This window comes from Columba livia, chromosome 1 (genome assembly GCF_036013475.1).
Source record: "Columba livia isolate bColLiv1 breed racing homer chromosome 1, bColLiv1.pat.W.v2, whole genome shotgun sequence".
Classification (NCBI taxonomy): Eukaryota; Metazoa; Chordata; class Aves; order Columbiformes; family Columbidae; genus Columba; species Columba livia.
Genome location: NC_088602.1, coordinates 121,523,357 through 121,667,535, shown reverse-complemented (window position 1 = coordinate 121,667,535; position 144,179 = coordinate 121,523,357). Strand labels below are relative to the sequence as shown.

Sequence of the window (144,179 nt, the reverse complement as noted above, 5' to 3'; positions counted from 1 at the left end):
CAAATGCATCAGTATTTCAATGGCACATACTAAAAACCAGATGGATTTACAGATGGAACAAGGCCGTTGTGGATTTGATATAATCCTTTTGTTGTTTGAGAGAAAGCAGGAAATATTACTCTGATAAGTAAAATTGCCAATTAATATTTAAGCACTTACACATGGTAATCACTAGGAAAAAGCAACTATTTTATTCTTCTGCAGGGATTCCACAGAGAAAATATAATACACAGAAGAATTTCTACCAATTCATCCACATAGCATTGGAGACATGAAATCTCCAACAGAAGACCGCCCAACTCTCTCCATCAGCAAGCTTAGACTAAAATACAGTGGAATCACATTTAAAACCAATTTGATCCCATTGATCAGATGGAGGTTGAGAGATCAATGGATTTTTTTATTATTATTAGAGTAGCAGTCCTCTGCATCTGACATTTGCCAAATGGTGTGCCCTCTGCCTCGTGAACACCATTTCATCAGTCCTTGCAGGGCAGCAAAGCTGTATTACAAGGTGCTGTTTCTGACAGGAGAAATAAAACCCAAACCCCCAACAAAAGCACACTGTGCACTTTTAAATGAAATACTGAAACACAATGTTTCTGAATCAGTTTACTTCTCCGAAGTCTGTGACTGAAATCTTTTTCTGCAACTTGGACACGTCAAGATTTACTATTGTGTGTGAAGAATATTAGGAATCTCTAACAGAATTCATAGTTTAGGAACAGACTGTACTCCTCTTTTCTCTCTGCATGTATGTGCATCTAAGACTCTTGTTATGGGACAAAAGCCTTTTTCCTTTTCATGGCTGGTGAGATTTATACAGTTGGCAGGCATTCCAAGTTTTAGTTGTGAGTAGCTGGATGTTAACCCAAACACTTGCTCTTTCTGCACAAATTAAATAAGCAATAGGGGGGAAAAACAAAAGGGCAAACCCAGCTTCCTTGGTTATATAAACAAATTAAGTGACTACTGCTGCCCATCAAGTTTTTTACTGCAATAGGGACTCCCTTCTCCTGATGAGATGTTCGTGCCAAGACTGCTACATGATGTCCTTACCATCAAATCAGCTTTCTGTGCTAATTAAAGCTGTTGGAGGGCTCTGTTGGCATCTCTTGTGCAGCCTGGCTGCAGCCTTGGACGTAGGCATAAATATGTGATTGTGTCAGTGTAAATTCTCAGTAGCATTTATTTTGATACCTGGAACGTGGAAGAATAGGGCTTAATATTTTCAGCTTCTTTCTGACGCTTTAATTAAAATCAATAACTACTGTTACCATGATAATGGATGGTCTTTCCCAGCAAGATATATTGGCCTGTTCAGAAAAAGTAGAGAGTGAAAGGAAAGGAGTTGTAAGATCATGAATTTTCTTACCTGCTGGATATGATGTCAGGATCATTCAGAAGCTATTTTTTTTTGCATTTGTTATTGAAACAAAAGGTGAATGGATAGATAGGAGTGCATAGTATTTAAAAATGCAAAACTATTTGGTCAGGAGTTGTCTGCTTTTTAATACAGTCTCAGAGCTGAATGGAGAGATCCTATTCTGAGCATTGACCCTGACTTTTGCAATGCCATATTTCCAACCTGAAGGGATTTTCAGACTAAATGGAAAACACATAGAGAACTCAGTCATTCCTTAACCTCCATTTTGACAAATAGACATTGTCTTGAATGCTTCCCACCATACCTCTCATATTTATTTAAAAATTAACTCATTTCAAAACATGCATTTGAACTAGTGATCTCTCTTACTTGGGCATAAATGGAAAGAGTATGTAAGGTATCATTTATTATGTTTGTGCTACCCCTGCCTGGCAAATGCAGAAATTCTTACTGCCTGCGGAAATGCTTAATGTGCAAAAGACACCACTGATATAACATATGTGAGAAATTAATACCAAATGTATCCTTTAAATAAAGCGAGCTATTCTATTAGGTTGTGTCTTTCAGAATGATAAAATGCAGTTTGGCAGTGCTAGAAACTATTTCCCTTTTCTTCTCTCACGTGACTCCTTTTTAGTAGACCAATCTTTATCCTATTTCACTTATCCATGGAACTCAACTCATTAGAGTAACTTTTATGGCCACTTTCTTTAAGGCAGAATAACTTTCATGAGTGAAGATTACTTGCTTTAGGATTTGGGGCTATGTTATGGGGGAATGGACCAAAACCATAAAGTATTAAGTGGGTCTCAGAGTGTACTAGTTCGCATTCATGGAACAATGTAGGGTTCCTGTGGGACTGGAAAACAGAACACTGAAATTCCCAATAAAGCTGCCACAAAGAGACACCTAATTTTCAGCTTAAATAAGGATACAGAAGCCAGAGAGCATAAGTTAGACACCAGTTAAGAAAATACAGCTAGCTTTGTCTGAAGTTGATATAAACTTTATATTAGCCACAGAAAGGAAGTTACTAGTTAATTAAAAAGTGAGTTGTTATCAAGCAGCTTGTGAGCTGGAAGCTTGATTTATCATTCTTGCTTTCCAGTCATAGTCAGTCTTCTCTGTATTCCACGCAGTTGTTTTCTATTCCTGCTAAGCCATTTGGACCACTCAAGGAGGAAGGGTTCATGATTCTCTCTGTGTTCATACTGCCATGCCATGTCTATCTTAATTTATTTTTTTTTTTATAGGCAGGTCAGCTTCTGAGGTTTGTATTATTGACAAAACAATAAACACAGGGAGGGTGAAAATAGGGGGGTGGGGGCTGAAAAGGTGAGGGGCAGAACTAGAGCTATCTGTAAACCTTGTTTGACACCTTTATCTGCAAGCATATAAAATAAGTCGAGGGCAAGTCGCTGTACCCAAATGGCCAGTGTATGGTAGTTGTTTCTGCTCAGACTGTCCTCTGTACTGCCTGAAATGAAACTGCATGTGTTAATTACTTTTTGCTGCTAAGACAGCAATGCTTAATGTTACTGATTCTCACTGGGCGTGATGTAAGTGGATGAGATGGACAATTCAGCCCTATCTCAGAAATAATGAGAGTATGTAAAAAAAACTTTAATCAAATATGACAGTAAAATACTAGAGCTGCCCATGGATCTATTTCTCCCTTCGTAAATCACAAAGGTTTTTGTAATCAAGTGTTATAGCAGGAGGCATTTCATTTGTTAGGATGCAGGTTAGTGAGATCTTAGAGAAAGAGTAAGGTGCCTGGTGTTAACATGCAGCATGCTAAAATTACTAAAAGGTGAATCAAAAGCATTTCTTTTTATAGTATTTCTGTGCTTTTGTACATTTTATCTTCTGCTTGACTAGGTCTTGTGTCAATAAATCAAAGAACTGAGGTAGAAAGCCTCTAACTGAAAACACAGTGAGAAGAAAGGATCTTTCAAGACAAGAAGATGCACTGGGAATATTTCTTGGACTGTATTTGATTAGATTTACTATAGTGTCTCTTGGAATTAACTGTTGCCTCAGAAAGGAGGAAAAGTAACTTCTTGCTAGTGATCATCTCCTAAAACAATGGAGATAAGAGTTGAGCAAAGCAATAATTCTGGGATTTGTTCTAGTTGTTGCTTGAAAACATGCAACTGCATTTTAAAAATAATACATAGTTTTGAAAAAAGTTATTTTTACCTTATTTGAACTGATCTAGCACAAAATGGGTTAGCTAAATCATATTTCACTGGATATACCTGATCATTATAAGTGGAAGTGCTTGTAAAAAACATCTTGCCATAATATTGTAGATCTTGATCCTCGTGCTCATTCTGAACTTCTGTCCCTGCGATTCTAGTTGGGTTTTGGTTGCAAGTTAGGCACCATTTTGACTTTTGTGTTTTACATGACTTTGTGATTGAGGTCTTGAGACTGATTTAAATTGTGATTTTAGCTTAGGAGCTCCATGGTATGCTAGAGCCCCAACTCTCTGATCACTCATGCAGCAGAATTCATTGTCTTTCTCCAGTCTGAAGTCATCCAGCCATCTCCTCTTGTCCTATAAAAACTGAAAATTTAAACTTTTATAGCTGCCTTCAGCACAACCATCTGAGACTTCTCTACATAGTTTTTGTAATGTACTTGTGAGGTCAGTGCAAAAACAGACAAGGGGAAACTGGAATTAAGGGAATTACTCAGGTATTTGCTGTTGGAAAATGGGGAAACTGCAGAGTGGCTTGGCACTTTCCTGACTCTGTCCAGTCTCATCCAACACTTAAAATTCTGTTGATATGTTATACCTACCTTGATCTTCAAGTGTTGTTTTAAGAAGCTACCCTCAGTCTGGTAGGGAGAGGGGCGGGGGGAGTCACTGGATAGGATTAGCACTTCATGCCATGTTAGAGTATTTTCTTGCTAGTATGGTGATTTACATTTTATCCATCCAATATGTTAGTTATTATTAAATCATCTGTATTCTTGCAAACAAAATGTGAAGAACAATGGAGATTATTTCATGCCCCGGAGTGTCTATACACACAATAAACTCCCAAGAGAGGTGTCCTGAATGTTGATGTTGGCATTTTTCAATGGCTTTCTGGAGATTATTCTTTTCACTTTGTTAGTTTGCAAAGTCTTTCCCGAATAGATCTCTGTGTCATATAGACCTTCCCTGACTGGGCCCATTCTCACCTTTTCTATATAGTGCTCCTGTAAAGAAAGGCACAAGGTGTATGGTGATAAAGGATGGACTAAATGCCCACCCCTCCTGGAAGTGACATGAACTAGATAGCATTAGGGTTACTTTGAAAGCTCACTTCCCCAACACCCCTGCCCCCACCAAGGTCCCCACGAAATGGATTATACTAACAGCAGTATATAATTAAGCAAGATCTTGTTTTGTTGACCCTAATACCAGCATGTTTTATAAGAAGCAGCAAAGACAACTCAAGAACCAGTGTTTTCTGAATTCCTAGTTCTAGCTGAAAATGTTTAGCCTTAAACTAATAGTTCTTATAGATCTTTCTTAAATCAGCAATAACTATAATCCTTTCACAGGATGTTTCTGAGTGTTTCTAGTTATGGAGGTTCAACAGAGACTCCTTGGATACAGCAATTTTGGAAGGATTGTGACTCCACCTTCTGAATGAACAGCTTTAATTCATCATACCTGTCTTTCCCAGCCCTCAGTTGGTTTGTAAATCATGGCAGTTGATAGCATATTGCGTTCCCAGAAGACAATTAGACAAGCTTTCTTTTCTTTCCCTTTATCTCTCATTCCATCTTTACTTGTCTCTTTTTCACGTTAATTTTAATGTAAAACTTTTTTTTTTTTTAATGTTACGTAGTGTCTGCAGCTCAGTGCATTAGCAATACCCTGCAATCTGGGGCAGACAAGTTATATATCAGTAATTTAATAAGTCATACATAAAACAAAACAGCATAGATTTATTTTGTTTTAAAACTGAGTAGGGTCAGCTGTATGAGTAATGTATCTGCCAGCTATTGTCATTGTCCTGTCTGGGCAAGCTCATTTATCTTGGTTAGTAAACAACTTACAAGGCAAAGGAGGTGGATGGCTTAAGGGAGTGTTATTAGGACACAGAATCTCTGATGTCTGACATCTTGCCTAAATCCAGGCCAAATTAATTACTAGAAATCTACCACCAGTAGGCTGTTAGGGGTTGCAGCTAAATATACAACTGTTATTAGAGAGGTAACAGTGGAACAGGCAGTTCTCACAGCTGGGAGGTCTGCACAGTTAAATCAATCAAATTCAAGATGTCTGCAGAGAAAAAAATAAATGTGCAAGCTTGTAAATTCTGGTAAACACCAATGTTTGAGGTGCATGCATTCAGTTGTAGAGTCTTAAAATTTAAGGGCCAGTGACTGGAAACCTTAAGCATAGTTGATGATCCTGAAACTCTTTTTTCTTCTTTTAGTCCTAAATTCTTTTGTATTTGGAATGTTCTGTATTCTCTGGTGTGAAACTATGATTTCTTGTTATGCAAAGCAGTTCAAACAAGCTACAAAAGTGAAAACTAATGAACAGGTAGTTTAATTTTCCAGTCACATAGTTTCTTGTGCCATCAGTTCAGCAGTCCTACAATGATAAATAGCATAGCCATTTGGAAATGAAGTAGTTTAAGTATGGATACATATATAATCTGCCTGACAAAAACCAACCAAACAAACAAAAAAAACCCACCCATCCAACCAAACAAATAAACTAACCAAACAAAACACACACGCACAAACAAAACAAAACAAAGCAAAACCAAACAGCACAAAACACCACCAACCAAAAAACAGCAGGAGCTTGCAAAACATATCTGGGGCCATTAAAAATGACCATATTTCCCACTAGAACTCATTACTGTAAGAGCACTCCTGTGGACTTCAAAGACCCCAGTTACATTTGAGGAGGATCTCAAGAGTAGCTGCTTCCTCTCTGTCTGAAAGGAGCATTGCTTTGCTCTTTTTCTGAAGGCAGCACATACTTTAAAGGATGTGGTTAAAGGAGAAAAATACATATATTTTTTGTTATAGAATATACCCCTTTCTGTGTCAATACCTGCAAAGTTACTTGTCACATTAGCTGTAGATCCTGGATGATTCTGTTGTGAAGAACTTTGAAACACTTGAATCATGGGTATTGATAACAGTAAACTCCTATTAGGGTCATGTATACTACTTGGTATTCACACTGCAATAAATCTCTATAGTCCTATTGTCCCTTTTTTCATTCAAGTAGTATATTTCCAATGTAATTCTCTCTTTTCCTCCAAAAGATTGTTTCACAATGCACTATATTTTGCTAGTAACCTAATTTCAAGAAGTCCTTATTTTCTTGTATAAATAAGCAGCTAGATTATTTTTTTCTTTCTTCTGTGAAATTAGTGGTGATGGGAATCTGTATTTCTCAGATGAAAATAAGTACCTGAAAGGTGCTGAATCAGACCTCAAGCCTGTTCTGTAGAAATGTTCTTAAGCTTCGCAAATAGTCAGCTATAATGCTTCCGCTTTCTTGCTATTCATTCTTTGTAATGTACAACAAAATGTACGGTAAAAACTTCATGAAATAGAGGTCAATAAAAAAGTCCAGCAAACCAGTGAGAGGCTTTCCTAGGAAGCTGTCAAAGCAATGAGTACAAAGTGTAGTATGGGCGGATGATAGCTGCTAGCTGTTTTACTAAAGCTGTGGATTTCTCATGAGTAGCAATTTCTTTTTCTCAGTGTGTGAAGTGTCAAAGTGAGGGAATCTTCCTTGGAAGGTCTGGGTATGGGAAACTCTGAAGGCTTGTGTTGGAAAACAAACAGTTGGAGATGTACTACTTGGGTATTTGGAAATGCAGCAGCAGCTGAATAGCTGTTTTGGCTCTGTGAATTTGACAATAGTGAGTTGCTTATACCTTTTCTTAGACTTCCAGAGGTTCCCTCTCTCACATGATATAGAAAAGGATAAGAAGTGACACTGATCTGAGGTCAGCTTGGTTGGTCATTTCACATTACTGACAGGATCAGTGTTTTTGAAAGAAGCGTGGGGCACTTGACCATGTTAAGAACTGTTCTGTTACATGGCCCAGCAAAGCAGCAGAGCAGGGCAATCAAGTCTCTACATGAAGGGACTGGACACAAATGAACATCAAAATTATTTGTATGGTTTATATTATGCAAGACTAAGGAATTAGGTAAAAATGATTTGGCAAGTAACTTCCCCTATTAGAAAAAGACAAGCAGACTTTTCACAAACAGGAGAGAAAAGAGAATTTAAAATACAGTTTGAAACTTCTTTTTCATGTGTTTCATGTTGTCTAACATATTTTCCTTAGATATGTAAGCAGACCATTTCTGATGCAACATTGAAGATGAAAGGCCAAAGATCAAATCTGCTGTAATAATATTTTATTGTTTTTGTTATAAGATAATGTTGTTTATGAAAGCAGGAAATTATTCAAAGGTTGTAAGTGTCTCTGCAGGATAGTTTTGTCAGGTTATTACCACTAATAATACTTTCTACTTTATTACTGGATGAGGATCTACGTTACCCATATCATCTGTTATTTTAAGAGGAAGAAATAGAAGCCTCAGTTCTTTTAATAATTCCTACTTTTTCAGTATTTCTCATTTTGATACCCTGAGTTCTTTATAAGAAAAACAAATTCTTGTGAAGGGACTGAAACAAGATGTTTCTGTTTCAGTGGCTGATAGCATCTGTTAGTAGTTACGTAATCAGTGATAACACTGGAAATTTGTGAAACACCCTTCTAAAACAACAGGGAAAGTAATAAAATTTCCTAAGCAAGAATTTATCTGCCAAATTAAGAGGCAACTGTTGATGTTATTATAGAGTTAAAATAAACGTATAAAAGTTTAAAGCCATTAGATGAAAAAGATATTGCATGAATGAAGGAAAAAAAAATGTGGGAGTGTGTTTTTGTTACCTATTATCTCAAAATAAAACATTGACCTTTTCTTCTTTCCTGATGAGCCATCACTCAAGGAGATTAAGTCAAACTTGTCCATATTTTGACCTTGTTTCAGGTTTGAAATATTTGAGCCAAAGGGTCAAAATTCACTAGTTATATGTTATATTTCTCTGGTTTTGGTTTTTATTTTTTGTGGTGGTGTGTATGGTGGGTTTGTTTGTGTCTTTTTTTCCTAATTGTGAAAAACAGTTTTTGGGAAGAACTAGTGAGAGTTTATCAGTTGTCTGACTACTGTTCTCTCAGGCTGAGAACTTAAACTGCTCACTGAAAGAAGTGTGACCTGGCATTTTATTAGTTCTTAATGAAATATTGCAACAGAAGAAGAAAAAGAAAAGGAAAAAGGTAAAAGGAAAAAGGAAAAGAACCCATAGGTTCTGACATAGGTAATTTTACTATCTGTTCGTACCTTACTGAAATGAGTACCGCAGTCAAAACAAAATTGGTCTTAATCTCCATTTGAACTTTGTAATTTTGTAATCCTCACACATTCAGAAAGAAACTAGCAAGGTATCATCTACTTTGAATTATTCTGCAGGTGGGACTAAAATCTGAGCTAGAGTTAATTAATATTTAGTGCAAAAAACTGGATGATAACTTCAAAGCCAAATGTAAAGCTTATCTCTTACAGTTTTCATGAATTACTATTTTCCAGCCCACCAGAATCCTGTTATAATACAGACCTAATACAGGGCTCCTGATGATCAGGAACCAGGCAATTTATTTACTAAGAAGGTTCAGATTTTTCAGGATTTCTGTGCACAAAATACATTTTAATAAGAAGTGCTATGACAACAGTTATGGCTTTTAAAACTAGAAACCTTTCTTCTACTTTTGTGTTATAAATTGTTAAGCTTGAAAACAAAGGACTCTTTAGTGAATCAGGAGAACAGCTGTGTCAGTTCTGGTCTGGTCTGGTGGAAAAAAATAACATAGTGCTGCCTTCGCACTAAAGGACACGTAGAGGAGTTCAGCTGAGGAAAACATGCTAAAGGTAGCATCTTGCTGGAGATGGAGAAGATATGAGAGTATTTGGGGCTTTTCTTAACCAACCAGCAGGCTCAAAGGAGCACAACATTTGTTCCAAAGAAGGGATCCCTGTTTCTTTGCTTAATTACATGGGACTGTCCCTGTTCTCTTCACTTACCTAAAATTAGCCAGCTTGAGAGAGCGGTTCACTGCAGCAATTGCTGTAATTGTTTGCTTGACCTAGAAAACAGGGAAACAATCAAACTGTTTTACTCCATTCCTGACCAAAACAAAACCAACTACCACTCCAAAACCCACAACCTAGAAGGTCTGATCACCCTCAGATTAAAGAAGCGTTAGACAAAAAAGTGGATAATTTTCTTGTAATGAGTTGTGAAACACCAACACACTTTCTGTCAAATACTTGTAGATATGTACAGCAGTGAAAGGCTTCACAAGGATATTCTGTGGGTGCCACTGTGGGTTCAAGAAGGACAAAGGCTGGAGTGGCTTTGGGGAGATCATGACCATCTCTCTGACACAGTGAGCCCTGAATGGAAGACCAGTCTTCATGCAGGTGTTGATCCAGAAGGGGAGAAAGGTACAACTGCTCCCAAACCTTGAGTTCTTTGGGCTTGCACATTTTGGTTTTTTTCTCCCACTTTTCTTTGAAAGGATTCCAGATCTACAGAGGGTTTTTAGCTTGATTATAGACTGACATCTCTGAGCATTCTTAGTTTTTATTCCTCGAAAATGCAACTTTGGGTACAGAAATCAACTGTGCCGCAAGACAGCATGGTCTTGAGAGGTGGAAAAGAAATTCCACATGCTATGTTTATGGGGGAGATTTCTGTAGAAGTGGTCTAAGGGTTTATAATTGCTAGCTTTCTCCCTCATCTTCCAGTCAATTTTCATCCATCAGGAAAACTAGAAAAGTTTGAGCTGTTGATGGTTCTTGCTTGATTCTAGGAATTATATATCTCACTAAGATATACAGTTTTGTTTCTCAGTGACTTTTTTTTTTTTTTTTTGTAATTACCAGCACTTTTTTTTGGGGGGAGTGCAGAAAAAGAAGGAGACTCAGTGCAATTTTGATAATAATAATAAACTAAGTTCTGCTGTGTAGTCATTAGCTGGAGTAAAACTAGCAGCTCAGTGTTTCCCTTTGTATGCAGGTAACCTCAGCACCAGGCTCAACAGTGTCTTTCACAAGCTTGCTCCACCATGGTTCTGTTTGTACAAAGCATTTAAATAGAGTCCAGAGTAGAATATAAGAGAGGTTTTTAAGAAAGCTGTTGAAGATAATAAACTGATTTAATTTCTTAATTAAAATAATAGCTTCCTGCTCCTTTGCTGTAGCCTTCCACTCTGTGGGTTACTTCTGTGAAGGCATCTTCTGTTCTGCAAAGACAAAAATCACACATACACCATGTGGAGAATACAACAATTATGCTATTAATACAACCAGAACTGGGCTGGAACTAACACACTGTTGGGTGGAGATTTCGTATTCACTGTCTCTGGTGTTGTCACACAATGAGTTTGTGTGGAAGAGTAAAACTCTCTGGCTTCTTGGAATGGAATGATCCGCAGTTTTACTGAGTTGCCATTTCCTCCTCTCTGTTTTTTTATTTTGTCAAATGGTAACCTTTTTTTTTGAATCTTTTGTCTTGCTTCTTACTTGAAAACTGTTACTAAACTGTTCAGTTTGTTCCTTTTATTTTTGTGCTCTTTCCTTACTTATACTTTCTTCTCTTCCTTGGTAGCCTTACATCTCTCTTGTCTTCGGACTAAGGTGACAGAATAGCTATGGTTGCATTATTAAGTTATTTCATGAAAACTGGCCCCGAGTCACATATTTCCCACTGCCTTCCATTGTGTGTTTAAGAAAAATGGTGTTAGAAGTCCTACATATACTCATTATGGATATATAAACAGTGATGAAACTTAACAAAAACTTCTGATTTTCTAAATTATGTTTGGTAGCTGTGATGTCAATGGGCTTGGCCTATCATTTTTACATTGTGACTGAAAATTCAGTCAAAATTTGGCACTAATAGGCTGTGTAGAGCTATTAATTTGCTTAATAGTTTTGTCATCAGACAAAATTAATTTCTTATTTCAAAGCCTTCTGGATTCAACAGCTTTGGTTGACATAGCAAATGAAGTGTTTCAGTGCCCTGGGTAAAAGTGCTCATTCCGCTCTCCAGGTGTGGTGTTGCTGGGTCATGGAAGCATGTGCATCATAGTTTTCAGTTGTGAAATGCATTGGTTCAATACCTTTCCATTTTCTCCCTCTCTCTTTTGCTTTGTTTGTTCGGTTTGGTTTGGTTTTGTGTGTGTGTGTGTGATTTCTTTTCTGTTATAAAGTGTGGGAATACAATGCCACAGTCAAAAAAAGTTTGTCAGGTTTGCCAGGAAAAATAAAAAAGATTCCTTCCCAATTAGTTTTTTACCAAAGACTGTGCCTTATAACTCAAGGAAGAAAAAAATGCCAAAGCTTTTGCTAATGTGACATGTGGCCTGTATTTTAATATTAGAAAGCAAAAAGTTGTTACAGGATTCTAGAACCCTGAGATCAATTTAGAGAAAGAATGGCTAATTTCAGTGCTGCCTTTTCAGGCCCTAAATTTCACAGATTATGAGTGTGAATAGCTGGAAGCAATGTTCTCTTTTCTTAGTTTTAAATTCCACTGCTGTTCTTTTCTCAGCGTCATTCTTGCACTTCTGAAAAGAAAAAAAAGAAAGCCTGGCTGTCACAGGAAAACTTTGTAATGCCTCACAAAGGAAACCTACCTACTTCTCTCATTCTTAGGATAAATAATTTGGGGGCTGTTCTCTTCTATTTGTACCTTTGTGGCTGTTTTCCTTCAAATGTGATTTTTCTGATGATATCATAAAAGCTTTTCAAAACACAGCACAAACCCTTCAACTACTGGCTGTTTACTGACTAATTTAATGTTCACAGCATGAGTATGGTATGTACCACCTTGCTAAGAAGTGTGGTGAGAGGAGTTTATTTTCCCTGAATGCTGTGCACAAGGAAACAGAGGAAAATTTCTGTGTTAATTCCAGGAACTTTTTGGAAGTGTTCTACTTGTCAGTCTGCACCTCCTTCTGAATACCATTTAAGAGCATTCAAAAACATCTCTTACCTTAAAAAAGAGATGTTTTTAACTTTGTCCATTGCACTCATATTCTTCCTCAGTCTGAAAGTCTTGTAAATCATACCGCTAAGGAGAAGAGATTAGCAGTATGAAGGGTTTTTCGGGGTGTTCATGAACAGAAAGAGGTGCTTTTATTTTTTGTTAAACAAAAAAATGGATGTGATTCATCAGCAAATCCTCCCAAATTTCTCTTTCTTTTGCTGGTGGTTCATATACAAAGTAGTTGTAATGCAGAGTTAATCCTACAGGCATGCTGTTATTCACCTTTGTCAGCTCTGCATTCTCTATTCATTTAACTTTGCCCCCCAGTCCATTTTAATGTTTGTGTCATCATAGTCTACACTATGATCTCTCCCACATGGAAGAATTTAAGTAACCAGTGTTGTCAAAACACGCTGGTTTGACTCCCCAGCAAGTCTGAACAAAAAACATGCTGATCTGATTGTATCAAATTCTTTTTGCGCTGTACCACAAAATGTCTATAATTTTCTGTATTAAAGTTTTCATACTCGTACTAAATTAATCTGGACTTCATGATGAGAAATGGATGTTATGTTGCAGGCTTTATATATTCAGAAATATCTGTGGTTTGGTGCTTTGTCTTCATTTGCTATCTCAACCCTTTTTTCCTTCAGATCAGATACATAAATATCTACTTTTCTAATCTAGCAGTTTACCATGCTTGAGTTTCTCAGCTTGTTTCTTATCTTCTTCTTGTAAAAAGATGAATCTTTGTGAAACCTTGGCTTCCTGCTAGGAGTTGTTTACAACTAATGTCTTCCCTAGTCATCTTTTCCTTTTGATGTGTATTGGAAGGGGACTCTATTTTTACTTTTAAGACCACTTTCCTGTCCTCCACAGTTTCTCAGGGGATTATTTCTCTTTTTCACCATCACAACATGACAGTTTTAAATGTTTCTTTCATGACAGTTCTTTACCCAAACTCTTCTCAAAATATAAGAACATTACTTTTAAATACTCTCCAAATTGCTATTCAAACTGCAAAATGCAGTGTGTCTCCCTTCTGATCACTTTCTGATTGTTTTTCCTCATTTTATTATCTTCTAGGGAGAAGTTCTGTTGGTTGTCTAAGTTTGAAAGAATGTGTTTTCCTGGCCAGCCACCATTTTTGTTCTTAGACCTTGATAAGATTCAGGTGCTATCTGTGCAAATAAAGAAGCCCTGATCCTGCCAAAGTCAGATCTCTGAGATCTGGTGTTTGAACCATTACATGCAGCCTTATGGAAGAAAGGTATCGGGGGTGTAGCTCAGGATAAAGTGCGTATTTTGTGTCTAGGCATTAATCAGCAGTGATTATGGCTGGTGATTGCTTCATACCACAGTTACAGAAACCCCACGTGTCCTATTTCATCTGTGTACTTATCTTTCTATTCTGTTGGGTGTATTTCATAGTCTAAACAGTAGGGTGGACTAAATTGTTAAATCTGTTGTGCTTGTCCTTCCTTTCCTTGTAGTCTTATAAAATACAAATACCTAGCTTCTTTCTCTCTTTCCTTTTATATCTAGATGGTAGTTATGTGGCAACTGAGATAACCAGGGCAAAAAATAACATCATTGGTTCATTAATTGGAATGGAAATCTTGGTGCAAACTGCTTGCAATAAACTCTTCCAATCTCCTTTCCCTAGCAAGATCTCCAATAACTCCTACAATACTAATGATGACTTAATTTGATGTTTTGAGTTATTCAATGGAAAAGAAAATAAACTAATTTTTGTTAAGAATTCAGTGTCCTCTTCTGAAGTAATGCAAAGTAGAATAATGGGATACCATAACAAGCCATTTGCCTAAATGTCCTTAATATCTCCCTGTAACATCAATTATCTGAAATGATCGTTGTTAGTGATGGCCCTTGTAAGTCTTAGAGGATTGTTTGTGCTGTTTATCTTGAAAGTGTTAGATTAAGATGCCAGACCAAGTGGGATTCTGGAGAGAGCACAATTTAGGTTCTTCCAGAAAAGAGTTCTGCCAGAAAGTAGTAGGATTGGTTCCTGCTTGCCTGGTAATAAAACAAGCCCAGAGGAATTAAGCTTATTTTGATGCCTAAATCATAAATCTTAATCTAAGGCAATATTCCTCATTTTGTCTTAATTTCCTCCTCTTTCCCCTTTCCCATCATTATATGCTTAATTCATATTATGTCAAATTTCTGGATCATATATAGTGGCTTGTTAATTCAAGCATAGCTGGAAGCTTCTACTGGTTATTTTTGGACCATCTGGAACATGAACTTTAATCTTCACAGGCTGTATTTTAAAAGGGCTGATGGCCTCATTTTCCAAAGTTTAATTTGACAGAAGAGTGGTTTTATGTGTTATATTAATTAAAGCGGAGTCTATTTATTATCAGTCAACGATATTGTTTATGCTAAGTACTACAACTATTAAATGCATTAGGTTGTCCATACCGTGGCCATTCTGTCATTATCTCTCTTTTCAAATGTACCTTTTACTGGAGAACATGTTGCTTCTGCTCAGAGCATGCTAATCAGGAGTGTAACTCTGAAATGTAACCAGGAACTCAGTCCACAGAACTCCAATGAATGTGGTAGTTCAGTTCAACAGAACAGAAAACAAAATAGGGACGTTGTTATCTGACCAGAATTGCTAAAAAACTTTCTTTTTAAATTTAACCAAAAAGTAGGTGATGTTCTTGCTATTCCAAAACAATAAAAACATGCTCAGTACATTCATGTTCACTTATCATGGCAAATCCGCTGCTATTCAGAGAGCGAAGCACCTGCTTTGTATCGCTATGCTACTCAAAATAATCATTTGTAAGAGAATCATGTGGGCTATTCTTTAGCCTCTTTTGTGGTTGGAGGAATATTGTCTTTAAGGTGTATTTACATTTTGGTAGTTGGAAACTTTCCACAAACATATTAAGTTCTATTTTGGCATCAATCCTACAGAAATTCTGAAGTATGGACTTGAACTGAGCTTCCCAGTATTACAAAATGAGTAAAAAGTGATGTTGGGAACAGCCTTAACAATGACTAGTGATGACAGCAGCTATGAAGGTTCCATAGGTGAGCCAACATATACATTTTGCAATCACTGCAATGTCCTAGATTCAAACACTTGCTTTACTTTAAAGAACTTTTAGTCCAGAGCATTGGCTTCTCTCAACAAAATCACAGTGAAGAAGGGAGTTGCAGACTATATTCACCCTGTCTTGCATCTGGTTTTTTGCTCTTTTTTCCCAAGTGCATACTTATTGTTCTGTTCTTTTTCAGATAATTTTCTTATCCTCCTGAAAACTTATGTTTTGTCCCCATATTTTTTTTCCCTTCAGGTTTTTATACACATCGTGGAATCTCACAGTTGCACCCATTGCAAAATTTTAAGTTGCTTTTTTACATTTATGGGAAATAAACATGAGCTCTAGGGAAACGTATGTTAAAAGGAAGTAATTTATTACTAAGATTTTGTTGTACTTTTCCCCTTTTCATTGTGTTATCAGAACTTGCTCTTTACTGACTGTTTCTAAACATCATGAGATATTCAGCCAAGACTTGGCCACTGAAGCCGGGAACAAAATTCTCACCCACAGTACTGGTCTCCCAATTTTTCCCTGTGAATTTGATGATGGAGAAGAGATATCAAAAGGGAGAAGGGCAAAAATATATGAATCCTCCCTTTTTCTTGAAAGATCCTGGTTTTTAATAGGACTTATGAGCTGTGCAGCTGGCTTCAGCTCTGTCTGTCTGCCTACATTCAGGAAAATACATGAATACTTGAAGCAAAAATGGAATATGTAGTACTGAGCCTTGCAAAGGCTTATGGGTAAAGTGGAGTTTCTCAGTAATATCTTACCTTTTTAATTAAACTTCTGTGTTTTCCTAAAGGTGATCAGCAGTAGGGAACTTCTACCAGGCTTCAGTGCGTCCGAGCACACTGTGATTTGTAACCACTGCTGTGATGTTTGTAGCTAAGTCTCTCTTCAGAGTCTCTCACAGAAAATTTTTAGTTACTTGTACTCAAAAGATCAAAATGTTTGAGGGAGTAAGTTACTGACAAAATCACAGAATCACAGAATGATAGGGATTGGAAAGGACCTCGAAAGATCATCTAGTCCAATCCCCCTGCTGGAGCACGAACACTTCGATGAGGTTACACAGGAAGGCGTCCAGGTGGGTTTTGAATGTCTCCAGAGTAGGAGACTCCACAACCCCCCTGGGCAGCCTGTTCCAGTGTTCTGTTACCCTCACTGAGAAGAATTTTCTTCTCAAATTTAAGTGGAACTTTTCGTGTTCCAGTTTGAACCCATTACCCTTTGTCCTATCATTGGTTGTCACTGAGAAGAGCCTGGCTCCATCCTCCTGACACGCACCCTTTATATATCTGTAAACATGAATGAGGTCACCCCTCAGTCTCCTCTTCTCCAAGCTAAAGAGACCCAGCTCCCTCAGCTTTTCCTAATAAGGGAGATGCTCTACTCCCTTAATCATCTTTGTTGCCCTGTGCTGGACTCTCTCCAGCAGTTCCCTGTCCTTCTAGAACTGAGGGGCCCAGAACTGGACACAATATTCCAGGTGTGGTCTCACCAGGGCAGAGTAGAGGGGGGGAGAACCTCTCTTGACCTACTAACAACCCTCATTCTAATACACTCCGGGATGTCATTGGCCTTGCTGGCCACAAGGGCACAGTGGTTGGCTCATGGTCATCCTGCTGCCTATCAGGACCCCCAGGTCCCTTTCCCCTACGCTGCTCTCTAATAGGTCATTCCCCTACTTATGAAATGGTAATTGTGATGTTAACCTGATAGCAATTTCTGAACATTTTTTTTGCTCAAGGAATTTGTACCAAAGCACTTTGAGAAAATGAAAGTTGCATCAGGCTAGCGCTTGTCTCAGGCTGTGTTCTTGAATCCCCATCTGGAAACTTATTTTCAGGCAGTTTTCCCAGCCCTGACTCTCAAATATTTTCAGGCAATGAGGTATAAAGACTTACATATGCATACCCTGTGGAAGAAGAGAGCTGGTAGCTCTGTGTGAAGTTAGACATGCTATAAATGGCAAACTCCTCCAGAGAGTTCTGCCAGTCTACCTTTCACATGAACTCTCTGATGCCTTTGGCAACCTTTCAGAAACAAATATACCAGATTTTGCATATGCTGGGCCATTTGCACCATCTGCAGCACAAGATTTTGTTAAATGGAAGGAGGATGGACACTTGGATAATTGATGTTAGTCTTTTATTCAGAGCAGGAACAGTTACTGAAGCAGAAAACTCTGAAAATGAGGATTTTGGCATTTATGTAAACTGAAAGAGTCACAACTCATGCTGTGTCCTAAGCCTTAGCAACTCTTCTTTAAATGCATGTACAACATGTAGATTTTGTAGATGATTCCTACAGAGTAGTGATGCTTGTCTATTTAGACACTGCAAGTATCAATGTAAGGAGATATATCATGCCGAGACAATAAATAAATATATGAAGTAAAGCGTGTGCTGTATTGTCTCAGCTGCTTGGTGTTGGAATGAATGGCTCACCTTTGTGTCTTTGCAAACTGAAGATTAGTTTTGCAACTATTCCTTCTTAAGGTGTTTATTTCTGGATCTTGACAAATGCAGTCCCTAGAGCTTGAGTGTGGTGGTGGTGAAATAACTGACTACAACAGTTACCATCATGGCACAGCAACAAATAGTGCAGTCTGGAAGTCGTGATTTTCCTAAATCTTTTTAAGTAAAATTCTTTAAGTGTGAAATTCTGTGCACACACACACGCACATGGACACACACACAAACACACACACACACACACACACAAAGGGTGCAGACATAACAGTTTCATAGCACTTCTATGTAGCCCAACTTTATACTCTAAACCTCTACCTCATAACATAAAGCATTGCTTCACAGATCCTGTTGTGGTCCAGGCAATACAAGGAAGTCTCAGCCAACTAGTCATATTGCTCAAAATACTTTAGGGTTTACAAAGAGTGTCTGAATGAACACTGCAGACTCAATTAAGGCCAAAACATCTGGCCTTGTTCCTAGTAAGAAGCACCAGCCCTCTACAGTGCTAGTACACATCTCATTTTACAGTGAGCCTAGTACTGAAAAATGGACAATTTCCATGTCCTATGCATTTCATAAATTACATCAAAATGTAAAATGAATTAGGCCACAACCCACACAAATTATGCTGTGTTATATTCACTGAACTCTGATGCTCACTGTGAAGATATCTTATTCGTGGGTTTTATATTGGTCATAAGCTGTTAGAGAAACTTGCCAAACTGAGTTCAAGTAGAAAGCTATATTTCAGTGACAGATTTTGTTGTTGTTGTTGTTTGTTTGTTTTTTTATATTGTAAAAAACCTTAGGAAATACCTAATACTATCTTGAATGATGCTATTATTATTATACTAGTGGTATATTGCCTGGAGAGCACAATTACCACTTTTTCAAGGTATTAAAAAAAGCACTGCATTCGCTGAAGTGTCCAGACTCATAGTCTTTCCTCTTAGCATGATTTTTTGTATTTTCTTTCAGAATGAGCAAAGCAACAGCCATTGCATAAGGTCTTCCAGAGTCCAGCAAGCCCTTGACACCAGGGTGGAGCAGAAGGGTCTGGTGCCCAGGCTGATAGCATGAAGGTGAGGTGTCAGGGCTTGGCCATGCACCACGTAGACCTGTAAGTGGTTGTTCATTAGCATGGAGAAGAACAGGTTTCAGCTGTGGCTGTGGTGTCCTAGCAACAGAAAGTAAAATGTATGCAATTGTGAAATGTCCTGACTTACCAAGTTCTGTTTGCACTCCACCTGAATTCAAGACAAAAGTACAAATATATATATAAATATATATATAGACAGATGCAATTGTACATTTGCCTGTACATAGATACATATTTATAATTCACACATATATTTGCATCACCAGAATGTATAGTTATATTATGATCAGAACAGACTAATTCAAGTTTTCATCCACACTATTATGGAGGAAAGCAACAGAATTGAACTCAGAAACAGGTGAAGAGTCCTTGTTTAAATGAATGATCCTGAAATGGTGGAAGGTTGCTGCATCATAGTGCTAGTCTAAGAACCTCTGTTCTTAGTATTAAAGAACCTCTGTTCTTTGTATTAAATATCACAAGATGATATTGGTGTGTTTAAAATATCCTCTCATGAATTCTGATTCTTTCTGTACTGAAACCCAAGTTCATTTACAGATAGTTCTAGCATATTCCATCCTATACAATGGAAAGGATAAAGCTGAAATTCAGCTGACTGGCTTCTCACTAGTTTGCTAATTTGTCTATAATTTTGGCTGTTTAGTTTGTGGGAGAGATTGGATAATTAAAGCATATTCCATTAGCTCAAACACATAGGCATTATGTCCCTGCATTCCAGGAAAAAAGTTTTATGAGTTTTGACTTTTGGGTGGAGCTCCTGCTTTTGCAGAGGAGGATTTCAGAAGCAACAGCAGAAGAAAAATGTGACCATTTAAATATGGCAATAAACTGTTGTTTACCCATTACAATATATTTTCAAGTGTCCCATCACTTTGTTGTGCTTTTAGTTACACTTGCATTCTGTATTATATGACTTTTCAGGGGTCCCTATTTGATAAGGGCTTAAGAAAATGAGAGGGGGCACTCTGCCTTTGTGTTTATATCACTAACATTTTACTCGACATCTTTCTCATTATTCAAATAATAGTTGAAAAGCTGTCTTGTACAATTTTTAGCATGCAGACTTCAATACTTCCTTTAGCAGGTGTTTCTCATAAGACAAAGTTGGAAAGCCTGCCCCTATTATCTCCTAATATCAATCAGTCTGTGGTCCAAACAACAGCCAATAATAGGCTATATGCATTGTTATCACCCTGCGAGGTTTTATAAGGTCTGATTAAAAAGATATGGACCCATATGGAAGAAGGTGAAAGAAATTTGTCCTGGAACATTTCTTGTTTCAGAGGGTAAGAATGCTTATCCTTGTAACTTGTTAACACCTTGTGAAAGTGTTGGCCAAGTAGGGTTAACTGATCTGAGAAAGTGCAAAATGTTTGAACTGCCTTGGCACTTTTTTCCACCAAGCTATTCCTATATATTTCGTGCTTTGTTTAAATGCAGGATTTTAACAAGGGAGAGAGGAGGAATTTATTTTCTCCTTGATGTCCTACTCTGTCTGCCCCTGCCCTCCCTCAGTCCCTTAAATGTCTCTAGACTGTAAAGGGCAGTAAAGTTCTTTCAACACAGTCCTGTAAGTTTGTTTGTTTGTTGTGTTTGGTTTTTGTTTTGTTTTGTTTTAATATATACCTTATTGGCCAGTTCAGTAATATGACTTCTTAATGATCACTGGGCACCTCATCAACAGAGGTGTGTGGGAACACTGATGGTGTCAGAAAGCTTCCATGTCCAAAGCAGAAAGAAACCAGGGTATTTAAAAGGTTTCTTTGAGGAGATGGAAGCTCTATACCAGAAGACTTAACAGTTTGGTGTCTGGGTCTCTCACCTAGGATGTGGAGAATAGGTTGTCATTAGGCAGTGGGACTTACCTCATCCAAGGTGAGTACCATGATGCTGAATGATGGTCTTTCTCCCTGTGTCCAGGACTTCCAGACCTGAGCGATTTTCTCAAGAAAACTTTCTTCTAGAAAACTGTTCTGTTGCCACGTGTGTTTAGGATTGACAGAATGGTATTAAAAATAACATATTTCCATCCCCCATTTTTCATTTAAAAAGAAAAAAAAAGGAAATAAACTAGAGGTTGAGTATTTTGACCCATCTTGGCATACTAAATGCTTGGCATATCACACAGCTTAGAGGAGGCTGAAGTCAACCCTTCAGAGAATTAAAATCAAATAATTTGGGGTATCTTGGGCCAGTAGATATCACTGGATGCATCTTTCCCTGCGGAGGGCAGGAAGGAGAAGCCCACTCACCACTCTGCTGTACTTGGGCTGCTTGGTACAGCTGGGTACCTACTAGGGTAATCACACTGCTCTGGTCGCCTCCAGCACTATCTGCTCCCTCATGAGGCACCTCTAACATCTCACCATGTTGCTCATTAGAGAGAGGTCCAGAACTGTTAGTTGTGTGAAAACACATGAGCCTGGGCACTACTCAGGCATCAGGGCAGAATGGAGAAAAACATGCCAAAGAGCTTTCAGAACTCCCAGTTCTCATAAATATTCCCCTGGATAGAAATGACTTGTTCCAGTCTTTTGTAATATTCAAAGCATGTAAAAGTAAGTATTTATAGCATCACAGAACCACTGCTAACACTTCTTTGCCCTGTCTCAAAATTTATAGCAACGTATTTTTCTAACTGCAGCAATTTGCCACCAACCTTTACAAGAATGTCAAGTATAAAGCACATATTAAAAAGAGGGGGATAAATCAACCTCTGATGATTACAAAGTATTATGGTCACTGTATAAAAGGATACATTCGTATGTGAAGCTTAAATTAGAAATGTATAGCAAATTATGCAGGGAGGAGAAATGTCTGAATTCAAATGGCAGCGCAGATTGGGGGAGCTTCCTCCATTCAGTTACTGAGTCTAAAAAGGCTTTGTAATTCTGAGGGTAGTTGCTATTTACTAGCACATGGTAACCATAATTACATCCATTGTTTGCCAGGAGAGAGATGCTGAGGTAAATTCCTCCCTAGTCTGCTGGGGCAAAGCAGTGCTTTGCATTTTCCCTTGTGGAGCTACAGTGAGGTCATTTCTGACAGCTGCCCAGGCTACCTTCCCAAACTTCACCCAGCCTCTCTTTATGTCCCCTGGTAGCTGGTGGAGAAGCAGCATGCCAGCTTGTTTGCACATGGATGTGTGTGTTTAGCTCAGTGCTGCTCTGAACATACATTTGCTGCCTTTGAACCAGAGATCCGTCTTTCGGAGACAGCCTGAGCTCTTGCTGCTGCCACAGAGGGGTTTGCTGCCATGTGTCACTTAGTGTGGCAATGACTATTTGCCCAGTGGCTTGGCGGAATCACAATTGTATCATTAATCTCCGTGGCCTCTTCTGCTTGTCTGTGCCTGTCAATAGTGCTTTGACTTTTTTCCTTTGTTGCAGGTCACAAAGATATTTCAAAGATATCCTGAAATGGTGGAAGGTTGCTGCATCATAGTGCTAGTCTAAGAACCTACCTACCTCTCTGAATAGTTGTAGGTGAATTTCTGGTGCACAATGCCTTGGTCATTCGTACCTCTCACAGGGGCTTAATTCACATTCAAAGGAATCAAAGGAAATGCCATGTACAAAATACATCATAAAAAATAGTCAAGTTAAAATATATAGCTAATGACAGCAAATCAAATAAACTTAAATACCATCTCCCTGATGCTGTGAGGAGAATTTTTTCCTCCATTTTTTCCAGAGTTTCCTTACCAGTGATGTATTGTGATTTGACATTTAAAATTTTGGCTTATTCTACTTTTGGCAGGGAGAGATTAGTCAGACTGTGTGATGTCCTCTTCACAAAAACAAATTAGGCTTAGGAAAGGGGGGTGGGGTGGTGTATACATGTGCATAAACACTCAAAGGCATTCCAACTCTGCTGCTACCTTAACAGGAAAACACAACTCTCTCATCTGTGTTTGTCATCCTCTTCTGTAAACTTAAAAAAAAAAAAAAAAAAGAAAAAAAGAGTTGCTCCAAAATCAAGGCACTCAACTATTGTAGATAACAATTATCTAAAGGTGAGAACTGCTTGGTCTGGGAAGCTCAGTTTCTTATGACTACATCCATATTTATATGTGTCTGTCCTTAATAAGAGGTGCTTTACAAAGGTATTTGTTTTAAGTTCATAGGCTTTACTGTGGACTTGGTGAGCCAGCATCTGATTCGGATTTATTGAAGCAGATGTTAAGCAGAGAGAAGAGACTGACATGTCTGTAGTGGTTCCATAACTGTCTGAATTATTGTTAAAACCCCAGCACCGGCACATCTCTAATTTAATACACATTTCAGCAGTGACTGTGGTAATAAAAACTGAAACACCTCGTTCTCCTTTCATTAAAGTCAGAATGGGAAAAAAAGAGATCTGTATCAATATGAACACAGAGGTCTTCCTAACCAACATGAAAGTATCCTTTTATCTAAGAAAAAAAGACTAATCTTGTTGTTTTAACAAGCTATCTATTGCAAGCTGCATTCTTTTTTAAGACAATGTGATGCTATGACATAATTCTTCATGCATTCAAATGGTTAATTGCAGAGCTGTCTTTGCAAAGGACTGTGTTTCATTTCTAAACTGTACATCTAAACTCACAAGAGAGAGACAAAAGATGAAAGTGAAATTTAGGAAATTAATAAAAACAGGATTAAAAATATGAGTTCCAGGCTGCAAAACCTATCTGGGTTTCGAAGACATGTATATAGGGTCACCCTGAACTTCAGTGAGCTACAACAGGGCCCCTGGCCAACAGCTGGCTGTTTGGGCATGGGCACCTGGGGACCAGAGTGGGTAGATGGCATCAGGGGACGGTGCACGGAAAAGTGCCTCAGCATGGACTCTGCCTCAGGCAGGGGCTAGTTCTACTCAACGTCTGAAGCCCAAATAATCCAAGAGGCGATGGTTAGTGACCTGCTACACCCCTTGGACACCCACAAGTCTGTGGGACCAGATGGGATACATCCAAGGGTGCTGAGGGGAGCTGGTGGAGGTGATCACTAAGCCACTTTCCATTATCTGTCAGCAATCCTCGCTAACTGGGGAGGTCCCAGTTGGCTGGAAGTTGGCAAATGTGTTGCCCATCTACAACAATGGCCAGAAGAAGGATCTGGGGAACTACAGACCTGTTAGTCTAATCTCAGTGCTGGGGAAGGTCATGGAGCAGATCATTGTGAGTAACATCGCACGGCACATACAAGAGAACCAAGGGATCAGGCCCAGTCAACATGGGTTTATGAAAGGCTGATCTCCTTCTACGATAAGGTGACCCACCTAGTAGATGAGGGAAAAGCTGTGAGTGTTGTATACTTAGACTTCAGTAAAGCCTTTGACACCATATACTGCAGCATTCTCCTGGAGAAGCTGGCAGCTCATGTCCTAGATGGGTGTACTCTGTGATGGAGGGCCAGACACAGAGAGCCAAATAGAGCCAAATAGAGCCAAATCCAGCTGGCAGCGGGTCATGAGTGCTGTTCCCCAGGGCTCAGTATTGGGGCCAGTTTAATCTCTTTATCAGTGATCTGGATGAGGGAATTGGGGGCACCCTTAGTAAGTTTGCAGATGACACAAAACTGGGTGGGAGTGTTGATCTGATGGAGAGTAGGAAGGCCATACAGAGGGATCTGGACCAGTTGGATCACTGGCTTTGAAGCCAATTGTATGAGGTTTAAAAAGGCCAAGTGGCCAGGTCCTGTACTTGGGTCACAACAACCTCAGGCAGCGCTACAGGCTTGGGGAAGAATGGCTGGTAAACTGCCTGGCAGAGGGATCTGGGGGTGTTGATTGACAGCCAGCTGAATATAAGCCAGCAGTGTGCCCAGATGGCCAAAAAGGCCAACAGCATCCTGGATTGTATCAGAAACAGTGTGGCCAGCAGGACTGGAGAAGTGATTGTGCCCCTGTACTCAGCACTGGTGAGGCCCCACCTTGAATACTGTGTTTAGTTTTGGGCCCCTCATCATAAAGACATTGAGGTGCTGGAGAGAGTGCAGAGGAGGGTGATGAAGCTGGTGACAGGTCTGGAGCACAAGTCTGATGAGGAGCAGCTGAGGGAACTGGGGCTGTTTAGCCTGGAGAAAAGTAGGCTGAGGGGAGACCTTATTGCTGTCTACAGTTACCTGAAAGGAGGTTGTAGTGTGGAGGGTGTTGGTCTCTTCTCCCAAGTAACGAGTGATAGGATGAGAGGAAATAACCTCAAGTTGCACCAGGGGATGTTTAGATTAGATATTAGGAAAAATTTCTTCATGGAAAGGTCTGTCAGGCATTGGAACAGGCTGCCCAGGGAAGTGGTGGAGTCACTAAAAGGTGTTTAGACAAGGTTCTTAGGGACATGGTAGTGCTAGATATAGATTGTGGTTGGACTCAATGATCTTCAGGACCTCTTCCATCTGAAATGATTCTATGATTCTATGGTTTCTGAGGTTGGATTGCTTTTCCCAAAGCTGCAGTGCAGGAATAAAAAGGGCTGATGCCACCTCACAGCAATACTCTTTTTTAATGAGTCTCTGACTGTTTTGGCTGCTTGAGAGACAGGCACTTTTGTTTAGCTTACAGGTACCTCCTGAAACAAGGCACTTGTTTTGGGTTGAGTTGACATTAACAGAAGACAGGCTTGAAATCAGTGGGAGTTAGAGGTTCTTTGTAAGCCTGTAGAAGCTAAAAGTATCTTCTGAGCTGTGCTAAGAACATTTACTTTCCTTCCTAGTGAGTAACAGAATGGGGATTATACTACTATGGCTATAGTAGAACAGTTCAGCAGAGGGTCAAACATCTGCTCTCTAGAGCAGACCATCACCACAGTGTATCTAATTCATTCTGTTGTGCTCTGAAGGTGCATCAATTCTATCAAGTTTTTTAGGAAATCATTCACCTGTTTCAAAAATTATGTGCTACTAACTTACTGTAGCATGACTTGATAAAACAGTAGGGTTTAAAATAAATGTTATTCTCAGGACATATATATTTGTGAATTTGTTACATCGGTGTCTAGTTTTAGAATTAACGTAGCTTCAGATTGTTCTGCAGGATGGAAAGTCAGAATTTTGCTGAGCTCTGATTATACATGTAGAGTAATGATCATACAGTTATCCATTTATAAATACCTTAATTGATCACTCGATACATAATAATGCTTAGATTTAATGTTTTATGTAATATGAAAAAACTCTCTCAACATAGGTATACATACCTCAAGAGGATTAATTTAATTACTTTGGGAAACAAAAGCAAATTTAAACTTGTGTGTAATTAAATTCCCATCTACAACGGTAAATTGTTTTAGCTGCTCTATAAAGAATGTAGGCTTAGTTTATCTGCTTTTCATTAGGAAGTGGCATTAAATAAGCACAGTAAAATCTTATAATGAGGCCCTTTTCCATTAATGATAAAAATAATCCATTGAAACTTTTTATGTTTAAAGCGATTTACCATAGTAGGAGTATCTGAACAAGTCAGAATTACAAATAAGCATAACTATCCAAGCAAAGAGTGACAGCATGGCCAGAGAGGCGTTTATTGTTATTGCTTTTCTCCTGAACACATCTCTAAAGAAAATAATCACAAATTTGGGAGATTTTTTTTATCAGCTTGTCACTGATAAACTTCAGATTTGTTGACAAAATGATCGATTGTGTACCATGTTCATCTGGGACACTAAAGAAACATGTTGTCTTAAAAATACTTGTCCATAACGCCTTTTAAAAATTCCAAGTAATCTTGCCAATTTAGAGACCCAAACAGTTAAAAGATGTCTTTTCTACAAGGAAGATAAAAGGAGGGAAATGTCGGAAATGTCTATGGTGACTTACATACACTAAATCTAATTTTAAAAAGAAAAAAAAAAAAAAAGCACACTCTGTGGTGTCCTGCTCTGTCATGGTAGAGGATGAAGTCTCTCTCCAAATTTCTTTGACACTTTCTGGAGGGAGAAAGTACACACGCGTCAATGTTTTGATGAGTCCCTTCTTGTAGATAGGCTATATACTCATCATATTGTCTGCCATTAGCTAGAAGAGTCGGGAAATGCTAACAATTTTGGTATATGACTGTCCAGTTTGCAGTTTGACTGGATGCAGAAATTTTAGGTCTGTTTTTTCTATTTAGCTTGAAGTTAACTTACACAACTGTTTAACTTACAAAAGGGATGTTTTCCTTCCAGAAAGAGTATGGTTTATGTAAATGGATAGCTTATGGAAAGGCTTTGTCAGAAAACACTTTAATAGGAGATTATAACTAGGTCTAAGGATTCAGAGAAGAATTAGTCATCACTAGAACTGGGAAGTATTTAATGTGAATATTTTTTTGTCTGTCCTTGCTGGTTTACTATTTCTTATTTTGGTCAAAGATCCAAGAAATTTCAGTGCTTAAAAGGAAGATTGAAAGTGTGTAGTTCTGAAGTTTTATCACAACTATCCCATCAGGTTCTCTTTTTAAATTTGCCCTCTTTAGAAACTAACTTTAATAAATTTTTATAAGCACTTATAATGAAAAAAAATATATATTTCTAGTCATCAGAGTTGCAAACAGAATCTTTATGACTGAAGAATATAATTAAAGTTAAAATTCAGAACAAGATAGAATCTAATTTAAGGCAGTTTTGTAGTTTGGAGATTTAAAACATGCATTTTGTAATTCTACATTGTCAAAGTGTCTTTTGTCAAGTTAAAATTATCCTATCAAACAAGAAAAGGAAAACAAAAATGTAAAATTTACTTGCTGAACCTTCATACAAGTGTGCTCCTTCTGCTGCTAAAGTTTTTTTTTAAGGTTTTGAGGATTGTTATGTTTTGGTTGTTTTTCTTGATTGGTTTGGTTTTTTGTTGTTGTTGTTTGTTGATTTAGATTTTTGTTTGTTTTTTATTCTGGGGGGTGCCTTTTTTTTTCCCCCAACCCACGAAAATAATAGATATAGAACAAATTTTCAATATTGGAAAGAAACATTTCACGACACCCCTGGTGTCTTGTCATTCCAATAGAAAATTCTTTCATCTACAGAGACCTGCAGCTATTGTGGGAAAGGTTTCTCCCTGTATTCTTTAAATTTAAATAGTGAATAAATAATTTTGATGTTTTTAATGGGAAAGGTGTTTAATTTCTTTAAAACTTTTAATCCTATAGCCCACTATGTTGTACTAAAGCTGTCAAAATTTTAAATATATGTGAGCTTTCCTTTTTTACACATGAAACAGTGAATTTTCAGAGGAGTCTGGGTTTTTCCTATTTTCAAATTAAAAAAGCAAAGCTGGCACAAATGACAAACACATGCTAGGACAAAAATAATAGAAGTGTTGCTAAAACAACTCAGGATTTTCATCACTGAAAACTAACATTTTGGTATACTGTAGTAACATTTGTTGTGTGATAATATTTTTATGTGCATGTTGCGAGATGAATTTAGTTACCTTTGCAGAGAACAGCAAGACTGTGAGCACAAGAGATGTCACCGATATTTGACTTGAATCAAAATGGCTTTTATTTTGGATTTACATTTCTGTAGAAATTTCTGTGTTCACCCCTTGCTCTAATATCTGAGAATATTCAAACAGTGTATATATTTTCACAATAACCTTCTGAGGTAGGACAATAGTATCATTTTGACTGAAGAAGGGCAACAGGCAAATGGAAAGATTTAAGTGCTTGATTTAAGGGCCTCATCAAGATTGATGTTGCCCTTACTTATGAGGAATTGCTAGTCCAGATAAAAATATTGATTGGACTGAGTAAAACTATGCACTTGATAGATCATGACCTTGGATGAACCTTCTCACAAGGGCCTACCTGTGTAGGTGAAGTACTGGTATGCCACTGGAAGGAGCTGTGGTCAGCTGTGGATAGGCAATAGAGTTTCAGGTGAGACAGCCATCACCAGGAAATTCTTCAGCCTTATTAGCCACTTTATAAATTTTGACTTATTGGTGTTGATATAGCAATGTGTTAATGCATCAAAATATGTAGTTTGTGACCTGGGACTTGATGTCACATCAATGGCAAAAAAAAATGCAGTTACCTCCTTGTTGGTATATAGGCTAAACTGATGTCTTTTTTTTCTAGCAGCTTCCTTGCTGACTTCCTTGGTGGCTATGAGCAAGTCACCTATCAGGAAAATGCGATATCCCTCACTTGAAATTTTCAAAGTAATGTCCATCTAGAGATGGTAGACAACAAGCATTCTCAGAGATTAAATCTGGTTTGTGGCATGAACTCCCTTAGGAGTAAGCTTTACTTCTTCAGATTTAGTGGCTCTCCTTCAACAACTCCTTTTCTCGTAAAAATGCAACAGCAAGGACCTTTTCATAACAAATCCTTACAGTTCTTCCCCTGGTAAGAGAAGAAAAAAAAAGTGACAAAGTAGATATGACAGGTGTGCTACTAATGGGTAGTAAAAATCTCATAAAGAATAGGGTTTTTTTTCCTAAGATTCCCCAAACTGGCATTGTTCTGTTAGTCTTGATGATAAAGTGCTGTTTAATCCTTTCGCTTGCTGCCCCTGCCCTATCCTTCAAAATATCTTCTTTTAAAGTTCAAACTTCCTTTTTTCCCAGCACAGTATAAAAAGCATTTTCACGTTCAAGTTATATGTATGTGGCTCAGAATGTACATCTGCTTAGCTGTCAAAATTCTGATCCCATGTTTCACTGTCAAGTACCCCAGCACTTGAGTAATTAAAATTTAAAAAATGAGCCCAGTACTCACAGGGACAGTAATATTTTTTCCTCTGTTTGACACAGCATGTAACTTTGTGTTCACTCCAGGTTGACAATGAGCAGTTAGATATTTTCTCCTTCCACCCTGTAACACAATGAAGTGTGTTGTCTAGGAAGCCACAGTGAAAGGGCTGCCAAGCCAATGAAAAGAGCTGTGCTTTCAAGAATGTCCTCATGCTAAAACAGGAGGAAGCTGAGACTTTTCAGTTTGTTGTGAGAAATCGGAGGCAACAGTCTAGTGGAAAAAACATCACCTGAGACTGGGAAGTTGAAGAAGAGTTAAGTCCTAGCTCTGTACTGCTTAGAGTCAGGACTTGGATAGTGTCACCCAATTAATAAATGAATGTCCTTACTGTGGGGCCATTGGCTGAGGACGACATACAGTGCCTCTTTCATTCCTACCTATGCTCTTGCTTTCTTTCAATGCAAAATTCCATCCAGAAACATCATAAACCATTTTTTAGACTGAAGTTTTCTTTAAAAGATTCCAGTGAAAGATCATTTCAATTATTCTTCACTTTCTGTAAAAGGAATGTCCTAGTACAAGGCCTTTCTCACAAGCAAGCCGGTTTTATTTTCTCCTTGAAGGACTAGAATCCAGTGTGTGGCTTTTTCTTTTCCCTGGTTAACTTGATGTGTAGTTTTTAATGTGTCCATTATTTAACTCATCTTGAACTGGATAGAGAATGATTTGCTCATACACAGGTGTCCATGGAGGCTGACTAGTGTGGCTGTGATCAGATATTCTCATATGTTATATCAGCGATAGACTGGGAACCATGGTGTTTCCTTTCTACACTAAAAAGTAAGTCATGCAAGAGGATGGAGACAGCCTAATCTTTTAATAATAGTCCTCTTAGGCTGTGTTACAGACAAATGTGATTAAGTATGAGGTGCTTCTGATGAGCATGAAGTCTAATCTGATCAGAGACCAAAATCTCTTCTCTATGCTGATCCTTGGGTGTCCCATGGCAGAGCAAGAAGCTTCATGTCTCCAGGATGTGCTGGGGCCTCCTCCTGACAGCATTATGTCGAAACAGTGACAGCACTGCTGAGTAGCATGTTTTCTTATGATTACGCTCTTGATAGTTCTTTCCTTTTAATGTGTTGCTTACTTCTTACCTCTTTTTCAGATCAGATCTCCAGCTCGACTGAACCAGGCATAACTTCACTTTAACCAGGGTAAATGTGCTAATAGACATTTCATGAAGATATTTCCTGACATGATAAAGTCAAATACCAATGTCAGAATCTAAAATCTATTAATAATCTTTTTCTCACTCAAATAATAGCTTGATTAGTGTTACTGGCAGTGCAAACAGCCTGAGTTGGATTTGAACTTCTAAGAAGCAAGATGCAAAGCAGAAATATATTTTTCAAATAAAGGTCTTTAGTATTGTCAGAAGTCCCCTTTTTCCTTTCAACCATGCTTTTAAAAAATATTTTCTGACTTTTCCTCGCTTAGTTGTATCACAGGAAAATAATCTCTATATTTGCTTCATGTTCATAAATGCTTTGTACGTACGCATGCTCCCAATTGCTATCTAAGGCACATTTAAAGTATACCTGCCTGTAAATATCATACTACCCAGAACAGACAGCCTGCTGTAAATTCTGGCCCACCTATCAGTCTGGTGGGGACTTGTGACTCCAAGAGCACAGTAAGAGCAGGCAAAGTGTTGTAGCCTGTGCACTGGCAGCACGAGCGGGAGCAGCAGAGGACACGGGCGAGCAGGCGGCTCTGTCCCAGGGAGAGGCAATGCAGAGCGAGGAGTGGCAGGAGGACTGCCAGCAGCAGGCTTGGAAGCAGAATATAGAAACGTTTGTACACGCCCTCCCTGCTTCTGTCTCCTGCCGTCCCTTTCCCCACCCGCCCATGCCAAAATTACCATAACCCACTTTCCAGGCAGACAGTACCTTTCTCCAACTGGCTAGTCATTTCAGAAGAGCTTCGTTGTGTGAATGTAAAGCAAAAGTTATTAAAACTCTTCCTTCTTTTGGCTTCCCTCTCTTGCTGCCTCCCAGCTCTTTTTCTAAAGCTTGGCATACCATTAAATACTAAAATTTTAACACCTTTTCCCTAGCCATGTCATGCTCCCTTTCTCATGCCTCTCATTTCTCCGATGGTGCTGCACTCAGCATGCAAATAAGTAGTTTTTCTGAGAGCTTTTTCTTTTAAATGCCTAAATTGTCTCCACCAGTTTATCAGGTCACGTCTTAAATAGCACTAGCCTTCATGATTCACAGATGTTCAGTTCTAAGAAGGAAATAGTATTGATAGTATAGAGCAATTACTGTGTTTTTCAAATATTTATTTATGGTATGCATTGAAAGATCTTGTGCTCTATGTGTCTCTATCTGCTTACGGATGCAAGTCTCTTCTCTTGCTGCTTCCCCAATTGTTTGTATTTCATTAACATCCAGAAACCTCAGCAACGGTCCAGGAACCTTTGCTTACATGTACTCACAACAAAAAGATACCCCTTTGAGGAAGTAAACACAAGCATACTGGAAAGCCTGATATACTTGTTATCATTTTGCTTTTCCAGATATATATTAAAGGGAGTATGAATGTTAGCCATTGGAAATATGTACAGGAATTTCTCATCTCATGAGACCTATAGTCTAATTTTTATCAATTAATCTTAATGCCAATGGATGATGCAGACTGGATTCCTTTTTCCCTTGATGACAAATATTTCTGATGTAGCAGCTGCCGTACAGTAGTTTACAAAAAAATACATGCAGAAAGTTACAACGTACTAGTTAGACTGTTTCAGTTCAAGCACTGCAGCACACAGGCTTTTCACTGAAGACAGGTTATTCTAATTATTTAAAATAAAATAAGGCTCTACATGTAAATCAACTTGGCCTTATAGGTGGCGTGTGAAGTAGTCCAGCACCTTAGTAAATTAGAAGCAAGAGTGCAGAAAACATAAGGAAATCAGACATTAATGCCCTGAAATTTAAATAATACTAAGAGTATTAATAATAATAATAAAAAATTAGTATTAATAATATTAATAATAATAATCATAAACTTGGCCTTAGGGCGGCATCAACAATTTTATAACATGTTTAAAAGGGATATCTCAGTGACACAGCATCACAAGTAGCTGTGCACAATATTGTTGCCCTCCAGTAGAATAAATCAATGACAGGATAATCAGTGTGGCAGGAAAAAACACAGACAGGCACATTTCATCCTGTGATGCAAGCTCATTCATAGTTTTCATAAAATAAGAGGGGCTTAGGGTAAGAGTAATAAGTGAAACATCCTGCTGCTGAACAAATGCCTTAAATATTTTTAATAATCAATCCTAAAGCAATCACAGAAACATATGTGTTTTGGGACAATAATGCTGGAAGGCACACTGAAGATGGACCATTTGCTCTCTTAAGATGTATACTTAAGAAGTTTTTGTTTGTTTCCTAAGTCTGATGTAAATAAGCTATATTGGCTTATCAAAAGAGGACTGAGATTTGCCCTTAAAATAAACCACACACACACACATACAGACAAACAAAAACAAAAACAACAACAACAAAAAAGAGACTTTCCTAAAATGCAGAGTTAACTTGAGGACTTTATCTTCTATTTGCTAGAGGCTAAGGAAATCAGATACTCAGTGTTTAATCAAAACTCAAGCACAGGATGTTAAGTTGGCACATCTGTTTTGAAATTAAACTAGACACACAGTCATCTATCTTTTTGTTTATCCTTTGTTGATTTCTAGACACTTCCGTATGAATTTCTAATCAGACTCATGCAGATGATGAATATGTAAATGTCAGTTGTCTTGTAGATGTGATTATGGCCTGAAGAGGTAACAGCATCCACTGCACAGAAGCAGGTAATATCTGTTAATAGACTCTCTGGCACAAAAAAACTCACACCACATCAGAAGAAGAAAAGCAGTATAACTAAACCCAAAACCAGGCGAAGAGCACCTGTGCTTAAACTGTGTTTTGCTGGAAATTTTGGCTTATCAGATCTGCTAAAGAACAGATCTGCTGGAGTCTGGGAGCTTGTTTCTCCCAGCTGGTCCCATCAATGCACACTGCATCTGGCTCACCAAGTCTGTCTCCCTAGCTATAAATATTTAAAGGGCAAAGATATTTTCTCTGACATTTTATTAATAATCACATAGCACTTGTATATTGTTCTCAAGACACTTAGAAAAACCTGAATCCTCTCAGCTGTCAGCAGTGGCTGCATTTAAGGTGGGAAAATTCAGACAGAAGGGAAAAAGTGTGTTACAACAGGCTCAATAAACTGAATATAATTGATTCTTCATTCCAGTCTATCCTTAGTTTATTGCACATAGCCCAAGTCAGTAACAGTGAAGAACCAGTTTTCTAAAAATAGTTATGCAGTCAGAAATACCAGTGCACAAAATATAGTTGGACTATATACTTGAAGAGTTCTAAAGAGTCTTGTTACATCTATAGAATGAGATCTTGATTATCTAGTGTGTGTAGGAAATTGAGAATCCTAACAAAAGCAGTCTTCCACAAGCTGCTTTTATATAGTCATCATCCCTCAAATCATTCATGGCAAAACTTACTCAGAAGAAGAAAAGTAAAATTCTAGTATCTGTGTTCAGCTAATTAAAGCTCTTTTCTGCCCCCATTATTTCAAATTATTTAATATATTTCTTACTTTAATGAAATATAGCTTATAAATTGTGTTAACATTTGTCTGTCTTTTGTGTCTGCTGGTTACTGATTTCTATCAGAAGGATTTCCATTGATCTCTCAGCCTACCAAGAAATGCTTTAAAAGCAAACTTTTTGTATTAAATTTTTTTCTTAATTTCTTCAGAAAACAGTATTTCTTGTTTAATACAAGGTTAAGGTGTATATTATCCAAGTTTTTATGCTATGTTTTGATATTATAAAGTCTCTGAATACTGTATTTTCCTCCAGTTTGTCCTGTAAGGTGCAAATTACTATCTACCTAATTAATTACATTAATTTTGGTGCAGCAGATTTAGGGGTGTCTGCTTATGGCCGTTCGCTCTATTGTTTATCCTCTGCATTATAATGACCAACAAGTTGCAAACTGGAGGAGCTTGAAATGGTTTTAGAGGACTGGCTGAAACAGCATTTCATGCTGGCTACTGTTATGCCCTGCAAATACCTGCCTGAGAAAACAAGACTGTTGCTAAGGAAACGAAGGATAATTCCTCCAGGTACAACTTTGTAGGCTGCTGTGTTAAAGTGTGAAGAGCTCATCCAGAGAAATCCTTTTACAGTACGTCTGTGCCAGGGGATGGTCTTAACTGACCGAGTACCTGCCGCTAGTCACTGCTGCTCTTTCAAATCCCAGCTGGGAAATTAATTGAGTGGGGTTCAACCTCAGTAATGGTTTACTGTTTCAGGGTAATAACAACATCAAATGAATCATAATCTGTACTGATGTTTAATGTAAACTTTGGGGTAACTTTCTGCACAGTGTGGCTTGGAACTTTGATTTATCATTTTTTCTTGGCCCATGATTCTGCTGCAGTCAAAATCATTGCAAGTTCATGAGCAACTTTCTATTATTTGGGCATTTGAGTGTCCGAAGTGTGGGATCTAGCTTGTTCTTTCATCTAGTTTCTTACTGGAGGACTAAGAAGTTTGAAAAGCAGTAACTCAGCAAAGCTGCTGAAGTACATTGACCTGGCTGGGGACATGCTCAAGGAGATGATCTCTTGAGGAAGCAGGTAGGAGTTATTTTTACTGTAGTGAAAGATCTTGTCTGATCTACCAGGAGAAAGTGGGCACAAGTCACCAAGATGGGCTAGATGCTTTCTTTTTCTGCCAGTTATTTCTGCTTGACTGTCTTCATATGCCACTTGACATCTGTCACTTCATTTCTATTAAAAATATTGTTCAAATATAAATGTTACTGGGGTTGGTGTAGAACTTGTACTGAGCCATGAGGACACAGGTAAAAGTGCTTTAAAACTGCCAGGAGATGCTCAGAAATTAAACTAAGGAATGGTTCTCATTTGAGAGATAAGCCTGGAGAATACAAGACGGCAAACAGCATGACTGAGTAGAATATTCCTGACCAGCCCTCGTCATTAACTTGGCACCATGTATTTCCTTATACCTCACAGTGCAATACTATTCTTGTCAGATACTGTATTTTACATGAATATAGTAATGAAAATAATCCTACATAAAAGTCAGGAACTAGTTTTTAGATCTATTTCAGTCATCTGAAACAGGCGACAATAAAGAAGTGAACAGTCTCGGTAGCACAGGAAGGCTCCCTGGAGCCCATAACCAGGTCACAGCACAAACGTTAGCTGGGTATTCTGTAATTTGTAACTATAAGCTCCCCAAACATTTTATTAAACTTTGAGACAGCTATTCATTAAGCACAGCTTTTGACCATCTTCACGTGAGTTATATGTGTCTGTGTGGCTATTTGCTGTTTATCACAAGTTGCGTGCTATCAAGTCAAGTTATATGACCTTTTTTTAATCCATTTCATCTTTGAAGAAATTATACTGGATCAGAGCAGGTAGATAACAGCAGATCAGCAATCATTTCTCTGTCATTTTTACAATCAGCTTTGATGAGCTGGGAATGTACTCAGGTGGGGATGACAGAGACCATGCTAACCGCTGTGAGTTTGACAAAAGGATGAAAACCTTCTTAAAAAACAGAATAACCAGTTTCTTAAAACATACTGTGTGTCTCTTAATATAGAAATATTTGTATTACTAATTTATGTAAATAATTAAACAAGTACTTCCTGTATGCTATTAAAAACAACAGCAACAATAACCCCATAAAGGATAAGGTCAACTGCCTCAAACAGATGACTCTTGACATTGTAATTGCCGTGCCATTGAATAGTTCTAACATAGTGGAGAGCAATGCAGCTTCTGTATATCATGCTTCTGGTTGTACAAATACATTAGCTTTTCACCAAATTTTATTTCCTCCTGAATTCCTCAAATACAGCTTTCTGCCACCATCACTTCAAAATGTGATCATCTTTATCTATTCAAATCCACTCACTTTTCTTCCTTCCTCAAAGAAAAGCCTAAAAAGCCTGTTATTTTTATTTTAAGCCATCTTGCCAAAAGGGAAAGTCAATCATTAAAAATAGCATAAGTACTTTTTAAGGATTAAAAAAAAAAGAAAAGTGATTAATGGTCCCTCTTATTCTAAATGTTCAGAGGTCCTAAGGCTTCTATTTGTACCCCTTCTGTTTGCCTTGAATGAGTTTTTCTTTCTTAAGTATGATTTTACATGCTAGCTAGCACTAATATCCCATCATGTCTAATATCCTGTCTCTCACATTAATCTGTGCTTAATGCTTCAGAGAAAAGTGAATAGTCTCTGGTTCCTTTGAGAGGCTGAGATATACTCTGAGGGAACTTTCATGTGGTTCCTGCTATCTAGTCCTTAGGCTGCTACGTGAAACATCAGTCATGATTGCTCTTACCTTAGTAAGATATTCATTAAAGATATTCATTAAAGGTACTGATGATCATCCGGCATCTTGTAAATCCAGAACTATCAGGATGAAAGAAATGATGTGCAAACTGAAATTTATAGGATGAAGATGTAAAATTCCTTCATGTTTCAAATTCTCATTGAATAGAAGCTTGGGTCCAGGGAGTTTACCGATTTATAATTAATTTTTGTACTTTATTTGTAGGTACTCTCAGGTGCTGCAAATCTGGAATATGTTTTCCTCATCTTGCAAAGAATTGCCTACATGTCCCTTGTGAATGGCATTTTCTAATAAGTAAATTTAATCTGAACTGTATTCAAAAATTCACCACTACAGATAAGGTGGTTACAGATTGAAGACTGTTAAGAGTATTGATTATCTCATTTGGAAAGCACTAACCCTCAAATTCATAAATGGTATCATACATACATAGAGTTTTAGGGGTATTTGAATCTCAGAATTTGTTGTAGGGTGATTTTCACAGACGTGCCAACACTACATGGGGTTTTTTTGAGTTTCGTTTTTGTTTTGTTTTGTTTGGCATTTTTTTTGTTTATGTTTATTTTGGTCTTTAATAGTGGAATAATATAAAGAACTTTCATTCTGAAATTATCTGGTAAAAGGCAGCATTATTCCAGCAAAATACATGGTTAATATAAACAATGGTTTTTGTTAGCTTTTGTTGCCCGGTGAAATTTTTCACATATAAACAGCTAAATAAATTTTCTAAAAGCTTCATCTAGTAGCTTTTAAGTTAGGGTACCCCAGTAGAACAGAGTTAAGAAACAAATACAACCAGTATCGTCTTTGTGCCTACTCTCAATATATACACAGATGGCTTCAAGTCCACAACTGATTACTCGGTGTGCTTTGTGAAGAAGATGAAATTACATTAATTCCTTTATTTTAAATGAACGCTGTTTCAGTATGACACTGTTACTTCAGATCATTGACAAATCAGTGATAATGCTGATACTCTGCACTGAAAACTAACACCTACTTTTAGTATTGATTTTCATTGAATGTGTAGCTGGGTGGTGGGTTAGTAATAGGTTTTTTGAGAGACTTCTAATGCTATAATGTTATCAACAGCTGCACAAACTCCCAGAGATATTTGACATCAGATAAAAACTTATGGTGTGTATTTATAGCTAACACCAGAGTTAAATGGATTTCAGAATGGGTTCATATAGTCATGCTAGCCTGTTGTTGAGGTTATCAGCATAGCAGGTGTGCTAGTTTGCTTGTTATTAGGTGTGAGCAATAGTAAAAACCTCTAGTTAAAGACAAAACCGATCCATTCCTGTTCATAAATCAGGATGGTGAGGCTCAGGCCATTCACTAGCTTTCATGTCCTCTTCCTCCATGTATTAATAATGGTTTCTTTGTGTTAAGCAGATATGTTGTTTCTCAAGTCTCATATAGGAAAACATGGATCAGAAAATCAAAGGTTCTTGCTACAAGACATTTTCTAGTTATTGGCAGACTGTCCTTTAAAGATACAACACAGTTGCTGCATGTGTGGTGTCACATTCAAACAAAGTATTGCTTATGTATTTTCTTCCACATGATGGGACACATGATGAGGAAAACATTTCACTCTCTAAATACAGTTGCTTTCTTCCCCCCTCAAATTCAGACCCAGTGCTTAAACCCGTCTTATCTGAGAGTGACAAGATTAAAGGTGCATTCTTCTTTCTTGCTTTTCCTGTTCATTAGCCTTGGTCAGCCAACAAACCTGTGCTGGTGTCCTGGTACCTAATTCTTCTACATCATCCAGTCAGCCTAGATGCTCAAAGACTTTTCTTTCATAGTTGCAGAGGTCTCAGAAAGGCACAGAGTGTGTCCCAACATATCGACTGCATCAAGAACAACCACATGGGCATTTATAGCATATGCAAGTTGCTTGAAGTAATTGGTATTAATGTAAACTTCCTGCTAGTTAACTCCAGAGATGATGCTCTTCGACCAAAGCTAAAGGAGTACCACACCAGTGTGCTTGTCCTGCATTTGTCTGTAAGTACATAGAATATTCAATCTGTAGATTTCTTTCCTTATACTTCTATCTAATTTGATGACTTTTTTTTTTTTCTCTCCCCATTTGTTTGATCAAAATCCACAAAATCTGCATCACATCTATTGGTTATTCATTTCCCATTGAGCAGGTATGATTGTAACCTTCCATTTTGCAAGTGTGTGGTGCAAACACATGCATAAAGCCAAAAAAATTTTGGGTAAGAACACCTGAGTAAAAACAATGCTGATGAGAGATGACTGCAGTGAAATGCTGATGCAGGAGGCATTGATATTACAAGCTTTGGCAAGTGTATTGTGCTTTGCAAACTGTGATATGCTGACCTATGGGTCATGCAGACAAAAAGCTTAACTGCTCATTTCAATCAAAGTAATGGGAATAGGCATGTTACAAATAAAAGGATGCAGTCAAGCTGCCTTTCTAGCACAATCTCCATGTCAATAGAACAGGTTTACCTTCTACAGACTACAAGTGCAACCTTCAGAAAGTCATTACTTTCTATTGATATGTATATTTTAGAAATAGTTCATCATAGTATTAGGAATTACTTGGACGGTCATAAGATGAGAATTATACTTATACATGTTGAGATTTCTTTACCTAGCTACCCTTAGTAATGGGATAGTTAGCTCTTGATTTCTTTTTTCCTTCAGAAAAGTATGGAGTATAGTCTAGCATAGGCATTGACTTCATGGTTAAGACTTCCTTCTTGGAGGTATGAGGTAAAGATTCGTTGTCTTGAGCTACTCAAATACCTGGAGGTGGGAAAACTGGTTCAACTGACTACTCTAAGCACTGGCTGTTCATTTGAGCCCTGATCTCTCCTCCTCTCCATCCCTCTGAAGTTACCTGTGGTATCTGAATTCAAGATAACAGGTTTTCTGGAACTGATAGGTGACTGCTACATTTTGTGAGAAGAAGCTTATTTTTTTCCCCCTTTTTCTCTGAAAAACTCCTGGCCACGTTTAACAGTTATATGTGAATATGAAACCTGATCTTTATGCAGCACAGTGCTTGCACTGAGATTGTGTTCATTTATATCACTAAAAAGAGACAGAACAGCTTACACAAAAATAGAATAAAATATATTAAATCAAACAAAATGTAAATTCATGGCCATCACATTAAATAGTGATAGTCTATGCTTTGTTCTGTCTAGTGTCTTTCAGTACCTGTGGAAAATACCAGAAAGTAAAGGTGCAAAATCTTAATTTGTTGGTTACAAAGCATGCTGCTACATGTTGATATAGAAATACTGTGTTGCAACTGATGTGCTGGCAGGCTTTGTAATGCTAAAAAATTGAAGTGTTTCTACAGAGGGTGTTCAATATCTTTAAGAAAAATTTGGGTGTTTTTAAGTCAATCACTGCGATTAAAATATGTGCTTTGCTAATGCCTTAGTGTAATATTAAGTAGTACATCCATACGGAACCAAAAAGGGAAGTGTTTGATGTAGCTACTTATTTTATGTTCTGTAACCACTTATAGCACAAGGATGTTATTGCAAAAGAGATTTTATTTATGAAGTAACACTTATTTGTGAAGTATGGTCGATGTATTTGTTTGCTTCAGCTAGTGAATGGAAATATAATTTATCTGGCACATATCTAGGAATGGCACCTCATTTTTAGCGGTGTAGTGTTCAAATATTTAATAGACACTTTGGAAATGGGGACAGTGTCGTGCATATGTACAGTGTTACCTGTCATGGCTTGCCTTTGATGTCTTCTTTTTGGGGCCTCTAAATATTAATTGTATGCACATCCCAGTAGAGGATAATAAATACTTTGTTAACTTTGCTGTGAATGAGAAATCTATGTGGGCATCTGGTAACAGGAGTAATTTAAGAAACCAAATTGCTACCAAAATGAACAAACCAGACAAATGTATATGAGTCTGTTATTATACTACTAGGGGGAGGGTTTTCCATGCTATCCAGTAGGTAATTCTGTATTTAAGCAAGAGGCTTATGGATTTCTCTCTTCCCTTATGATAAACATAAATTGCAAATAGTTATGCATGTATGGAAATAGTATTATGCAAGAGTACATAATGATTGTTGTCAACATCTTCCTCCTCTTTGGTGTTTCTTCTCATCTCCCTGCATGCTCTAGCTGACATTTCTAGTTTGGGAGCCACAGTTATTCAATGTATTCCTGCTAAACTATGTGAAGCATTTCTATGTATAAAGACTTCGGGGTCAAGATTTTCCCAAATGAATCTGATTGGGCTGAATCAGTGCTACTTCTGATCCAGACTAAGTGGCATAAAAGACTTCCAACTGTTATTAATTCAAACTCAGCCACCTTCAGGATCAGGCACAGTGTTTAATATATGTTTTACAGCAGTACTTGTGTAAAGCTATTAATTGAAACTATTTGTAGGATCTATGCAAAGTAAGACTTGGTACTGATGATGAATAGCTTCACTGTACTAGGTCATTATGATCCTAAGTAATTTTGTTGGTTGGTACTTTTCATTTTATACATGAAATCAAATAAAAATGATGAATTGCAGAAAAATGAAAAAAAGTATAGTTGGCACAGTAGGTTATTACACTCTGTGATTAGAGGTAATGAATTGCAGCAGGAATTAAAGACGAAGGTATACCAGTTAAACTGAATTTCGTTTGCCTAAGTAGTGAAATAGATGTTTCTGTCAGGCCATAATTGTCTCAGGTTATCTAAAGATAATACGGAATCCACAGCCTGTGCATCTTTAGACTAATAGTGTTCAAATGGCTTAAACCCACAGGTTTGATTCATAACAAGTGTTAGGTCATCATCAGTGTGAGTAAGTGCAAAATAAAACCACAACCAAAATCACGCCTCCCATGCCTCAGCCCGCCATACAGCCTTTTGGAAATCTATGCTTATGTATAGCCTACCTCCAAAGACTCATCAGGTAAAATAACTGCTATTCAGAACACAGAAATGTCCTAAAGACCAATGCTCAGCATCTCTTAGTATTTTCAGAGCATCAAAAACAGGAGTTAGTAAACTGGCAGGTATTTTATGTGGTCAGTGTTCAGACCAAACTGGATGCTGCAGTAAAAGGAATGTGTATCCTCTTCCTGCTCCCTTGCCCCCTTTCTTTTTCAGTAAATGCATTAAGGTTTAAGTCCACACTTTGTGAAATCCCTGATACATATAGCTGGTGCCGGAGTAGAACCAGTTTGATATTTCATAACTTGTGAATTGTTGTACCATTCAGTGATACCTGTATCTGAAATTATTGGTTTGCATCTTTTCAGTGTTTTGCCACATTCTGGTCAACATGTGTTTATAAGAAAAAAAAAAAAAGAATTCTAGAAGCACATAAGGTAATCCAATTATTTAAAAAACTACTCACAAAAAGAATTGATTTTTATTTTGTGCCGAGGGAGGTAAATTGTGCTTTCTGCATTAATGTTTGGCACTTGCTACATAGATTTCTTAAGTATGCAGGATGCTTTATTCATACTGGCCAGCATACTTTCTCCTAGCAAATATATTCATCTGCAATCTGACAAAGATTTGAGAATGATGTAGGTTGAAATTTTTTGTCTTGTAACTGTCTAGACAGGCTTTGGAAATAAGGCCATGCGGTTCTTAGCAAGGAGTCTGTTATCTAGCTTTTGTTTAGATTGCAAGTCCTTTACTTTTCACTTTTTAATCCATTAAAAACAAAAACAAAAAAGTCCCAACACTCTGAAAAAAGTCACTATAGGAGCTGTAAAAGTTTGAATTCACAGTACGAAAGAGAATGTTGCCCATGCAGGGATTCTTGAATGCTAATAAGCTTGGCAAATCAACTTGCTGCAGCTCCTTGCAAACCCTGTAATTCAGAAAGTTCACCTTCAAGTTTGCATATAATTTTACCATTCATTGTACATGTAACATTTCTTGTTAATACTGGCATTCTTTTGCAGACTGAGACTGTCACATTTGAGTAGCAGCCTTGTCAACACATTATTTTCTCCTGGTAATTTTTTTTTGTCCCTAGGTCACTTTTTTTCCCCCTAACTTTAATTACCATGATATAATCTTATTTTATTTTCTTTCTTCTGTAACTCCCACTATTGTCAACAGGCATTTCTTTTCTAGTTAAACACTCTACTTACTGTGCTTTTTTGTATTTCAGCCTAGTTTTGGACTAATCTTTCTTTCACAGCTTTCGTAATACTATGGATATATTGGGTTTTTTTTCTTTTATTTCAACATGCAGACTGTATTTCTGCTTCATTTTTTCACTTTTACTAGAGCTTCTATGCACCTTGCTTGCTTTTCAAATGCTTTCTTGTCCTAACCTTGCACTACTATTGCTACTACCCACTGTCTCCTCATCTCCTGTGCTAGAATCCTGAATGTTTCACATCAATTACTATGAAGCTAAAGGTTTACACAGGCTTTGAAATTGTCTGTTTAAGCAGTTGTCAGTAGAAAAGAATGGAAGGAAAATACACAGAAGATGCAGTAAAGAGTTAAAATTAAGCAGTAAAACATTTTTGTACTACTTTCATTATATTTTTCTACTGGATGAGAAATACATATGTTATTTGGGAAAAATAAACCAGGAAATTTGTGAAAGGGTTTCCTTATGAATTTAAAGGGAAGTCTTGTGGTTAATATTTCTAGGAGTCCCAAATGAATAACCTCTACTTTTCTTTCATCCTTTCTCATGCATTTTAATTGTGTGTGTGAAGAGGTATAAAATACAAAATGCTGAGCAAACAATTGTATCAAATGGTTAGACAATGAAATATTAATTTAGGTGGTATTGAAAACAGCTTGTGAGGCTAAAATTTGTATATCTTAGTCTCAGACTTGGAAATGTTTATGCATCTAAGTAAGGTATAATGTAATGCACAAAATAACGTTTCATGAGTGTTGAAGAAAAGATTGGAAAGCCAATACTTGGGGTTTAGCCTCTGTGGAAAAGTAAATGAGATTTCTATAATACAATTTTATTTTGTGTTGATATATTTAAACTCTTCCCTCCTCCCCCCTCCCTTGCCCCTGTCTGTTAGGCTGTCTTGCATGTAAATGGTAAAATTTTCACATGACACCTTCAATAACAGTCTTAAATTTTGAAAAATGTGTATATCTCCCTGCAAACATAGTCTGAGATATAAGCATATAAAAAGAACTTGAAGCAAAATGAGTTCACCTGACTAACTTCTGTCTGGAAAGCTTTTCATCTCTATTTGCTCCTCTCCACGAGATAGCTGGATACAGGGAGGGAAGATAAACACCCCTGTCTTCTCAGCAGAAAATCTCAACCATGACCAAGAGGGATTGCCTATAGGCATGAAAGATGTAGCGCAAAACATCTATTATATCTTTGTCACTTCTACAATTGCCTCTTAGGGCAAATTTATAGTTTGCAGTTTTTAATGAAGATGACTTTTCAGGTGAGAACTGGGCTGAGACCAATTTGCCTTATTAAGCCCACTGGACAGGTATTATAACAATATTGGGTGGTTAATTTGAAATTCCAACAATGTTGAACTGCATAATCTAATGTTTTGTAACTCTACACCCACTGTCATGAGATTTAAGAACCTTAACATGTAAAAGCCATATTCCTCAACCAGCATCAACCTTGATACTAAGTTGCCTCAGCCCCCTAGCTGCAGCAGTCCCTCTGCATTGGATACTTCCAGGCATGGACTTCCTCCTCTCTCCAGAATTGGGTTTTATAGTCTGACTGTAGCTATAGCAGACATAGAAGACAGTTACAGTGAAGCTATGGCCATGGAAAAGCCATGTGCATCAGGAAAAATACTTCCAAAAGATGTAGGATGTCAATAATACCTTTCTGCCTGGCTATGATGAAGACTACATTTGGAATATAGTGTACAGTCCTGGCATTCTCCAGTCATGGCGGGTGAACCATAAAACAGAAGAGATGGAGGGAAGATTTGGGAGAAATCTCTTTCTTTGAAAGCAGGCTGAAAGTTTCTCTCTTTATATCACTTGATGCAGGAGAAAAGGGAAGAAGTTAGAGGGACAAAAAAAAAAAAAAGAGAGCTAAGTGAAAGGACTATGTACAAGAAACAGATTTTTCAATGGGTCCGAGTACTTTTGAGTTGGAGAGCAGAAGAGGATGTAAGCTTCAGGTGTGCCTTTCAGGGGCAATGGGGGATTTTTTTAAACAAATAAACTTTATGCAAAATGAAATTGGACACATTTATGAGCAGAATTGTATTACTTCCTTGTTTAGAATATAGCAGGAGAACAGGTTTACTAACCTGGAAGTCTTATACCAGTCCTATGTTTTTAAACTACATAGCACTAATACAGTCATCAAAAATAAAAACCCTATTTGGACAAAGCCTGCAAGGTGTATTTAACTACTTCTGTCAAAATCGCTGGGAAGACAAACTAGTTCCTAGTCTGCCCAGAAATTCATATAGTAGAAAAGAGTGTTTGATTATAGAGTATTATGCTATTGTAAATGGATAGTATTGAGCAGCCAGAAGTGCAACTCACTTGCTAGAGCGGTGTATCTGACACGGTTCAGATGTGAACACCTCAGTTGCCACTGGGAAGAAAGCTTGTGGGAATGCAGTTGCACATCCTTGTCTGCAGAAGACAGAGAAGAATAATGTGCATGTATTTGGTGTAATCACAGAATCACAGAATCGACTGGGCTGGAAAAGACCTCAGAGATCATCAAGTCCAACCCTTGGTCCAACTCTAGTCCGTTTACTAGATCATGGCAGTAAGTGCCATGTCCAATCTCAATTTAAAAACCTCCAGGGACGGCGAGTCCACCACCTCCCTGGGCAGGCCATTCCAATGCCTGACCACTCTCTCTGTAAAGAATTTCTTTCTAACATCCAGCCTAAATTTCCTCTGGCAGAGTTTAAGCCCATGCCCCCTTGTCCTATTGCTGACTGCCTGGGAGAAGAGACCAATCCCCACCTGGCTATAACTTCCCTTCAGGTAGTTATAGAGAGTGATGAGGTCACCTCTAAGCCTCCTCTTCTCTAGACTAATGGGAACAGCAAACCTGTCTGAAATATTCTCAGCAAGGTAGTGCTCCAGGAGCTTATTAAAAAGGAGGGTAAAGAAACAAACCTGTCTTTACAATAGCTGCCCATCCCTAGAGGTGAAGCTGTTGGAAGGATGTTCGTGGGAAAGAGCGTGGTGCTGAGCAGGTGTCAGATGGGAGAGATGGATCCTGGGAGAGAGAGCAAAGCTACTCAGTTCAGCTTGTCTGCTGTAAGCTCAGAGTTCTTTTAAAGCTCAATTCCTAGGCTAAAACCTATTTTTGAAGAGCTGCTTTCAACAGCTTTGTGAGATGGACAATGGATTTTTTTGATCTGTCCTCTGCTTCCAGTGTTCCGTTCCTAAATACTCTAGGGCCAGATTACATTTCACCTGTAATTTAACACCATCCTGGCTACTTAGATATTTTAAAGACAGCACCACATAAAAAAGAAATAAGTATTCAGATTGCAGTAGCAGCAGTAGCAGCATTGGGGTTTTTCCCTAGTTCCTTTCACACTCCATAAAATATCAAAAAAGTGAGGTGATCATCTTGTGCTGATAGCATGACATGTCAAGAGAGTGATAAATAACTATGTTTCAGGCGGATGATTGGGTGAAGGATAGCAATATGAAATGGATTTGTTCTTTAACTGAAGAAAAGCACAACATTGATTTGCTCTTTAGCTAAATATACCATCTTCTCATTTATTCATTTTAAACAGAAAGAAGCAATTCAGTTGTCACATCAGATGATGAAATTAAGACTTTTATTCCCTGCCTAAATCTTCCATCTGGTAGAAATGTAAGTATGTTGTGATAATAAACATATTCTTGCTAAAAGATCTCTGACACCTCTCTATGGGAACCCTCTGTCAGATAAAGTTCAAATTTTGGTAATTTAGCTAAGTAAATCTTTTGGGCAGAATAAAAAACCAAAAACATAAGTGGACATTCTTCCTTATATAGACACTACTTCACAATTTCTGCAGTTATTTTGAGGACTGGTTATGATAAAGTCAGCGGAACCACCAGGTTGTCATCAGCACCACGAAGTAGAGTTGGAAGCTGGTCACTAATGGTGTATCCTCTATTTGGCACTGGTGAGACTGCACCTGGAGCACTGTGCCCAGTTTGGGGCTCCCCAGCACAAGAGAAAGGCGGAGGTCCTGGACAGAGCCCAGCGGTGGCCACCGTGCTGGTGAGGGCTGGAGCACAAGGTGCATGAGGAGATGCTGCAAGAGCTGGGCTGGTTCAGCCTGGAGAGGGGAAGGCTGGAGGATGGGAGCCCTTGTTGCTGCCTGCTGGGAGGGCGTAGGGGAGACAGAGCCAGATTGTCCTCAGAAGAGCACAGTGACAGGATGAGGGAATGGATGCAACCTGCAATGCAGGAAATTCCCATTTGGAATTGGGGAACATAAATGTTCATAAAGAATTACAGTAGGTTGCTCAGAGAACCTGAAGAATCTCCACCCCTGGAGATACTTGAAGCTTGACTGGGTAAGGCCCTTAGCACCCTGATTTAATTCTGAAGCTGGATCTGAGATCTTCAAAGTAGGTCCTGCTCTGAGCAGGGGGTAGACTAAATAACCTTCAAAGGCCCTTTCTATCATAAACTATTCTATCTTCCTGTGAAAATTGCTAATTCAGATAAGGAGACATTTTCTCATACTTGCAAATGGGTAAGCTGAGGCAACAATTAAATAGGCTGCCTATGGCAACAAAGCTATTTACTGGCATCAGATTTCAGCAAATATTTATTTTCAGCCTTTCTTATTCCTTGTTTGAAATATGCTTTTATATATTCTCATAGAATCTGTGTTCAACTTAACTTCCTGGGACAACTGGTTTTTTAGCAGACTACTAATGTAGAGTTACTAAGCAATATCAAATATACAGCTACTTCAGTGTTCTTCAGGGTTTAATTTTATTAAAAAAAAAAAAAACCAACCAAAACAAACAGCCCCTTGAATATTTTCATTTATCACAATGGGCAGGTGACCATGTCAGGAAGGCAAGATAGTTTCATTGTATATGCGAATGTGCAAGGTTATCTGTTGTCTTTAAGCAGACAAAAGAATGACATGTAAGTATGCATTCATTGATTCCAGCTGACATCTAGATTTTATACTTTATTATTTTTCAATTAAATGGGAGGGGGGGAAGTTAAACTGATCTGACATATATACATACATACACACATATATAATATACACACCGGACTGATTTGTTTTCCCAGTTCCTGCATGTTGCAGCTTTTTAAATGTTGACTTTACAGAGCTACTGGAGGAATTTGCATTTACTGCTGCTCAGACAGGCTGTGTGCTGACACAACTTTCTTTTTGTGTCGGTCAGCTTCTGAGAGACAGGTGCCACAGTCTGCTTTGTAGATGCTGTTCAGTGCCTTTGACTGCTTTACGAGTGTATGGAGATCGTTTACATCAGTTCAGTAAAATAGCAGGTTAGTCTCTTCATGTTTCTATTTAAAGGCTTCCTAAAGACCTTAGTAACTGTAACTTATCGGCATGTTACCCAAATGTAAACAGATAATCACATTTCTCTGAGTCTTGAAGCTTTTGCTTTACTCCATAGCTAATGCAGCAGTGGTAAATATTTCAGAATTTAAAGCTATAACATTATAATTGCAAGTCTTAGATCCCCTGAAGTCTATTAAACTCAGGGCTGGGGGCTCTACATTTGAAGTCAGTCAGTATGTGTCTCCCCCTGCTTCTATTTTTAATTGGAAATTATGACTCAAATCAAAGGTGAAAGATTCAATTTGTAGTCCATTTGCTAGAAAGAAGCTTGTGCTATTTATGACATTTATTTTTTTCTTAAAAACACAAGAAAAATCTTCTGCTAAGTGCTTGTCTATAGCACAGCTGTAAATTCTTGTTTATCTGCTGTGCCGCAGTTTGTGTTTCTGCGTTTCTCGTTTTGTTGTGATTACTGAAGAACATATTTTTCTTTATTTTTGAGAGCTCTACAGTGCTGGCATTTATCACGAGAAGACACACAGTGCAGCCTCGCATAAATAATGGCACTGGGCCAAGTAGAGCTGAGGTGGTTGCCAGCACAACTCCATTGAAGTCTAAGGAATTGCACTGTGGGTGAGTTTGGCCATTCACTTAGGTTACGTAGGACTTTAACATGACAATTTTCGATAATGCATCAGCTGTTTAAGGTAGTCAAGTCTGGTTTTGCTTTTTGGTCGAATACTGTATTTGAGCTATTTCAGATAATGGTTGCTGAACTTCTGCTCAATGGAGTGAATGGAGTTTTTGTTAGTGGACTACTTTTGCACTTCCTGTTTTCATGAAATGGCATGACAATAGTACTGGAGTCTAGTGGATTCCTGTGAAGAAGCACTGTGCTGTGTATTTTGTGGAGTTTGTGTTCTGCCCTTGTACTTAATATATTGCATTTTAAGTGGTAAGATGGTGTCTGTTGCCTGAATGCAAACATTCTTTTGTACCATCATCAGAAATCTGCAAACAGCACTGATTTTTAATGGTGCCTGTTTTGTTTCATCTTGTTGGCTATTATATGGATCCACTTGTAGTAATTAGCCTCCTAAATAAAGAACAAATGAGTAAAGAACTTATTATATATTGTGCAAGGAGAGAATAAACTGTGCTAAGCATTTAGTAGCAGGGCAGGTTAATAAGTTTATAATAGATCTAATTCATATACTAAAAAGTCAGTGGAAGCCAAAAGAGATTTGGATGTTAAATTTGGGGGATATGAAAGAATGGTAACCTAATCCAGATCTCGGATTCGTATTACTGAGCGCTGCTAAGTGTCTCAGCACTAAATATAGGTGCCTGTCACTTGAAATTCATTAGAGTTCAGGCATGTGTTTGATCAATCATTGCTAGCCCATGACTGTATCACGTATTTTTCATTAGTAGGTATTTTTCTTTAAGTCAGACGTCAGGGTCACATAGTGAAGTGAGAAATTGTGGCATACAGTTAAAGCAAGTGGCCACACAAATATGTATTGGGACTTAAAGAAGATAATTGCTCACAAAAAAATAAATAAATAAATAAAGCAGCTTTGAGCAAACATGAAGGATCCCAATGATGGTTTGTTTTTCTTTTTTTTTTTTTTTTTAATATAAGATTTTTTAAATGCAAGTATTTCCAGGCTTTCTCAAGGGAGTGGAGAAGGCTGAACTCACTTATTTGTATAAACAAATTGTAGAAAACACTGTGTGAAGAGACAATTAGAAAGCAATCCAGTGCACTGTTCAGGCTTGTGCAACTTTGTGTGGTATTTTATATTTCATAAAATAACTTTGTCTTTCCACTTAGTTGGAAAAAAAAAAAACTAGTTGGAAATAAGGTGGCATTTCAAACAATAAATCTGTTTACAAATTTGCTAAGATACATAAAAAATTCGTGGTTTAGTGTCTGTAAATTTTAAATACAACATTCTTGCTTACTGTTAGGCAACAGTTACATATTATCTTGAAGAAGAATATCTACACCTTAAGTGGAGACATAGCTGGTTCTTGTAGTCTAGCTAATCCAGTGATTTTGGCTCCCAACTATTTGGGATCAATAGATAACTCTAGAAGAAATCTGTCTAAATGTAGTATTGGAGAATTTGAGGGAAAAGTTTGAAGAAAAAGGTTTACCTCTTTCATGTAAACAACAACAAAAAAAATCCAGAACTACATTTTTTAAAAAGGATGCCATTAAATAAGAAATAATTGGTTTATTTTTTGTTTTAATAATATTAATTTCTCAAACTTATGCTATGAATATGCTAGATAGAGATTTTGGGGAAAAGAACAACAAAACAAGCCCAAAACCTGCATATCCTTTTATGCTTTTATGTAAAGAGGAGTAAAAAAATAATGAAATAAATGTGTTATTCCAACCACAAGGATAAGGAAAGCACTAAGGACTAGTCCTGGGGAAAACGGCATCCCTGTATCCGTTCATTTCCATTAATCAATTGACTTCACATTGAATACTTACATGCTAAAATAAAATTGGCATGGTAGCCCCCACTGATATTCTGTTGTATGGGCTGTATATTGTATTGGCGTGAGCTCCTAGAGTCTCATACCTGTATATGGCTTTATTCAGCTTTCTTGTAAGCCATAGCCTGGAGCTAATATTTGCTCTTATGTACCATTAGCTGCTGTTAGCCAAACAAATTAGATTGCTGGAGAAACACAACGGGATCTCTAATTGTCTCTTCCTTAAAGGTATGTTTCACTGTAAGCAGTCAGTGTGTAAAGCATTAGAGTGTGTAGAGCACATTTGGCTCACAGATCTTCAGAGATTTTTTTATGGTTGTGTGCTAGAGACAGCAGAGACTTGCTTTAACCACAGTGACCGTAGCCTTGGCTCTCTTGGGGATAAAAATCAATGCTGGATAGATGACTAAGCAGAAATGAACCATGTTCTGCACTGAAAATTTTTAATCATGTTTACCAAGGTAATTAATTTCTGAGTAATATAAATGTTTCACTGGAAAATCAGCCCTTACTTTATTAATGGGGAAATTACAGAAAAATAAACCATATGAGCTGTATATAAACTGTCCGTGACAAACTATAGTAGGTAAGATCTCCAAAAAGGAGAAACACCCCAGAGAAACTAGGTGGTCCGTTTTTTGATTGAAGATACTGTTGCCAATCTACAAAGCTAAATACACATTTCACAGCTTGTTGCTTCTTGAATACATTCAACTGAGTTCATTTTGTGTGCCAAGTACTTGTTCAGAATACACTGAGCACAACATATAGTTTTTCTGCCAAAATGGCCTCTGTCAAGCCTCCCTCCTGCATTTAGCCAGCTACAAAAGCTGTTCCTTGCTAGTGAATTTCAGTACCATCACTGTTTTCCCTGAATTATTATAGTAAGAGCACTTCTTTCATTGCTTTCTAATGTGAATGTTCAGTTCCTCAGTTTTCCAGAGGGGACAATGAGGCAGTTGCTGCCTTGGCAAACAGAAGACTTGGAGAAGATGCACAGGCTAATACTTTACTTACCTTCTATTGCCTCTCTTCTTTAATATACTCAGTTTCGTGTCAAACAATTCATTAAAGCATGTCCTTAAAATCTTTTTAGGGAAGAGGGGAGATTCGTTCTGTTTGTGTTACATGTGCTGCCTCAGAGCAGTTTCCCTCTCAGGCTAGCCTGCACCTGCCTGTCTGTCATCTCCCTGGACAGTTTGGAATTATACTTGCAAATAGAATTGTCAACTTTTGTAAGGATTTGAACACAGTGACATGCATGCTAATTCTCTTGTTGCTTCTCAGCCTCAGGCTAAACAACTAATTTTTCTTCAATCGTTTCAGAGGAACATTCTGTACAGGGCATAAATCTGGATTGGGTCACTCAGGGTTAAAACATTGAACACCTTTATTAATAACTTGGCAGAGTGAGGTTACAGAGTGCAACAGAAAACATATTTTGGGGGTTCTACTATAAATGAGAAAATTATGTATCTCAGATAAGCCCTGTAAAACAAAGCCTCAGACTAGATCAGGGCCCTACAATTATATTAACTGTTTCATTGCAAATGTGAGTCAAGTGTATGTTTCAGCAGCTGTGAGCAATCTGAAATCATATGCTCATCCTTGCCAAAGCTGTATTTCTAAGGTCCCTTCTTACTTAGGTACCTAGCTACAAAACCAAAACAACAATGCACCAGCTTTCAAGTCAAAAGTGGTTCCCATTAGTCAATTTTTAAAAAAATATGAAGTCTTGGCCTACATTTCTGATACGTGCAACGTGACAGTTTATTACAAGAAGAAACCTTAAAGTTTCTATTCCCTCAGCTCTGTACATTTCAGTTTAATTCTTCCTGATGGACTGTGGAACTTGAGGCTGAGTCTTTCTCCAGCATGTGTGTATGTATGAACACGTGTGGGGGCAGGAGAAGTTCCTTCCTGTGAGGCACTGCGATGCAGTTCCTTTACAGAAACAGACAGCAGAGGTTTGGCTCTGCCACAGAGAGTTACCACCTTGAAGATGAAAGCAGCTACGCTAGACACAGAGCTATTGTGCTTGGGTTGGTGGCTGAATGCACCCATACCGGCTCCAGCGAGTCCAAGGAGAACATGATGGTGCACTTGCACAATGCCACTGAGCTCAGGAGGCTCTTCTGAAGAAACCAACTCATTCTTACCTCCACCAGACATTCCTGTTTCTTCCCTTGTACTGGCACTAATGGTGGCCTGGCCCTTGGGAAGATAGCTCAAGGACTTAAAGCAGCAGAAGATTAACCCTGAGGAAAAAGAAATTAAATAGTCTTCTACTTAATACACATTTGAGTCACTGCAAGAAAAGTAAAATGTCCCATCTCAAGGGGAGGTTGCCATTAAATCTCCTCAGTTGTATTGTAAAAACTGGTTATCAAGTAATTTGAGATACAATTATGGAGGTTATGGCTCGCAGGCTCAGATTTGTTGGGTTCACCGTCTATAAGCATTTTAAATAAAACATTAAGAGAGGTACAATGGCCATTGCTTTGGCTGCTAGTAGTTACCTAGTCTGGCTTTTCAAGTCTGGGTGAGGCAAGTCAGACAGATTTTGTTTATCAGCAGCATGTAGATGTCTGGCCACGTTATAACTGGTTGTCACTTTTCTGCATCTTCTCTCCTGCTTTTCAATTATTTTAAATTTCTCAGATTATTTTCCTTAGCCTTGGGCAGGAGGCACACTGTCACACTTTAGTGATGACTTTTAGAGCATCTTTTCAGTAATAGGGTTATGTTAGAACAGCCCTGTAATGCTTCTGAGCAAAAGCCCTACATCTTGACAGCTTTGTACTTCTGTTATGGCTTAGACATGGTTTAATGGTGAAGCTGTAATGAACCAGATTACAGATTATGGAGGAATGGTACACATTAGTTTATAATGTATAAAAGTGGTGTTACAGAAGGAGAATATCAGGCTCCAAGTTTACCTGGATTTCCCCAGCTGCATTATTTGAACTAATAGGATGTTACCTCGCCATTGATACTCTCCATGGATTTTGCAAACATCTTCTTGAGAACCTTTTCAAGAGCTGATGAACTGGTAAACAGAGACCTTGTTTATGGTGACTCAGGAAAATTTATTGAGGTATAGATTTAGAGAGCAGCTCTGCTTCAAGGAACGTCTTTTGTCTTCACATTTCATATCAAGAAAAACCTTTTCACAAATAAAACAAGTCAACATCTGATTTCACGTTAATTGTAATTTAGCCTATTCTGTGAAAATACAGGGTGTTTCAAAAAGATGGACTCAATTTGAAATCACTTTGCTTTGACACTAGGTCCATCTTTTTCAAACATCCAGTATTATTGTAGGCATTCAATTAAAATGAGGAAGAAGAGGATATTGCATGCTCAGACATCTAGCTTTGCACATACAAAACATGGGATTCATGCCAGTTGAACTGTCTAGAAGATTGCAGCCCTCCTGAAGCATCAGAGCTGCTTACTACCCTGGCATAGAAGAGAAGTTGACCAGGGTTTTTTTTTTTAAGATGCATTCCAAGAGGATTTTCAGTCTTCTTCAGAAAAACCTCAGTGAGATAATTAGAGAACAACAGGAATGAAAACAGCATGAGAAGCTCATTGTTGTTTACCTTCAACAACAAAACCAATTAAGCCCCTAAAAATCTAATCAGACAGTCACAAAGATCTTGAAGTCTTTCCCACACTGGGAATACAGTTGTACTAGCTCAGTCTTTGACAGAACAACACTGTTGCTGTCTCAGCTCCACTGTCTGCCCCAACCACCATGAACAGAGATGTTGCCTGAGCTATTTTACCCATGCATTTTGAAACACTGATTCTGGTCTCAGCCACAGACACGACACGTGGGTCTTGCATCACACAAGTGGTAGGCACAGCACACCAGTTTCCTCATCTGTAGCTTCCTTTGTACTGTCTGAATTTCATTCCATTCTCTATTGGCTGCAAGCAGCTCATGGTTTCACTTGTGCATGATATCAGCAGTTTGGAAGAGGTTCTTTCCTACCTCTATTTTATGCGTATTTGGAGTATTCATATACTAATATACTCATCTAATGCATACACACATATTTATATCTATACACACATGTACACAGAAGACATATACAAGTTACTAGCAGGTATTAAATCCTTATCTTTTTCTTTTTTTTCTTTTTTTTTCAAAAGTTTTTCTTTCTCCTTTATATATGTATATGTAAACATTAATTTACACTGGAAATTACATCAATGTAATGTTCATTGCCAGAGCACCTGACATGAGGTTTTGGTTGGACATGGAAACTATTGCCCTATATTATTTTCGTCTTTCCATTGCATTTCCACCTCCCAGAGTTAGCTGGTTTCAAGAAACTCTGGTGGCCACCATCTTCTGCAATGCAACTTTATTTTACAGCAGGTATTATTAATGTGTTCATCAGTATTGTCAGCTCTGTCTTTGGATTTCAGAGCTTACTACTAGCTGATTAAAATGCCTGTACATTAATACAGATATGCTCATGTTACGGTGTCTTGTTTCTTTTATCTGATTTGTTTCTTCAGGTGTTTCGTTCTGCCACATATTGCCCTTTCCCTTGGAGAGTACAAAGGTGTGTGTGTGTCAAAGAAGAAAGAGCACATAATGAGTCACGCTCCATCACAGAGAAGTAAAGGCAGCCACTGTTCTTGCATGTCTTGTACACTTATTCTTTGACAAATCATCAGATTTTCTTGATGTCATTACTTGTTCCTTGCAGTGGAGATGTCTACTGGCTGCTTAATGAGGTTTTGAATGACAGTCAACATCTCTGCATCCAAAAGCAACAGATGTAAGTATTTAGAGTATTTGAATCAATATTAAGTAGATCAGGAAGTAATTTGGGGTGGGTGAAGGTGTTATCTCTCTCATACACACATACATAGTTAATCTCATTTTATCTGGGGACCTAGAATTATGTTTATGCTTAGATCGTTATATTCTTCCCTGCAAAGCACTTATTTCACCTGTCTTAAGAAAAGGTAACTGAGGCTGGCTTGTTGTGGCTTGTCTGTGTAAGTCAGCCAGAGGTGACCTTTGAGTATGGGAAATGTCGTGGTGTGTTTTACTCTGAAAGCCAGGCACAGATAATGGAAACACTTGGAGATCTTGCTGTTCGCTAGAGCAAGAGTGAGCTTGTGACAAAATTAAACATTTTATTTTTCCCTCCTCTCCCTTTCTTTTGCTTCTTTCCCTCACCCCCCAATGAATTTGTCCACAAGAAGAAACAGTAACCTGAACTGCAAATTTCACATCAGTTACCAAATATGTGCCAATGCTGGTGTCATGGTTTGTGTTTTGCTTGAGATAAAGTTCTGCAGACTGAAAACAGATTTCTCTAAATCATATTAGCTCTGTCACTCCCCAGCAGTGATAATAAATGAGAGCAAATAAGAAACTCAATAATTCTTTTTCACCCACTGATTCCCAGTTCAGGTAGTCAGGTATTGTAAACTTTACTGAAAACAAAATATTTTATCAGGATTGTCTGTCTTTCAGCCACTGACTAATATGCCTTCTTCATTGTTAAAGGGGAGGGAACTGATAAGATGATCACACATTCGTGGATTCCCTTATATCTAGCCCCAAAAAGCAGGTTTTCTAGTGTGCTTGTACCTGTGCTCTAGGCTGAACAGAGAAGGGTCAAACAGGTCACTGTCATCTTGGGGCAAATGCTAGTGTTTGCAGAAAGCTCAGGTAATTTGGGCATGATTGCCGTGGTGCTGGAATGTTAAGATGGGTCTCCACGGAAAATATTTTCCCAGAGCAGCCAGAAATCCACTGTTATGTGGTCATTTTGACCTGGTAACTCTGCTGGGCTTTCAGACAATTTTAAGAATGATGCTTATTCAGTATTTAAATAACATTTTTTGTATTGTATGGAGGATAAAGATTTTGATTACAAGAAAATTGAACAGGAGCAAAAAAGAAACTACATCATTCAACCTTTTCTGAGCATGGGATTTTTAAAGGGTAAACAAGTGAATTTTAAATAGACAAAGAGCACTCTCCTGAAACAGTAACAGATACCTTAGAAAACAGAGGTGCTAAAGTCAGGAGAGAGTGAAAACTCCCTTATGGTCAGAAAGCAGATGGTTTACCAATGGGATAGAATATGGCATGGGCAGGTTATCCTTCTGAATAAAAACTGATTTGTCCTGGAAAAAGGGGTAAATATGGAAAATAAGCAAATAAACCCCTTGTATCTTAGAGACATAGTTTCTCAGGGTCAAATGTCCCCCTGCATGAACCTTTGCATGTGCTTATGAAACAGTATTTTTCTTTGATGGGGTGCAAATGAGCCCAGAAGCTCAGTTGTTAATATGTCAGGGCTTTATAATATGCTTTATGTGCTTCTCAATATGATTATGTATTTTGTGTCTCTATATATGTGCCTATATGTGTAAGTATCAAAATCTTATTGTCTTGCTATTGCAGTCAATATCAGCTGGAGTTTTCTCATTTGCTTTAAAGAGGAGAAGGCAAATTCTTATTTGTTATGGGGAAGAGCTTCTTTGCATGAGGTGAGACTTTATGCTATACTCAGTGCTCCTGTGAAGGTAGAAGTGTCCCTAAATCACATATAGTCAGATGAAATTGAAAGCAACTCACTTTGTAAGATACTGGTCCTTTCTACATCCCACAATAGATCTTCATGTCTTTTCTGCTCTAATATCATGTTAGTAAAGGACACATATGAAACAGCAGGTGAAACTGGAAGAAATTCACCATTTAAATCTGAAAAGAGCCTTCAGCTACAATGGGGTCAATGCTTCATAATACAAGATGAAGCATTTTTGTAACAACCCTGAATAGGATTTATCATTTCTTTGTAATTCAAACCAGAACAAGCCCAAGAACAAAGCATGGAAGTGTGAATAAAAGAACATACATGAGGGAAAAAAAGAAGCATCAGGGAAGCAACAGAGGACACAGGGGCAAAATAGAGAGTGTTGCACAGAAAAACAAGTATGCCTCTCTGCAATAAATGCATCAGAAATGCCTAAAAAAAAAAAAAGGCACACAGCTCACCTTTAATGAGAATGGCTGCAGCAGAGGAGCTGTGCATGATAAAGCATGATGGAATGTGTAGAGAAGATCCAAAGACTCAAGAGGTTACTACATATTCTTAAGCCTTCTATTATTTTTCTTCTTGGCATGGCATTGTCAGAATTTTGATCTCAAATGTCTCATTTTCCCCATTATTTATCTGTTTCAGCTGGAGACAGTTTTGTTTTACTATTTGTAAAAGGTTTTTGTACTGTGGGTTTTCTTAGTACTAGCTCAATCTCATTATTCTGGTAAGGACATTAAGAGCATCCTCAGCTTTTGGGAGCACCGTGTGACTCTTTCTGAGGAACAGGGCACTGGAGGCTGAAGGAGGTTATATACTAAACCCTGCAATACATGGGAGAGAAGGAAATAGTCCTGTGTGCCTTATTCCCTTCCTGCAGGTCTACCAGAGCCAGGCAGCCAAGCTGGAGGGATCCGCTGACCTTTTCTGTGCTTCATTTTCTCTATCAGTTAAATACTTCCCTTAAGGCAAAAACTATTTTGAAACCCTCAGGTTTCAATGTAATGTATTCACATGCTGAACATAATTGAAGGCCACAGTCACCACCATTGTAAAAAAACACACCCCTAGATGACCTTTTTTCAAAATGTATGTTAATTGTCTCTAGATTCACCCAGCAAGGGGTTGTTAGAGTGGTATTTTCCAGAAGTCGGTCCAATCTGTTGATAAAAGCCTGAGATGCTGAGTGCTTCCTGCAAGATGCTTCCTGTGGACACTTAATGCTGATGTTAGGGGCAAGATGTTTAAAAATGCATGGCAGATGGTTCACAGTGATGATGCAAGAGAATTTATCCTCCAAGAGACAACATTTTATTCCTGTTCTTTTGCTTTTGACTTTTGTCATATTGAGCAAGACAGCAAAAGCTAAGGCAGAATGAAATATGATGTCTCTCCCATGAGCATTTCAAAACACACTTGAAAAGTTTTTTGTTTTGAAAATGAATTATTCAGTTTTGCAGTGTAAAAGGGAGGGATTTTTTTCATTTGGATTGGAAATGGGAAACATTAATTTTTTTTTTTTTTTTTTTTGCTTTTCCGTGCTGGCTTTTTAGTTACTTGAAAAAATGAACTGGGAAGTAGTTGCAGTCCTCCTAGAATCTACTGAATTATAATGTGCAAATATATACGTGTGTGTAAATATAAATGTATAAATTTATATGTGTTTATATATAGGGATGTGAATATATGTAGATGTAAGAATTTGCTTGAAAGCAACTAAGAATATCCCCAAGTCCTGCTTCTCTCTTCTGAGAGATTCTGAAGTGTTAGAAGGGGCCTGGATTTATCAGGTGTGATAACCATGCCATGCCTTGCCTGTGTATCAGTGTCTCCTGTGACCTTTGATTAAGAATGTTATAAGAGTTCAGGTGGTAAGAAAAGATGTGGGAAGTCAAGTGGATAAATTGGAGAGGGCTCCTGAACACCATGGCATGATAATACTCTCCCAAATATCAAAAGACAGTAACTATAAAAGCAGAACTGTGCAAACAGTCTTTCTGGTGGTATGATTCTGTTTCAGCTTAAATTTTCAGCTGAGAGTAACAATTTTCCTTCTGAGCTCTCCAGTTACAAGGAACAATTGCCCTCTCTGGAGGATGAACTTTCCACCTCACCTTAAAAGCTGTTGGTGCTTTAATAGATCATGCTAAAAAGTCCTCTCTTTCTGACAGACTTAGCATAGAGCCCAAAGTGCAAATAACTTCTTTGCCATTTGAACTACTTTGTTACTCATTATTAAGACTGAGAAAACTATTGGTGCCTCTGCAGTATGGCTTTCCATGGTCCCTTCACTCTATTTTCCCAAAAGCAGCATTCCCATGTTATGGATGCAGTCACTCCTGATTCACAGGCACAGAGCCAAGGCACTGCGTAGAGTCACCAGTTTCCACTTATTTCAGGTACCAAATTTGAGACACTTAGAAAATTAGTTCTCAGAGTGTTTCACTGACGCGCAGTGCCAGCGCAGTTCCAGCTTTAATGTCAGCAGGTCTTTAACATCCAAGACAGTTTTATATATCAAACCTGAGGTGTTCAGACAATGTTTTACCTCAAATTTAATAAATGTTGATGAAAGCTTTAGGCAACTCACCTCCATCACAGAGAAATTCATGTTAGCAGAAGTTAGCAGAACCGTGGTGTCGCAATAAAACAGGATAAGCCGTGATGCCCGTCCTTCTGTCATCCTGGAGCCAACCCAAACCAACACATTATTCAGGGGAGACATCCTACTCCCAGTGTAATGCCATGTGGAGCAATCTGAGCCTGATTCACCTGTTTGTTGACATCTGCATCTTCCAATTCAGAAACAGACTGAACAATGTTTAGCTAACTAGGTAATTCCACATAAGATTCTGAAAAACAACAGGCAAATGCCAGTTTACAATGACTGATTAAAATGCAATATATGACTTCACAGTAAAATAGAAAATCACAATGTGGCTTAAGCAAGAGGACAAAAACACTGAGTTTTAGGACTGAAAGGTGTTAAACAAGTAAAGTCTTCTTGTAATTAACACGACTCTCTTACATTAAAACCCAAATGATCAAAACAAATGGAAATTTTACACTCAAAAGAACTGGGAAACTGATCTCTGTGAGAAGAAAAAAACCCAACTGTCTCAGTTTTTAGCACAAATGGCATACAAATAACAACATCAAAAAGAGCTGTGTACCCTTTGCAGTTCAAATACAGAGTAAGCATAATAATAGTAAATGGGTTAAGGGCTGCAACTGGATTAGAGAAATGTGAAAAAGGCATGCATTTCTCACAAATTTTATTTTTTTACTCATGGTCTCAGGTTGTTTCACATCCCTTTGATATTCCCTGTGAAATTCAGTTGTTCTCAGGTCAAGAACTGGACTTTCCAAATTTCAGAGAGGAACCTGAGTCTACTGGAATCTTTAGAACATGAGTTCACTATGAAAGGAACTTCTAGGCATAATAATTGCCACTGCGTGATCACACTGGGAATAGCCAACAGTTAATTAAATCCCTGAAGATAATGTGCAGTGGTCTCTGACAGCCAGCTGACAAAGAGAGCGATTTCCCTGTCTCTGAATGCCAGACAAGAGGTTTTGACCTCGCCTAGAGCCGAGGGAAACTGCGTGCTGCCAAAGCACCTGCAGCACTGGGAAAGGTGGGTTTCTGTAGGTGTGTGGTACCACCCTGTGCCAAGGTTTGATGTCCCCCCAGCAGCACCTGTGGCCAAAGCTTGGTAGCTGAGCACCATGGAGCTGGTGGCAGATGGGGAGCAGGGCTCTGTGCTTGGGTTGCTGAGGAATGTTCTTGGGTTTTCTTAGGCCAGTTTTGACAATGGAGAAGCAAAAAAAGCAACATGAGGAAGAAACAGTAACATCTTTAAACAGCAGAGCTGTTGGGGGTGAGGGACAGTGAAGACCTTCTCGTGGTTTGACCCATCAGCATCAGGAGAGTGAAAAAAGGGAACAGAATGGAAAAAGTATCTGGCCCAAGCTTTTTGTGGCTATGATATGTAAAAATGTTGAAAAATGTTTTTTAATAAAAACTTAATGTTTTTAAAAACTTTGGGATTTTTTTCCAATACATTGTTAATGCTTAAGCTGTTTTCTGGTTTGGGCTACCCAGGTTATTAAACTTCCATTTTCTAATTCTGAAGAAGATAAATTCCTTAACTGACCTATGGGGAGAGGCTGAGGGAGCTGGGGTTATTTAGTCAAGAGAAGAGGAGTCTTAGAGGTGACCTCATCACTCTCTATAACTACCTGAAGGGAAGTTATAGCCAGGTGGGGATTGGTCTCTTCTCCCAGGCAGTTAGCAACAGGACAAGGGGGCATGGGCTTAAACTCTGCCAGGGGAAATTTAGGCTGGATATTAGAAATAAATTCTTTACAGAGAGAGTGATCAGGCATTGGAATGGCCTGCCCAGGGAGGTGGTGGACTCGCCGTCCCTGGAGGTTTTTAAACTGAGATTGGACATGGCACTTAGTGCCATGATCTAGTAAATGGACTGGAGTTGGACCAAGGGTTGGACTTGATGATCTCTGAGGTCTTTTCCAACCCAGTTGATTCTGTGATTCTGTGATTATGAAAGTGTACCCTGGAAACAAACTGTCAGGCTCTGTCTACACATATAAGGCAATAATTTAAGGCACTAGTTTTATGTTCACTTAGCACTTTGAAGCATTAAAACCTGCAATAATACAAAGAGTTATTAATGGAAAAAATTAGTCTGTACTCAGTTTCATAGACTGCCTAAATTTGCAATCCTGCATGTACCTTATGTGCGATGTCTCTTTATCTGAGTCTAGCATGAGAAGTTTTGGATGCTGCACCTGGGCAGTCCCAAGCATCCAGAGGAAGCTGAAGTATTTATACTTTTTTATATTATTTACATTATTTTTATATTTATTTTATATTTCCTAATTTGGTGGAAACTGGTAAAATAGAGAAGAGTTTGGTAGTTTTTATAAGTGGTGACCACACATAGAGTTTAATAATTCTCAGCCTCCCAGAAAAATGACTTATCATCTCCAGATAAATTAGGAATTAAGAATTCCTAAAGTCTGGTCTCTTTGTATACATTTTTAATTTATTTTGGATTTCTACTTCGCTACTTCTACTTCTCTAGCTGTGACACTCTCCTTGGCTGCTTCTTCCCCAGCAGACTTGCAACTGCTTTGGGGGGTCTGAAGGAAAGCTTTCTGATTTTAGCTAGCCAAGTCTTTGTCTTCATTCACTGGTGTGTTTCCCTGGGATACCAATCTGTCTTAAGACTTTCAGGAAGTGAAGCAGTTAAGGGACATTATAATAAAGAGGGGGGAAAAAAGCAAAAAAAACACCACAACAACAACAAAAACAACAACAAACTGCCTTTTAACTCCATGCCCCATTAAACTTCTGGCAATTACCTGATCATGGCCATTGTCCTCTTGCTCCCATTTTTCTCCCCATGGATGACCACGTGTGGCTGTAGGCTGCAAAGTGCCATACTCCACAGCCGGTATTGTTTTCACAGGCTGTCATGGTCTGTGTTTCTTCTGACTGCCCATAGATTTTTTTGAAAGTGAAAACTAGTCTGTTCCAAAGAAAATTAATGATATTCTGAAAAATAAGACTGACCTGTCTGGAGTTGAAATTAAACAGTAGGAAGGCCAGGATAAAAGGAGTGGAAAGATTAGGAAGAGGTCTAAAGATGAACCCATTAATGGGATGGGGGGCCATTAATCTCAGTGGAGCTGTAGGTCAAGGCAGGTTTTCTGCCTTTTGGCTAGCTTAAAAATTATGTTAAAAAGCTTATTTGAAATAAATGCCTTGTGTAAGCCTGGAGGCTAAGGGCTACACTGGAGAGAGTGGATTCCAATAATAAAATAAAGTTTTTCAGACGTATCATTGAGAAGAAGAGAGATACTTTAAAGCAGGCACTGAGAAGGCCTAAAATATTTTTTTTGCACGGGGTTTTGTTAATTTTGATAGATATTTCTGAAAGAAAAAGGCCAAGAGGACAAAGAGACAAGGAAAATAGTTGGCCAGATTGGCTAGAAGAGGGAGGAGGAGCAGAACGTGAAGAGCAGCCAGCCGCAAGGTGCAGATCGAGAGTAGAAGGGACAGGGAGCAGCTCACCTGCAGGGCCAGCAGCACCTGGAGCTGCTCTGTGCTGCCCAGCTAATCCTGCCGGCTCTGCCAGGGAGGAGGGCATCGCTGTGGCATTCTGTCACATGGGGAGAAGACAAACAGCCTCCCCCTGCCTCAGCAGTTGCTTCACCAGAAATAATTTTGAAAACTACATACTGCATACTGTAACTTGGTCATATGTGTTGCTTCAATCTTTCCAATTTTCATAAAGTCTTGGTTCTTAAGTATAAATTAATTGATGTCTGCATATTAAAACATGAGCTGACTAGACAGCAGAAAGCTTAGTGTAATTTTTGTCAGTTTCTGGGTGAGGTTGAGTCTGGTGTTTCATAGTCAACCCTTTCCATTCATGCCTAGTCCTTAATACTGTGGTTAATTCCTGCCACAATAGCTTCACTTGTGTCCTAAAAACAACTGGTAAGTTTAAGCTTACATAACAAGTTAACAGGAGTGCTGGACCCCATGGCTCTCTATTGTCACTCTTTCTTGCACTAGTTAGAAATTTAGCAGGTTATCCCAGAAATACCTCATTTGAGCCTTCACCAAAAGCCTCTGAAGACATCCTGCAGTGAGTCTTGCTGAGTGGGTAAGGATCTGAGCTGGTGGTGTTTTTTCAGTTTGAACTAATTTTTAGATTTCTTCTGGCAATCATATTTGTCCTGCTGGGTAAACTGAGGCATAAATCTGGGAAAACCTTTTACACAAGAGGTCATTTTCTCCCTGTTAGAAAAGATTAGTTGAGAGTATGTCATGTTTTCCCAGCAGGTACTGCCAGAGGACAATGTCTGCATCTTCACAGGAGGCACAAAACACCGTGTTAGACCACAGCTGCTTGAAAAGGGAAAATAATCACAAAGCGCCTTTTTAGATGCTGCCTTGGTACTTGCTGGAAAACAAGGAACAACCACATCCTGCAGAGCTGACATTTCAGGGGGATATTTTGTTTATCAGTTTGTTAGGTTTTTTTTTTATTGTCAGAAAATGTCTTGCTCTGCCTTGGTGATGGGTTATCTTCCTACCCACCAACTGCCAGGGCACCTGCTCCTTGCCCTGCCCACCTGCCTCTTCCCTCCCATGCTGGCAGCTCACATTCTCAAAAATATTTGGATATCTAGCTTGAGGTGTCTTTTAAAGTGTCCTGCAATTTAGGATACTTTTGGAAAGGCAGACCTTTTCAATTTGGCAGACTCCACTCAACTACAGGACACCAATACCATCTGAGAGGGAATTGTCACCCCTCACCTCCACCACCTTGTTTTAAGCTTCACCACCCAACACATTTTCACCCTTTAGCCTTGCTTCTCCATATTTCAATATGCAGCAGTGCCCCTTAAGCAATGTATCATCTAGGCAGAAATTTCTTCCCTGGGCTGTATTTAGGTGATAATAACTTGGCTTGGGAGGGCCCTCTTATTTCTTTGTTGCCTGAAATTAAGTAGTGAATCTGAAGCACTCTGCAGTGCCAGTGATGCTTCACTTCAAAAGTAAGAGGAACTTTAGAGTAAAAAGAAACAGGTAGGTAACATCTACAGTAAGCACGCATCCTCTCTGTCCACTTCAGCCCATGCTACTATTGCCTCCACTTCCCTGGGTCATTTTCTGCCTACCATTAATGCAAAAGCTGCCTGCTCTGCACATGTGACAACTGCTGCCATGCTAAACACAGAAAATGTGTGGGACTAATAAGACCTTGTTTTCCTGCCATCTCAACAACATGTAGAGGTACTGAGTTCATGGCCATTCATTTTTGAGCACCGAGTCTGTACATGTGGCCACACACCTTCTGACACGTATCTTGGAAGCATCTGTATGGTCCTTGAAATACCAGAGAGAGGGGCCGCAGAACAAATAGCAAGGTGAGTTTAATTATCTCACACAGTACTACTGCAATGCTAATGCTTTCTCTTGTAGAGTTGGTATTCTGATTTCAGCAGTAGCTAAAGATGTATTTTTGCTTGTTTCATTTATTTTATGCTTTTATGTTTCATTTATGTTTATGTTTTTTCTTATTTTATTTCACATTGGGAAATACTGCAATACTTACAAGACTGCACGGCTAATAAATAAGCATCATACAGATTAAGTGAAAAATATTGGTCTCTTCTGCAGTTTTATTTGGTTTTTATTAGTAATGCTAGCTGAAGTGCAGTCATTAAAATATATGGGTGCATATGTCGAATATAAACCAGGTGTGTGGGATAGAACAGTGGAGAGCACTTGGCATTTGTCCAATTTTTTGCATTAATGTGGATGGCAAAGCTTTTGACTTCCATGGGAGCAGAGTTTGGCTGTGGTTAGGTGCTTTTTTAATCCTTTAAAAGAAAATTGAACCAATTTCATGCTGGCTGTTCTTGAGTACATCAAAATGGCTAGTCTTTAGGGCCTTTTCAGTCCGTGACCTTCTTGCTGAGAACACCAATTTCTGCCAGGCATTTATGTGTCTGCGTGTCTGTTAGGAACTGCTTTAAAATCACCAATGTATTAACTGAGACTTGAGAAGAATCTTCATTACTTTACAGAACCTTACACTTATTAAGTGTCTTGCTGTACAGAAAAACAACGTTCTTATTCTGAATACCTCGCAGCCTAAGCAGACGCGATGGCAGCAAGTGGAGATGACAAAGTAAAATGCCGAAGCTCAGTGACAAAGGAGGGAAGTGGGATAGCAGTGATTCACTAAGACAATTGGTGAAAATGTTCGCCTGTCAAATTAGGCTTCATATTTAATGAAAAAAACCTATGGCTGCATACAAGATTGTCATTCTTTGTGGACTGCTTTTCAGGAGATTAATGGAGACAAAATCATGGCAGCAAGGAACAGCTGAGGAGGGAGGGATGAGGAGGATAAATGCAAGCATGTTAGCAGGACAGGTAAGCTGAGCACCATTGGCAGAGGGAAGAAAATTGGGACAGTGAATGGAAGCAAGAAAAGGGTCAGTCACACAGAACTGCTGGGTGAAGAGACTGACACTGCAAAACCTGATGTACTGGAAGTGGCCAGACTGACTGTGACCCAGTAATCTTCACTGTAGTTATTTCCACTATGGTAGTATTTGTTGTCTGGTTTTATGATTCTCCGAAGTGGCTGTTGCTGTCACCAGACAGATAACACAGGCGAGGTCAGAAAATATACCATGGGAAGCTCTGCTTGTGGTTATTGCTTTTGCTGCAGCAAATGAGCACTTCCTAAAATTCCTTTTCTGGTACCCAGGTATTGATGTGACCCAATGATGTCTGACCTCCCTTTACCCTCCATGATTATGTCACTAATATCACTGATGTGTTTTATCTAAATATCACCCCACTAGGGGCTGCAACTGAGAAACCAAAGGTGTCTGAGTGGGCACCTGTCAACCACGAAATTCATTCCCCTAGCCTCAGAAAAGCACAAATTAGAAAATGCAGTGCATGGCTCATGTCTCCCGTCTCCCATGCCTTGCCTGAATATTAAGAGCTAGTAATTTAGGGAGCTGTGAGTAGTTTCACATTTGCCTGCTCTCTCTTTAGCTGGTACAGTCTTTTCTGCTAGAGTGCACATTTCATCTTTTAACTTGCATATTCCCATGACACTCTTCTTAAGAAAAAAAAAAAAAAAAATAAAGGACCTGTTACCATTACAGACATGGGAAATTAATGTACACAAAAGCCCCAGAAGTTTGCCCAAATTCACATAGGAAATCTGCAATAGAGTATTACATTGAAAACCGCTGTACGTGCACTGACCAGATGTGGAAGGCAGTTTAATTTAAAGAGGTCTGTGTAAAGTTCCTTCTTGCAAGCTACCTGTTGTTTGCTACTGGACTCAGCACAGGTGCTTGTAAAGCTGGATAGGCCAGAATAGCAGAATTCATTATTGTGCTCATTCAGATTAGCTCAGGCACTAATGTTAGCTCTTCTTGGGCTTTTTTTTCCACATAACAGTATAATGATGGTTATGGGAAAAAAAGACTTAAAGCTTGTTATGTGTTCCAGCAGAGCACTTTATACACTCATCTGCCTGAAAGTGTTGGGTTTGCATCACAATTTACAACTAAAGTCTCCAGTCTCCTATTGAAAGCTGGCAGTATGGAATCTGATGTCTTACATTTGCTGATCTGGCATCTAAAAATCTTTGATTTGAACAAAAAGGAGATAAAAGGCACAGTTTCTGATGAACATTGTGACAAAACTATATTTTTACCTTCTGCTCTATTATTCTTTCAGGCTTTTTGTCTTTTTTTAGATCACTCTGCCGCTAAATTTTCTCAATATATTCATTTTGTGAACAGTTGTTCTATTAAATACATAATTAGATTCAATGAGATACAATAGAACTTTGAGCAGTATTTCTGCTTTCTTTGTAGTTCTAAACTGCATGTATTGAGGTGTTTTAAGTACCTGTCATGGCTGAGTCAGTGGTTCAAGAAAATATTAAACCAGCAGGTATTCCTTCTCCATAGCTGAGGGAGGTGGAAAGTCCCCAGGTATGACACTGAAGCCCAAATTTCCTTAACCCTTACGGTGGTCTTCTTCAGAACAAAGGCTAATCTGTTTTATTAAAAAAAACATAGGAGAGTATGGAGACTATCAGAGTGGATATTTGACCAGAGAAGAAGACAAGCTTTAGAACTTTTAAACTATTCTTAAACAGAATGTATGTTTGTAGGTATTTTGGAGGGTGGAAAGGATGTGGCTTGATCGAACAAAAGTTATATTGCAATAATATTTAATACTTTCAGTTTAATTTCCACCACTTACACTTTCTTTTCGTTTTTGCATTACCAGTCTCTTAATTGGTTTTCACTTAAGGACTAGAAAATTTTATATATATACTTTTAATTTAAAAAATGTGCACAGACTTTGGAAATATGGTCCCTTGACTACAGATGTTTCATTTTGATGAAATCTATTTATCACAAGCTTCCTGACCAGCTCTCTGTCCTTCTCATTCCCATACACATTTAGCTAGACCCAAACATATTTTTGAGACAATGGATTTTCCTTGCTACTTCTTTTAATGTTGATGTCTTTCAGCAAAATAAGCTCCAACAGAGGAGCAGAAACTTCAGAGTGAGACTGGAAATTTCTTTAGTTGGTCAGATGTGATAACAATGTCTCTCTCCGACTCAGGGGAGCATTTTGTAGAAGTGACTTGAATGTGCTTGTTTATTCTGAATTCAATAAAGCACCCAGCCAAGCATTACACACTGTGCAGGAACAGTCCAAACACTACCAGAATAACCATCTCGAATGTAGAAGGAGATACTGAGCCAGACCATAATGTACAGCTGCCCATATCCAGATTTAGCAAAGTGGTACCTTCTCTACTCCCATCACAGCAACCTTAGGCCTGGGAAGAGCCATTATTTTACTGAAAGCATATCAGTACTGCATCAAATCAGTCTGAAAAAATATGCCCTTATCAGAATAAAGACTGCTATTATAAATTAAATTTTAACAGGGCCCTCATTTTTTCAAGCAAACCAGATCTAGCTTTTGCCCTTTTATTATAGCAGTAACTCCAATTATGAGAGCTGTAATTAAAGGCATTTCAGTGGCCCAAATAATACTCATGTAGTAGATTATCTAGACCTTTTGCTAATGAACTGGGAGCAAAATAACTTCCTAAGATATTTCTCCTCTCATCTCCCTCCCAATATGAACCAGCTTTTCACTCAATCAAGGTAGTGTTTATTAAGGGTTTATTACCTTGTATGCCCACACATCCTGGAAAAGCAAGGTCAATATCCATCTTCAGGTGAGGAGAGGAAACAACAGGTGAGTTGTGACTATGTGAGGTCTTGCCTTCCAAACAGCTTGTACTGTTTCACCCTTGATTGAATTGGAGTTGGTACAGAAGTTTGATGCAGTGAAAGTTGCTCACTAAAGTACCTGTTACTAGATAAATGGAGAACTCTGTAACAGCCTGCGGAGATGAGGCTGGGTGTGCTTGATGTTGTGCCTGGAAAAACTTGATGAAGAGTAGAAGTATCACATTATTTCATTTCTGGGCAAGGAGCTGCGCATGATGGAGGAAAAGCTTCCATTTCCCATTTGGGGTTGGGGCCTGATTGTGGCTGATTACTAGTTATTTTTTAAAATAAAAATCTTCACTTTTTTCTTTGTGTTCTCATGTTCAATTTCTACTTAGCTTTGTTCAAAGCTTGGTTCTAAGGCTTACACAAGGCATTGTTTTTCTACTGTATTGTCTTTCCTCAGATGTAGTCTTTAAGTACTACCATATGACTATTCAGACCATCTTTTCATGATGACCAAATAGTGTCATGTCATCTTAGGCTTTCTTATGCCATTCTTTCCCAAAATCATGCTGATGTCTCACATCTTCTCTTCTTGGCTTGTAATAAACTGTCATACTTTCAAAGGGGAATCACCAGAAAAGTGTCTCAGCAAACCATGCTGCCAACTCAGTAGCTGATGTGCTTGACACAAATATTTCCTCAGTTACCAAAACTGACAAGAATTGTGTGAGTGCTAAAGTAGTGGGCAAAGAATTTCAGGAAAAGCTTGAGCAATTCTGTTTTACTCTTTAAAGATTTGCTTCTGTTGTGATTTTCCCTGCAGTGGTAGTAAAAGTGAGATCTTTGCCAGAGAAAGGCCTCTCATCTGTCAGGTCTTGGAGTACGTAACACTAGAAGTGGAAGATCAAGAATTCCTCAGATGAAGCTGTCTCATAGATCCCTGTGTCCTGTCTGCGTAGGTAACTTGTCAGGTTTCCACAGCAGGCAATACTCTTTACAGATTCGTCTTTCACTTATTCAGAGGTATGCTTAAAAAAAAAAGAAAACAACTAAGAAGCACCTTTCAGCTCTTTAGCAGGTTGACTACGGCACAGTTAATGGCAAAAATATTTGGCACTTTAATAGGTTCAAAGACTCAAGAGGGAAATGTGTTTAATTCTTCCCAAGCCATATTGATTCTTACATTACACTCAGTTTGGATTGATCTATTTGGTATGAAGTCTTGGCACTAAAGACAATTTTAAAATGTCAGAGAACTGCTGAAAAAAAAGAGTGAGAAAATGCACATAAAGAAAACTGTCATCAGTATTAAAAAACATTGCCTTTCTTTTTTATATTATCTGGGGTTTGTTTGGTTTTTATACAAATTGGTTGTCCGTATTTGTTTGGGAGAGCATGTTGCATGAGCCTGCTAGAACTGCAGTGCACCAGTGGGGGAAAATTCCCAGTTACCACCACCAAGCAAGAATTTTGTGGCAGCTGCTGAAAGATCACTTAAATCCAGATGCAGAGAATGTGACTTACTCCCTTTATTAGAGAAATAAACCCTCCATATGTTCCACTCATGACCTATAGCAATCTGACAGGGCTGGAAGTCTGCTAGAGAGGGCTACAGTAGTTTCTTTTTAAAGGTTGTCTCTTTGGCAACATTGGGTTTACATTGCCAAGTTACTGGGATTTGCAGGCTGCAGAGGCTGCCTTGATATTTCTCTGTGATTCTTTAGGACAAAAGGATTTGTTTTAGTCCTTTCCAAAGGCTATTCTTCTCTCCTTTTCTTTCCCAACACACGCACACTCACAACGTGTGATGGTTTTTTACATGCCTACGTAAATAGAGCTGATTGCTATTAACCTCCTGACATTTCCAAAATGATTATCAAATCTGTGTGTGCACCTGCTTGCAAGAGTGGCTAAGTGTGACTTTGGCCTTTCTCCTGAGGAGACCTGTCTTCTGACTGCTTTGAATTAGGAGTGGGATACACACCACATAAGGAATAAAAGAGAAATTCCTTCACCAAGCAGTGCCTGACGACCTGTGCAAGTGAAACAGGTAGTAAACATGAACAGCCTGTGAAGAATGCAGAGCAATGAGAGAACCAAGGGTAATTTCCCCAGGGGGCTGTAAATGGGTCTAAGAAGGACATTTGAAGGCTTGTTGTGTAACTACTTGAAAAACAAAAGCAAGGAGAAAAAAAATAAAATAGAAAATAAAAGAAAACAAAAAAGAAGTAAAAGGGGTAGGAAAAAACGTTAGGAACAGAGTGTAGTACATGCAACAGTTGCTTCAGGTGCAGACATCAGCAGGCAAACCAAAGGCACTATCCAGAGCAACTGCAGCTGGATGGAGGAAATGAGAGTGCGGGTGTGCAAATATGCAGACTGAGGGATAGATGAGCATCTCATACTTCAAAGGACCATTTTAGACCACAGAGAACTGCTCTCAGCATCAGGCTCAGCTGATTTGTGTGCTAATTACATGAAGTTCTTAGTTGAAAAAATAGTAAGTTGAATGCACAAGTTTTTTGTCTTTTAAAGAAATCAACAGCAAATTGGCATACAGCCAATGGTCAATTTTGGAAAGGTGGGTACAAGTAACAGAAGAGAGTAGCTCTTGCATAGCACAGCCTCCTCTTTTCATGACTTCAGTCTGAGTTTGCAGCAGTCATTTCCAGGAGAGCTGCTACTGCCCAGCAGACCCTGGTGTTGGTATTTAATCATTTGGCTAGGCAATTGTTTACAGCAGAATCTATCAGCAATGCAGGATTAGGAAAATAAAGTGATGAAAGGTGAGGGAAAAAACAAGTCTTCATTTCACAGTCTGTCAAGATTCTCTGGTTCCTCTTCTTTGCTCAGACCATATGGTAACGAGATTATTTTATTATCCCAGTAAAACTGTTCAAAATGGGAAGGACTGGAAAAAACAAAACAAAACAAAACAAAACAAAACAATCAAACAAACAAACCCTACCTTTGTGTTTCTGGAAAGGGAGATGAGATTTATTCATTAACAAGTTAATCTTTTTATTTGTATTGCATTTTTCCCATCAGAAGGAAAACCCTCCCCATAAAGTTACAATGGTGATTTTGATGTCTCTTCATTAGGATTTATTATTTTCATTTCACTTTCAGCAGCTGAGGAGGCTTGAAGACTAGAGCCGGTCTCCTTCAGCAGCTGCAGGGACAGCAAGGGGAGGCAGCGGTGTCTGTGCTCCCTCTAGCGAGCTCTGTCCGAGGAGACGGGGCTTTGTTTGGCTGGTGCCCCCAGCCATCTCTCAGTGCTTCAACCAAAGTATTTCCTTTCCACAGGTGAAATTCCTACCAATTCTGCTGTTCAGCCTGGGGAGCCCAGCACACTGTCGTCAGTGGCTACAGAGGCTGAGTTGCTGCTGGAGAAGGGGACTGTGAAGGGGTCTTCTAGCTTGGCCACTCATATGCCGGGCAGGTCAGTTGTGCTCTGACTTTTTCTAAGCTTGTATACGGTGTTTCTGAAAATCCTTTTTAGTTTACCCATGCAGCTCTTTCAACCTCCTTTCAACGAATGCTAAGTTTAAAATAAGAAGGAGCAGAGCACTGACTGACTTAATGCCTGTGAAGCACGTTAAGATGCTCAGGTAGAAGGAACTCTTGGTGGAAAATTCTCCTCTGGAAGAAACTAGTCAATGGTGGAGCACACTGTCAGCGCACTGCAACTGTGATCTGATGGCAGATTGTTCATGTGTAACCTACAGCTCTACTCATTTGACTATACTAACTCTATAGTAATATTTGCTTAATATATTAAAATTGAAGGAGGAGAAAAGAGAGAATAGAGTGCAAAATCTAGGTTTTAGTATGTATTTCTATATTTGAGGGGTGTAGAGATAAGCATATCCTCTTAAAGAGAGCCTAGGATATAAATATCACATACCATGTAAGAATTCAAATGAGAAGTAATAAAACTTGCATGCTGTATTTCAGACATGGTTCTCTTTCATCGTGATTAGTAGGAAGGGTGCAAATGAGAAGAAGAGGAAATAAGAGTTATTTTTTCCCAGTCCGTCCTTCAGCCTTAAAAACATGAAATGTAAAAGTAGAGGATCAAATTATTTAAGAGCTGTGTGTGAATATTCACACAGATAGCAATAGCAGGGCTCGGGTTTGCAACAGAAGGGTAAGGATTCTGCAGAAATCATTTCTATCTCTTCTTGGACAGAAAGGTACGTTCTGGTTGTTCTCATAGCAAATGTCAGTCTTGAACAGGATAGTGTGAGAAATGCAGGCATAAGAGGAAAATGAGTGAAATGTTTGTTTAGAATGTCTTACGAGAGCCCCTGGGAAATATGGATTTGGATAATCAAATTATGAGTTAAGTCAGGGAAGCAGAACATGACTTTTATTTAAAACATATCAGTGACGAAGCTGTTCTGTAATGTACACAAGTCATTAAACCCCTAATGCATCTTGAGCTCTGAGCTGGAGTCAAACCAATAGATAGCACTGCCTTCCTTTTTGCCTTCTGAAAAAGGCAAAAATTATGTAGCCTGCAAGGGAAACAACAGTCTTGGCAGCTCTGCATCAGCATACTCAATTTTCATTCCAACTGTGGTGAATGGAAAAGATGTTGACCCCTAGGCACAAACCATCCATTCATCAGGACACAATAGAAATATCCAAAGGTATGCTAACATGCAACTTTTAGCTACTCAGAAAAAAAAAAAAAAAAAAAAAAAAAAAAGAATTTTCATGTATCTCTATGTTTTTAACATAGAACTTTAGAACCAGTTTGTGATTTGTGTAAATGCATATATATTCATACCCTATTCAAAGTCTATAGAGCACTTTGGTTATGGGCATATTTTCTAATCTTGTTACTGGAGACCAGGCAGAACCTTTAATTGTCTTTGGATGTTGGAGATTATGAAATTGTTGTGATTACTGGATTGATTTTATGTTAATAGAAAAACACGTCAAGTTCTATTAGTAATCAACACCCATTGTTTCTTTACACAAATTCTGCTGCCACGTATGGCCTTATATAAAATCAAGCATTTAGTAAACCTTCAAGTCGTCTGTACCATTCTTAGTCAGAAATGCTTTTCAAACAAGGAAAGTGTAAAAAGAAAGCAAAAAAACTTATGAGTCAAAACTTTTTCCCAATTTCAGTAGACATTGCATTCATCTGCTAAACAACTTTACTCTGAAAAAGCTTTTTTTTTCCTGCCCCAATTTTACAGCCATGAATTTTCACAAAACAAGGTTGAAACTCATTAACTGTTCCTCTCTCAGAAATCTTTACTAAAAGGCAAAAGATATGTATGAATGTAATTAAAGCAGAATATAAAGACTTCAGACAGCTGACAGTACTGTGGTAGAAGAAACTAGGCTTATCCATGGAAACCAAGTGTTCTCCAGAAGAACTCCCTCCTTCCCCACCCCCTTCTGGCCATACGCGGACTAATTGTGGTGTCAGCTGCCGCCGGAATGTGAGGCATGTATCTGGTGTATCAAAAGAATAGCAACTGCTGTCAGCAGCATTCCTGTTCTCCGGCCACGATTGATGGCACAGGGAGCAGTTTACACAATCTTTGTCCTGCTTACAAGGCGAAGGCAGGGGGATGGGGGCAGAACATTTACCATTTTTAAAAAAAGCTTTATTTCAAAAAACAAAAAAATATATATACACTTATATATATATGTGTATATATATGTGTATATATATGTATATATATATATATATATATAAAGTACACTTTTTGGAAGAAATATAGCATTCATGTTTGCCCACTGGTGGCTACATTCTCTAAGCATCCTAGAAACCACAGATATTTGGGATTGCAGCTGTGCCATTTCTCTTTTATTAAGGGTAGTTAGAATTTTCTTTTCAGTAATGGTGTGAAAGTTCTGATCCACTAAATGGAAGATGGCTACCGTGTTTGCAGTAGGTACATTTTCTCTGCTCCCTTATCTGAAATGCCACTCTTTGAAGTGTAGTAAGCTAAGCATTAGTCCAGTGTTTTATCTTAATTCTCATATCAAAGCTTGCATTAACTTGTAAGAGAGTTGCATGTGGGGAGGGTGACCAAAATTGGGCCCTATAGCTTCAACCCCGCTGCAAACCGAGACAGTGGTATAAATTGACTTCTAGAGTTTGGATGCTCTATTTAGAGCATGTAATAAGTAGAAAAGAAAGTTTGCCATTGTGGAATACAGAGCTCCTGTTATTTGCCTCTCTGTTACACACAAGGTATGCATGAATGGAAATTAAACAAAGTTAGTGACTACGTTAGACATAAAAATGAATCCCTGGTATTCTGCATGGTTCATTTTGACATGCTGTGATTTAAAAATAAAATGAAATATGTAATTTTTCTTGTTCAGCATGCTTACAAAGCTGAATTTCACTGCCTTGTGCAGATAGCTCAACAGGAGAGAGCACTCTTGTTACCTTTCCACCAGTCTAAATCTGGTTCAAGAAGACAGAAGAAGCAACCAAAAACTTAAATTTTTATGAAGATGTGATATTAATTTTTATGAAGATTTTTTTTTAACTGCCAAGTCTTATTCAACTATATGTACAAGTGAATGCGCTCAGAGCTGCAGATGAGACAACTGAGTACAAATATAAATTCTCCCAGAAAAGCCTGTAAGAACATATCTTTTTATTTGTCTTTCCCCATCACTGAATTAGATCGCTGAAAATATCTATTCCTACAGGTAATTCAAGAGCCTCAACAGTCATCCAGACAATTGAATTGCTAAGAACTGGAAGTTAAGAAAGTAGTTTAGACTTCAGTTTTGCTTGCATATATGCAACATGTGATGGAGTTCATTCTGAGGAGGTGGTTCCATGGTTGACAAGGCTCCAGGAGTCTTGTCCTACTTCTGTTGGAGCTTGCTTTGTGGACCCTGCCTGCATTTCCTCTGAGGGACAAAAATATTTGTGTTATGATGGGATAGTTATTTTTACACAGACATATTTTGACGACTAATATGTGTAGAATATTGAGCTCACAGGCAAAAGTTGCTCTGCCAGTTTCAAAATGACAGCCCTGGGATTCAGCGTCTCAAATTTCAAAAGGTGACCATTTGCTCGTATAGGAATATAGTTAATGTTCCATTAAACTAGTACAAGTTTTTTTTCTATCTAATGATTTTTAATGATTTCTTCTGTTAATGATTTTTAGTGTTCCTTCTAAGTTTCTAATGGTATAAATCAGAATAGCACACTTTTTTTTCTTAAGACAGACCTGCTTTTTCACCAATTGCTGTCTGAGCTGAAGATACACACACAAGCACACACATACCCATACATCATATGGAGCCAGAAGTCTGTAAAAACAAAAACAAAACAAAACAAAACAAACAAACAAACAAAACACCACACAGGACATAAAACAAGAACATGACCACCAAATTGTAAAGTCTTGTTGCTTAGATTGTTGTAAAGACTGATGCTTAGATGACAGGTGCAGGTTACATTCATATCAGTCAAACAAAGCAGATAAATAAATACATTCTGGCCATTAAGTTTTGCTTAACAATTGGCACCATCATGGGGCTACTTAATGAAATTTAAGGTAATAACAGTTGACCCATTTTATCACTTTAATGAGAAAAAAAGCATCAGTGATTGGAGAGCCTAGTAAAAACCTTGAAAATAAATAATTAAATATAGTGATAAAATTAAGTACACTTTAAGGACTGCTACAGTGTCTTGTATTCCATAACTGTTATGGTCTTTAGCACAGGTTTTCAATTTCTGGAACACAGATATAATCTTTATAACCTACCCATAACCTTGAATAAGATGTTTAGAAAAGGTTATTTGAGACTAAGCTGATGTTATTTCTTTGTCAATTATATTATTGAAGGTATGTGGCATGAATCATTTGATCTGGACATAACAGTATATAGAGGTTGATATTTTGATTAGTCTCCCATTCACACCATGTTGCATCAGAATGCAGTATGAGGGAAAACAATTCTCAAGTTTTCACTTTCTCAGGTTTGTGTCAAAATATTGAGGTATGCGCTCAACAAATGATCATGATATTTTTAAAGTTTCTTGATGTAGATAATAGAGTAAAAATGAAATTCATAAGCCTAAGTTAATTTTTAAAATGGATTTCATCATCCAGAGCAACAGTGAAATGTCTGAAATAGTGTGTGCAGGTCATCTAGGCCCAAGGAACCTGAAAACTAATTAGAGCAGGAGAGGAGAGACTTACTGATAAAAGTTCAGTGGAAACCTATTCTCCTTTTGAAAGAAAAATTAAAAAGCTCGGCTTGTTCATCTGGCAAAATGATGGCTGCAAGAAGTTAAGATGTTGCCTAGAATACATGGAGCCGAGCAGGAGAAGAGCCATTTAACCCAAAGGACAGTGTTGTTATGAGGATAATTGGAATAAATTGTCCATGAATAAATCTGGGATGAAAATTAAGTAAATTTCTAGAGAGCTGCAGAGCAGTGGGGTCACAAATCTTTGACCTTAACTTGATCAGTGCTGCAGGGAATTTTGATGAGGCTGCATGAGACGAAAAGAGCCGGGGATTCCTTTACTCCTGTGCTGCTGAAAACAGGATGAAAACCATCTGGGGGTTTATTGCAAATTCAAGGATTTTTAATTCAGTTTGCTTTCCTGACTTCAAACTTGGTTAAGAAGGCCATTTGACTTCTCTAAGCAGGAGTTTTAGTGCAGCAGAGCTAAGTCACATCACTCTCGATGGTTTCATTGTTGGTGGTTCCTGGTTGCCTCCTGCCAGCTGAGCCAGTAGTGTCTGTGGGAACTGGTCAGGAGCTCTTCTCTCCCCCAGGCTGTTGCCTTAATAATTCAGTCTTCCTTTAATTGTTCACTTTTCTGTTGAGAAAACCTTAAGCTAAATCTCAAATTTAATTGCCTTAAATGTTAGATGGTAGTTTTGTTACAGTTTGAATGTGTGCTGTCATCATGGCTGGAAGGAACAAGGTCTTTGACTGCCTCAACACAGGTTGGCAAATGGTTTCTTCTGTTGATACGCATTTCTCTATGTGCAGCTACGAGCACGAGTTCTTGGTAAAGGTGGCAAAGTCACTTTAAGTATTTTCTTCCCTCTTCTATTTTAATACTCAGAAAAGCTTTTCCTACTTTCTATTTCTCTTCTGCCAGCCCTCTCCACTCCCTTTTCCTTGATGGAGAGAAAGAAATAGCAATGGAAGAGGTTTATCTGTTTTTCTTTTTTTGTTTTGGTATTGGGTTTGTTTGTTTTGGTTTGGCTTGTCTGGTTTTTTTTTACCCTGGTAACTTCAGCAGTGTCACTGAGAGTGCAGCACCTCGGACAGTTGGGCTGGTATGGTGAAGAAATGCTAAACCTGGAGCTGGACCAAGCGGTGGGGAAACTTCTTGACCCAGCTTTGCTGCCAGAGTAGAGTTTGTGTAACTATACCATTAACATGGTGTTTATGCCCATGCTGTACAAGACTTATTAGAGAGCTGGCAGGTAACAAAGCAAGTTGCTTAAAAGTTTACGGATTGGGCATGTTACCCAAGCCCAGAGATAGGGCTATTCTGGGAACTTGTTAGAAGGACGAATCTACCTCTAATGGGTATATCCATCTACTAAAAAGCAACTGTGAATGTTTATGTGGTTTTGGTTTATTCCTGTAGCTCATATGAAGGATCCATAGGTACAACTCAGCGATATCCAAGATTGATGAAATGGTTGTGACTGTAACTCCGTTAATTTTCACTGGCATTTCTGGCCCTCTGGGAGCAACCTGGGAGCAGAAGACTGCTGGCAGGCAAAGCATCTGTCTTGTCCTGGTTTTTCTCACATACTGGTGACAGCCTGGATAGAACCACTCAGATTTGGCTCTGAAAATTGAGAGTCTTTCAACACGTTTGCACTTGGTGTTATTGGAAGACTCCAGTGGAAGACAGACCTGAGACCAGTTTAACATTACTTTCCTCCATAGATAAAGTGGCAATTGATCAGATTCATTTTCACAGCAGTTCAGCTGTGATTTGGCAGCACTTTTAGGTCATTGGATACAGCAGGCCTTGAGCACAGTGTCTATAGATGTTTTCTGGTGCAGTACAGCTCCTGGAGTGGTGGTTTCATGGCAGCATACACTGACCCACGTAAGTGCTGGCATGACTGTGTCCTCTCCCCACCCCTCAGCCAGCACTCTTGCCAGTGCTGGTAATTCAGGGAGATGAACTGGCCAAAAACTAACTCTAAACAAAAAATATTGATTTTCAGATGTATCAGTTCCCTTAACCTGCTCACTGTGTGGCTTGGGCTAACTTAAACTCTTTAAAACATCCCAAAAGATTCAGCCAGGCTGGTGTCCTTGCAGCTCTCCTTTGTGAGCTCTCTAACAGTGCTGGCTGAGGTAGAACTGCTGTGTCCTGGATTTGTTTGTTTATGAGCCAGGCTGAAGCTCTGTTTGATTCTTAGCTCTAAAAAATATTTACAGCGAGTTTCATTCTGTTCACTGGGAGTTTCAAGCAAGTACAGTAACTTCTCAGTCTCCAAAAATTTCACCTTGTGATTTCATTTCACCAGAAGAAACTGTAACTGCTATGCTGCTATTGCAGTCATCACTCCTGGGCATGCACTTTGCAAGAAAATAGCTCTGTCTGAAACCAGACCATGCACAACCTCACAAGAAGCTGCTCTACTCTTCTGCTTGGTTAAGTTACATTTGGATCTCAAGTGAGAAAGGAAGATTTAATGGGCCACCAGATGGCTCAGAAGATGCTCTTGGGGCATCTGTAGGCACTAATTTCCCTGATCTGCCCACTTCATGACCACCACCTGGGATGTCCTTTCCTGGGAAAGAGATGCAATTTTGGCTCAGCCAGGCCACCAGACCTGCTGTGAGCATCACCATGATGGTGCTCTGGCCTTGAGCTCCCTGGATTTCACCTTGGGACCCTTGACAAACCCTGACACTGCCCCTGTTCTGCAGCACTGCACCTCAGTGCTGCTCCTGGGTGAATCTCACAGTGAGAGTAAAAATTTCCGACAGCCCTCCCTAAAAATAAATATTGAAAAAAAAAAATATCATGAAGATCCTTTTCCTTTTGCTTTATGCTGCTCTGATGTTGGGGAGGACTAGATATAACAAGAACCATTTCAAAGTGATCCCTGAAGTCTGAAAAAATAATATACATCTATTTGTTGCAATCACTCCTGCATGTATTTAACTGTAGTAAGGTTTTTTATCTGTAAAATACGATTTCCATTTTTTGTGGAGTTTTGTGTTGTTGTTGTTTTTTTTTTTTTTTTTTAATTTATGAACACATGTATTCTAGCCATGTCTAATTAAAAATGACAGTTGGAAAGTATTGCATGTTTTCATTCGTGATATGCATAGATTGAGTTATTCATAAAGGATTGCCTAGATTGAATTTTTGTAAAGCTGCTCAAAATGCAGGGCATGTTTCCCTTTGTTTTTTGTAATCAAATTTCAATAAATCTCCAATTGTGCAGTGCATGGTAAATTTGTATTCCAGCTTCTGTAAAGGTTAAAAAGTAATCAGTCCCTTGTTTTGGGACAGAATTAATCAAGGAGACAGTTTACCATTTTGCAGGAGGAACACCACTTTGAGGAAAAACCTTTTCTTCAGTCTTTTTGTATTGTTGGGGTTTCAGCTTACTTTGGGAGAAAGATGGACAGGGAAGCGGGAGGGAAGGGGGTTATATGAGTTGCAGCACAGTGGTTCCAGGTCAGAAGTGGAAATTAGAAACCACACTGCCATAGCTTCAGTTCATCTGTTGCTTCAGTCTCTGGTCTTGTAAAAAATAAAGACAAAACCAAACTATATACCTCTTTTTTCCCTTCTGTCTGAATGGTCAAGTTAATTGATGTGGACTGAGAGCAAACTGCTGGTTAGTACAACTCCATCACCTCTCTTGAGATTTTTGAGGGTTAATTAGTTAATGGTTACAAAAAAAAAAAGGCTTTGAAGATGAAAACAACTAGAAGTATTATTTATTACTGTAAAAGAGCTCCTACAGGTTATGTCAGGGAGGGAGGGTGAGGAGCAAAGGGAAAGTGCTCCACTGTGGCTGTGGGTGCAAGGGCCGCAGGGCTGTGCAGGAACAAGCAGGGGGCTGCTGAGGGAACAGGTCGCCCCACTCTCACACTGAACCTGCCACATATTTTGGACAGTAGGCACAAGACAGCCTAAGCCTGTTTAAAAATAAAATCTTGTTTCATCTCAGCTAAGCCATGCCTATGTTGTACTCACTTGTCACTTTTTCCTCTTAACACTGTATTTTAAGCAAACAAAACTAAATGCTGACTTAAAGGTAGAAGACACATGAATACATCTGTGGTAACTGCCATCAGACACACTGTTGACTTCCTTTTTACTTTGCTCCTGGGAAAAAGATGGATGAGGCAAAGTGAGCAGTAATGTGTTCAGATGACTCACCTTCCAGGGAGTCACGATGTACTGAGGGACCTCAGTCTACGTGGTGTGTCAATGATATCCCATGAGCTAAGACTTGACTTCCTAATGCATTGTTTTGAAGATTTTAATAGAAGTGTAAATACACAGGGCCCACTACAAGCAGTGACCTTCTGCAAAACAAGTGCCATGATACCACTGAGGGGAGGATTAGGGGATGTGCATTGAAAAGGAAGAGGGAAGAAGTGCTATATCACAAGGGTTAGGGTGAGAGAAACAGAGGAAGCAGAAGCCTCTTTGCAGAGGGTTTTCCTCAGAGGATTGAGAAATGGAGTGCACAAAAGTAATAAGAGCGTGTGTCCAGGCATGTGAAGAGCTGACCAGTCCTATGCCCATGTTTTCTTCCTATAGAAAATAGGAGCAGACCTATCTCCAAGAAAGAGTTAGGGTGGAGCCAATTTATTCTTTTGGCCTAAGAGTAGTTTCTGCACCTGTTAGTAATTTTTTTCCATTTAGAGAAACACTGAAGTTAATAACAGTTGTCATTAATACCTGAGAATTCATATCTGAGTTACAGGTGAAGAGACAATGAATGTATTTCATAAAGGGCCTGCCTATGATGGCTGGTGAGAAATTACTAGTTTTGGTATTAAAACTGGATGGTGACCAGTGGTCAGGATCTAGTTATGTTCAGTCTGAGCAAGGAAAAATGATTCTAACAGCAGTATAAATACTTGGTGCTACCAAGGCAATCCTCCAAGAACCACAGGGAAACTACAAACAGAATTCACACAAAAGAAAAAGTCAGAAAGCAAGCATAAATAAAAATAAGATTTGTTTTAGATGAGTGGTCCAAAAATGCAGTATTCCGCCATCAAGAAATAAAGCAGCTTTGTGGGAAAACCTGTCTTGGGGAGGGAATTAAATAATAAAAAACACAGTGTAAAAATATGGAGAAAGAAATAAGTAGTAGTCATTATTAATCTGAAGTTCTGGAACACAGAAAAGTGATGAAGAATTTCATGTCTTGCAAGACAGAGAACAGAAAGAAGTTTGTTGCGTACATAAGTCTATTAGGAATTTTGGTAATTGTACATGCATATCCTAAGGAGAGGGAAATAATAAAAATACTTGTACAGAAGAAGCAGATTTATTCAATGAACGTTTCTGTTTTCTGTTTGGAAACTATCAGATGAATATTGCCTAAGGATGAAAATGTATTTTCGAAGTCATTAGTAACTCTTAATGGTACTTAATAATCTGCAGGCTCACATAGGCTGCTGCCAGGTATCCTAAAGGCATTGGCTGAGAAGCTCTTTTCTCTCTCAGATGTAATTTATGTTTAAAATTTGGATTATTGAGATCTCTAGAAGGGGTATTTTAAAGCTCTGAAAGTATTTCAAAAGGACTAGAGATGAGAGCCCTGGGAGTCTGTAATGCAGGGGCCTTGAAAGCGAGAGCATAATTGTGTCTTTGATGACCAGGGTGGCCATATGGTTTTCTCATACATTGCCACTTCTCTCTTCAGCCATACAAAGTAGGTAGATATACGGAAGTAAGGACAGTTTATAGGAATCTGGCTTAAACCAGAGATAAAGGAATAAGTGGGACCACTCAGACCATGGAGCCTTGTCCCTACACATGGACACTTGGTGAGATGTCACAAGCTCGTGCTGGTTTGTGGGAAGAGAGCAGGACTTACAGGGAGCTTCAGCAGATTCCCACTTCAACACAACAGGAGAGATTTCAATCAGTGAAAGTGCCTGGATGGTCCCTAGGAAGTGCATGATATGTAACACTACAAAAGAGGGCAAAAAGAGACAGCTAAAACTGTCTCTGCCAGTCTTGCCATGGGAGCAGGAAACATCCTTCATATTTTCAATGGAGAACATGTTACACAAGTAAAATACTGAATAACTGACAAATTTTGAAAAATACAATTTAATGAGGAGTAATCAGTGAAGGAAGATACTCTGAGAGGGAGGCTATACAGAGGTCAACACTGAATTCACTACTACTTGACATATTCAGCAGAGAATGTTAAATTCCTGCTCCTAACATTTATGAGTCTCTGACAAAGACTGCTGAAGAGACAGTCCTTCTGAGAGATCAGGTATACTAAGCAACAGAGTCCATTTAAATGAAATGCTTTTTAATATGAGAAGCAACCAAATGATGTGTCTAGAAACATAAAACAACATAAACAGAATGGGGGTAAAAGAAAGCAGTGACTCTGAAAAAGAGATTAGAGTAGGTATTTGATCAGTGCAAAGGTCCCTACAATGGCAGGAAAACTAGTGTGCACCTCGAGCAGATGGGAAAAAGAATGTGTGGAAGCAACAAGTTAATTTTCTGTGTTAGTAAAATCGTCAGAACCTGAAAATCATTTCCATTTCATACTTTCTAAAAGGATATTAAAAAATGTAGAGTATGAGGAAGAAGGCAATACTGATTTCTGAAGGGGAAAAGAAAAAGCTCTATTATGAAACAGTTGCAGATCAAGTTGTTCTTTATGCTAGAGCAGACTGAGAACTGACTTGATCAGTATATAAATGCTCCACATTAAGAACAAATGGATACAAAAGAACCCCCTAATTTAGCAGAGAAAAACACAATAACTAATAGCTGGAAACTCAATGAGAAAAGCTCAAATTAAGTATTAGGCAGGTTCTTACATTATTATACTTATTTAGTTGTTAACTGCTGGGGATGCAAACATAAAGAGTCAAGGATGGGACATCTTAATGCTAAGAGCAGCTGTAATTTGGGATGATAGTTTTAGCCAACTGTGAGCTAGTCTGCTTAATATGGGTGAAATACAAACACAGACTACAGCCAAAATTTATTTCTGTCCAAAAGTATGTTTTAAGAATTGTGTTATATTTAAAATAACGTAAGCAGTGTAGAAATATTATTTTACTCCTTTGGCAATGTCCGGAAGCACATTACTCGCATCTCTTTTTCAAGTGCACAGCTAATTCTAGTTACAGATTATTCTCATCTGATTGTGTTTGGGATTTTGTTTTTGGTTTTGTTTTCTTTTTCTTCTTAATATTGACATTAATTTTACTTATTTCAGGTTTTCTTATGGCCACATGTAGTACACTGACCACCCTCTGAGCCAAACTCCTCCTACTTCAGTAGCATATGGAAGACAATCACAGCCCACTTCCTTTTGTGATTGTTTTTTAGAAGGCAATGAATATAAGCCAAATGTGAGAGATGCTAGAAAAAAGGAAAGGTGTTAGTTTTTTTGTAACAAATGAGAAAATAAATTCAGAATCTTGTTCCTCAGTGTCTGAAAGAGATGTGAAAGTGCTAAGGAATTCAGAGTTGCATGAAAGCAGCTTCACTTCTCTGTTTCTAAAAAGCAGCAGAAACATCAGTTCTTCTATGTAAAAGCCTTAAAGGACTGCATACTTAGTTATTGTTGGGTAACTGTACAACTTTTGTGCCGACAGGTAAAATTACCCAATAGTGGATAGGGAGAGTTGCATCTGGTCTTAGAAATGGGTAAAATTTAAAGCCTGCTAAAATATTGTGAAATAAAGTTCAGTCACTCAACCATCTTGCTCTCCTTTAAGTACTGAAGACTGCAACACATTAATTATTTCTCTGTCTTTACATTAGTAGCCCCAGTTCTCCATCATATCCATCATTCTAACTTGAACAATCTCTGTGCTTGCTTTTTTTGCAGCGGTTCTGGCTAGAGTTTACACTCCTGTTTGGAGAGCTTCAGGTCTCCAGTAGTTAAATATCCTGTAACTTCTCTTCGGCTGTCACATTTCAGGTCTTTCCAAAAGACACACATCACGTGCTACATAAAAATTTTGTTTAGCTTGTTAGTTATTTAATTGTATCATAATGGTGTGCCAGATGCTCTCCAGTCAGAGAAATGCTTTGTTTCACTCTCCCATCTGTATGTGATTCCCTCCTTTTAAACCTGCTTTATGCAGCAGACTTCCTCAGACAGCTTAAATTGCTTCGTGGCCCTGAAGAATTCATGATTCAACATCCACTTTTGTCCAGTTTACACAGCTTAATTGCTGCTTTACACAAGGCTCGCAGCTTCAGCCCAAAGGACTTGCTGTAGGGTGAGTAATGTGACACATGGGTTGGGCCACTGAGAACAGGTTTGCTACGTGGAGATCCTTGGAGGCACCTAGAAGCTTTGGGGAAAACGGATGAAACACACACTCTTGCAAGGGAGAGCCAACTTTCAGGTACATGGACAAGACCAGCTGTCATAGATACCGATTTCACTGAACACTTCTTTGCGCTTGGCAGCATTGCCATTGCAGTAACCTAAATATGCTGTTTGTGAAGTATCCTTTTCCTTCAGCCATTAACTAATGTTGTGGTTTTCCCTCCGTATGCTTTCCCAGCCAGAGAGAAAAATCTTGTCTCTGTAGACTGATCTACTTAAGGAAAAGTTTTTCTGCTTCTTGCTTATTAAGATTCAGATCTCTTCTAGTTTGCTGGCTTAAGCTCATTTCTTCTGTGTAAATTTCTGTTAGAGTGAGTGAGAAAAAGGCATGGGAGATAGAAAGGATTGATTAGGCAACTGTTCAACAACCTGTGAAGTAATCTGAGGTCTTAACCCCACAGGTGCCCATGTCACATACTCCCCATGACTACTTATAACCTTTTTGGCTTTACAAGCAAAGGGGGCAGACATGTGCATGGAGATGAAGCCAGCTGTTTTCCCATGCCTAGATGTGGTACTCCAGTTGATGGGCAGAGATACCAGGAAAGTATATTTTGAAAGCTGTGCACAGGGAGCTGGTGCTCTCGTGCCCACACATTGCACCTGATTTTTAAAGGGAAGGTGGGAAAAAGATTTTCAGACTCCAGATTGGTTATGGCAGAGCCTTTCATGAGAACTGTAACCAATTCTGAAAATTCTCCTTTCCAAAAACCTTCAGACTTTCTCTTTTTTTTTTTTTTTTCATTATACAGGCCAAAAAAATAATGTAAAAAGAGTTCACATGTAGGATTTCACTTTACATTTTAAAGATAAAGCAATGCCAGACTGTATGTGAAAGTAATTTCATTAATTTTATTCAGTAGATTATTCTGTTAGATACAGCTTTTATATCTCCATCAAGTTTAGTGAACTGTAAACTTAAATAGTAAGCTGGTGAGGTAGTACCTTTTAAATTACAAAAAAATTAACATTGTTTGCCATAGTCAGTATGACTCTGCCTGCTGTGGGTAGCTGAATAAAGCTGCCATTTTTAACTAGATGACTCTTTAAGCTTAACAGCTGATTGTGTCTCTTTCACATGGAAATTTCATCTACATTTGCCAATGCATTGAGCTATTTACAGGACTCATGGCTGATGGAAAACATCATCACCTGTGTAACCAGAATCAGGAAATATAACATTGGTACATAGGATGCGTATTTTTTGATAGCTATTACCTGTGTACTACACCTTTATTTTTTCTCTACATCAGCTGCCATTTAGAAACCCAGTGTCTGCTGCCCACCCTGACAGAGTGTCATTCCTTGACTTCTTTGGCCTCTATTTCAAAAGAAGGATACTATAACTAAAATCAGGGTGGACATCTCAGTTACTACAGACTCACAGAGTCTTTAAAAGGTGAAGGAGGTCGGTTGCTCGGGGTGTAAATCCAAGGAATGCTATTCCAGGAGGGCCGATACAGGCTGAACTCTGTCAGAAGGCCAGGTAGGGCTTGTGTGGTGGCTTGACAAGTCTCATGGGTAGCAGTCCCCATCTGGGGCTGTGATGTGTTGTGAGCAAAAGGAAATTTCTGAGAGGACGATGGGAATAAAAAGGCACTCATCTCTAATAAAAAGGCTTTAAAGCCCTCCTCTCACTTCCTCCTCAGATGAAGGTATGCACATCAAGGAGAACTGATAGTGAGTTTTGAATGATTCTGCATTAAATTTTACTTCCCTGTTTCTCACACCTAGCTCCTAATCAAATGATACAGAAAAGAAGTGCACTATGGAAACCAGCTATAATGGAGGCTGGTAACACATAGCTTAGATAAAAATGATACTTGCTCCAGATTAGCCCATGTGAAAAAATGTTCCTTTTCCAGGTAAGAAAGTCACCTTGCTTGATGGAAATGGAGTCCTTTTATTTTGTTCCCACAAGTTGTCTAAGTCTTGCTTGGAGAGGACTGACTGTACCCTAATCATGAAGACACCCAGCACAGTCTTCCTTGACGGTGACACTCCTGCCTTTCTCCCAGGCTGCAAGATCACAGATGGCCATGATGCTGTTCTAGTGAGTGTTTTGCTGGGCTGGCTGGGGTCTATGGAGCCTGGAGGGATGATAGAAGTTGTAGGCGTGAGAAGGGATCTGTCTACTTGTCTTCACAGAAGGTGGCAGCTGGATAATCTTCCTTCTTGTGCCCTTGAAGCATGGGACTTCCTTGCAGGTGGCAGTTTCCTTCAAGAGCTCAGCTGGGTCTACCGAATAGCAGCTGTGCTGTGCCAGCACAAAGCCAGCAAGCTTTACTGGTGGGATCTTCATAGTGAGGCAGAAAGGAAAAGTGAGAAGAACTCAGTGCACCTTGAGCATCCCTTCCTCCCCTCTCCTGGAAGAGAAAGGCTGTGCAGTGATAACACCTATGTGCTAGCAGAGTGTAACCAAAGGTAAAGCATATAGGACAGATACTGCTGTCACCATCATTGCAGAAATCACAGTAATGTAGCACATGGATGACTGTAAGTGCAGCATTATCACTGTTCTCCTCCACTGTCCATTGTGTGTCTGTATATCAAAGCACTGGGAACATCCACATTAGCATTTTGGTTTGGATCAGGAGTTCACTTTAAGGTGAATGCCTTTATGATCCTGGCCTGCCAGGCTTTGCTTCCCCTTGCTAAGTGGTGTGACAGCACATGAGCTGAACTCCTGTCAGCCAAAACTTAACTGGAAGATGCACTCCAGTAACTGGTGGGTGGATAGACCACAGAAGCAAACTAGAGCAAATTAAAATCTCACCAAAATGTGTAATCTGAATTTTGAGTCCTTAACACCAGACATTTTCCTCTTCATGTCCTCTCCTATTAGGCTGCTCTGTTTGTGGCAGTCAGGAGCATATATTAGAAATTAACTGTGCTTGCCCAGTTTTCCTCAGGGACTTGATCCACAGTTTACTGACCAGCTTTCTGTTGTTTCTGACTTGCTCTTTGTCTTCCACTCACTACTTTGGCTAAGGCAGTCCAGTCAGGATAGGAATTTAAAAATTTCTGATCATTGTGTGGCTGTGTGTAAGTGAAAGTTGAGTCTTATGAGAAGGCCATTCAGTGAAAATAATCCATTTCTTCTCTACAGTTAATGTGATTTGCTTTGGCCTTGCAAAATCTGTGCATACTTTATGACTTGATACACCTTGTATTTTATGCATCAGTGTGCAATGATTATTTGGTTATAACAGTTAAGGTGGGGATCATCTCCATCAATCTCCATAATAATTTTCTACTTTATTTCAACAAATGACATGAGAAATAAAACAGTGTTACTCTTGTATTAGCTCTGCGCAGAGGCCCTTTTAAAGTTCTAAATTACATGATGCAGTCTAATAACTATTAACTACCTACAAATGCACGTTAAGGAATGAGTATGTAAAAGCAGAATTCACTTGTTTCAGCTCACAAGGTTTTTGAAACATAAGGAAAAGAGTTCTTATGTGAAGGTGTGGAAAACCAGTTTGTTGAAGGATTAGGAAGAATGACTCAATTAAATTGTCCATAGAGCCATTTTTCAGTCTTTACCTGCTCTGTTATAAAATTTACCATAGGCGTGAGAAATGGCTACAACCCAGGCAACACAGATACAGCATGAACACGAAGAGACAGGCTTCCTCTGAAGAGATGACTATGTTATAGCCACAGTTATATTGTTCTCTAGATCCACCTCAAAAGTGGGTGGTATCAATAAAATATTCCTATTACAAGCAAAAGACTCATTTGTATTACCCAGCAAAATTAACCAAAACTAAAATTTCACATTTTCATGATCTTGATGTAGCTTCCTCATTCATTTCCTCTGTTAGATATTTATTGGGTAACTTGTGATGTTCACTGGGGAATGACTAAAACATTTTACACATGATGTTAAAACATTTTCCTCTGGTGCTATCATCAGGGAGCATTAGGATCTTCTAGACTCTGAAACATGGAAGCTATTGATGCTCCATGAACTTGGAGATCCTATCTTTGGCAGTGTACTAATTATACTGGTGCCAAAATGCTGTGTCTAATCTTAAATTCATTAAAAAGTACATTCCTAAGTAACAAGTTACCTTTTGAAAAGAAATGTCTATCAAACTCAGGAAAGTCATCCATTACTCTCAGATCTTCAAGAAAGTGATTGATAAATATTTTCAACTTCACCTCCTATTGCACTGGTTAATGAACTCACATTTGGTTGCTCCCCATTAAGTTTTGTAGGAGTGTGGCAGCTGATCAGGCTCTTGCTTTCCTTGCATGGTTACAAATACATAGCCAAACTGAAGGTTTATAGAGGCCTAAACTTGGCCTCTTGGCACTTTTAATTTCTCACATTTTGTTTAAAAAAGTCAGTGTGTTTTCCTCACGTAATGTAACAGTGAGGATAATAAGTAGATAAAATTATTTTCCCTTCACACTGAATAAGGAACTTGGTTCTAATAGGGTGTGTAAAATTAACTCAGAAGGCTTTTGGGAGGTTTGAGCATCATGGAGGTTTTAGTTAGAATCAAAGCTAAGGTAGAAACTCCTTTCTTCCTAGCCCATTATATCTCTGAAGGAAGTTCCATGAAGATGATACTCAGGACAGTTACCTTAAAAGAAAGAAAAAGAGCATATCAAGAAGTCTGGGTTTGAAGCCTTGCACTGGGGGTGTCAGGAGGACCTTTAGTGTCAGACCTGTGTTCCTGGGCAGACACTGATGTTGCAAGGGCTTCTATAGCAAGTTTGTGGGTGAGGGCCTCATGCCTGTTTGGTTTTGTTGGTGGCAAACAATGGGAAAATACAAAGAAGGGAGATAATCTAGGTAGAGTGTCTCTGGGAAACCGATCCTCACTGTGCACCTTGGTGGTGAGAACCAAGCCTGTTTTCCTGATGGTCCTTCACCTTGGCTTGAGGCTGCCTCATCGCAGGATGGAAAGCAGTGTAAGGGAAGATCTAAGATCCCAGGTATCCTATTGTGCTGGATTTAGCTCCAGGCTATGTGTGCTACTGCCCTGTCACTCTACGCTGAGCCTCAAGGAGTGGTAATAGGAACATGATGTAACTTGTGACCGGCTCATGGAAATGACAGAGGTTTGAGCTTGAGCTGCAGATGGGGACAACTGAAATCATGACAATGAGCTCTGATCTGCTATAACTGAAAAGCAGACACAGTTCCAGAAGGATGGGGCAGGATCAGGCTTAGCTATTGCTGCGGCTGACTTTGAGAGGCTTCATCTGGGGGAGCTTCAAGTGCTTATTCGTGAGCAGAATCGAAGCATTTTAGTAAAAAGCCTTCAAGAATATTTCTTGCAACTTCTCACGTTTCATCCCCTGAAAGAATTCTGTACTCATCCACATGCATCTACTTTCCAAAGGCTTTCTCCATTTAATAACTATGTTTTGCTTCATTCAAAGATTAATAGCAGCGCAATTATTAATTGCAAATTTATAGCCTTTTGCCAAGGTGGGGAGAGTGTAACTTCTCATAAACGTTAGCTCCAGATGAAATGCCATGCTCAAGGTCTCAGCTGTGAAGCTGTGCTTTTAATTAATTTTCAGATTTTCCATTTGTTCTGAGAGATATCACAAGAATCTGCAAACACTCATTTAGTCTCCATGGGCTGAATCCTGCTTTCATCCTCCCGGTGACTGTGGTGATGTTTTGTTTGTGTGATGACTAAATACTTATGCCCATGGGCACAACAGTGTCAAAGGCTTTTGAAGGCATTGGAGGCCCTTTCCACAAAATCCAAGGTCAGAGGGACTCACCACTTAGCCCGAAGATTTCACCACAAATGCTTCCTGCCCAAGGAGCTGCAGTAAGGAATATGGTTTAGAAAAAAATGCCATCTAGAAAAGTTCATATTGAGAGCATCTTTCAGCCAGTATAATTAGCTATTCCAATATTTATCTTCTTGCTAGAAATCGCTACAGAATAAAAATCTGTCTACTGTCAGATCATTTTTGCACATTGATCAACATTTTTTGAGTCTATCTTCAGTAAATTGAGATTATACGAGTTTTGGAAGCAGCCTGTTGCGAGGTTTTCTTTTCCAGCCCCAGGATTTTCTTTTACTTGGCAGTACTCCCATCTGTTGGAATTGTTCCAGTTTTCCATAGTTTATTACCATAAAAATAATTTATAAACATTAATGAATTGGAGAATCCTTCAGCTAAGCAATTTTTAGGCTTTGTGGGGATGCAGGTAAGTTAACCAGACTTGTTGATTATTTATGCCCATGTTTAATCTTGGCAGATATGGCCTTTTTAATTTTCTTTTTTTGTATTTTTTCTTTTTAGATAGAATACACACATTCTTGTTTTATAATTCTCATTATAAAATGTAAATTTCTACTGAACATTTTAACTCTTCTCTAGTGTTATTTGTGATTCCTCTCTGCATCTTGAAATGTATTTAATCCTTGGTCAGGCATTCCTTGTTCTTATTAAAAATTCCATCTTATTGTCCTTCATTATTTCACTGACTTTTTAAATTGCTGTACAAGTTGCTCACACCTCTTAACTACTTCTTCAATTATTCCTTCATTTCTTTAAATATCCATTTCCTTTATATTTATGTAACCAGGTCTCCTTTTCAGTATATATATATATATATATATATTTTTTTTTTTTTACTGGCAATGCACTTCCCCTTCCCCCACTTCTTCCCATATAAAGTGATGGACTTTGGAGGTTTCCAGTAGTGTATGAGTAATTCCAAGTTTATAGCTCTCAGAAATTTTTAGTAGTTTCGTTAGCAACCATTTTAAGTTGAGAAAGAAATGTTTTTTTAAATTTATCCCTAGAATATATGTTATGGTTGGCTTTGCATTCCGAGTGCACAGTGCATATGTATGCTTACTGTGATTTTCATTCGTGGGTGAAGACCAATTTAAGTTAATGCTTACTTCTTTTTTGTCCATTAAGGTGAAATTCAGTTTTGAGTCATCTTACATTAAACACAATAGGTCTTTCAGTAAGAAATATGTCTGTTTCTTATTTTTTTCTTTATTCAAACTCAAAAATTTAATTCTAGCTTTTTGAGATGTGCAGCAAAAATACTTCATCTTTGAATCAGCCATGACTTGTTCATTCTGCACATTGCAATTGGAATTTTTAGGAATAGTTTGTTAAGTTTTCCTGTGGGGTTTTCTCCTCTGGGATAAAGCTTACCCGTCTCTTAATTTTATTTTAATCAGTTACAACTTTAATCCTTGGACATTTAAAATTGTTAATCTGATTCAAATGAAGCAGATAAGCACTAAATATGGTGCAAATTTGTGTTGGAAAATTGAGATGCCATGTGCCAACTTAGTAATATGCATTGTTGATTTATTTTTAAGTGTGTGGTCTCTGTGGAAATGCAGTATTTTAATGATAATGGTTTCTCTGACATGTTTATAAATTGTTATCAAGCTATGAAAAATGCAACAATGAAAGTGATGTTGCCTGGGACATGCAAAGTCAGGCAAATTCCAGCTCAGTTCTCTCTGCATTCTAGCATGAGAAATCAGTGTGCCAAATCTTTATATAACCCCTAGACAAGCATGAAAAATATTTCTTTTTACATATTCACAGATGAGGCTCATCACAATTGGTATTCCCCTAAAATTAAATAATGGAAAAAAGTAAGGGCAATGTTCTTGAAAATTAATTTATATGTGTTGATATTGCAATCATACTCACATGTTGCTGGAGGAAAGGTCCCTTTAGCCTGACCCCAGTCTGATACAGAGGTCTGTATCTCACAGATGCCTCTGTGGTGCCGGTTTCAGCTGCCTTCAGCACGACACAGCTCTCTAAGCCTTGGCAGCAGGCAGAAGTTAAGGACAGCGTGGAACTTCGTACTTCTCTGCCTTCTTTTGTGTGTAACTGCTTCCAGCCTAACCACTTTGCTTTGCTGCAATTGTCTTGCTTTGCATGTTTAAACGTCTCAGAATGAAGCCTAACAGGCACAAGGGCCCCCTATTTTCTTCAAAACAATAGATTTGAATAAATGAGGGTTGCAAACAAACCCATCAGGCTGTCAGCAGTGCCAGATGAATTTGGGCATCCCAGAAGCTGGAATGTGTTTCCTTGACACGTTTCAATAACCAGGGGAAGGCTCATAGCATGACATGCCCAAGGGCAGCTGGGGAGGATGAGAAGTTGCATAGCTTAGTCCCTGGCACACAAGAGAGCATGGCAACTGCAAAATTAACCTCCTCATTGTGGCAGGGAGTGAAAAATAATGAAGATGCTGTAACAGGTAAAAAAACAAGACCCTTCCCTCTCGTTCTGTAGCATGTGCAAATAATTCAATAATGCAATAAATCTTTGCATCATTCCAGCAGCTTTTAGTTAATTCTAATCAGGTTTTTCCTCATATGTCAATGTTGCTAGGCCCTTTCGCTTATTGCCTGTCCTCAAGCCTGCATATACATATGTGTGTATATATGTAAATATTTTAAAAATATTTAAAAATGTATAAAAATACCTATATATACAGACGTGTGTATTTGTGTATCTATACACATATTATAAAAATGTGTTCCTTTGTACTTAAAGTTATGGAATATGTAACGTTGTGGGTCTGACATGTTTTGTGTGGCTGGACTGGTGCTGCTATATCTTTATCTTTTACTTTTCTGAATGAAGTTAAACAACTGTTTCTGGAACTAGACAGCCCTCTGTCCTTTATAGTCCCCAAACCAGTCCCGCCTCCTTATTACCTCCCTAGATTTGTGTCAGTTGTTTGTATGTTTTATATAAACGTTTATAAGCTGTGGCAAAAGTGGGCACAAATTCTGCTTTCTTTCTTCTCATTGCAGTCAGATTCTGACAGACATCTGACATGTTGAGGTGTACGTGAGGTCATTTTGCCCTGCATCATGCCAGGTAAATTAAGTAATGTTTACTTGTGCTTTAGGGAAGGGTGGCAATATCTGTCCAGGATTTTTACACAGTTTGCAGGGTCAAAGACAAGGTTGGAATAAAAGCACAGTCTGGGTATCCCTTGGTTGCTCTCTCAGTCCTAGAAAAACTCGTGCTCTTCAGGAGGGAAAATAGGTTTAAAAGAGAGTGGTAGGTTGCCTGCCTCTGAGAACAGATAATGATCTATGCATTAAAGCTTCTGCCCCTGGATCACAAACACAGCCTTTGGATTACTTTTGGATGCAAATCATGTAGAAGTCAACAAAAGAAGCTGAGTAATTGTACAAAATTCATTTATTAAAGAGAATGTCTGTTGATTGACCCCCCACCAAAAAAAAAAAGTTTAAAAATAGTTAGTCTTTTTATTTATCATCACTGCTTTGTTCTGCTGCTTTACTTCTCTCACTCAACGTGCTATTGTCACTCTCTTTGGTCACTGCAGATCAGAGCTCCCTCCTGCCTTAGCCTTGGGACTTCTGTGTGCAGATTGAAGCATCTTGCCTTTTTTTTTGGTGCCTGGCTCACTCTGTGGAAGAACAGAACTTAGGTCTTGTACTGAATCTGCTAACTGGCAAGTCAGGCTCCAGAAGAGGGTCTTAGAAGTGGAGTCTTAACCTGCATCCCTGCATTTAAAATATCAGCACATGACTGTGATCATGAAAAAAGCTGCATAGATTCCTGTTGCTGGAAGCTTCATCCTTGGGCAAACTGACAGAGTGGAGAGAATAAAAGGATCAAAAAGGTTGGGAGAAGCAAACTTCAAGATCTTAGTACTTTTACAGATGTGATCCAAGGTCCTATCCTTGCAGCCTCGGAAGTAGATAAGACCTTGATGATTTGTTTAGGTTTTATATTGCTCCCTGTTCTGGAAGTGCACAGCTCTTTTATTGAAGATGAGTGACACTAGGAAGGGTTTTCTGAAAGGGTTAACAGCATTTGCTGATGTTAGCTGAATCTCTTCCCTTTAGGAGAGTGAGGTTGGGAGGGGTGTGTCAGTGGTAGCAGCTTGATGTTAAAACTCAGTTGTGTGCCTGTGTGATCACTTTAATCTCCAAGCCTGGTTTGGCACAGACTCCTGCTCTCCATCTGTGCTAGGGAGGCAGTGAATACCAGCAAGAGGGGAAGCAAAATTCTGGACATGGAAATCTGCTCAGCCACCACATTCGCCTGACACTGTGCATTGGAGCCTCTGATGTAGGAGCGGTGGACCACTTTCCGGAGATGTTCCTCCTCTCTCTACTGCATGTGCTTTCCATGGTCACCCACCAAGCCAGGAGTTGGAGAAGTAGGTGATATGCAATACATTCAGCTGAGTCCGATCACTCACCACTGAGGGAGTATTTTTTCTCAGAGCTGTCAGCAGAAAGCAAGAGTGTTACATTCAGTTAACAGGAGGTAGGCTTGTAGTCTCAACTATCCAACATTTTTGGTGGAGTTGTGCCAAAATTGTGCATCTCAGTTTGCACGGGCAGGACCAGACTTCCTATCAGTGCTACCCTGTGATTTTGACTCTTGTTTTTCTTTAAAATTTGGGTTCGTTTTAGGCCATCATCCGCAAGAAAGACGACAGCTGCATCAGTATCTGTCATTCAAGTGTGAGAAGTTGAATAGTTTGTTGATGGCAGCAGGGTTGTTTTCTATTTTTCAACAATGTGAAAGAAAAGTCAAATCAATCATGCATCTCACTCCTACACTACTAATGGATGGACAGACAAGAGCTTTTTTCAGCTGACATCTAGTATGCTAAGTAGAAAGATTGTTCCCCTCAGTTTGCTTCCTTTGTGTAATGAATGATGAGTAAATGAATCAGCGAGGTAAAATGTGTGACAGATAACAAATTAGTTACAAACTTTGTAATTTTGAGTAGGTGTCCTGACACGGGGGAGTAGCCACATGCTGGTGTCCAGACACTTCTGATGGTGCCCAGACTTGCAATCACTTCTGACTGTACATTGATGTTTAAATAAGTTATAATTCCAAGTGGTTTCCTAGATGTTCCTGGGACTGTAGGATCTTTTCAGGGCCCAAAAATCCTTGGATGAAGTTTCTCAATGAGCTATAAAACTAAATTTAACATATTTAATTTTTTCAAGAAACAAGGCTTCATCATGAATTCTAATATTTTCAGTTAACTCCTAAATTCCCAAGTGCTGCTTTTGCTTGTGGGGAGCTGCTCTCATGTGGCACAGGGAACAGGCGAGCATCATGAAAACCAGCCTCTCAGTCACTGTAACGCTGAGGCAACAGTGGAGGCAAGTCTTTGCTTTATTGCAAACTAATATTGTGCTCATTTTAATAAAGCACCCCACCTTTTATTACACTATGAGTGGTGGTGAGGAAAGGTAATGATTTTTTCTTTCTTGTCAGTCCATGAGCCGATCATGTTCTGTGATATGGGTTCATAGCTGTAGATTAGAAAAGCCCCATTTATTGGTTTGTAAATGGCACCTTCTCAAAGCACCAGCAGATTGATTCTGATGAGTGCTAGATCTTCTCTTTCACTTTTTTGTTCTCTTATACTGTTCTCTGATAGGATGGTCAACCACTGGCAATTAGTCCCCCACTGACTCTCTTTAGGTATATGTAAAATAACAATAAAAAGTATAATAATATAATTTTTAAAATCATTTTATATACAGAATCTCTTTTTTTTTTTTTTTTACTAACCTGAAAAAGAATCTGATAATAGCTTATAGCCAAAGGATGTATTGTTTTACTTTAGCTTTTGGATTTCAAAGGAATCTTTTCTTAAAAAGAAAAAAAAAAAAAAAAAGAAAAAAAAAAAAAGTCTATCAGTAACTGCTGTATTTTAAAAATAAATATTTTCCTGATAGAAAAACAAGGTGCTAAACACATATAAGTTTTCAGTTTGTCTGTGCTGGTCAGGTAATATTAAAGCTAGCTTCCTATATTTGTAAGATTTAATTTAGCATAGCCTTTGCTTCTGGTATTCACTTTCTGTGAATAACTCCTGAAGGATACAAAAAACAACACAGCAAAAATAATATTTGCAGTAAAGGATGGACTTAGAGCATCTAACAAATTTAAATAGGTATATTCTATTGGTAGCTCTAATGCTTTGAATTCTCAAATTGTTATCAAAACTGGCTCAAAGCTGTATTTTATCACAACTGTGTCACAATGCATTATGAGATATTTGTGTTATATTTCATGTGGTAAATTGGAACCGTTCTATGTATGAAAGGATACTGTCCATCAAAACAGAATTTATGGAATTGTTATATCTTATTCTGTTATTTTCTGTTTGTAGTTTTTTTATAAATGTTCACTTTTTTGGAAGGATGAAAAATACAGTGAAAGTTCATGAGGGCTATAGTGAAGTTATTACTACAGTTAATGAAGCTTTATGGAATGATTTTTTTTATTACTGATTAGCTAAGAAAAAAAAAAAAAAAGTACTAAGAGGACAAATAGGTACCAGTGTTAAAAAAAAAAAAAATGAAAAAATGTGCAAAGTTTACAAGCTGACTATTTTTGTGGTGCCACTAGACTTCTGATTTTATTTTTAACATCTTACTGTCATTCTTGTTCATATTAGTTCACTAAGGAGGGTAACGTCTAGCCTAACAAGCTGGTCCTACTGGCAAAGTATCTGGGAGCAGTGATCCTTCACATCATGGCTGGCTTTCTTTGTCATTGAGAAAGGGTGGGATTCTTAGTTGTCCATATCTTGAGCACCTTGTCCTCAGCCAGTATTGACTTAGAATATTTGAGATAGGCTTTGTTTTTTTGCTCAGTCAAACCAAGGGGGAGCCTGAAGGAGATCTTCCTCACGTGCAGGTTTCTTAGGTTAGATTGAATTTCCTTAACATCAAGTGCCTTTTAGGCTGCCCCACGGCTTCCAAGACAAACACAGAGCCTAGAGAAGACCCTTGCTTTCCTGAATCAGCAGGTGGAGCAGCCACAGGGTACACTATCTATACACTATGTTTAGAAGAGAGCTCTCATTTTGGTCCAAGTGCAGTCTGTTGGACAGTGCTAGCACTTTTTAACTTTCATATGAAGCTGCCCAGGGACAGCAAATCGTTACCAGAATCTTCTGGTGTTTGTTTTTGTTTGCTTGTTTGTTTTTGGTTGGTTGATTGGTGTTTTGTTTTGTTTTGATTGGTGTTTTGTTTTCGGTGTTTTTTCTTTTTTTGGGGGGAGGGGTGGGGAGCAAAGAGGAAAAAAAAACGTTCAGACATAGTCCATGGTGACTACTCCTCACATGGATTATTTATGATCCCACAACTACATGTTGATCCACTTTCCTGTTTAGTTGAATAGGGCCTTATCATGTCTGATATTTTATTTAACTTGGTGTGCTTTACTTACTGTGTTTTCTTAACCTTCCAACTTCAGAAATATTTATAAATATGTGGTTGAGGCAAAAACAGTTGTGCACATTGAGATGTCATCTTTTATTTAATCAGCTGGCATAACTGGGAAATTAAGGCAAATTTTCAGGCACGCCAGCATTCTTCAGGTCTGAAAAAGAATTAGACTTCAGAGCTAAACACGAAATTAAAGCAATTGCACAGGCACATACCAGCTAAACTACTTCTGAAAGAAAAAGTAGTATGTGTAGGGTAGACAAAGTTGGTAAGGCAGTTGTCTCTCTGAGGGCAAGAAAGAGAAAGGGAAAGGGAAAGAAAAAGGGAAAGGGAAAGGGAAAGGGAAAAGGAAATTTATAGAATGGAACATGGAAAGGTTAGTGGAGGGGAAAGGAAATTATATTGTGCCATGAAATCAATATCTTTATTGAATCCCTGTGTTTTAGTGACCAGCAGTTTAAAATGTTAGCTCCAGGCTTGTCTTTGGAAGGTATTTTAGAGATCTTTAAAGATCAGGAGTGAGAGATCAGAGGTGGCATGGCTGTGAAAAGTGTTCTTTGTATAAAATGGAGATATTATGTTTGTGTCAAGAGTCTATCACAGAGCTGAATCTCAGAAATATTTCATTCACAGTTCTAGTCTTTTGAGGGTGCCATGCCGAGTCCCACAGGATAAACTTTTGAGATTGGAAAGGATCTTTTAGGTCAGATGTATGTTTGCTTTTGTCTGTGCTACAGCAGATAGTGTAATGTATCTTGTTAAATGGGATTTACTCTTGCTAAGCCTATTGACGTCTCCCTTTCATCTGCGAGATAGCTGTACCTAAGTGCTGCTGCTGTTGTGTTCAAATCCTAAAGTCTATACTTAGTTTTTATTGACTCATCTCTGAAATTCCTGTATGATGTTTTTAAAACTTGGGTCAATCTACTGCAGCGTGACAGTACATGGTAAGTGGGCAGGAGAGTCCTAGAGCACACGCTGCTGCCCCAGATTTGAAATACCCTGGTGTGCTCTCCCTGCTTTGATAAGAATAAGGACTTCTCTTCCTGAAATCATCTTGCAGGTGCAGACATACATGACAAACCTGGTGTTTTCTCATTCTGCTGGGCTCCCTGCTCACCGTGTGTCACCGTTTCCCTGCCTCCTACTAATCTTGACTCCTTAAACCTAGAGAAATGCCATTAAATGGGACCTTCTTGCTGCTCAGGTGAGTCCTGGGCTCTTCTCACTTCCAGAAGCCCCATTGCTATGGTGGCAGCTCTGTTGTCACCACATCTTTTCTGACCCCATGCATGCAATGAACTGTGGGGGAAACTGACACGCAGCACCCTGTGCCTGTGACATCAGATGAATGACCTCAAGTTTATGACATTATGGATGGGTGACAGTTAGTGGAAGATCTGGATACTTTTCCTCACCAGCACTCCTTCAGGAGTGAACTGTCAGGAAGGTTGAATGACAATTCCCTTATCTTTTCTTTTCCTCTCCCTAGGAATCTTCTTGGCCTGTACTGTTATTCACGAAGGTATGTTCACCTCAGACTAACATGTTCACTTTGACAGCATCTGGCACAGGCTGTTTCAGAGGGATGCATAAAACTCTGAGGGTAGGTATTTCAGTGTGGTTTTGTCACTGCCACGTGGGACAGGTGCTGTACTGAGACAACAACCACGAAGCAGTGGTAGGGTATTTCCCCAAGCAATGGTGAAACCAGACAACTGAAGTAATTAAAAGGTTGTTTTACTACTCTGGTGACCCCTAGAGAGTCTATTGCCATTTTCACATTAAATAAGGCACAATTAAGTCTGACATATTGCCGTTCTTTAGAGCTTCTACCTGAGCTGATGACAGGGAACAAATTAATCTCGGTTGGATCCAGTTTAATTAAACCATCTCAAAGGTGTTGAGTTACTTTGGATGTTCTGATTTTGTTATTTTTATTTATTGTAAAAGTATAATATTCCTGGTCTACCTTTTGCCAGAAATAGGATTATTTAGTCAAAGTTTATATTCCTAAATAAGAGATTGTGACACTTTAATTGAACGGTATTACTGCATATAGATGGTATAACTGAGGTAGGTAGAAATGCTTCCACACTAGTTTTGCAAACATGTTCAGTCAGGATCTTGCTGTTCTGTTCCTCATGAAACTGAGCTTCTGATAAGAAAGCGACACGTGGAGCATTTCTTGTTCCTTTATTCCAGACTTTTTGTGAGCATACCTGATTATTCATCCATTACTACATAACTACTGCTATAACCTATTCTTGAATAAGTTAGATTGAAAGTACAAAATTGTTTTATTGAAATATTTTGTACAATTTTGCAAGGATTAAAACCTTAATGATGGACTAATCACTTTGGCACACTCACACAGGTTAATAATTCAACAGTGCATTAATTATGCCTGTGTTAAAAGAATTTCTTTTGTTTCATGTAGCAGAAAAGGCATACTCTGGCCAACTTGGTTACCTTTATATTTACTCATGTCTTGGTATTTATATGGTTATTATAGTGTGTGTGGTTACTATACTGCCTTATATGGTTACTGTAGTGCCTTTGCATTCCTTGAAATCAATAGTGCATGTTACTTTGGCAAAACTCAGGTGTTTTATCTGTGGATTTGGACCACTCTTGATGCTACAGGATAAACAAGTTGAAACAGTTTTTTATTTTTCTTATCCCTATTTACATGTTGGACATGCACAGCAGGTGTCCTCGCTGTGTGTATCAGGTAAATTTCTTGTTGTTCAATGCAGTGGCAGAACTCCACCAGCTTTGTAGGCTCCTCTCACCAGGATGATGAAGGTGCAGAGGCCACTGCTGTACACCTGAGTTTGTCCCTGTACCTTAGTTTTGGAGAGGTACATAAACAGTTTCCTTCATTCTGCTTGCAGAGTTTTCCCAGGGGCTGCTGAAACTGTAGTCTGCCTTTCCTCACTCAGAGCTGGAGCTACACAAGGGCTATGACTCTAAAGATCATTTCAGTTTGTTTTGTTTCAGTTTTCTTAAATCACAGTATTTCACAGCTAAATTTGGTTTAAAGTGCAAAAAAAAAGTGATGCTGAATTATTAAAACTTAAGTCCAAACTTGTTTGACTAGAAAGAAAGAGTTTCACTGTGTATTAAATTTCTAAGGTTTATGTTGTTTATCCTGTTTTCCAAAAACATTATTTGACCTCAGTAACAAAATTGGAAAACCTCATTTCTAAACACAAAATTACCAACCATAGCACTTTATTCAAAATAATGATTTTAAAGTTGTTGGTTTGGTTTGGGTTTTTGTTTGTTTGTTTGTTTGTTTTATTGGCTTTGTTTTGTTTCTTGTTGTTGGGGGAGGGGGGTAATCTTATTTTTTTTTCTCCCCCCACTTATCCTGTTTGGAAATATTCTTTGGAATTTGATTAAATCACAGTATCACAGTATCACAGTATGTTTGGGATTGGAAGGGACCTCAAAAGATCATCTAGTCCAATCCCCCTGCTGGAGCAGGAACGCCTAGGTGAGGTTGCACAGGAACATGTCCAGGCGGGTTTTGAATGTCTCCAGAGAAGGAGACTCCACAACCTCCCTGGGCAGCCTGTTCCAGTGTCTGTCACCCTCACTGAGAAGAAGTTTCTTCTCAAATTTAAGCGGAACCTCTTGTGTTCCAGTTTGATCCCATTACCCCTTGTCCTATCATTGTTTGCCACCGAGAAGAGCCTGGCTCCATCCTCATGGCACTCACCCTTTATATATTTATAAACATTGATAAGGTCCCCCCTTAGTCTCCTCTTCTCCAAACTAAAGAGACCCAGCTCCCTCAGCCTTTCTTCATAAGGGAGGTGCTCCACTTGATTCATGCAAGGTTTTGATCTGCTCAAAACTGCATAATTCAGAAGGTTTTATTTGCCAGAAATACTTCATTCAGCTCAAATTGCATGACTCTGGATATTTTTTTTCTTTGTCCCAGTCTAAACCAAATAAGTAAATTACTTTGCCTCTTTTGGTACCAGTGATGGAAAAAGTGATAGTAATAATGCATACCTCTGTAATAGGAGGGACCGATTTCCACAGCAGTGTACCACCTTTTTCTGAAGCTGACATCTGAATGCAGGTGATCTCTAGATCCATCTGTTCTGCTTATTTCAAGCTGTTCAGTAGATTCTTCACAGTCCTGTGTTTTCTATTTTCTTATTGTCCCATCACAGTAACTCAATAAATCCTCTCTCCCTGCACAAAACCAGATGCTGCTACCAACTTAAAAATTTTCTTCTGGCTTGCTTTTCTTTTCTTTTTTTTTTTTTCTTCCTGAATTTGACAGGTTTTCATCTCCAGTAGGAGGCAAGTATTTAATGAGGGCAGCATCGATATTTATTTTTCTGCACTTTCCTACCTCTGTCCTGTGTTCTGATTTTCTGTTTCAAAAATTAAGTCACTTTCACAATTTCTTTGTAATGTATTCTCTCCAACCCTTGTTCTCCAGCATTTCTAGGAATTCATGCTGCCTTCTTAATTGACCTGTCATTTACGGACTGTATCTGTAACTCTTGGGGTGGATACTTGGTAACCATTCTGAATTCTGATGAACAAAGAAGAACATTTCAAATCTGCAATGCTTTGGAGACAATAAGCTGTCTGCAAGCAAGAAGCAATCATTATTATTATTCAGACTGGTTACTAAGCTGTTCTCACTCACCAAACATACATAGGGAACAATATATTTCAAGTGTGAATTTAATTTGGTCAGCTCAGTCTCCTACATCAATGCTAGATCTAAATTAATCTTTTCACATAGGCAGCTACAACTTGAGATAAATTAAAATTGTATTAGTCAAGGGCAAGATGCCTGCCTCATTGCTTAATTGGTTTTATAAATATGAGTTTTATAAATATTTATTTTTACAAAATGAAGACAATGGTATTGAAGATCTTAGTCATTTTTCACTCCTATGAAGTCATAATCCAACTTTATCTCTCATGAGAACAACTGTCTTTTTCCCTTCCTCCTTCTCATGCATACTTACTTTTTCAATTTAAGGCTTATAAGGAGATCATTCTAAATTACTATGGACTTTAAAAGCAGATATGCATGTGGGTGTATTTGCTTCTCAGAAGCTGAGATGATGCTGTTTACTAACAACACTTGTGTCATTTCTACTTGGTATGCATCTGCGACAAATTTTCTGCCAAACTTATGTTGTTTTTATCTTAACGTTGCCTATAGCATCCATGGCTATAGCATTCCTTGCCTGACCACAGTTTTTGACAGTAGAGCTGAAAGAGTTAACTTGTTAGGTTGCAGTCCTAGTGGATTTACTAAAAGCAAAGCTGAATGAAGAATCAACATCATTTCCCTGACATCCCTTCTTTATAGTCATTGCACATGATCTGTTAATAATAACTTTTAGAAGAGCTATACTAGGATACTCACTACTTGTTCTTCTCTCTACCCTCAACAAGAATATGGTAATATTTGTGCAAAGAGCAAACTGCACTAGTTCAGAGGAGGCCCAGCTTGTGTGCTAGCTTGACTGAAAATGAGTTAATTTTCTTCACACAGTTATAAACTGTTATTTTTCATAGCTAGCACGATCACTATTTGGACTTAGTTTGAGAAGAAGGAGATAACACCCCAGACATAGTTAATGTTTTTAATTGCTCTGGTCTGAGAGCCAAGGACATTCAGAGCACTCTGCCCACAGGTGTGAGGCATCAAGAAAGGGGGGAAGAGGTGGGGCAGAGCTTGACTGACATCCAGACTGATCAATAAGAGTATTCCATCCCATCAGCACCATGCTTCATATTTAAGGAGAGTAAGGATCTTCTGTTCTCTTCACTTTCAGAGACCTGTTTGGGGGAGTTCTATTTGGGACTTCTGTTAGTTTGGCCTTTTGCCATCCTGCCGGTTTGCAGAGGCCTCTGGGCCTTTTTTTTTCTCTTTTTTCTCCAGGATCAGCTGTTCGAGACCAGGTGTTGCTTCCTGGGACTGGCTGCTTGGTGTGGACAGAATTCGTGAGGAATTACATCAAGTATCTCTTATTTTATATTCTATTTCTATTATATACATATATATATATATATATATATTTACTAGTAGTGTATTAGTATTTTATTATTTTATCAAACTGTGTTTACCTCAATCCATGTTTCTCCCTTCCCTTTCAATTGTCTCCCTTATTTACAGGGTGAGGGGAGTGAGAAAGCGGCTATCGTGGTTGTACTGCTAGTTCAGGATAAACCACGACAGCTTGTTACCCTTTGGAGGCTTTCAGGAAACTGCTTACTAGCGTTTGAGTATTCCTATTTAAAAGATCATTGCAATGCTGTGAGGAGTGTCTTGCTGTCAAACAAGTATGCAAGAGTCACCCTGAACTCAGGTCAAGCTCAGATGGATGCAAATAGGAGTTTACAATGTCCAGAACAGGCAGCATCATGTAAAATATTGAGAAGATGCACATGGAGTAAAAAGGAAACTGTTTTGTTTATCTGTTCGCACTAAAACGAAACAAAAAATATTTCCCCTTTTACATTAGCCAGCCTGTTCACGCTGCTTCTTTGGCTCAAATTCTTAGTAAGGCCATCATTTTCCTGTGTGCTCGTGAATACCAGTGGATGCAGGACCTTCCAAATCAATTGCATTAGAGTTTGTATGTAGTTCCCTGGAGCCTCTTGGGTTTCCACTGACATTCAAATCTGCCTCTCCTTTCCTTCCCATTAAGTATACACTAACCTAATAAAGAAATAACCTAGCCCATTTTTCCAGGAAATGACCAGTGAACATCTACCCCCTTTGGAAAGATAAATAACTTTCGACAGACTAGGTGCTATCTCCTAAACATGGCTGTCTCTATTAACCTCATTAAGGGCATAATACTTTCCCCTGGCTCCCCCACTCCCACAGCCTCTCAGCAAGTACATTTCTCTGTGAAATGTCTCAGGCCATTGAACATTGCATTTTATCATCAACTATGAAATGGACAGACATACTTGAGGCAAACAATACCCATTAAATGAGCACATGCCTTCCATTACTGGTTGTTGATTTAGAGCAGATACTCTGTTAATCAGACATTTTAGAATGACAGTCAGTGGGCTTCAGGCAGACAAACAGCTGAGGGAAACCATAACTGAGGCTTTCGTGCAGAAGGAGTTGTAACACCAAAAGACAACTGTTGAGAGAGCTTTGATGGTCTCAAATTGCTGTGTCTTCCTTTCATTAGGATGTTAGTCAACATAGAGAATTGGAGCATTGCAGCAACTGTGTCAGATTTACACAGTTGTAGAGACTGTTAATACAATGCCCCATTTGATAGTTGAGGCAGAAATGCCTGAGACTTCATGGTGCCCTTCACTCCACAAAAGTGGGGTCATATTGATTCTCAAAAACATAAATAAAAATAAAAAGGTCATTTCTGCAAAGCATGCTCTTAAAAAGTCAACAAAGTAAAACACCCATCCCATCTTCATACTAAACTCTGAAAGATTTCCAGGCTCTCCTTTGTGTGAATTGAAGTCTTGGTTCTGGCTGTGACTCTGCTCATGCCTGTTTGTAGAAAAATGCTTCTAGCAGAACATGATTTCACTGTAATTCCTAAATCAAAACAAACTGGGAAATAACACTGCTGTTTGTGTCACAGCATGTGTGAGTGCACGACATTATTTTGCATGCTGGCACTTGCAATGGATCAGACTACAGAACAATTACCTTTACTATAAAACTGTGCCTTCTTTTATAGTGTCTTCAGTTCTCATGAAGATCAACTGTGACAAAGCTACATGAAGTAATGGAAGTACTAGAAAGAAAGGGCTTTTTGAAAACAAAAAGCTTTTTAAAAACTCACAAAAGAACTGGGGGAGCCATGAGTGCATTTTCTACCCTAGCATTTTGGCATTCATCTGTGGAACCTTCTGCTATCAGCAGGGAATGAAAAATTGCAGTTGACATCTACACCTGGCATTTGTCTCCATTAATGGTTAATGTAGGGACTGTTCTCTTGGCTCAGTCTTCACCTGTCAGCTACTCTTTAGGAGAAAAGAGAGCAAGGAGAAATCAAATAGATTTAGGCTTCCCTATTTCGAACCGGATTTCTAGTGAAATCTATAGGTAAGGGTCAAATCCACATCCTCAAGGAAACAATTGCATTGTGGCTCTGATTGTCTCATCTCCTTCAGATCTGCCATTCCATACACTCATCAATTATGGAAAATTTCTGCCTGTCTTTTCAAATCAGGAGCTAGAAATCAATTTTTTAATTTGGCCCATCCTTCAAAGATTATGGAAAGCCTGTGGCATGGGTGTATTTTGAAATATAGAAGGTGTGTTTTGAAGCACAAAATACAATTCTATGCCTTTGAGATGGAAGTAAAATGCTGTTGATAGCCAGAGCCTGAAGAGTGTTTGTGTTTGCTATGGGAACAGCAGCTCCTTGGTGGAGACTTGATGAAGCAGTAAACCTGGAAAGGTGTTTCCCTCTTGTTTCACCCTCAGTTGAACATCCCACAGCCTGCTGGCAGTGGGCCTGGTGTGGATATAATTGGTATCACATTCCCCATCTCCTCCTAACCCAGAGATGCTCTATTACACCCTCAGGGATTGCCTGTGATATGCTCATGTTCAAGAGTTTTGTTCTGAAAGCTGGTGTCTCTTTCATTGAGGAGGAATGAGCGCAACTTAAGAAGGCTAAGCAAAAGCATCACGCTGGCTAGCTTTTAAACACGTTAATGTTAGAGGTTATCCATATCATCATTTTGGCATGCTGGGTGCACAAACTCTGTGTCTACTTATTGTTGCTCCCAGGAGTACTCCTCAGCTTCTAGATTGGAATGCGCACTATGGCAGTAATACAACTCTGTAGTTTTTGGGCAATCATCCACCCATGCAATGGAAACCTGAGCCCAGTTCTTCCAAGGAAGCTGGGGCACGCTGTAGTCCTCTTCCATGGCTGAAACTTATGATTGTCCAATGAAAGATGATAGTTTGCTTTTCCACTGTGGCAAGTTAAAATATCTTTGAAAGACAGCACAGAATACAATAAAACAAATAACAAGACTAAAGTCTGGGTCAACACTATTGCTGAATAGAAAGGCCAGAGAGTAGCTATAGCAACAGAGGAAGGAGGAGTTTGTTGGTTTTTTGGTTTTTTTTTTTTTTTAATAAGTGCAAGCATGTGAACCTTAGAAAGCTCATGTAGCTGTAACTGTGAGAAAGTCTAAATGGTACCTTTCAGGCTTACATGCATTTGCTGTGCTTGCAGTTCAAGCTGACGAAAGCTGAGTGCCTGCATTACTGTCATCACATGACCAAGCTTTTAAGACCTGTTGAAGAGCCATGCATATATCAGCCCAGCCCATGGACTGCTTTAATCGGGTCATGCAGCTCTCAAATTAGTTTTGTCTACCCAACACTATGGAGGACATGCGGATCAAGCTTGCCATCTGCCCGCAAGGTGCTGTGTAGGCATGTCCTGACTGAATTTACTCTGGGGAAATATTTCCCTCTTGTTTTGCTGTCATCAGCAGTGCTGTGGAGATCAGAGTGATCTGAAGCGGAACAGCAGCTGCTATTTGTTACCGTGCCATCTCACCCTGCGCCAGGCAAATCTGTCCCGCTCGGTAATAACTAAACATCACATTTGCACTAGCGTTCCTGCCCCTAGTAATGCTGAAATAGTTGTTATTATAAGAGTAGGAGTTTTCTTAGCACACACAAGACCGGGGGAAGGGATTAGAAACAGCCACGAACAAGGCATAGATGAAAACACGTACAGCTAGAAGCCAATCAGTTGTTTGACCTCAGGTTCATATTTCTGTAAACATGTATCTTGGCAACGTATCATTCAGTTTCTCAATGGGATGCAATGCAAGCCCTTTCTCATTTATCTCAGCTGTCTTGTTTTGTTAAGTTACAAATGACTGTTGTTAATTCTGTGTTTAATTGCGCTTAGCATAATTTATTTGCTATCCAGTGATTTTAACTGTTGGACATAACAAAATATGGTTGTTTTCTCTTCTGCTTCCTTCTGCTTCTCATTTGTGGATGCTGAAAGCAGCTGGACCTGTTCCATGCGAATGGAAATTATTATGGGTATGTACAACAAATTCATTAATCTCAAGAAGGCATCTTGTGTAGAGCTATTCCTGGAGTATTCTTCATGAATTGTCTTCCTCTTTCCTGCCCCTCCAAAATTACTTCCTTTAAATTTTCCATCAATCCCCTGTTTTCTGTGAACCTTCCTCCTTTCTGTTACTAATGGAGATTGGAATCAAAATGCATTTCAACTATAACTGGCAATAATTACGTGTTTCTTAAACCAACACGCCTGTCCCAGATGTCCTGGAGGAAAGAAAAGCTCTGAGTTTTTCAAGCACAATGAGAGCACTGGGACTGTTTCATACAATGGGAGCCCAAAAGAAAGCAATTTTGTTCCACGTCATTGCCCTTTACTTTTTAAATACATTTATCCTGGGTTCCAAACGCAGAGCAGTCAGGACCTCTGTGTTTAATTTTGTGAAATTTAATAGCCTAAAAAAAAATTTTTAAAAAAATCTGTGTTTCTTCTGCTATGCTCACTTTTATTTTCTTCTTGGTTTTGCTTTTTAATCCCTATGGGCAATTTCTCAGTCCTTTAAACAGACGACCAGTAAACTTTGTTCCATTGGTGTCTAAAGGTACGGTTTCCCCTTAAAGTCACTGTCTTGCAAGGGACAACCTCTTCAAATCTTATTTTTGAGAGCTCCCAAAGTGCTTGAGCATGAATCCCCATGTAAAACCAAGCCCAAACCAGTGTGCTGAAGTCAGGCAGTGACTCTGCAGTGCGTTGTGATGGCTTTCAAAGAGGATAGCAACCACACAGCCAGCATGGCAACACGTATACATATTTCACTACATACACATTGGTGTCTGTATTTCCAAAGATTGGTTATCCATGTCCTCTCAAGCCTGAGCATGGGGACTTTTGTGGATAACCCTATGGTACAGTTAATGAACTTTCCAAGATACACAGATGAAAATTGCTCCTCTGTCTCAAAATCAAAGCTGATAAAGCTTGTATTATTTCCTTTTAAACACGGCTGGATTTGATCATATCATAGAATATTTCCAGCTTATCTATATTCAATTTGTGTTCCTGCAATTTCTTATTTACCACAAATACACCCTATGTGAAAAACGAGGCCAGCATTTGATCAGCGCTTAATGGAAGCCTTTGAGAATCTCTCAGCTATTGTTCACTGTTATCTGCCAGCAGAATAATAATGAAGTAGAAGAGAGTGCGTGCATTATATCCAATGTGATTAGTTGCTGAGAATGTAGAAGAACGCAGCCAGCAGGTAAAATACACTTCTGGGTAAATATGTAAAGAGCACAAAGCTAGTCTGAAATACAAAACCCATACAATATCAGCAGTTTCTTCAGTGGTGTATGGTGTTTTTATGTATGCATAGTACTAATTTTACCTTGGGGAAGAATTGCAGTGAGATTGCTTGAAGATGGAGTGTTGGGAGAAGTAATGTAAGGAAGTTTGGGACAGGAAGCTATCATTGAATTTTTCTATCAACTAGATTTTGCAAAGGTACACTTCAGGCAATAAGCAGAATTATGAGAGCTGAATGATGGTAGAAATTCAAGAATGTATTTCTTATAATGCTCTGTAGACTTATCTGCACCGCCAAAAAATATAGCCAACTAAAATGAAGTCATTTAAGAACTGAGTTATATCTGCTACACAGCATCAAAGCAAGATTCTGTGCTTTATCTGAATTCTGATTTCTTGCCCATTTTCCTATGAAGGGCTTGATAGTGGAGCACAGAGGCTTCTGTTCGCTTTTGTGAATGGGCTTCAGATCTACACAGTGAACCTCATTAGATTGTCACTGCTTTCACATACATGCCTTGGAACTGGATTTCATGATCCATTCCAGGTCCATACGAGCCAAAAACCCATGAAATAATCTACTACCTGCACATGCAGATTGACTTTCAAGTCTCCTGTTTCCCAGAGGATACTTGTATTTGCAAATTGTCACTATAGCTAGGGCTGATCAGGAATTCTCAATTAATTTTTTAATCATTATAAATTGCTGTAAAAGTTGTTTTCAAAACTTCCAACCCCCCCCACCCCCCGGAATACTCCACTATTAGTACTATTGATAAAGAATTATCAATCCATAATGGAATTTTCACTTGGAGAAGAGACACACACAACTGAAGATATAGCCTGGGAAATCAGCAAACTTTAACTAAGGTTGGTAGGCAGGGGCTTCACTCTCTGCATTATGTATTAATAATGATTGGCCAAGATACTTGCATGCAGACTATTCTGAGCTGTGGATACACATAATGCTAAACCCTTTAAATGTCCCGTCTTAGGATCATATGATTTAAAAAGCCTCCACAGCCTAAAAGCATTTGAGGATGAAAAAATTCTTGTTGGGAAGGAAACTTCAGCTACTCATTCCTGACCTAAAATCCTACCACTGTTTACAGTATGTCACTGCAACATTATTTAAATCGAAAAACTTGTTTAAGAATTGAGGAGTTTTTCTATTGTCATGGTCATTAATATACCTCAATTTTGGAACTGTGGAACTAGCTTACTCCACACCTTCAAAAACACATGCACAAAATTCAAGAGTTGTGCTCTCAATATTTTGTATTTTTCTGGTGCCTCTTATGAGCAGAACTCACTGCAAAATCACAAATAAGTTCATAGGAACATCCAAGTTCTTCATTCAACATGTTGTATTTCAAACCTAATGCAAAAAGTAGATCTGACTCATGGAGAACATGGTTTTGTTGACATTCATTTCTAAATCAAACCTGAGGATGGCAAACCACATGTGCATACAGGTTCACATCAGGAACTAGGGCGATAGTCTATCTTATACATGGTGTCTGGCAAAATATTATTTTTAAAATATCGTTTCTCTGCTTAACTGTGATAACTTTGTTTAGGTAATATATTGCAAGTGGGGAAAAAAACCCTAGCTACTTCAGTAGAGACACACATTAATTTATTTGCTGTTATTGCATATTTCGTATCAGAGAAGTCAAATCTGCATAATTTTTCTAGTCTTGCAGCTTTTTCTAATAAACTTTCCAGTTCTCTAGCATTTACCAAGGCGAAAATCTCCGCTGTTTTCTGTTATAGTCTCCCACCAAGGAAGAAGATTTAAGATGAGCAATGTCAGCAGTTTGTTCTTGCTGGCATCAAGATTATATTTTCTTCCCCACTCCATGTGTATCTTAATGCCTCTTTCTGTTCCCTGCCACAATTCTGCTCATAAACCATCCAAGCAAAATTAAAGCTTCCAGGCTTTCGAGCAATAGGAGTCTCCTAGGCAAAGGTGACTGTGTATCAAAACAGTGCTTGTGTTACCAGTAAATTCTTCCTGTCTGATCATGGAGACTTTTGCAAAAATGTGGTTATGGCAGGGTTTTGCACTAAATCTGATGCAGGGTGAGCAAGCCATTTTGCCTGTAAAAAAGGGTAAGTAACTGCTCATGTGAAATAAGCAAACTTCAGTCTGATTCTTCACTGAATTCAGACTTTATGACTTGAGAGTGTAGAACTTCATACCATCCTAATTAGGATGCCAGGAGAAAGAAACTATTTAGACCTTTGTTTAGTATTCTGTAAAAGTGGTAAGTCCTATAGGAGCATCACCTAGACCCATGGACCCCTCTAGGGAAGAGCCAAGGAAGTAAGACGATAATTTTACATGTATAAAGTCTGGTCAAGAATACTTATATCTAATGAAAATGCTGCTGTTGTGATAGGCACTGTTTTAATTTGGCTCCAGTTGCAGATGATATTTCCTGTATTTGTCCTTTTTGTGGGTGTCTTCTGCAGAGTTTCAAGTAGATCATTAGTGCAGCATAGAGATGTGCATTAGCTATATTATTAAAATTTAGCATGGCATTAGCTTTCAATAAGGAGTAATGAGTTGAAGGTAAAGCCATAAAAAAAAGGTGTGTGTGGGGGGTGCTTCTGTGAGGAGCTCCATCATACAAAGCATTGAAATTTATCTCAATATTATTTGATTAGAGCTTTTTAATTATTATGGCTGATAAGCAGGACTGGCCATTATCTTTGCAGAACATTTGTATTAATAATGTCAAGCAATTTGCGATGATTGCTACAGAATATTCTGCCTCTGTTAAGAGCTTAGATTAAGCTGATATGGAAAAGTCAGTCTTCTGCAGGACAGAAGATTCCCTATTCTCTTCCACTGGCCTCTCAAATCACAGACATTTGAATCATAGTCAAGTGAATCATAGTCTTTCCTGTTGCAATATCACCTGAGGAAACAAAATCCCTCCCTAAGTATGTTAGTAATAACAAGTTCCAAATGAATGCATGGTAGCCAGAAAGTTGGTCATTTTTTTTCCTTTGAAAGCAATCCTGCTGTTAGCAGAATGCAAGACAAGATAATTTTGTAATCCAAAACTATGCTCAATTACTTACTAGGTACTTTTTTTTTTCTTGTTGAGATACATAATATAAAGCCCAGCAATTTATTTTAAAGTTCAACTTTGATACTTTGCTTCTTAGTGGGATGTTTGTAGCTATAATAAGGGGTGGAAAAAGAATAAAGGGTTCATATACCATGTATTCCAACTTATCTATCATCTTCAAAAAAATTAAAATGTCAAGTACCAACACTGGATTGGAATTAGATTTGAATTAGTAGCAGCAATGTTCTCGTAATGCTATAGAACTCATCGAAGCCTTTTGTGTGCTGTTCCTGGTTTGAGGTGACATCCAGATTTAAATATTTCAGGCAAGAGTGATTTTTTTTATTATTATTTTTTTTTTTTTTTAGCAAATAAAGTAACCTAATACTTATTTATGGATATCTTGTATCCTGCGTATTTCTGTAGTTTATTTGGGACATCCTGTCTCTGTAATCAGAACACATAACAAAGCAATGAAGAAATTCAGAGATTGTAGGAGCACCACAAGAAATAATACCCCATTCAGCTTGTAATGAGATTTTTAAAGAACTGCCGAGAAGATTTCAAATATCTATATTGGCTGCAAACAAGTTTTTGTCCTTGAATTATCTTGACTTCATTCAATTTGAGACAGTTCAGTGTTTGCATTATAACTTCACAGCAGTCGGAATCAAACAGAAAAGGGTCATTAAGATCCATTGCAGTCCCTCTTCTTTGCTGGTCAAGGAAGTATTGTTCCTTAAATTATATTTTTCTGTTGTTTGCCTGGCCTGGATAAAGATTTATTAGGCTGACGTTGTAAAGGGAATAGCTACAGGAAACGAGCCTCACAGCATGAAGATGAGAAGGCTTCCTATTTCAGAAGCTGACTGAATGGGTCTTGATATTCATGCCAATGTATGGCAGGAATGTCTTAAAAGTATGTGAGGGTGGTTCCTACCAAATAAGTGTAGAATTGTTAATAAGGATGTCCACTTGTGTCTTTCATGCATGAAAATGTAAGTACCTTATGAGGCAATCAAGTTTATGACCTGAAGAAGCTGCAGTTTTGCAATCTGAGGAATGAACAATCTATCTGGATGCAGATACAAAAGTGAGAATACACTAGGTTGAACTGTTAGGTCCACCTGTTTGTGTTCTTTTTCTTTGAACTCTGAGTCTTAGATCATATTTGGACAGTTGAAAAGAAAACCCAAGAAATATTTATCCTAATTTTGAAAGTAGAATAGGTTGTAGTTTTTACAGGGCAACTTGAAAGATTTACTTCTTTGTCTGCTGAATAAAAGGGAAGTGCTTTATCTGAGGGAGATGTTAGTAATTGCATAGTCAGCAATAGAATGCTGGAAAATTGGATTTATGCAACTGAAGATGTAATTAGTCACTAATCATAGTGTAATTAACAAAAAAAAAAAAAAAAGATACTTGTAGTAGCTGGGTTTGAAATATTAGAAACACACTGTACACTGTTCTCCAAACTTTAAAAGCCAGAGCTCCTTCAATGAAACGTTAACTATTTGCACCTCCCTTCATGTGAGCACATTTCTTTAAAGTCTCATCCTTTCTTTGAAGACTTTTTCTACTTGATTTATGCACCCCTTGCCTTCCTGTTAATCAAGTTCCCCAGCAGACCTTCATGGTCACCTTTTAGTCCTTTGATAAGCACTAGAAAAATGAAAAGACTTGAAATACTATCTAAATCATCATTGATGGCAAATGAGGTAGTGCTCCTTGGCATGGGCAGAACTGCCCATGGCTGAGAGCTATGGTCTCCCATCAAAACCTCAGAGAAAGATGAAATCCTCCTTTGTCACTGAAGTAATTACTGACAGCAAACTGCATTACAGCGGGTTATTGTGTTTCGATTTACTCTATGCCAGCCGTGCTGAAGTAACTGTCCTTGTGCTTAGACACAGCATATGCGAGGTAGTGCCACTTATTTTGAGCTTCTGTCATCTGGAGAATCCTGGGTGAATGTTTGCTAAGTTTCTTTGGTTTGTTCTTTCTTCACAGAGAGATTGGCTTCCCAGAAGAGGCTTCACACCAGTCTGTTAACTCAGTGTACCATTCCATATGGACACGCGTTCCTTGCTGTTTACAAAAAATTGCCACAAACGAGTTGTTGAACTCATCCATTTCCTCTGAAATGCTGTGGAAAAGAGAAGCCCTCACAGAGGTAGGTAAGTTGTGACATAGAGCTCTGTGACTTGCTACTTCTGGGAAAGGGGATGGGGCAGGGGCAAAGGGTGAAAAGTAACCTTGAGAAACCAAACCACAGCATGAAACAAGCTTCTATGAAGAAAATTAACTCCATACCAGCTAGACCCAGTACACACACCAGGGATGTTCAGTTCATAACAAAAATAAATAAATAACCCATTCTTGCTGACCCTGAGCCTATCTGCAACCTGCCTTACAAACTGCCCTGTTGGCTCACCAAACCAATCTGTCAGTTTTCTCCAGCATATACAGCTGGACTTTTTCTGCAGGCCAAATTCTGCCCTAATTGTTGACAGCTGTGCAAACACACTTGGCAGTGGGTTTTGGGTGAATATTATTTCCTCACGGTGTTTCCTTAGGGTCATGGGTGGGCAAGTAGCAACAGTATCCTTCCATCTATAATGTGGCCTCAGTTAATTGGCAATCCAGAAAAAAATAAGGGAGAAAGTTCTAGTCATTGCAGTCTTCTACTATGATGGTTAAAGGGGTGTGGATCTGTGTGGTAAAAATAACCATCTTAAAGCAGCTCTTCAGAGAGGCAACATACTTGGAATCATTTTTTCCCTTTTTTCTCTGTCTCCACAAGATACCATGTGGAAAAGCATAGAAGTACTAAGCACATGTAAATTTGTGAGCTGGAACTCTCTGGTTGCAGTTAGACATATAAGCCCAAGCTGAAAATAAACCATTAAAAAAAATCCTGTAGGGGAGACAAAACAAATATAGAGCAGCCACTGTCAGAGCAAATAGTTTGCCTCTTATTCATATACTTGAACACCTGGTATTTCCTGCCTTCCACATGTGACTACACTTCAACAGACTTCAGTGTAAGGGAGCAGAAAGATGAGCTACATTAGTGCAGTTGGCTGTGTGTGGAAGGATGCTCCATATTTTTTTATTCCACAACATTTGAGAGGTAGCATGGTCTAGCTAATATTCTAGAGATTCCTTCAAGTTTAATTATAATTCAACTTAAGAAAAAAACGTTCCTGACTAGAAAAAAGGGTCATGAAGACCATGCTTGGGTCCAGCAGCTTACAATGAGCTTTTTTTCTTGTTGTTTGGATTTTTTAAGCTATCAGAGCAGCACCAGTAGCTTCAACACTCCTTGATTTCAAGCTGATCTCTGTTACACAATTTTCTGTAGCTCAAGAGGTGGCATCTGGAATATTGTGTCCAATTCTGGGCCCCTCAGTTCAAGAAGAACAGGGAACTGCTGGAGAGAGTCCAGCACAGAGCAACAAAGATGATTAAGGGAGTGGAGCATCTCCCTTATGAGGAAAGGCTGAGGGAGCTGGGGCTCTTTAGCTTGGAGAAGAAGAGACTGAGGGCTGACCTCATTCATGTTTATAAATATGTAAAGGATGAGTGTGAGGAGGATGGAGCCAGGCTCTTCTCGGTGACAACCAATGAGAGGACAAGGGACAATGGGTGCAAACTGGAACACAGGAGGTTCCACTTTAAATATGAGAAGAAACTTCTTCTCAATGGGGATGACAGAACACTGGAACAGGCTGCCCAGGGAGGTTGTGGAGTCTCCTACTCTGGAGGCATTCAAAACCCTCCTGGACACCTTCCTGTGTAACCTCATCTAGGTGTTCCTGCTCCAGCAGGGGGATTGGACTAGATGATCTTTTGAGGTCCCTTCCAATCCCTAACATTCTGTGATTCCGTGATTTGCATACAGCAGGATGAGGAATGTTACTCACAGGGTTAATTCTGTTTTCATATGCTCTAATGAGTCCATTCCAGGGGAATTAGGAAAGGCTGGAGGGATTGCAAACTGAGACCAGGTGATGATTCATCTCCATTGCCTCTTTCCTGCTTTTGTCTCAGGCTTTGCAGCTCTTCAACTGTGCCAAAGCATGTTCCTAACTTATTCAAAGCCAAGTGTAAGCCTGCATTGCTTTGCTTTCTTCACCTGTAGCTTTACTACACAGGTGTGTCTAAATACACCCTGCTGAAGTCACACCCATGATAAGTCGTGGTTCAGAGAAATGCCTCTTTCTGCCTCCAGTGAACTTGTGGTGTTCTTGCAAAGATCCTCGGTGCTGGGGAACTGATGTAAGGACTCAATGGAAGGTTAAAGGTGAAGTGACTTTTCAGAAGAAACAAAGCACCATGAATTAGAGTCTCGAAAGCAGAAAAATGAAGGTTTCTTTTCTGTACTTTCTTCTGCAGTTGCTCATGACCATCTTTCTGTCAGGTGTTGTGAAGAAGGCTTGCTGTTTCTCTGGAATGGAAAAGGGGTTTGTTGGAGGAATGGTGCATCGGAAGTTTCTGTTGTGGTAGCAGACAGGCAGGGTTTGGGAAAGAAGGTTTTTGTGATTTGTTTTTTTTTTCTTTTCCCTTGGTTCAGTTTATCCCTTCAAATACAGTATGGGCTGATTTATTTGTCTGAACTGTTATCATTGGTATACTATTTATCTACAGAAAAAGTGCAGCTGAAGCTGCCATAGGTATAAGAAAGTCTTTTCTATTTTAAGCACCTGCCCATCAAATGTCTTACCACAAATCCATTTCAAGTATAGAGATCACTAAGTGACACCTTTTCATCACTATCAAGCTGGATTTGGACAAAGGATGTTGGCATAAGACTCCTTGTCTCTGCTGTCACTCCTAAATCACAGACCTTTCCTATCTCTGCACATGATTTAAGAAAATATAGTTGTGTCTTCAAATATAAAATATTTTCGGTGGCTTTTGAGGCTTGGATATCAGTTGCTCTTTCTTCTGTCTGTGAGAAACCTGCTTATAAACAGGAGGAAACAGTTAAAATGTCTTTTTCAGGACAGAGATACTGCTCTATGTTGTCTTTTATAATGATTTTTGGAAAAGACTTATAAGCCTAACCAGGGTAGCAATGAGCAATTAGTGCAGTGCAGACTCCTTTCTTCACCTCAGACATTTGCCTTTGACAAAGTGATGATGGAGCTGTACACAAATAATACTTGAACTGCAAAAGAAACATCATCATTTCCTAAGCAGGGCATGGGGAATGAAAATCGCACTCTAGGGTAATTAATGTGTTAGCTAATTAAATTTTACCTGTGCCTTGTATATTCTAACTTTTGTTCGTGTTGTAGGTAATAGACTAGACATGGATAAGCTGCTTAAGATCAGAATTAAAAATAGAACCAATATAGTGTAGCTCTCTTTTTCTAAAAGCAGTTACATTTTTCAAAAAACTTTTTAAAGGAAAGTGAATGGCAAGATTACACTTTTGTATGTTCTTACAAGTGCCTATCTTGGCATGCTAGCAGGTTGCCAGTCATCATAGAAAATGTTCTGGCAGTACCTTTCTGAGACTTCTGTGTGGGAGGTGTAAGAAGAAATAGGGATTTTGCTCTTTGCTGTAGCCATTCTCTTGAGAAGTGATTTTTGAGGTGGAGTTCTGAGAGCTAAGCAATGGGGGTTGTCAGAGGTTTACAAAGGAAGGAATCACTAGAGTTATCAAATGGCCTATTAAAAAATGAAATTATTTATTATTTTTGCTACCTGAGTAACAGCCTGATTCTGGGTCTGACCCTTCTTCCACCAAACTCCAGCCAAGTCCAAATGCCTTAGATGCCTTGGAGGTCTTTTCTGACTTGTGTGTGGGTCTTTGAACCCCTTTAGCTGGGGTACAGCAGGGAAGCTGGGGAGAAAAAGGAGGATTGATGTGCCCAGCACAGATTTCTCCTCCATGACAACACCTGAAAGCCCTGGTGAATAAGTTTTCTCTGGAAATAAGACTGCACAAATCACGTGGGTTCCAACAAAGGGTGGACAGTCTCTGCTTCTTCTGAAGCGGCTTGTGGGTTCCCCCAGCGGCAGGTCAAGCTGCCTTCCCAGAACCCTGGCTGGCTTCTCCCTCCCCTCTTCTGACTGGTGGAAACACCAATGGGGAAATAGCAAACATGCTGCCCCTTGTTTTGAAAACATACACCCTGATTTGACCCTACCCAAGTCTGCTCTGTCCAAGCTTGCCCAAGGTCTGTTTCCACTCTATTTCAGGCCTGCAAGTAAGCAAAAACCTATAATCCTGCCTCAGATTCATCAGCAGGTAAAGCTGTAGTGCAAGGTGATGCCACTTCATGTTTCTTTTTGTTTCCTCCCACCAGGAAAGTGACTATTTAGAGTTGTGTCTGTGGTCAGGTGTGTAATCCCAGAGCATGCCCTTTTTGGATAAAGGCTGGAGTTTCCTCTGTGATCTCTCTTCAGCAGGCTTGCCTCCTTCCATTAATCCTACTTAAGGTAGAAAGCAGCATGGTGACACACTGTTATCATTGTTTGTGTAATGGTAAGCACTCTGCTGGGTGATTAAATCGCTCAGCCTTCCCCATGTGAGTCTTGAGCTAAAATAAAAAAAAAATAATAATAATACACTAATGTGAGTCACAAGAGGCAGGAGGAAAGAAGCCTTTTGGAGGGGTAGCGTGCAAGCCAATTTCCTAGAAAAGAGTGCTCTGTGTGCAAGATTTTTTAACTGTGAAGGTTTTAAAGGGCATGGTCACAACCCTGTTGTCGAGGAGCTGTTGAACTGTGGTAGACTGCAGTCAAAGGCAACTTTGATTCTTGCTTCAAGCTGGTGTGAAATTAAAAGCCAAAGGCCAGAGCTGTTTCACTAACTTAAAAAAGAATAAACAAAGTGGAATTTGAATGCAAGAAAGCCTCGTATTTACGAAACAGTTGGGATGAGAAAGGGATCAGTCAAAAAATACAGCCATCTTTTCTAAGCCTTTTATTTGGGTCATTTTCTCTATTTTAATTTATTCTATTTGGTCATTGACAATAAAAGAATAGACTATTAAGGTAGTTTGAGGGGCCATTTGCAGTTTTGTGTGTGTTGTTGGTTTTTTTTTTTTTTAATTTTACTTTGGAAGCCATGCAAGCTAAGCATTGGTCTAAGGAGATAGAAGCAGAGTTAACCTGGATCTGTCTTCCATTTACTTTGGAACCAAAGCAGAGAGTTGAAGAATAACATCTGTCCTCAGACTCCTGGACTTCAACTGAATTAACCGACTGGGAAGGGCTTATCTTTGGTAGTGTGCTGCTCTCTTACTGCTGCAAAGTGCTTTGAGTTTATTTAATTTACACTGTAGTGCTATCCCAGACAGACAAACAACAGGCATGCGTTGTTCCCCTGCTCAGTTGAGGCGGTAATGCCTGAACTTGGTACTACTGGTATCTCAATAACAAATGCCATTTGTCTGGTTTTATAAGGGTGAAGACAGAAGCAAGTAAAAACAAGCAGACATGTGTAGGTGTGTGAGCCCATGTCAGGGAAGGTGAAAAAACCAGAATTGGTTCATTCTACTCAGCCTTGAGCCCAGATGTTAGAGATGGTATATACTCTCATGGTAGGCAGGACTTCTTTTTTTATCATTTCTTTTCCCTGAACAACAGCTAGTGAGGCCATTCCCCACTTGAGTTACAGTTTTCCAGCTTTTAGCATGTTAGAATCACCCTTGCTCCTTTAACAGCTATTTTATTTTAATTTTTTAAGGTCTTCCTCATGGCCTCATGAGTTTCCAAATCCAAAAAACCCACATTTTTTTTCCTGTGATCCCCATTGCCCTCCACCTGCACATACCACATTTTATCTTTTCTCCTCCCTGCTCTCCTACTTGCCGTCCACTTTGCTGTGAGGTGCCTGGACGCTCACTTGCTGTCTAGCAATCTCTTTCTACAAGATCCTTGTTTGAGTGAACTCCAAATGAAAGGATTCATCTGCAGTGTCCAAAAGGGAGAGCACTGGCACAAATGCTTATGAAAAGACAGTTCTGAGCAAATGCAAGGAAATTGCTGCAAATCTGCTGAAACTAAATCTAAAAGGTCACCCTCCACTCTCCTGTTCCCAGCTACCTTGTACAGATGCTTTTCCTCCTCAGTGGTTCTGTGCTCACATGCACCCTGGGCTCCAGGCTGCATCTGCTGGAGATGTGCTCTTCCCAGCCAAACCCACTAGTTCCCATGGCAGATTTGCTCTTCTGGAAACAGACACGGGTTTATTTTTTTATTCAGTTTTTACTCACCCAAACCGTATTTCTTTGTGATGTGTTCTTGCTTTCCTTTTTAGAGGGGAAGCTGGGAGAGTGTTCCTGTACCATATTATGTCCCATATCTGGTATTTAACTACCTCATTCAACTATTTCTGGAGTCATCAAGGAGTAGCACCTTCATTTTCCTCCACTGTCTTCCCAGACACATCAGCATTAAACTTTCAATGTGAAATGTCTCAATCTGCTGAAATTTTCACTAGATACTAGCTCAAAAATTGACCACAACACTTGTACAAACCACTAAATCAGTAAAATATGTGCAGCTCATTAGTAACTCCTGAGTCTAGGTGTGATGGTAATCAACTGATTTAGGCTGACTATCAACAAATACTTACTTTGAGAAGTAATCTTGGGCTTTGTAGAAGGCTTTAGGACTAAGACTTGGGTTTCATCAGATGTTGCATAGAAGAATGACTTTCATGACTGACATCGTCTTGTAAGAAGAAACTCTTGAGTTTTCTCATGTAGTTTTCAAAACTTGAGGCTCTTCTGGGAAAGATGTTTCTCGCAGCTATAATACTAGGCAGAAGAAGAAAAAGTCAGTTTTATAGTTAATTTGAACAAGCTGGAGCTTAATAGGACAGAACAGAACTCTGTCCAGAAGCCGTTGTAGCCTAGAGAGCCACTGTCAGCTCCTGGCCTTTTTACAGGGTTAAGTAATTTTGAAAATTCAAGTTAATATTGTTTTACTGCAACCTGATGTTGTTTAAAGACAATAGTACTTTGTTTAGATGTTTGTAGAGATGTAATGATATGCATGGAGCTGAGCAATGCTGACTGCATGGCTGTTTGTTTGAACTGTTTTTAATGCAAAAATGCTGCTATGGCCCTGTTCTTGCCTGCTTTTTCTATGCTTTAAATTAAGACAAAAAGTACACAGGTATTGTAAATAATCTAAATTTTGCACCACTCCTATGGACTTTTAAATGATCATGTTCCACCATTCATAACAGCTCACAGCCTTTTGAATAACCTGATCTCCTTTGAAAATGCTTAGAGAAAGTATTACCATATAAGAGGTGCCACAAGACTGTGGAATACTGCTGAAAAGTGGTTCTGCTAGAACATAGAAGGGAATTCAGGTAATTCAGATAGGTGTTTATGCATATATAAGTAAAAATTCAAGTAGCCTGTCTCATTCTCAGCTTTCAGTTCAAGTGGCATGAGTATCTATGCATGAATATTTGTGGGCTGAGAATTTTAATTGTTTTTCTGCTGGTTGATGAAGTGAATATCCAGTAGAAGCTGTGCTTGATCCACTAGAAACAAAGACAATATTATTGGCAGGAAAAATTGCAGCTAGGCACTCTACAGTAAAATATGATTCTATAATTTCAAAAAGCTGGACTATTAAAAAAACCTACAAATAAAAACAACAGACAAAAATCACAACTCTTATTTCCTTGAAATTATTCAGTCCTTTTTCCACTGACATTGAGCCCTGGAAAGAGATGAAACTGAAAAACTGATCTTTACACACTAAGAATACACTGCTAGCCTATTAAAGTATCTGTCTATTGAAATGATCTTTCTATTCTACCTGTGCAGTCTTTGCATGGATTCATCACTCTCTAATGTTTCTACTGATGAAGTACCTGTGCCAGTACTACTGTTAATTATTTCTGGAGGCACAGTCTGGCGCTTGGCATATCAGATTAGCAGGATGTCCATACATGCTGAAAAAAACATCAGATCTCATTACTACCTTGTAATTCCATGACACTTTCCAGCCTTTCTCTGGAAAACCATGTTCTCACTGTGGACTGTTATGCCATCTTACCAGACAATGCTTCTGGGTTTGAAAAGAATCTGTGATATATATTCACTTGTGTTAAAGCAAGTTTGGAGAACAATGAAGCCTGCAGTTTAGCAATCACTGAGTGAATCCTTCCATCTAGGACACTTGCTTGCTATGCAATCTAAGCAATAGAAGGAAAAAGGAAAATGATTCAGGTATATGTGTGTGTATATATATATATATATACACATACATACATATATATATATATATGTATGTAGCCTGTCCTCATGGAGTCTTTCTACAAAGTTGTTGTGTAGTCACAAGTTAGTGACAATACTGTCACAAGAAGACAGAAACACTTCTAGTCCATTCTTTTCATTGGATATAATGGTGGGTAGTGCTGTTACACAATATATGATCTTGCACTAGAAAGACAGTGAATTTACATCTTTGCTTTTCAATGCTGTGGGTCATTTCCTGTATAAACATACACACTTCAAGATGTCCAATTTTAGAGGATAGTGAAATCTCCTCTTTAACTTGTTTGAGTCCTGATGGTGCAGGACTTGTAAAAGAAGACATATCACTTGCATCAGGGTCAAATACAAAGGACAGATTTGGTCCTTTGCCAACCAGCTTATTGGCACAGATGGGCTACTTTCAGTCTTTACTCAGAACCAAAACTGACAATTTCAAAGCATTTCTCTGAGTTTCCTATCTGGACTGACAGCAGCAGTTTCAAGCTAACAGATTTCAGCGCAGATTGGTTCAACTTGAAAAAGAATCAGAGAAAACTTAGGCCAGTGAGCTTCTGAGACAAACACAGTTATACGTTATGTTATATTAATTATACATATGTATATTCCTGGTCCTCCAGGGACTCATTTCATCTAATCAAGTGGCTGCAATGCAGATGATGCAGTATTTTTGTGTGTTAATCTTTACTTACTCATTAAGTGTTCTTCAAAACGCTGACTTTTGGAGGGTGTGCCCAATGTTTACATTATGTATGCTGGCTGCCCCTTCATTTCCAGGCGTGCTATTTTAAGTGTTGGTTTAGATGTAGAAAGGCAAGCTCTTTCCACCTCAAACAATTCCAGTTGCCACTGCTCCCACTAGTAACGTAGCTTCAAAGCTTTTGCTGTGGGAAAGAGGGAGCTGGCAGACAAGCAGAATTTCTCTGGAAATCCAGTTTCCATTCCTGGCTTCAGACTAGTATATTTTAATGACAAAGTCTGTCATTTCAAGGAAACAGACTCTTTTTGTAATGTTCTTATTTTGTAATTGCTGCTGCATATGCTGTTTCTGACACCATTGACCTCATAGATCAAGGCAGCATGAAGATTTTAGCAAGGCACAGAGTGATATGTGGTAGCTGTAAACAGTACCTGTGGATGTACTTTAGCTAGATCTAATCCTTTGGCAATTATTGAGGGAATGAAAGTAGACCTTAGCCTGAGGCAGAGATGATGAGAAAGGAGTAAAGAACTGTGTAACATTGAGTAACAAAAAGGGAGATTATTTTCTTATTTGTAGGAAAGTTATTTCTGCAGTCCACAAGGTACAGTGACTCTGAATTTTTTGTATACTTAGCAAAAGGTAATTATCCCAAATGATATAGGAGTAAAAGCATGTGGTATTATTTCTCCCTTGGATTCACTGTGGTATATGTTTATAAATAGACTCTTCCTCATTTCTGTAAGCACTCCTAAATTAAAACCAAAAAGTCAGTACAGGTAACTTTGGTATAATGTAATGGTAGATGCCTTCTGAGGAAAAATCAGACTGCATCCTGCCTGTAGTGTAATGCAGGAAGGTATAGGTCTCAGTCCATTAGAAAGCCTGCAGTTAGATCTTTTGGGTCTCAGCCTCCTACCTGAACTCCAGAGCAAAGGTAACACCATAAATACTTGAACACAGGCCCTGAGAGGAAGCAGCACTTTATAGTTCTCTGTGCGAGATTCATCCAAACCGTGTTTGAAATTGCAGACAATATCCTTTTTAACTCATTCTTCTAAATTACTACCCGCTTAGTTATTTTGCAGTGCTGATCAGCCACCACCAAGATCCATGGTTCGTTTTTTTAGCCACTTTCTTCCTGAGGTTGTTTTCTTGTCCTTAGACAAGTCTACCTGCATTTTGAGGATACCAGACCAACTTCTTTCTCACAGCACCTTGCACAACTGGGCCTTGGATTTATGATAATAGTATTGACAGCAATTGTAAGGATGTTTTTTAAGACTTCCCTGAACTAGCTCCCTGCTGCCCAGTAGCTTTCAGTCACAACCAGGACATAGTCGAATCATTCAGACAGGATCTCACTTGCCTATTCAGTCCTGCCAAGGAGGCAGTGACTGGCATGAAATCACCTTAGCAGCAGTTGTATGACCAGGAGTAAGTAGCTGAATAAGAAGTGTCACTCCAAGCTGACTGTCTTGTAACACCTTGTGAGGAAAGAAGTTTTTATGGGTTGCTCCTAGAAGGCAGAAGTGCACCAGTCAGTTCCTTCTTCCTCACCTACCACTGCCTGGACTGGCACAGGGAACACTCACTGCCCTAGGAAGGTGAATGTTAAATTCTCAGTCTGGTGCTCAGTGAGGATTTGTTTCTTCTCTAAGACAGCCTGCCTAGCACTGTAATAGGACACGGCTTTGGTCAGGGCTCAAAGGGTACAAGCATTTGATGTGTCACTGCATGCCAATCACCTTTACAGATATCCAGCTCGATACCACTCACCTCTCATAAAAACAGTTGTTACTCTTTTTCAGCAAGTGGAAAGTAGACTTCATAGGTTTCATGTACTGTTGCTTGAAATACATAAGTCTTCAATGGTCTTTGGGGCAGAACTTTAATTATTGATGACTGTGTGGTTAAAATAATTAGCACAAAGAAGGAATGTTTGTTTCTTTTCCTGTCTAAACTTTTCAATTTAGGATAATTTTCTTATCTTTACATTCTACTTACTGATCTCATTGCTTGCTACGAATGATGCAAAACACTAATAATTTATTTTCCACTCTACATGGAGTGGTTACGGCAATGCACTTGCCTCGGGTGGGTGGTTTGCACATTTAATCAGCCAACATAAAACTGCTTTGAACACAGATCATTTTTGCTGGCATTGAGGATTACAGCAGCAGGTATAGATTAGATGAATATTTTGTCTTGGCTGTTTCAGTTTAAATTAAGAAAACAGAAGATCAAGCACAAAAGAAGTGCATGACAATAGTGTGATGCAAGCTCAAAAGGTTTCTGCATTAAAATATTATGAGACCAGGTTCAATTGTACAAATTACCATAGTGATGAAGTAGTGCAAGGATCTTGCATTGAAAACCTGCTGCCACTGTTCTGTTTGTAGAAACCATTTTAGCTCATAAAAGAAATACTTGTTTCTCGTTACCTCTAGATTCTCAGCTGCTCTGCTGAGCTTATGGAAAACATTATATCTTAGTACTTATCCCACATTCAGCATGTGTAACGTGGGTTATATATATAGGTCACTTGGGTTCTAGAGCTTACCATTTGTGCTGTTTGGAATGACTTGTTTTTCTCATTAAAACAAAGCCCATCAAGTATTAATCTTTTTCTTTAATTACTATTGGAGAGATGGGTTTTCTGCTGTCACATCAGACCACACTTGAATCTTTCATTTGACTCTTTCACAAAGCAAGACTCCTACAATCGTATTGTCTGGGTAGGCACGTGTTTACCCTATGTGTCTATCCGCAGTAATTTTTTAACCTGTGGGCTGTTTCAATTCAACTTGGTAGAGTAGCAGAGATCGCGAAGGTAATTTGGTTCTTCTAAGTTTTGCAAAATTTGGGATCCAAGTATCTGAGGGAATAGGTAAGTGTTCTGACTGAGGAAAGGGTTGCAGTATGATTCAGATCTGACTTGGCACTTGAGAACCACCATGGGAAGGAGAACAACCCTGTAAATGCCTTGCCTAGGAAAGAGCTTCTGCTGGAGCTAGTAATCAACCATGAGATACTTGGGCATCCCCATTTCTGTCATTCTGCTGATCTTAGTCAACCTGCTCACATCACTCAGAAACAAGTTGGAAACTTGGGGCTGCCTGGCAGATGTTCTCTTGCATCTATCCATGCCTTCTTTGTCTCTGTCTGCTCTGCCGTAGGCTGTCCTGAGGAGCCCCGTACCACTGAGGCCCCAGAGGAAGGCAGGACAATATAGGAGTTTGCCTCGGTTGATGAGGACTGGGTTAGGGAGCAGTTAGGCAATCTGGACATCCATAAATCCATGGGTCCGGATGGGATACACCCCAGGGTGCTGAGGGAGCTGGCTGAGGTCATTGCTGGACCACTCTCCATCATCTTTGCCATGTCTTGGGAAATGGGAGAGGTGCCTGAGGACTGGAGGAAAGCAAATGTCACTCCAGTCTTCAAGAAGGGCAAGAAGGAGGACCCAGGTAACTATAGACCGGTCAGCCCCACCTCCATTCCTGGGAAACTAATGGAATGACTTATCCTTGGTGTCAACTCAAGGCATATCAGGGATAAGAGGGTCATTAGGGGCAATCAGCATGGCTTCACGAAAGGGAAGTCGTGCTTGACCAACCTCATTGACTTTTATGAGGACCTAACAAGATGGATGGATGATGGCAGAGCGGTGGACGTGGTCTACCTTGACTTGAGGAAGGCATTTGACACAGTCTCCCACAGCATCCTCACAGCTAAACTGAGGGAGTGCAGTCTGGATGATCGGGTAGTGAGGTGGACTGTGAACTGGCTGAAGGGAAGTAGCCAGAGAGTCATGGTCAATGGGGCAGAGTCCAGTTGGAGGCCAGTATCTAGTGGAGTGCCTCGAGGGTCAGTACTGGGGCCTATATTATTCAATATATTCACCAATTATTTGGATGAAGGAATAGAGTGTACTATCAGCAAGTTTGCTGATGACACGAAGCTGGGAAGAGTGGCTGATATGCCAGAAGGCTGTGCTGCCATCCAGCGAGACCTGAACAGGCTGGAGAGTTGGGCAGGGAAAAATTTAATGAAATATAACAAGGGCAAGGGTAGAGTCTTACATCTGGGCAGGAACAACCCCAGGTTCCAGTATAAGTTGGGGAATGACCTATTAGAGAGCAGTGTAGGGGAAAGAGACCTGGGGATCCTGGTGGACAGCAGGATGACCATGAGCCAGCACTGTGCCCTTGTGGCCAAGAAGGCCAATGGCATCCTGGGGTGTATTAGAAGGGGGGTGGTTAGCAGGTCGAGAGAGGTTCTCCTCCCCCTTTACTCTGCCCTGGTGAGACCACACCTGGAGTATTGTGTCCAGTTCTGGGCCCCTCAGTTCAAGGACAGGGAACTGCTAGAGAGAGTCCAGCACAGGGCAACAAAGACGATGAAGGGAGTGGAGCATCTCCCTTATGAGGAAAGGCTGCGGGAGCTGAGTCTCTTTAGCTTGGAGGAGACTGAGGGGTGACCTCATTAAATCTTACAAATATATAAAGGGTGAGTGTCAGGAGGACAACCTATGATAGAACAAGGGGTAATGCGTACAAACTGGAACACAAAAGGTTCCACTTAAATTTGAGAAGAAACTTCTTCTCAGTGAGGGTGACAGAGCACTGGAACAGGCTGCCCAGGGAGGTTGTGGAGTCTCCTTCTCTGGAGACATTCAAAACCCGCCTGGACACATTGCTGTGTAACCTCACCTAGGTGTTCCTGCTCCAGCAGGGGGATTGGACTAGATGATCTTTTGAGGTCCCTTCCAATCCCTAACATTCCGTGATTCTGTGAGTTAGTGTCTGCAAGGAGGCAAAGCTGACTCCAGCTTTCTGTGACTTTTCTTCCTCTCTGCCTATTCCTCTCTCCCACAGGACCTCTGCTCTTTCTGGCCTCAGGGAGCTTTCATGTTTGCATGGTTTACTTTTTGCTTTGTTTTGTTTTTTCCTCAGACTTTAAAAGTTACAGTATTCAGAAACTAGAGGAATTGCTCTCCATTTTGCTAGAAGCAAAGATTCTGTGTCCTGAAACCTGTATTTCTACACTTATGACCAGCAGAGCTGTACTTGAAATTTTCATTAGTTTAGCCCTGTTCTTTGGATTTGTCATCAATAGGGTACTGCATGTGTATCTCTGCTGTGTAGAAAAAGCAAGAACATAAAGCCTATACATGGCAACAGAAACATGTGAGGGAAAATGTCACAAAGAAGGGTCCAAAATTACTTGTGTTAAAGTGCTGAAACAGTATGTGAGCCTAAATAAGAGGAGCAAATTTGCAAGGTAAATATTTTTTGTGGTTGTTAATAAATGAAGAGGAAAGAGTTTAACATTCAAATGCCTGTGAAAGCCATTTGCTCGTTGTCATGAGTGGCATGTATTTTTATAACACGAAATAAGAACCTCATCCTCCACCGCTACTCATGAGTGCACAATTCTTCCCATTTAATTCAGCAAGACTAATTATCTGAATTAGTGACATTAGCTTGAAGCTATGGCTTTGCAGATTGAGGCTCTGGCTTTCAGAACAACTTCTTTAAAGGAATTAGTCATGTCTAAGTACAATAGAACTGTCAAATTGCATCCCCTAGCTTTGTCTGATGTTTTGGTCACAAAGACTTATGCCAGGCTGTCCTCGTGGCATTAGACTTTAGGCAGTGGTTATTCCAATTTTATGGCTCTGACAATCATAAAATATCTCATAAAGGTTGGGCAGTTATCTCACCAGCTGATAGTAGATGAGGTAAGATGCATTTCCTTTTACCTTCCAACGCACTGGTTGACTTTGTCATCCACACTCCATGGATGCCCGTTGGCCGCTTACAAATCAACTCCTGAACTAACTCCCATTTTGGTTTAACTTACCATGCAGGCATGAAAACTGCAGCTAATTCTCAAGCAGATCCAAAATCCCTGCCTTGGCAGCAACAACGTACATTAGAGAGGCAGGGATGAAAACAGCAGCACTTCTGGAACTGATGCGCAAGTGGCTTGGGCATCGCTACCTGCAGAGCAGCAATATCTCTGGGACCAGCACTGTGCACAGCTGGAGGAGGTAGATCCTTTCATTTTTATTTTATATCTGTTTAAAATAAAAGGCAAGCCTTATCCTTAGAGTCCTGGCCTGCACTGTTACTGAGGAAAATAGTGGAAAGTTTAGGACCTGGAGCACTCACTTATCCAAAGTCAAGCAGCACAGGGAAGAGGGACAGAAGGGACAGGCCATGACTGTGTTTAACTAGTGAAGTCTTTTAGTCCATACATCCCTTGTCGACCCTTATCTTTGAATAAGCTGTTCATAATTAAGAAGTGTGACTGAAGATGTGAAATTCTACATGGCAAATACTGAACTTGGGCCTCATTTATCTCTTTCAAGTGTTTAATGAATTTTCAGCTTCAGCTAATGAATAATAGCAATTTCAGGCCCATTGTCCTATGCGGAGAAATTAATAATAGCCTAAGGATAGTTGGATAGTTTCGTTCTTAGGAGCATGGTAGAGATTGCCAGATTGCCGAAGTGTCAGAATATGCTTTTATATGCTTTTCTTTTTTTTTTTTTTTTTTTTTTTTTTTTTTTTAGAAGATCCACCAATATCTTTGAATTCATTCATTCCAGTCAGTATATAGTCCATATTCACAAAGTACCCCAAACACACAAACACACAAGACACAGAAGCTACTCTTTGGTGATAAAATTTGAGCAAAAATTGCCTGACTTCACCTACCCTGCCCTTAAAGTTAGCAGGGTAGGTCTTTTGTTTCCCCCAACAGGAGTCTTCCAGACTCAAGAACTTGGCATAAAGAGCATTTTATCATCACCACTTTTATTAGAAAAGGAGCCATAAAAAATTGTTTCCACCAGCTCCTACTTTCATGGAATAAGAAAAAGCAACTCACAGTGGCATCTGTGGCTTCATTTGGTTTTAGCATTCAAGACTGAGTACAGAAGTTTAAAAGCAGAATGCAAAGCATACACAATATGAATGTACACTATAATACATACTAATATGACGCCAGTCCTTGAAAAAATGGAAATGCACTTGAAGTACAGGAGAACACTCTTCTTACTAGCCAAATCTGGAGCATACGTGCTCTGCTTCTCCTACCCACCCAAAGTGATTGGTTTCCATTTCTTAACTGTCTTTCAAAAATGTAGATAAAGTAAAATACTGAGAAATAAAAAATGTGGGTTTCAGTCACAAAAGCAGGAATGTACATTTAAAATCAGTAGTTAAGTAAAAAAAAAAAAAAATTTACCTGAAAACACAGGGGTTTTTAAACATAATCTGCTAAAAGTTAATAGTTATATTGTCTTCAATTTCTTATTCAATTTACTGTGACCTACATGTCACTTCTACTTATGAATATAAAATATGCAGTATTGAGAGAATTGGTGTGTTAATTTGGGCTTTAGACAGCGGGATGAGATAAAGTCATCTTATCAAATACATAATGGCAAATGCATAACATGCCATAACCTAACATGGCCAAATATGAGACATACAGGATTTAATAGCTCATCCTTGTCTGTTACTGGAGGTGAGTCCCAGACTGCTGTAGCTTGTCCATGTAAGATCTGATGTTGTCACTAGAAAAGATGGAATAAATTGCTTTTAGAAAAATTTTGCAAGATTAATTTCAAGATCCTGTCAGCATCTACCATCTTCAGATTTGCAAGCTTTTGCACGCATTTTCTTCTGGAAGTGCAGACCCTGAACCAGATTCCTGCATGTGCTGTACAGGCTTGCTTTTCTTGACTGTCTCAGAAATATTGCTAATCATGAACAATAAGGTTGGAAGTCACTGTTTTACTTTATCCTTAATGCTTTTTGTAAATTCTAGCTTAATGTCATCTATACTATATGCTTTCATAAAAGGTCTGGATTTGAATTTCTGTCACATTAGCACTGGGATGTTTATTTCAGTCTGGGAGTTAACCAACCTCACTCTGAAATCACAAACATGCTTCAGTGGGAGTGCCTGTAAGTGTGTTTCTGTAAACTGGCCTTAATCCTGTCATATGACAATCATAAGGATTATCATTCTGGAGGCATAACTCATCTTGCAATACGCCTGGCAGCTGTCAGGACCGCAGCCTTCAGACACATATATTGGACAAATAACAGTTAGATGCAGTTAGGCATATTCCCTCTCAATAATGTTTCTATATGGAAAAGACAGGGTGGTTTATTTCCAGAAAACTGAGTAAAGGTAACTTCAGATTCATCATAAGGCAGAATGACTACTGCTAGCCAAGAAAGCTGCTGCCTGTATCAGGATTAGAAACAGTGAGAGAACATCCTGGTGCTTCCCTTCAGTCACCCGAGGGCAGCACCTGAAGTCTTGGCATGAAGGCAAGGAAATCATGACTTTTAGCTATTCTCTTCTGCTTAGATTGAGTGAAACTGGGATCACCTTTCAGGTGGAACAGTCCTAGACATCTCAATCTGAGCTTCTCCAAATCAAATTCTTATTTTATTTTAAAAAGTGCTTTTCAAAAGCTGCCTTTCAAAATGAAACTTTGTGCTCACTTTCAAAAAGAAAGCTACTTTTAAGGCAATAAAATTCAAAGCATATTAAAATTAAAATTATGTTAGGAGAAGAAATCTATCCATTTTCCTGTTGGTGGTTACAGTCAGACTGATCATGTTGCTATGTCTCAGTAACTATTTAAAGCACTGAAACGTGAAGCTCTATGCGTTTAGTTTTACCCACTGCTGTTTGTTTCAAAGGACTGCAGTATCTTCATATGAAAAATGTTTTGCAGGAATAATGTGTGTATTCTGCATTGTGCTTGTCACAGAGAATCATTTAGCAATTGTTCCCTAAATTGGACAAAATTATGTCCCAAAAATGTGTCCATTTTAACACAGTCCTAAACAATTTTTCTATGACAATTTCAGACACTTCATTTCATGTACTTGTGTGCTGATCTATTAATACTGGTTTTACCACCAGCTATGTCTCTTCTCCATTTTGTTCTGCTGAGGTTTTATTCTGCACTGAATACAATTTTGTTACTGAAATAGATGGGGGGTTTTATCCTTTATTTTTCTCCTCAAGAATTGCTTTCTGTCTGCTTTTTAAACCATGTAGGATACATTGCTACAGCATAGCTTCTGTGGACTTTTAAAAATATACATTCTTTAACCTTTTAATGAATTCTTCCAAAGCATGCTTAAAAAAGAACTTGCCACAGTAAAATTACCTCATTTAAATAACTAGAGAAGTTGGACAGTAAAAACAGATCTTTAACTTTTCTAGACGTCTCTTATAATTGGGTTTGCTAATGTGTCAAGCTATACAATTAGGACTCAATTGCCAGCACCCTTATATTGGCCAATTTTACTTACAGGTTCAAGCATGCATTCTGAGTCTATGAAATGCTCTGAGAAACCCCCATCATACCTGGCAATTGAAGGATTGAAGGCAGAAGAACCCAAGTCCATGTAGTATTGTGCTGTGTCTTTCAAAGCTTTCCATGTTTCACTAACCTGATGTAGATCAAAACAGAAAAGAATATTCTGAGCTTTCATACTGAAAAGATACAGTGTGTGACTACTGAGCAACCTTGCCTACATTGATAAATCGGACAGATTTCCTCCCTTGCCCCAAAGATTTACTGTTACAAGTTAATCCCAGACCTGCACTTTCCTTCCTTCAACAGAAACTGCAAGATGATGGAAGAAAATACCTGCTCAGCCATAGAGTATCCCCATGTGTTCTGGCTGCTGCTGGGGTCCCAGTAGTTCAGAGAATATGGTATTTGTCGTTTAAGTCGTATAAATTGATTTGCAGATTCTTCTGTCAGAAAAGGTGCTCCAAGGACACCTGAAATGGAAGCTGTGTAAGATTCATGGTATCACAAAAATATTTTAGAATATGAACTTCAAAAAATATATTTATACCGAAGGAGCATGTGAGCATGTCTTTGGACCTGTAGTTTATTTAGCAGAAATCAAAAATGGTTCTACCTTAGATCTTCAGAAAGATTTTTTTTAAAAAAACTTGACATTAATAAAACAGCTGCTATAACTCATTATTTTGCTGCTGAATCCAAAGTAAATAAAGTTGCAACCAAATTAAGGCACAAATTACAATTTTTAATACAAAATCTTGTCACTGAAAAAAAAAAAAAGCTAGACTGGAATTGAATTAGTCTCAGGTATGCTGAGAAGCCTGAAGTTTAAAAAAAAACAAACAAAGAAAAAGAAAACAACAACAACAAAACAAACAACAACAAAATGTATACATCTTTTACATATAGTGAATTGCACGCATGGAAATTTTGAGCAACTTTGTTATCATGCTGCTTTAGACAGCTTTTGAGGTCACCCCAGATGCAGAAGAACTTCTTGTAGATCTTGAAACAACCATTCTGTCCAAGAAAAAAAGCTGACTTCCTCATTAACTTCATATGTAATGCCCTGGTACAGGAGAAGTCTTTTCTTTTTAGTCTCCAGTGTTTGAGACATAAATTCATTTGGGGCTAAACAGGTCTGAAATAGTATGTCAATCCAAATAATACGAATTTTAATGAACCACTGATTAAGTTGAAACTTGGAAATATCAGCCAAGCTGAGGCCAGTGTCTGTAAACAGTTGTGCTCCAATTTAGTGAAGTGGGTTTAAGTGGACACCTGTGGGTGACCTGCACATACTTAGTACAGACGGGCCAAGAACTCAAACCCTTTTCTACAGTGTCTTAAAGTGGGAGCTCAGCAGGGCAAATTCTCGCCTCACCAACAAATTCTCGCTTCCTGAATTTCTAGGAGGAAAATCTAACTGAGAATGTCAAATGTTTGTTTTCATGTACAATGCTCAGCTGAATCCAGTTCACCTGTTACTAGTGCTAGCTTTGTTGATCATCTGCAGTATGGTATCTCTTTAGTTTTTTAAACAAAAGAAAACATATGCTGAATGCATACAGGTAGCAGATATGTGAGCTAGTGTATTTGAGGCTCCTTTTCACTTTGTTTCTTTTCAAAGTCAAAAAAAATGCTTGAAAATAAGGTAAGAAATTCTTGATGATATGGTAATGAACAACAACAACCAAAAAAAAAAAAAAATGGTTGTCATCTTAGCTCTTAACAAAGGCATAAAATATTGCCTTAGAAAATTTACTTGGTAAGTAATGACAGTCCTAGTAGTTCTTTCTTACTTCAGTTACTATAATCAGAAACTGGAGGCAGAAATTTGGGGATAGGGAGTTTTCAAGGAATACCATCTTGAAAAATGTTAACAACCTCATAGAAAAACCTAAGTTCAAACATTTGGTGTGAAGATTCTTGTTGTGTGAACTGCTCTCTCCCTTAGGGAACTGAGAAATAGATATTTCTGTACTTGAGAAAACAAGTAAGATTTTGGCCTGGGGAAGAAAAAAAAAAAATATTGCATTTGTCTATTAAACTGCTATACTTCTGTTCCAGAGCTGCACAAGATAAAACTACGCTCATGCCAAATTTCTTTCATTCTCTGTCAATTTACTATTATCCTGTAGAAAATCTATGAGCTTTTAACTTTGCTTTAGTGAGTTTAGAATGTTTTTGAAGTATTAAATATTTTGTAAGCTGATGATCACATTTCTGGATTGAGATCAGAAATTGACTCAGTAACAGGTTTCACTTTTTGTTTAAATGTGTATATATAGTTAGTAAGGGACTTTAAACATTAAATTTTATTACCAATACGTGCTCTGGTCTCCCAGCTTCACAGTAAGCTAGAAAACAAGATCAGTAAACATCTCTGATTTTTGTGTTTCTTTTTCCCTGCTGCCCGTGTCTTCCAAAATTGAGCTTGTCTTTCTGCTGGTGGGACCATCAGGTGTTGTCTTGGCTGCTGTGAGGCAGAGTGCTGCATCTTAAGTGTATTAACTTTCAATTTTTAATATACAGTCTGCTCTGGCTGCACCTGTATCCAATGAGAAATGCCATTCCTAAACATACTGAATATTCACTTTGATTCAAGTGCACCTGGCTTCTCTGAGGGGAGGCAGGGGTGTCGGCTCTGCTCTTGGGTCCTTTTGTCACTGTTGATAACCAGTTCTTGCTCTTTTCTAGCTGCTCTCTCAAATCCTTCCACCTCTCGCATTTAGCACCTGGAGCCACCTCTCCAGGGCTGGTCCCTGGCTGCTGGCACACTCCAAAGATGCAGAAGTACCTGAAGAAAATCAGGTAAGTACCTTTATATTCAAGCTAATCCTTCAGACTTAGCTCATTCTCTCTTCCTCTTCCTTATATGTCTCTGAAAGGGGCAAACTTCACCTCCAGAAGAACTGGAGTCAGGCCATTTCTAGTGAAAGCAGAAATAATCCTGTTGGTCTTTGGGAGTAAACAGATAAGCAAGGTTGCGTGTTCACCTGTGCTCTGGCAGAGGTCAGAGAAAGGAAGGTCTTAAAGCTCAAATGTAGGCCTGGGGGCATCAGATCAGTTGTCTCTATCTGAGTTGACCCTCCGAGTACAATGAATGGTCTTCAACAAATAACCTATGTCTTGCCTAAATTTAATTTTCTCAGACTTGGTGTAATTTTGCCCCAGCTTTTGCACAGCTTAGTAAAATACCATGGAAGAGTTTGTTGCTCGGGTACTTGTTTTATAAACACAGACGATTCCTGAAAGACTGAAGCTCTCCACCTTGCAGAAGACTAGAACAGAAACCAGGAAAATGGAGCTACAGAGCACCTGGATGTGAGACTAGAGGGAATTAGGAGCAGGTGGGTAATGTTAATAAAATGGCTCACAGTGCGTAAAATTGAGCTGAAAAAAAGATGAAACAAAGTTAACTCATTGTGAGGAGCAGTGAGACACATTGTACATTAATGTTTCCTCTCTTTTCTCTTAAATAAATATGTTATTTGAAAAGTACGCTTGGGGATTAATGGCCTGAAGGGATATAGGAGGAACGCATTTTGGGAGTGAATTATTACAGGGGCTATATCAGCTGTTACCAGTTAGAGTGTTTCTTTTCATCATCTCCTGAAGATTCACTCTGTGTTCTCATACAAAAAGCAAATTATAGGAAAAAATGGTTGGGTTTTGCAAGCAGATGCGTAGCTCATATAATTACTGCCTTCAGCAGGTAATTTTATCTATCCTGTACACCTGAACAGATTGTCCAGGGGGAAAATTATTGCTATCATGTCTTCTGAGCATCTCCTTTTGGATTAGTGCAAACTGGTACAAGACTAAACTTAAGAGAGGGAAATGGTGGTAGAACCCTGTCATCTTTGTCAAAATAGCAAAGGTGTACTTAATCCATCATGGACTATCTTTAAAAAAAAAAAAAAGCAATAATAAAAAAAATTACAGTGTAGCAGTCAAATTGCACTTTAAATATAAAATTAACCCGCATAGAACTTAAATTACTGTGCATTAAAATCTTTTCATACTAGACTCAAATGGAAGCTTAATTCTCTTGTGCAAGGATAGATTTCTAGAAAGCAAGATATTTAGCGGGTTGCGACTACAAAATGTTCCCAGGAAGACATCTTTTTCTGTCAGCTCAATGTACAATGATCCACTTTATCACACAGTCAAACATTTGAGTATGGGATTAAATTCTGACACCTTTTCCTGCTTAGGAACCTATTTCATTGATATGATTTTTTTTTCTTCTTTAAAAATTGAGCAGTGTGAGCTGTTATGTGCTTAGTAGTCTTCGAGGAGAGCAGGCAAGCCATCATTTGCAAGTCTAATGGTAGAGTTAAATGATAAGATGACAAACCTTTTAACTTGCTTTAGTATAGGATATGCTTCCCCCAGGGAGCCTTTTTTTATCTAGATCAGCAGCATAAGTGGTGAGGAGAAAGCCCAAAGCTTGGGACCAAAATTTATCCCTGGGGTAGATATACCACAGGGAAAAGTGGTTTATGTCTAATTTGCTGTGATATTTACAAAAAAAAATGACAATTACTTAGCAACACTTCAGTCACTGTGCACATTGCCATATAAACTGGAGCTATTTGTTTCTCTCCCTAGTTTCTGAAGACTACTGCAAGTTCTGACAGCCTGGAAACCTATTGCTGAAGTTATTTATATTGAGGGAATTTAAATGTCAAAAGTTGGCAATTGCTCTGGCTCCTTTTTTTTTTTCAGTCTAATAATTCTTCTTATTATCAGCTTTAGCAATTGTCTGGTCAAAATGTCAGCTCATGGGGGTGAGGCTGCCAGTCTTAGTACTTTAGGACAGAGCTTGGACAGAGGCTAAACTTGGACAGAGCTAAACTTCAACCTTGGACACTTTAACCTTGCTGAGGTGGCTGGTGCTGACGTGTTGGGAACTTTGAAAAAGTAAATCAAATGCTGCAGCTGAGGTGTGTTTCTTAAGGTTAGAAATGAGTCAGGGCACCTCCTGCCCCGTGTTTCATCCATCTAACTTTCTAAATTCAGAAAAAATCCACAAAGCCAGACTCCAGGACTTGGTCCAAAGATTCAGAACACCACAGCCCAACAGTGCAAGCACTGAAATAAAAGTGTGAAAAGCAGCTGGTTTTCTCTTCACTAAAGTATTTCTCTAGGTTATGTGGCATTCCATGGAAATCAAGATGTAGGTATCTGTCAGTACTTTGCATAAATGGGTAGACTGCAGCAGGGATAGAATTTTGGATCTTGCAGGCTACCTCTGGGCCACGAGTCACCTTTTCTCAGCTACATTAAAGTCAAACACCTGAATATTGCTTTTTCAAATGGTGAAAAAAAAAAAAGTGTGTATGCACATTGGATATGTATCCTGAAATGTTTGGATGGTAACAGACCTTAAAATAAAAATGTCAGATTTAGTGATACCTGTTGACAGCAAAAGTTAATCACTGATTGTTAACTTCTTCAACATTGTTCATATCATCCAGTCTTTGAAGTTTTGGCATCATCTGTTTATTTTTAAAGCTTGAATCCTCTATTTGACAAGTCTTGATTTTACTGCACCAGACCCAAGGACTATCTGGTTCAGGAGATGAGAGCTCAATCATTAGCAATCATTAGAGATGCAACATCAACCTCATTCCCTCATCAGCAAAGGCAGACAAGTTATAGACACTTAATGCAGAATTAGCCATTAAATGAATTGCTGGCATGATGCCAGGGGTCAAGAAGGTTGTCAGGTATGGGCAAGGCAATTTGACAAAAATCCTAAATAATCCTAGGGAAGGAACCCCTTTCCCTGCAGTAAAGTATTTAAAGAAGCATTGGTCCATTGGTCCTGCTTAGTGGGTCTTGGCAAAATTTCCTTCCTAAATCCATATGTGGCCATCAGTTTAACCTTGAGTGAATAGGCAAGACACCCCAGCTGGACATCTGAGAGACTTTGGTAATGATCCCAGTGCCAGGACACCACACTCTTGCAGCCCATCCCTTGATGCTGCACCCTGAAAACAGCCCAGAAAACCTTTTCCCAGAGGCACAAAGATGGTTTATTATGAGGAGTGATTTATAGCAGCTGAGTTGAGGGTGTAATGAAGTGTCAGGTTCTCATTAGGAAGTCTTACAGCCTCTATTTTAATTCACCATTAACTTGATAATTGGTGAAAAGATTCACAATTAATGAAAAACTGAACTGTTTGTGAGCAATGAAACTTTTAAGAGCTCATTAAAAATCAGTAATAAATAGTTCTTCCTGCCTTTTGAAGAAAGGAAGTTGGGAAAGAGGGCAAACAAAGCTGTGGGGAAAGACAGAGACATAAGAGAGATGAAAATAAAGTCTTCCAAAAGGAGGGGCAGCAGGCTGTAGTGCTCCCAGGTGGCACTGTTTGTGTCATGCTTGCCTTCAATGGAAAGGGGTTGGGAGGTTCAGGAAGACAGACAAGTACCCAGAAATAGTCCAAGCTCAGCTGCATGACAGATCAAGAAGTGCAAATAAGGGAAAAGGAAGGTTTCTAGGCAAGCTCTAACTTGCAGGAGGGAGAAGGGCCCATTCCATCTCCTTTGCTCCCTGCAGAGCCTTACTGCAGCCAAAACTTAGGGTGATATGGCAAGGAAGAGAATTTGGCCCATAAGACAGACTACAACTGACTGTGGTCCCAATTCACAAAACTTTTTTATTAATTCGTGATTAATTATTGTCCAATTCTGTCTATCTCATTTTGCCTTAGCTCTTCACATCTTGTATTTACTGCATGTGTGTTGGAGCACTTGGATCTAAGAAATGCTTTTAATGCACACATGTGGGTGGAGTATCTTTCCATGATGTGGGCAATCATCTATGAAGTCAACAGGCACTTACTGCCTGCCTGCTTTGTTCTAATTTAGTGAGGAATAAATTAATTTCACAGCATGTGCATCACTGATCATTGACTGTACCAGTCTGTGCTGCTTTGGGAAGAGCATTCTTTCAGCCTTGTTGATGCTGCAGCCCTGCCCCATCCATTTTCATTCTGGTCCAAGATTTACAGGGTGAGTCTTGATTTTAGGTGCCCTGTTTGCAGGGTGCTGTGAAGTTGCAATGATCAGACGGCCTGGGAGCTTTAAAAACATCAGTCTGCTTAAGCGATTCAAATCAGACATCCCAGAAATCACTTGTGAAATAGATCATTTTGGGTCCTTATAAATGCATGTGAAATTGATTCTAACAAAAAATAAATGTCAAGATCAGAATAATGTTTAGGCAAGATTCCAGGAAAACAGCTTTAAGTTCTTTCTACAATTTTAAGTCCATTCAGTAAGAATCCCCTTAGGTCAGGAATACATCCTCACTCCTCACACCAGAGGTGCTGAGCAGTAAGATGTTCAAAAGTAGATGAGGAGCAGAATCAAGACTGTATTTCACAGAATTTGCTATACAGTCTTGTGCTCGCCCACTCTCCCATATGTCCCTGCTACAGTGATTTCCAGTTAATTCTCCTCCATCAGTACTGTTCCAGTGGTAACGCAGGGTTTTTTTGCCATCTCACTATTTAAGAAGCCAGAAGGAAATGACATGAGTGAGATAGGGTGCTAGGCACTTACCTGTAAACAGCAGAGCAGACACCAAAATTTGAAACATTTTCAGAGACATAGCAAATTATCCAGAAAGTGTTTCCTTTGTAAAGCATGGGCAGACATACATTTATACTTTGTTATCTTCAGGTTTATAAATCATTTACCAGATAGCCTGTAAATCGTTGGTGCAGGCAGAGGGCAGGGTTCAATGCTTAGTTCAGATTTGTCCTGCATGTCTATGTTTGTACACTTTGAACTTTGCAAGCTGAGCCTCTAATGAGCCATAGTGGCTCATTGTTGTGTGGATACATTAACTTCTCCATAAGCTTTATAATGCAAAATAGCACATTGGGCTTGTTCTGTGTGCACTGAACAGGCAGGTGTCTGTGAGTCACTCTTCTGCATGATTGTTTTCCCCTCATTGTGGTAATGGGCATGAGCAGTTTATAGTCTGATGTGAATATGAATGGTGGGAAACAGAGTTTGAATCCACCTGCTCTGAGAGCAGCACCTAAATATACAGTATATTTTAGCTGTATAACGCTTGGGTTGAGTAAAATAAACCTATGTGGGAAAACTCACCAAGAAAGCAGTAGAGCACAGAAGGAGAGAGGGAATTGGGTTCCTGCCCTGAACCAGGCATGGGTCTCTCATTGCCTTCTGTTGGTGTTGGGACTCTGTAGTATGGGATACTATGAGTTCATGCTCTTACTTTCCTCACCTGTCCAGTTAGATATTGTCTTTTTATGTAGAACTGGCTCTTGCTACAGAACAGTTTGAGAATCTCACCTACACCGATCACAACAGACCACAGAAAAGCTGAGCATTATCACACATTGAGGTGAGTTGATCTGCAGTTCATCAGCACAGGTGTGTGTGTGCTCAAAGGTCTTTACATCAGAGAATTAGACCTTGCTGACGTTACAGGTCAGGGACCAGGCTCCACACTGATGAGCAGTAGTACTTCGTTCTTACGTTCACAGTGAGAACCATCCAGTCTAGATAGTGGATTGAGCAAAGGTTTATTGAGAAGTAAAAGAGAGTTTAGTTATGTAATTACAGAGTCTTATGGTTTTTCACATTACACTTTAGTGGGCAGAGGGGGAGATTATTAAACAGCAGGTCTAACAGTGGAATCCTCAACCTTGCAGTAGGTCACTTCACAACTTTAGTATAATGTTATTTTAGAATTGTTCTGAAAAAAAAAAGAAAAAAATCAATCAGCCTAACCTAGCAAATTATGCTCGGAGGCAGGTGCTCTGCACTCTGGTGCCAAGTCAACAACAAATATTAATTATTCAAGCTTATGATAATCTTTCCCTACCTCTGACCTATTAAATTAGATGTTAGATGTGAGGATTTTGGTGCACTAGCATAAAAAGTGTAAAGACTGGGATATTTGCCAATGAGTGACACAAATGGCTGTGACAGACAAGCTCTCAAGAATTATAAAACACCCAGAAATAAATTCCAGGCAAGCATACATGTTATCCTTTACTCTCACAAACTTTTGGGGGCCATCTTCTCTAGCCTCTTCCACACTTTCTTACATGGACCTGCCTTTCTATTGCATTTTCCCTCCCACTGTTTTTTTTTTTCCTCACAGTTCCTAGTATAATGTATGGAAGAACATGTTGGTGTGGCATTTTATATTTACTGCAGTTATCTCTTCTTTAATGTGCAGTCTGCTCGTAGAGAATAGTGCTAGTGATACGGCCTAGGCCAAAAGAGGTGATAGTAGCCAGTAAGACTTCACTGCTACCTGGGAACAGATCACATGGACTCATGCTGGATTGGCAACACAGACCCGAGATACCTACTACTCCTTATCTCAGGAAGCAAGAAAATGAGATGAGAAAACTTTTCTTATGAACACAAGTTGAAAAAATGACAAAACAGTCAGACAGAAGCCACGGATCCCAATTGATCCTGACTATTCTAAGTCCAGGCTTCCAGAATTTAAAAACTCGCCCTCGGTCTTGCAATTTCCAACTAAAATCTGTCACGTGCTGTAGAATATGACTTGTCTGTGTCCTTTACCGATGGAGCCGTTACTCTGTTACATGGAATGTCCTCAGTGAGAGGCACAGAAAGTCCTCTGGTGGGGCTAAAAAACATGGTGGGGATGTTGCAATGCCTGGACCCAGGCTCTGCATTCAGATGAATGCAAGGCTTGCTCTGCTCTGAAGTGGGATGGTGGTCAGCCAGTGTAGGCAATGGTACAAGATCTAGGAAGCAGGTAAACTGCAGACAGCATGTCCCCTTGGATGTATACATCCACAACATCTGAAC

At 38.9% G+C, this 144,179-nt stretch overlaps 1 protein-coding gene and 1 long non-coding RNA gene across 7 annotated transcripts; one reads left to right on the top strand and one right to left on the bottom strand.

The window, feature by feature from the left end:
- Nucleotides 1–38,544: 38,544 nt before the first annotated feature.
- On the top strand, nt 38,545–98,895 carry LOC110358911 (uncharacterized). Of its 4 annotated transcripts, XR_010475242.1 has the most exons (8): nt 48,351–48,799; nt 49,318–49,448; nt 55,863–55,966; nt 56,057–56,128; nt 57,775–57,860; nt 73,067–73,202; nt 95,143–95,209; nt 95,688–98,895. It is a non-coding gene; the product is annotated as an uncharacterized LOC110358911 (long non-coding RNA). The 4 variants fall into 4 exon arrangements; XR_010475241.1 differs by lacking the exons at nt 48,351–48,799; nt 49,318–49,448; nt 95,143–95,209; nt 95,688–98,895 and adding exons at nt 38,545–39,345; nt 47,064–47,143; nt 79,384–81,390; XR_002413745.2 differs by lacking the exons at nt 95,143–95,209; nt 95,688–98,895 and adding an exon at nt 79,384–81,390.
- An 18,061-nt stretch (nt 98,896–116,956) lies between these two features.
- C1H3orf85 (chromosome 1 C3orf85 homolog) lies at nt 116,957–142,191 on the bottom strand. Of its 3 annotated transcripts, none has more exons than XM_065075963.1 (5): nt 141,915–142,191; nt 134,673–134,821; nt 134,387–134,472; nt 122,613–122,796; nt 116,957–120,570 (listed from the first exon to the last, which is right to left on the bottom strand). In XM_065075963.1, the coding sequence occupies exons 1-4, from the start codon at nt 141,961–141,963 to the stop codon at nt 122,652–122,654; spliced, it is 429 nt and encodes a 142-aa protein (XP_064932035.1). In that variant the 5' UTR covers nt 141,964–142,191; the 3' UTR covers nt 116,957–120,570; nt 122,613–122,651. The 3 variants fall into 3 exon arrangements, with proteins under 3 accessions (XP_064932035.1, XP_064932044.1, XP_064932049.1); XM_065075972.1 differs by having other exon boundaries at nt 134,673–134,809; nt 141,915–142,052; XM_065075977.1 differs by lacking the exons at nt 116,957–120,570; nt 122,613–122,796 and adding an exon at nt 131,510–132,566 and having other exon boundaries at nt 141,915–142,038.
- Between the last annotated feature and the right edge of the window lie 1,988 nt (nt 142,192–144,179).

Excerpts from the sequence above, each read along its gene's own strand:
- C1H3orf85 (XM_065075963.1), bottom strand. The coding sequence starts at position 141,963 with ATGTCTCTGAAAATGTTTCAAATTTTGGTGTCTGCTCTGCTGTTTACA. Across the intron at positions 134,822-141,914 it reads GTCTGCTCTGCTGTTTACAG|CTTCCATTTCAGGTGTCCTT; the intron begins GTAAGTGCCTAG and ends AATCTTACACAG. Across the intron at positions 134,473-134,672 it reads GATACTCTATGGCTGAGCAG|GTTAGTGAAACATGGAAAGC; the intron begins GTATTTTCTTCC and ends GATCTACATCAG.